The 115,840-nt window shown below is 32.2% G+C and overlaps 10 protein-coding genes, 1 long non-coding RNA gene and 1 pseudogene across 15 annotated transcripts; 8 read left to right on the forward strand and 4 right to left on the reverse strand.

Annotated features, from left to right (window-relative positions):
• The first annotated feature begins 14,355 nt into the window (after positions 1-14,355).
• Positions 14,356-17,594, forward strand: LOC121218234 (5'-adenylylsulfate reductase-like 4). Of its 2 annotated transcripts, none has more exons than XM_041095111.1 (5): positions 14,356-14,442; positions 14,773-14,993; positions 15,567-15,754; positions 15,863-15,987; positions 16,820-17,594. In XM_041095111.1, exons 2-5 carry the CDS (start codon positions 14,793-14,795, stop codon positions 17,269-17,271), a joined length of 966 nt encoding a protein of 321 aa, XP_040951045.1. In that variant the 5' UTR covers positions 14,356-14,442; positions 14,773-14,792; the 3' UTR covers positions 17,272-17,594. The 2 variants fall into 2 exon arrangements, with proteins under 2 accessions (XP_040951045.1, XP_040951044.1); XM_041095110.1 differs by having other exon boundaries at positions 14,358-14,536.
• Positions 17,415-18,308, forward strand: LOC121218235 (uncharacterized). Its single transcript, XM_041095112.1, has 3 exons — positions 17,415-17,549; positions 17,643-17,786; positions 17,897-18,308. The coding sequence occupies exons 2-3, from the start codon at positions 17,730-17,732 to the stop codon at positions 18,182-18,184; spliced, it is 345 nt and encodes a 114-aa protein (XP_040951046.1). The 5' UTR covers positions 17,415-17,549; positions 17,643-17,729; the 3' UTR covers positions 18,185-18,308.
• A 4,591-nt stretch (positions 18,309-22,899) lies between these two features.
• LOC121202823 (14-3-3 protein 7) lies at positions 22,900-25,561 on the forward strand. Of its 3 annotated transcripts, none has more exons than XM_041095114.1 (8): positions 22,900-23,186; positions 23,668-23,974; positions 24,055-24,142; positions 24,250-24,359; positions 24,560-24,708; positions 24,857-24,891; positions 24,999-25,044; positions 25,220-25,561. In XM_041095114.1, the coding sequence occupies exons 1-7, from the start codon at positions 23,126-23,128 to the stop codon at positions 25,002-25,004; spliced, it is 756 nt and encodes a 251-aa protein (XP_040951048.1). In that variant the 5' UTR covers positions 22,900-23,125; the 3' UTR covers positions 25,005-25,044; positions 25,220-25,561. The 3 variants fall into 3 exon arrangements, with proteins under 3 accessions (XP_040951048.1, XP_040951047.1, XP_016682965.1); XM_041095113.1 differs by having other exon boundaries at positions 25,276-25,561; XM_016827476.2 differs by lacking the exon at positions 25,220-25,561 and having other exon boundaries at positions 24,999-25,218.
• Positions 25,562-26,951: 1,390 nt separating this feature from the next.
• On the reverse strand, positions 26,952-30,155 carry LOC121218236 (probable protein phosphatase 2C 9). 2 transcript variants are annotated; one of them, XM_041095115.1, is made up of 6 exons: positions 29,636-30,155; positions 29,374-29,498; positions 28,737-28,976; positions 28,376-28,652; positions 27,559-27,713; positions 26,952-27,471 (listed from the first exon to the last, which is right to left on the reverse strand). In XM_041095115.1, exons 2-6 carry the CDS (start codon positions 29,404-29,406, stop codon positions 27,331-27,333), a joined length of 846 nt encoding a protein of 281 aa, XP_040951049.1. In that variant the 5' UTR covers positions 29,407-29,498; positions 29,636-30,155; the 3' UTR covers positions 26,952-27,330. The 2 variants fall into 2 exon arrangements, with proteins under 2 accessions (XP_040951049.1, XP_040951050.1); XM_041095116.1 differs by lacking the exon at positions 29,374-29,498 and having other exon boundaries at positions 29,636-30,134.
• Positions 30,156-37,860: 7,705 nt separating this feature from the next.
• Positions 37,861-38,927, reverse strand: LOC121218237 (uncharacterized). The gene is made up of 2 exons (XR_005914410.1): positions 38,777-38,927; positions 37,861-38,048 (listed from the first exon to the last, which is right to left on the reverse strand). It is a non-coding gene; the product is annotated as an uncharacterized lncRNA (long non-coding RNA).
• An 8,302-nt stretch (positions 38,928-47,229) lies between these two features.
• On the forward strand, positions 47,230-48,063 carry LOC121218239 (multifunctional methyltransferase subunit TRM112 homolog A). The gene has a single exon (XM_041095118.1). The coding sequence runs from the start codon at positions 47,547-47,549 to the stop codon at positions 47,919-47,921; it is 375 nt and encodes a 124-aa protein (XP_040951052.1). The 5' UTR covers positions 47,230-47,546; the 3' UTR covers positions 47,922-48,063.
• Positions 48,064-48,994: 931 nt separating this feature from the next.
• On the reverse strand, positions 48,995-55,046 carry LOC121218238 (transmembrane protein 135 homolog). Its single transcript, XM_041095117.1, has 8 exons — positions 54,492-55,046; positions 54,261-54,401; positions 53,938-54,165; positions 52,918-53,125; positions 51,710-51,846; positions 51,159-51,239; positions 49,849-49,915; positions 48,995-49,765 (listed from the first exon to the last, which is right to left on the reverse strand). Exons 1-8 carry the CDS (start codon positions 54,779-54,781, stop codon positions 49,457-49,459), a joined length of 1,461 nt encoding a protein of 486 aa, XP_040951051.1. The 5' UTR covers positions 54,782-55,046; the 3' UTR covers positions 48,995-49,456.
• A 19,219-nt stretch (positions 55,047-74,265) lies between these two features.
• Positions 74,266-75,902, forward strand: LOC121218723 (MDIS1-interacting receptor like kinase 2-like). The gene is made up of 2 exons (XM_041096414.1): positions 74,266-74,383; positions 75,172-75,902. The coding sequence occupies exons 1-2, from the start codon at positions 74,266-74,268 to the stop codon at positions 75,900-75,902; spliced, it is 849 nt and encodes a 282-aa protein (XP_040952348.1).
• A 4,985-nt stretch (positions 75,903-80,887) lies between these two features.
• LOC121203336 (MDIS1-interacting receptor like kinase 2-like) lies at positions 80,888-82,372 on the forward strand. The gene is made up of 4 exons (XM_041096415.1): positions 80,888-81,302; positions 81,404-81,478; positions 81,597-81,599; positions 81,774-82,372. Exons 1-4 carry the CDS (start codon positions 80,888-80,890, stop codon positions 82,370-82,372), a joined length of 1,092 nt encoding a protein of 363 aa, XP_040952349.1.
• A 3,317-nt stretch (positions 82,373-85,689) lies between these two features.
• Positions 85,690-86,664, reverse strand: LOC121218724 (uncharacterized). Its single transcript, XM_041096416.1, has 2 exons — positions 86,434-86,664; positions 85,690-86,391 (listed from the first exon to the last, which is right to left on the reverse strand). The coding sequence occupies exons 1-2, from the start codon at positions 86,662-86,664 to the stop codon at positions 85,690-85,692; spliced, it is 933 nt and encodes a 310-aa protein (XP_040952350.1).
• A 991-nt stretch (positions 86,665-87,655) lies between these two features.
• On the forward strand, positions 87,656-89,161 carry LOC107939580 (MDIS1-interacting receptor like kinase 2-like; annotated as a pseudogene).
• A 12,502-nt stretch (positions 89,162-101,663) lies between these two features.
• On the forward strand, positions 101,664-106,402 carry LOC107939577 (MDIS1-interacting receptor like kinase 2). The gene is made up of 2 exons (XM_041095119.1): positions 101,664-105,809; positions 105,890-106,402. The coding sequence occupies exons 1-2, from the start codon at positions 103,025-103,027 to the stop codon at positions 106,183-106,185; spliced, it is 3,081 nt and encodes a 1,026-aa protein (XP_040951053.1). The 5' UTR covers positions 101,664-103,024; the 3' UTR covers positions 106,186-106,402.
• Positions 106,403-115,840: the final 9,438 nt, after the last annotated feature.

The following is a 115,840-nucleotide window of genomic DNA, read 5'->3' on the forward strand; positions in this document are numbered from 1 at the left end:
AACTCTTATTTATTATCTCTAAATGGTTTGTTTGGAAGATTTTATGTTTTGTTGCTGAATGGGTTCTACATGGGATAAGGCTTTGGTAGTAATTATTGAGGCTTCCAATAGCAATTTGCAACACTAGTTTGTGAAGAAGTAAGTTCATTTCTTCTATATTGTATTACAATTTAAGGTGATAATGATGCTCCACCATTAAAGAAATTATGACTTAAAAAGTAACTTAAAAGAATATTGCAAGTTTATTGAAAGCCTAAAATGAAATAAGTCTATTGTTTTAATTTGTGCAATTCGGTATTATTGAATTATAGTATTATATATGGTTTTTTTGGAAGCAATGATCAGTATTTAGGTACATTTTTTTTCAATTTTATACACGTACTCCATAGGAATATGTACATGATTATGTTTAGACTTTATATGGACTATGTATTTTGTTCGGTTGATCGAATTTAGTTTGAACTATATATTTAGTTTATGTTTCGGTTACATAATTTGGCATAATTGGATTTTATTTGGATACGTTTCGATTATATTTTGGTTATATTTTTTCTTTAACTACAATATATTTAATTAAGTTTTTAATAAAGTAAAACATTAGAGATTGGATTCTATACCAACAGTCTATTCTAACTATCAGTATATTTGTATACCTTTACCAACAACTCAAATGTCACTATAGGTTTAGAGATTTAATAAGAATTTCACTAGTATGAGGCCTTATTAATGGTTCAAATATTACTATAGCTTCAGAGTAATAATTGGAATTTCCCTTGTATGACCCTTTACTAAAGGTCATTAAACGTCGTTATGTTCAATATGTATTTTGAAAGTTTCAACCTATACTGATGCACATGACCGTCAATATAGGTATTAGCAAATCAACTTTTGTAAATAGTACTTATATTGACGACTATTACTTTAGTGAACTCAAACTGTCGGTCTATGTAACACCCTATACTCGACTCGATTGTTGGGTCCAAGCTACAGGATGTCACATTCATTGTCAGAGCAATTACAATCAATTATATTTAATTTCAACCATTAAACATTTAAAATATGAGTAATACATGCGTACGATATGTTATATAATAATTGCCAGGTCTTATATGAGCTTAAGAAAGCTCTTTTGCTAACCCGAGATCAAATTATGACCAATTTGTAAAGATTTCAAAATGTCGTGTTACCATCGCGACTTCGAGGGTTCCTTGTCGCAACGCAACTCACTAACTAGGTCTTGTCATGATGATAAGGGTTCAATGTCGCAACGTGACCATCTATTTGAAAATGGCCCAAAATGACACCAATTTGTACTTACCTAAACAACAATTCAACATTTCCAATATATTGTTCCAACCAAATACACATCTTCAGCAAGTTCAATTCTAAACAATAGTACCATATCTAAACAAGTACATTTGCAATTCAACCATTTCATCATTTCCAATCAACTTATAGTCTAAATTCATGGTACTATCTGTTTGAAACAATTTACATATATTCATACTCCATTTAGCCATAGCATAACAACATTTCATGCATTTCTAACCTTGTAGAAAATTCAAATACACAATCCAAACATTTGACCATTTCCAAGATTTCAATTCTAACTTTAAATGTTTACATGATCACATATTATACAAAAAGCCAACTCAACTTAGGTACAAGCCATATATTTAACCAAAATAAGACTATACAAACATTGTTGAGTCGAGGATTATTGGCTGGATGCTGGATCAAGCTTGAAACTTTGAGATTTACCTATACATGTGCACGAAATAAAATAAATTATACACTGAGTGATAAAGATTTGTGTCACTTTCATAATTCAAGTCATAAACTGAACATAATCATAATAAGGATTCAATCAATGTATGCTAAGTTTCATTTCTATTTAGTTATATGTTTACCGTTCAAAAATCAACTTTCATATACCATTTCATTTAATAAACCAATTAAAACATTCAATACCACACCTTATGATAATATGTGTACAAAGAGTCACATTTTAGTTTCATACACATAAACAAATAACAATGTGATACTCGATCCTCAATTTCAATCAATGCCATTTTGCTATACTGATATTATATTTTCGTATTAAATCTATTGATTCGCTTTGTTCCATGTCGGCCCTTAGGGCTCATATAAACCATTTCGCATGGTCTTTCACATGTTGTCTTTAATCGCATCTCACAAATATGCATTTATAATATTTATCATATCATCAATTCAATTCCAACATCATTTATCCAATTCATACTTTATATTCCTTATTAACCAGACTCAGATTGAAGACAGATATACAAATTAACCAACCAACACACCAACCTGGCACCACAGTGCATCATCAGATAAACTAAAGCAAATAAACTGGCACACAAAGTGCATAATCAAATAAACTGAAGTAAATATACTGGCACACGAAGTGCATCATCATACAAGCTGAAAGAAATATATTGACTCATGTTAGAGTTGTGTGACTCAAATTCTTATTAAAGAAATAAAATACAAGTGGCAAGAAATAAAATAGAAACTGCATAAGTGGAATCTGTATTGAAGTACACTTTTTCTATTTGATATTGATTAGAATAAGGTGTTTCAACCTTACTACATTGCTTCCATTTGACTTTGATTAGAATAAGGTGTTTCAACCTTACTACATTGTTTCTATTTGACTTTGATTAGAATAAGGTTTTTCAACATATAAATAGATGCAATTGAAACTCTTCTTATATTATTCGAATTCGACATTAGTGAATTTTCTTCTCCTCTGCCCGTGGTTTTTTTTTCCCAAAAGGGTTTCCACATAAAATTTGTGTGTTCTATTTTTCTTTCTTTTCTTTGTGATACATTGCCATTATCGACATTCAAATTATAACAACACATAAGTCCATCATTGAATAAATCGAAGTATAAATCCGTACACAATTTAACCCTATGGCATGCCAACTATGTCCGACTCTGTCTGAATAGTTAATAGGGTACCAGTGATCCAATTACAAAATATCATATATTCAATACTCGATTCCATACCATTTTGTTCATCATTTCATATCATAAATCATATATCACCATTTTATTATACTCAATTCATCACATGGATCATTATCAATTATATCATGCTTATTTTCTATTTTATTCGATTCAATCCAAATTCTCGATATTCAATATCAATCATAGTAATTCAATTCAAACGACCATTATTGGCTCACCCAATACCATGTTATGCAAAATATCATGAACATGCAATAAATAGATTAATCTTGAATCATAGAAATACAAATTGGTATCGTGGGTCATTCATTGACGAATCTCGCTTTTTCTTTCCCTCCAATTGCTCGGTGTTGTCTTTAGCTGCAAATGATAATTCAACAAATAAACGATAACAAATTTCATTCAATTCATGTTCTAATACAAATTCAAACATATTTTTCATTTTATTCAATTTAATTCCTAAACTTGAGATTTGTATAACTTTCAATATATACCTTCAAATTAAAATTTAGTTTCATATTCTTGCATTAGGGACCCTATACTTTCTATTCCTAGCATAATATCATGACAGTTTTTCATTTTATTCAATTTAGTCCCTAATGTAACAAAGTTATCAACTAAGCTTATTAAGATTTACAATTTAGTCAATTTCATAATCTAAGCTTTTTTTTATCAATTTCAAGCCTAATTCTTCAATTTCTCAACAATGACAACTTACCAAATTCCAATAATTGGACAAATTAATACATGAGGTAGCCAAATCAAGCTCTCATGGCCATAAATCTATAAAAATAAAAGAAAAATGGCTTAAGAACTTACTTGAAATGGTGGTCGAATGTTCAAAAGTTTCAAGCTTTCTTCTTTCTTTTCTTTAACGGTGTTTAAGGTTGGGAGAAGAAGAGAAAGATTTTTCTCTTTTATCCCACTTAACATATATAGTATAATTAGTAAGCTAATTAATTTAATCAAATATATTTAGTTAATTATTATTTCATTTTAGTTTAATTTAGTTATAAATTATGTATAATAGATATCATCATCACATGCCATTATCTATATAAAGCACATTGATTTATTTACCATTTTAATCCTTTAAATAATTTCTATCTAGATCCCTCAAGCCTTTTCCTAATTAAAACTCTCTAGTGATTTATTTTTACAAGTTAGTCCTTAAGCTTTAATTAACTACTTTTTCGCCTAATTACTTAATCAAATCTCAATATATTTTTATATTAACCTTGTAATTATTTCTATTTAATATTTATGGATTTGGTTTACAGAAATGAGGCTCCGAAATTACGTTTTTCAATACCACTAAAATTTAGGTCATTATAGTATAAGTTTTTGGACCTGTTCTAACAATCTTGTTTTTCGTTGGTAAAAGTCTATGCTAATATTACATGTACCAATGATATTTTTTTAATCGAAATAGCCTTTTTGACTGTTAATATAGATGTTTTCAAACTTATACCAACAAAATTTTTGTTTTTGGCGCAGTTTTAAAACCTTCAATATAAGGCAATTTGTTTGTAGTGACTGCAGCATATCTCACCCCTCTCTTAGCGTGAATAGCAGCTACAATCACAAGACCCATTGCCACACTACTCCAAATATCATCGCGACCATTCATGGCACTGACACTACTCTTCATCTATGCTACTCTAAACAAAATCATGATCAGAGTGTTGATTGAACCAAGGAAGAGCTACTGTTGGAGTCCTACGTCATTCAACAATTGAAGTAGAAATCAGAGTTATGGATTTTCAAAAATAAAGAGGAGATTTTAGAGGTATTCAGGATTGTTCTAAAAAAATTGAGTCGACATATAGAGAAAGGAGAGAAATAGGAGAAGTTTGATGCTGGTGTTGACCGAATAAATGACGATGATTTGGTAGTAGCTATTTTAGGGAGATCATCAAATTTGGTTAAATTTTATTTATATTTGATCCATTATATTTTTGTCAATTTAAAAAGTTGGTAGTTTCATGTACTTTTAATTTATTCTAATTTATTAACTTTTTTTTTTGTAAAAATCTATGAATTTTGATATATTTTTAGAATTAGGATCAAATTAACACAACATGTAAACTGTAAAGCTTCTTTTTTTAAGTGAAGACCAAATTGACACGATGCATGAACATCGAGGGTTATTATTATGCCAATTTCAAAAATGCCACATCATTTTCTTGTTACCCAATTAACAATAATTAACAAAAATGGACAAAAATAATAATCAAATTTTTAAATGACTGTTTTATAACTTTTTACAGTTAAAGGAAAAAAAAACCTACTAATAATTAGATCATTATCAATGTAGTTACCTTATAATTTTAGGGTGTATTAATATTAACCATTTGTAGTAATTTGAGCAATTTAATGGAAGCCAACGTTGTTTGATTCAGTTAACACATTAATTTTGTTGCCAAATTGTAACAAATGAATCATATATTATATATCTATACCTAAATATAAAAACTCTCCCCAATAGAGGAGGCAATGACAACTATCTTTTTTTTTTTAAGTTTTTATTAATGGTTTATTTTTAGTTTTTGGTGACTCTATTTTATTAAAATTAATTCTCTTATTTTGATAATGCCATTAGTTAGTTCAAATAGTTTTAGTCATTATAAGGTAATGGTCGATTTTCATTGTAGTTGTCTCTACTATGTTCAAATCCATTATTTTCAATTTTGATGCCTTTACTATGTTCAAAATCGGGATGTAGTCCATACACTTTAATTTGACATAAAGTTTATTCTTTTGCTTTTATAATGTTATTAGTTAATCGAAATAGTTTATATTAGTAACTATTCTGGTTAGAATGCTAACATGAAATTTTCTTAAAACACCATTTTCACACACACAAAAAAAATATTTCAACATCATGAGTTAGAAATTATGTTTTTGGGGAAAAAAAGCCCACATAAGTATTTTAACCACGATGATTTCGGAACCCTGTTCTCTGATGATCGAGTTATTAATTAATATTTACGAGTTAATTATGATATTATATTGAGTTTTGGTCTGACGAATTTGTTAATTGAATAATTAATTAAGGAACAAGTGTTTTGACCCTAAAGTCAATGGTGCTGGAAAATAAGGTATCAAGACCTCGTTTTCATAAATTGAGCCTACAAATATTTTTATTAAATATTTACGAAGTTATTGTATAGGTGAATTGAATTTTGGATAGGTAATTTTATTGAATTAGCGACTAATTAAGCTACAAGGATTAAATTGTAAAAATCGTAAAAGATTGGATTTTATTAGTTTAAAAACTTAATTAGTTATTGTTTAAAGATTTATGTGGCAATTAGACCGAATTTATATATGGTGGCTGGTTAATGTGTAACTCAATAAAATATATGTTAATAATTAAGTTCAAATTTAATAATACTACATTAAAACATAAAATGGTATCATCTTCAACCATTTTCTCCTTCCACCATTCAGAATAAGAAAAAAGAGATATGGAAGCCATTGTTGAACACTTCCAAGCTTTCGGCCCTTGCATGTAAGTACATTCGAGGCCCATTTTTCGTAAATTTTATATTTTTTAGGTCTTAGGAGCTTGATTTAGCTAGCCCGGCTACTAAATCATGAAAATGTTAAAGTTCTGAAATGTTACCATTAATGGTTCTTGAATTTTTTTTGATGCTATTTGGTTAGGTTTTAAGCTTAGCAATGAAAACTGACTAAATTGTAAAATGAACATAGTTAGTTTTGAACATAGGGACTAAAGTAAAATCATTTCAATTTTAGCATGAGTTTTTTTAATTATAGGTTTTGGTGGTCTATAGAATGATGAAATTGCGATCGATTTCAAAATCAAAACTCAAATTTCAAAGTTATGACATTTTTGGTTTTAAGTACTAACTTGAATAAAGTGAAAAAATTTAGGGAACAATCAAAAATTGAAATTAAAATTTCATATGCATATGTTTAAGTGTTATAAGATATTTGGAAGTGATAGATTGAAATTAAATTATCGTATAGATCAATATTTTAATTGAGTCGAAGATAACCGAGGAAAAAGAAAAATCTCTAACTAGTCCCTACGATTCAACTTGTTTGTTGAATTTTTTCAGGTAAGTTCATATGGTATAGATATATTTAATTGTTTTATGTACTCAAATTATAATCTTCGTGTATGTGTATATGGAATTTGAGTTATTTACAAATCGGTACAATAAGGTGAGATTTGGATTGAATTGTAAATTAATGGTTAAACGAGTTAATGGTGCCTGAGTGAATGTATTAAAGGATAGGATACGATTGACATGCCAATAGGGTTAGTTTCGCGCTTGTACGAGTTTGCAGTTTGGTGTCTCTGTTTGCACTTTGATGCCTTTGTTAGCACTTCGGTGCACTCTGGTGTGGTGTGGTTACCCGTGTATCCGAATCTATTTATTATAGTTCTTCGGGCTACTAGAATAATTTTTAAAAGAGAATTTTCAGATAAATGTTATGAAATTATGCTCAAATGACTGTGTGAAGTTGGAATGATATAAATGATGTATATGTTTGATGATTCTAACAAAATGGATTTCAATTGAATTACATTGTCAAATTAAAATGTTATACGAATCATATTTGATTATCTCATCTTATTAATGTAAAATGTGAAGATAGGAAAGTTGTGTAGTTAGCTAATACATTATGTTAATTGTGATCTGAGGTAAATTTATCGTTATTTACCTATGAACTTACTAAGCATTCAAAATGCTTACCTAGTTTTACATTTTTGAAATTCGTCAGTTGGATAAGCTCGAAGATCACACTATCCTTCTATCGACTTGGTAGAGTTTTACTCGTTTAAGTTTGATATTGTGGCATGTATCTTGTAACACCCCTTAACCCCGAACCATCGCCGGAACAGAATTACGAGGCATTACCGGATGTATCGAACGATTTACAACAATTCTTAAATAAATAACCAATATATTAAAATAATTCATAAAATTTATTAGTTTGTTTACCAAATGACTTCATTTTTTTTATAAAAATTTCGGCAGCATTTCTGCTTATTTTTACATAAAACCCCCTGCAAATTAAAACCATACAGTTCCCAAATATCACCAATTCAACCAATTCATTTCACATTCACATTTTCTATTCTAAATACTTCTAATCAAACTCAATCTACACAATATCAATTTAAAATTTAACAATGTACTAATTAGATAAAATAGATAGACTTCTTTCATTAAAATCCATAAACTTTTAATACTAACATTTTTAACCATTATATATTAAAACATAATAACCTTTATACACAATCTATGTACATGCCACCTTTACCAAAGGAAAAATACATCACCAAGTTTTGCCGAAGCCGGGATTAATCTGGATGCTGAACCGGGACCTTTGACTTCTATCGACCTGCGCACGGAAACAACCGTACGCTGAGTAATTCATACTCAGTGGTATTACCATAATTCAAATTATAACAATAATGTACATGTAATGCATAAATCGTATATACAATTTAAATTCAAATTCCACATTTCAATAATAACAAATCATCAACTAATATCACACATCCACAATTTAAATTTAAACATTTCATGAACCTTAGGTTCATTTCTCAATCTCATTTCACATTTCAATTCACAATTCAACTTTTTCATTTCATTTCAGTAGCTCGTTCGATCAACTCGTTCGGTTTATCATTTCATTAATTACCCTATTAACGAAACTCGGACTTTGGCAAATACACGAATCCAACCAAACACACTAGTATGGCACCCAGTGCCTCATCGGATAGTTCGAAGCAATAATTGACACCCAGTGTCTCATCGGCAGAGCCGAAGAAAGTTGGTACCCAGTACCTCATCGACTCTATCCGAAGAAATATAGTGACACCCAGTGTCTCATCGACTCGAGGTCGAAGTATCCCTGAACTCTTCCAATCCTATGGCATGCCAACTATATCCGACTCAGCCCGACTAGTTAATAGGGTATTTAAATCACATATATTTTCAATTCAATCACAATTTCTCACACTTTCAATTCAATCATTTTTTCCACCTTCAATCAATAATTATTTCACAAATTCACACATTTTCACAACTCAATACATTTCCATACAATTTAATACCATTCACAATTCGATTCAAATTCATTTCCCGCTTTCAATCAACAAACAATTCAAATATTAATTCATATAAACTATTCAATTTAATTCCCACTCATAATAATAATAATAATAATACTAATAATAAATTAATACTAATATTAATACTTACCTCACATTTCATTTACTAGACACATAAATTAAAATTTAGCATTTAATAATAAATAACTTGAATTATAGTAATACAAACCGTTATTCTCCCGTTTTAGTCCTCGATAACTTTCTCCTTTCCTTTTGACGCCGATGCCTCGGGTTCTTTGTTAGCAATTTAAATTTCAAGCTTCAAAAACCCTATTTTCCCTTTTTTCTTCTTTTTCTTCTTTCTCCCCTGTTTCTCCCCTGTTTCGTCTCTTCTATTCTGTTTCTTTCCTTTCTTTTGCTTTGTTTTTATTTGTTTTTATTTCATTTACTTTATATTATATTAATTAATTATAAGTATTACAAATGTATGTATTTTATTAGTACTCTTGCATTAATTCATCACCATACACTTGTCTCAATCTAACTAATTTATCAAATAAAAATCTCATAATATTCCTATTTAATTAACAATTATCTTTTACTTAATTTTCAAGTAAATAAATAAATGTAATACACTTGTATTTTATTTTTACCACACACTTGGCAAAATCATAATTCATTATTACCCAAAAATCTTATACTAATTATTTAATTATTAAATATCTTTTAATTTAATAATAACTAATAACTAATAACTAATAATAAATAATAAATATCTTATACTAATTAATAAGCAAATTAAATCTATAAACTACAAATATATACATACTTTAATTACACATGTATTACTTTATCATGTCTTTATTTTAATTTATTTAATAATAATAGTAATAATATATTTCATATTTTATAATTAATTGTCACATTTGCCGCCTCATGTAATAAAATAGGCTTAATTACCTATTTGGTCCCTTATGATTTCTTTTAATCTATAATTATGCTTTCACTCTTTATTCAATTTAATCCTTTTTACTAATTACTCATAATTAAACTAAATTCACCTATCCAAAACCTATTTAAACACACAACTAGCCTCGTAAATATTTCTAATAATTATTTTCGAACTCAATTTACTAAGACGGATGCCCGATATTATACTTTTCCGATGCCCGTGAATTTTGGGTCATTACATATCTAGTAGGTTGTATATGTAACACCCCTATACCCGGTTCGACCCAAGGAACCTGATATAGGAATATTACATTTGGTGCCAAAGTGATTTTGGCTAATCACTAATATATTTGAACATTAAAAAGAAAATTTTATAACTTATATTTTAGTCCCTACTACTTGGAACAAACTTGATCTTCCTAAGTACATGCCATTTTATTCAAAATTTTGAAACATACCCTCTTGACACTTGGAGATGTGATGAGATGGATGGTCACAACCTCAATTACAACTCTTCAAAATCACTGTACCTAATCTGCGCAACAAAACCGTACGCTGAGTAAAACTCAGTGGTATTTCTATAATTTGAATATTTAAAGATAAGAAATTACAAATATACAATTGAAATATAAATATATATTAATATTTAACTATTATAACAACCATATCATATTTCATTTGTTTCACAAATATCTCAATTCTCATACTAACTATATAAATAGCTTTTCACAATTTATTTCACATTTCATTATACAATTGCATTATCCATTCCATATTCATTTCACGAGTATATAAATCATATATTCCATATATTTGCAACATATTTCACATTCTATTTTCAATTCACTATTTCACTTCCATTTTTCATACCATGCCATTTCAATATCAATCATAAAACTTTATTATTCATTTACCCCTATTAACACAACTCGGACTCGGACGGATACACGGATCTAACCAAAACACACCAGTTTGGCACCTAATGCCTCATCGGATAATTCGAAGTAATAAATTGACACCCAATGTCTCATCGGCTAAACCGAAGTAAATTGGCATCCAGTGCCTCATCGAATTAATCCAAAGTAGTAAATTGACACTCAGTGTCTCATCGACTCGAAGCCGAAGAAATCCCTGAACTCTTCCAATCATATGGCATGCCATCTATATTCGACTCAGCCCGATACAGTTAATAGGGTTTAATTTCACAATTCAAAAACAATCAATATCCAATATCAATTTTTCATATAATCACATATATATAAATTCAATTCAATGTCAAATACTCACCTCAATCACTTACCATAACATTTAATCAAAATACAATAATTAATAACTAAGTTTAGATTATAGAAATACAAACCGAAAATTCCGAGCTATTCCTCGTCGACTTTATCTTTTCTCTTTTTAGTCGAGGGTTCCGATACGACTTTAGCAATTGAGCTTGAAATTTTGAAACCCCTAGCTTCGGTCTTTCTCCTTTTGCTTTCTTTTTCCCTTTTGTTTCGTTTGTTCTTTCTTTCTTTTTCTTTTCTTTTATTATTGTAATATAATATATACTTAAACATTAAGATTTAATATTATAATATTATAATATATTTTTAACTTTAATTTTTAGAATAATATTCACTTATGTCACCTCATTTTAAGGTAATGGCATAATTGCTTCTTTAGTCCCTTTAAATTTTTTTAATCTATAATTCAACTTTCACCTTATATGCAATATAGTCCTTATACCTAGTTACTCTTAATTCATGCAAATTCACCTAACCAAAACCTAATTAACTACACAACTAGCTTCGTAAATATTTTTAATAAATATTTACGAATTCGATTTACGAAAACAGAGTCTTGAAAATACATTTTCTGACACCCATGACTATTGAGTCATTACAGTATAAGTGTTAGTTGTGAATGAATGGTTAGGTAAGCCTTGATTGGTGTTGGATTTTGAAACTAATGTATATGCATATGTCTATATATGTTTTTGGCCATATGGTAAACTTATGTTTATGTTGTGGTATGAATTGGTTATGCATGAGACCATATAAGTTGTGTTGAATGATAAGTATTGAATGGTATATTGAATGTGATAAGGCATAGTAAAATGGATTGGTTGGTGATAAGCTAAAGATAGGTTGATTGAATTGGTATAGCTTGGATTGAATTGTGGTTGTCGAACTTGTGGAAATGTTGGAATGGAAGTTTAAAAGTAGTTAAATGGATGGTTAGGCATGCTATTATATTGATTTTGTGCAGATTAAAAGTGTGCATAATGCACCATTTGAGCTAAAGGTTGGCTTGGCATGGAATAGGTACCAAATGGCTTAAAATGTACCAAAATAGAGTCTATGTTGAGACGAGAAAGTCTCCTCATCACAACAGTTTGTGATGTCCCGACGTCGAGTGGCCAGAGTCTCAACATGAAAAATTGTTTGGCGATGTCACGATGTCGGCCCTAGATCTTCAAAACTTTGTAATTTTATCTTAATTCATGCTTGGTCAACAAAAAAGATCTCGTAAGCTTAATTAAGGCTCGAATTTAGTTGTGAACCATAGTTATAAATGATTATTTGATTGACATAATTTCTATATTTTCGTCGGTAATTGCTCGAGTAACGCTCGTAGCATTCCATAACTCAGACTCAACGACTGGGTCGGGCAAGAAGTGTTACAATGTAAATTGTTTTTAATAACCAATAATATTATAGCAATAAAAAACCCATATTATACCAAATTAAATATAAATATTAAATCTCAAATTTACGAATAATAGACTTACCATAAAAAAAAGGTTTGACTTAAAACAATTAAAACTTATGATAATAAAGTCAAGACAATATATGCTTTTATTTATATAAATAAATATTAAAATATAATAAATATTAAAATATTATGGGTAAATTTCAATTTTAAACTTTCTACTTTTTAGATTATAAAAATGATTAAATTTCAATTAAATTTCAATTTTTTTAAATTTGAGATTTAATCTATATACTTTAATTTTAACATAATTTGATACATCAGCTTTTATAATGTCATTAGTTAGTCTAAATACTTCATCCTAATTAAAATGATGATATAAACTTTTAAGAATTGTTAGCACTGTTAAAATTCTTTATTAAGTTTAGATTCATTACAATATTATTTTTTGTTACCTGGATATCAAATTTATTTTATTTTTTCAAAATGACACATCAACTTATTGTATTAATAAATTGACTTAAAATTTAAATTCGAAAAGTAGAAAAACTAAATTCTTCTTAAAAATAAGAGTGCGGAAATTAAATTTCAAATATACGAAGATAACAAAAGCTTTAAACAAACTGTAATTTTTAAATTTTTACGTTTAATAAATAAATAATTAACCAAAGTGAAAGGTGGGTGGAAATTATATTAGTTTAAAGAATCTCATTAAAATATTACATATTTTTTTAAAAATAATACCAATTAATGATTTGCCTAACTTACCAACAACGAAAAACAAGAAAAAAAAAACCTTAAATTCAAAGGATAAGAACACTTGGTTAAGACAAAAAGAGTAAAGATACCTGCACTACTAAAGAGTCAATTCAGTAAAAGAGAAAAGGTTAAAATCTGCTGTTAATCCTTGTACTTTGATAAAAATAGAGATTTGTCCTTATATTTAAAAAATTAAAAATTAAATCCTCATACTTTTATAGTTTAAAAATCCCAATTCAGCCATCAACATTATTAATAAGTTTTTGTAAAAATTTATCAACTTGGTATATTAATTAGACTATCTTCCTATGACATAGTATATGATTGACAGACAATAAACATGTTAAGTTGACAAAATCTAACGGAAGCTACCAACAACGATAATGATTGGATTTGAAAAAGTAGGAGGACTTGATTTTAGCTTTGAAAGTATATGGATTAAATCTCAAATTTTGTAAAAGTATAGGGACTGATAGCCCATTTTAACCAAAAAAAGATCAATTAGGTTAAAATATACCATTGGTCCCTATACTAATCACGAAATTAAAATTTAATCCCTGTACTTTTATTTTTAGGAATTTATTCCCTCTACTTTTCAAATTTCAAAATCCAAGTCTAAATGTTAACACTATTAAATTTATTGGTATGGCATTTTGAAATAAAAAAAATTCACTCGGTAGCAATATAACTAAAAAAATAACTTTGTAATGAACTTGAATTGAACAAAACGAGCTTATCAAACTATTGAACCTAAATTTTGAAATTAAAAAAATATATGGACTAAATTTTAAATTTATAAAAAGAACAGATACTTTTAATATATATTAACCGCCCAATTGAAAATATCAAATCCGGAAAAAAAAATAGAAAAAGAAAACACCATCGTGGCGCAACAAATCATTGAATCATCATCTTTTCATCCTTTCCATCTTTTCTCTGTGTCTGAGCTTTGCTGTTTCCCTTCTCTTTTTTTTTTTCCTCATATTTTCCAAACATAAGATTTTACTAATTAAAGAAAATAAAATACTACTGGTATTTTTTTATTTGCTCCATTTTTTTAAAAAAAATAATATACCATCTTAATTTTATTTTATTATTATTGTTGTTGTTGTTGTTTCCATGATAATTCATCTCATCTGTTAAAATGCAACCGTTTTTAATCCCTATTTTCTCCTTTGCAGTTTCAATTTTGGAAATCCCTTTATAGGGTATTTATTTTATAAAAATAATTGGCGATCCTTTCTTTTTTTTTTTATTGTGTGAATCAGTAATCCGTTGCCGGTCGTTGATGGGTAAGGAGGCATGGCAAACGGGGACCCTAATTTTGCTTTTGTGGTGGATGATGGTACCATGCGCCGTCTCCGGTCCCGTTAGGGTTCCATTTTGTCTCAAGGAATCAATTTCCGACGCGATCTTTGACTTCCGAGACTCCTACTGTCCCATTAACTCTGATTTCACTGAATCTATCGATTTCGTTGGTGTTACCGAGGTACCTTGGCATAATTTGTTCAATTTTATATATCTTTTCTTTTCAGGGGAAAATTTATTATTTTTATTGGCTGATTTGATGCTGTATTGTGTCTATTTTGTTCTAGGCTTAGAAAATATTGTTTTTTTTTTAAATTTGAAGCTATAAGCTGATAACTATGCCTTCAAGATATTGTTATTCGGAACGGATTTAGGATTTTTCATTTTGGCTGCTTTTTGGAGTAAACTTCGCTTTAGAAACCTACAATCTTAACGTTTCTGGTAGGTTTTCAGGAAATTCCCAATTATTATGAGCTGTAAATAAGTTGATTGATTTTTTTTTCTTTTTTAAAATTTTATTCGTCCATATTCTGCATTTGGATATATATTGTTTAGATAAGTAATGATCTACTGGAAATGGAGCTATGCCTACCATTAAATTTCATCAAGGTTTTATTTATTTATTTATTTATCTTGCATTTGGTCTAATGGTACTAACATTTCTGAAATGTCAATATTAGGATTGCATTGAATTCCGAGTATTATGCTTTTTGTTTGTACAATTACTAATCACTTGCTCCTTGTCACTGCGAAGGGAGATGAGGTTTCGTTGCTAAAGGTGCTTAACATGGTCCACAAGAACAGTCATGATTACGTAGCAGTGCTTTTCTATGCATCTTGGTGCCCATTTTCCAGGTCTTTTAGACCTACCTTCTCTATCCTTTCTTCCTCCTATCCTTCCATCCCCCATTTTGCGATCGAAGAATCAGCTGTCAGGCCAAGGTTTGTGAACAAAGATTTGTCATTTGCTATTTACTTGTTATGATTGCGTGTGTATATATATATCATTATATCTTGTTAAACTAAATACTGGTGCTTGTGATTCTTCAGCATACTCTCCAAGTATGGAGTTCATGGGTTTCCTACCCTTTTCCTTTTAAATTCTACAATGCACATGCGCTATCTTGGAAACCGGACTTTTGAATCTCTAGGTGCATTCTATGGTGATGTCACTGGTAAGGCCTTTGTTCTGCAATTTTTGAATAATTGAATTTCCATATGTTATGTTGAATTGATTCATTTAGAAGTCTGAATAGAGATAATTTTATCCTTATGTTTTGTCTAATGGCAATATGGCATACTTTTATTTTGTTTATCACTCTTCATTTTCTTTCTTTTTATGTTATTTCTTGAAGTCTGGTGTTTGACTTGTCTGATGCTCAATTCATCATGCATTTGGTTCTTTTCAGTGCATAAGACCATGAATTTTCTAGGATAGAAGTGAGAAGACATTTTTGAACTGTAAACTGTATTCAGCTTTTCTTATTTTTGGTGCATGTAAAATTTAGAATGTACCCATCTCATCCCCCATAGTGTTATCGCATGGGACTATTGTAGTCCTACTTCTATTCATAAGATTGCGTGATCCTACTTGGATAGGATGACAGGAAATTAGGTAAAATAAGTTCAATGAAGACAACTAACTCATCAATTTTGTATTATCCTATTACCTATACTATTATCTGTGAATCCCACAAGCCAAAGTTCAGACATTGCCTGAAGTTGTTTTTGGTTCTCTGCATGGGCGCTAATGAATTTTCAACTTCTCCCCTTCTCTCCCCCACATTGGTTGCCAATAAAACAATGCAACAATTTCCCCACCAAGTAATAATTGTTTGTGATGCTTTCATATGATGTTTTTTTTTATTAATATTCTATATCTGCAGGCTATGAGAAACTTGCATTACCTGTTTGCTTTACCATTTAATTTATAGTGTTTCTTTTTTCATCTTCTTGATTATTATTGCCCGATTTTAATTTTCTGATGAGTATGTTACATGGTTCTAGGCATTAGGAAGAAGTCTCTGGATAAAGCATCAATGAACAAAATCGGACATTTGTCAAATCATGAGAAGCATAATAGCACTGAGCCAGAAAGTTGCCCATTCCCATGGGCAAGATCTCCTGAAAATTTACTAAGACAAGAGACCTATTTAGCGCTGGCTACCACTTTTGTGCTGCTTAGGTTGCTTTACCTATTGTATCCAACATTGCTTGTATTTGCTCATTTCACCTGGAGATTGCTTATTCGAAATTTGAAGTTAGGGAGTTTGTTGGAACATCCTTTGGCCTATCTAAAACGAGCAATTCAGTTGTTTAATTCCCTGAAGGAACCTTGCAAGAGAAGCAATTTGCAAGGTGCAATGAATGCTAGAGCATGGGCCTCTAAATCCCTTGCAACTGTTTCAATCGGTGACGCCAATACAAGCCGTGCTGTGCCGGTAACTGGATGCCGCTGACTCATTAGCTGGTATGGATAGGTATTTGTTTTCCCTGAAAAAGTTTGCCTGGGGCCTCTTGAAAGCAGGAGCTTTTTTTTGTTTCATATTTTCTCAAACACCAACTTTGGTGTTTTGTTTAAATCTTTGAATCATGTTATTGTATCTTGGCTCAGTAGCTGTTAAATTTCATTTGTTAATATGATTTTAGATTACATCTTTTGCAATAAGCGGCACCGCAGCTTGTGAATAGGTCACAGAGTAGAACCAGACTGAGAACTGCAATGTATCAACTATTGGTGTAGCCTTTGTCTCTATTAAAAGCGTATGTGCATTCCAAAGTAGACTTTTTCGTATGGCATATTATTATTTGAAGTACAAAATGTTTTCAGGCAATACATAGAAACCCTTATCTACCTAAAGCATAAGAATTCAAACAAAGGAACTGAGCTTCACTGAGTGATGGGCTAGCATGGAATATGTCCCCATGGGGAATATTGTTCTTCATGATCTGTGAACAGAAGAATTTTCCAGAGGTAAGTACCATCAATGATAATAATGTAACCTTTAGTTTGCATTGCAAGTGACACAGAAAAGTCGAGCAATTATGAAAATGCTTTATAGAAAGTTCATGGTTCCATTACAGGTCACCTGTCAACAAATATCCATGGTGGACAAGGGCAGCAGAATGCAGAGTCTATGGAACTGGCTGGTATCTTGGTCGTGTACAGATAGCTATATTTCCCTAAAACTAGAAAAAGAATCGCGGATTTTCTGGAACTGGAAGTACGCACAGGGACATATAGCTACATACAGGTTTGCTATTGTCAATGAAGTGGAAAAGCTTTTTAACAAACTGCATTCATGCACAGTGACTGAAACCCCATTTGCTTCAAACGATGCCAAATACTTTCTGCACAAGAAATTGTATTAGAAAAACAACTAATTAACCCCATAGTTTATCAAGAGCCGCTATTTTAGAAACCTGAATAGATAATGACACTTGAGCTATACATAATTTCACTTAAAACATGTCAGCCTGATAGGTATATGGTTGACAAAATTTACAACAAAACAAAGATAAGGCAGATTCCAATATATCCCAAAATTTCAAAGTTAATATAGATAGAATAATAACATGTACAGTTCGCCGGCAACATGTACAATACTAATCACTACAAAGTTAAATCTATCCGGATTGAAATTTAATTATAATTTTTTTTATATTTTAATTTATAATTTCATTATTTTTGAATGGATTAAACAATTTTTTATTTTAATTTTAAGGGTTAAAGTGTAATTGAAAACTTTTCATTTTGGGGGTAAGGTATAATTTCACTATATATCAATTATAGTTTTTTTTTTATTTGTAAGAGGACTATGTGATTTTTTTTAGGGGCCAAGGTCCTTGTGAGATGATAAGATTTATTCATCATTCATATATTATTTCTTTTACACCTCGAGACGAAATTGTTCACCAAGTCTAATAGTAGATTCATTGCTAAGGCTTAAATCACTTAGTTAAAATTTACAAAGTTACAAAAAAGTACCCCAAAGTGCATATTGCTCGATAATTATATTTGTATACTTTCAACAGTATTAAATATATGTAATTTGACAATTGGCACTCGCTTCCCCAAAAAAAAAATTTAACGTACAAAATAGAGGCTTCGCTCATATTTTTATCTTAAATATGATCACTTATAACCTCTCCTTCGACTAAAGAAGTAATTGTTATACATATAAAATTTTATCAAGTCTCATCAAGGAATCCGTTAGTCATATCCCCATATGACAACCTAAATATATAAGGTATCATTAACAAGCCCTATATATAAAATAAGACAAGGAAACAGCAGAGGGACTGCTTCTCCTCTCTTCCTCCATTATCTGGCCACCAAAACAATCGGCTCCTTGTTCTGTCCTAAATAAGGTGAACTGACCAACACCATCGCGAGCGCTGCCTTGTTTGATCTATGCACAATAGATGAAGATTTGGGCAAAATCCAAAAAGAAATTGGACAAAATTCAAATATATTATTTTAGGTTATCTTAACATCAATCAGTGTTAAATTTAGTTAATTATTTTAGGTTATCTTAACATCAATCAGTGTTAAATTTAGTTAAGTATTGTACTATCTAATTTTCTGATCCCACTGGAATCAATGTAATAATTATGAAATGATTAATAAAACCTCGAACTCTTTGTAAAATATTTAAATTTAAATTATATCCGCTTATATATTTTAAAACAACTTTGGATAATATTTAAATAGACCTCTATATCTTTGGGTATCAAGATTAGGAGTGGCAGCATGTCGAATATCCATATATTTTTTTATAATAATATGAATCCATTTATTATTCGTAGTTTATTCGAGTATTACTATCCAAATTTAAAAAAAAAACTAATTTAAAAAAATTCAATCATTTTTTGATTTCTATATCTACAAAAATCTGAATTCAAATAAACTAAAACTCTTTCATATATACAATATGTTGTTATAGAAATGTAATTGTTGTAAACTTAAAATAAAAATAATATCGTGAATTTTGATCAAATAAAGAAAGTAAGATTATATTAAAAAAAAAGTAAAGTGGAAATCAGATCAACAAAACTTAAAAACATATAGCAGGTGATTGTATTACTTTTATGTATATTTTATTTTACATTCTTTCACATTATTAATTATGAAGTTTATAAATATAACAAGTTCAATTAATCGGTATTAGTTATCAAATTCAAGTAATCAATTTATAGTTTATGATGTTCCAAATTCATAGTAGAATATTTGATTAGGGAATTTAATGATTTATTGAATTGATGTCCTTTAATTCTACTCAATGAATATTTTTTTATTTAATAAAATTTGATTAATAATATTTTTGTTTGAAATTTAAACATTTTATTAAAATAATATTTTAATTTAATAAATTATAATTAATAGGCTTACTTATATGAAATAACTATAATTTTACTTAAAATTTAAGGCAAAGTGTTGTTGCAAAGAACTAATTTAATAAAGAATGTACTTCATAATTATAATTTTTGTTATTATAAGTTAAAAGCTGTTATAGATGGTTTAAATAAAACATAAAAAGTCAGTTCTACTAGAAACTTGATTATTATAGTGAAACAATGTTAGAGCGGGTGGTTGTTATAGAAAGATTGGCTATATATATAAAATATATGCACATTTTTTATCTAATGAGTTTGGATATTTGAATCCGAATTTACATCCATTATTTGTATAAGTAATGTGGATTTGAGTAATGGATATTTTCATTTTTTTGAATCTGTGCAACTGATAATAATTTTAAATTTTGAAATAAAATATAATCTAAACATGTAATATTCAAATCCACAAAAAAATAGATCGAATATCTACAAATATTCTAATCTGCAATTCAAATTGTCATCTCTAGTTGAGGTCTTTGTAAAAATTTCAAGAGAATCTAATTGTAACCTGCAACCGGTTTTTTTTTGAAGAGGAGAATAATAATTAAATTGACCTTGCCACTCATGAGTGTGGAGGTCTTATTAAAAGCTTTCATAGAACTTCAACCCTAAAACTTATAAATAACTCATCCCATTTGTTATTTTTTTCTTATAGAAAACTCGAACCCTTCCTCCTCTACATTCTTTCATATCATACATGCTCAAGAGTTTTTAAATCCAAACTTTGAAGCATACTATAATGGTTGTCCCTTAAGATCGAAAGGACATGTTGCTTAAAATACAACAATGAAGTATTCTCTAATGGCTCAATGTCATAGTAATATGGAGAATGATGCACTTGACGATAGAACCATTCATCTATCAAGAGATGTCGGTTTCTATCACGCTAGCCAAATTGACAATTTTACTTCCACGCCCTCATTCATCTACGCCTTGATTGAATAATGAAGACTCATATGTTTCATCTCCCATGCGATGAAATGACAATAATGCTAGAAGATGTAGCATTATTAAAGGACTTTCTAACGGACGAGCGTTTAGTAATGAGAATTTTTTTATTTCAATTCGGTTGGGGTCTTTGTTGCAGCATTCAAAACATATACCGACCATAAGTTTGATTTCAATGGGCTTCAAATTAAGTTAACATGATTAAAAAGTCGTTTCGAGCATCTTCTAGAGAATCCAACACTGAAAGATATTCAACATCATGTTAGAACTTACATTATTTGGATAATTGGAGGTATGCCGAGGCCAAAAAAGTCTGACAACTCAATTCAAAGCCATGTATCTCCTATTGTTATCTAATTTAAAATTGATTAGAACATATAGTTGGAGCTTGCAGTTTTGGCTATGCAAGACACTATGTAAGGCGTATAAAATGAGAAACAAGGAAGTAAATGGTTTCCTTGTGATTTTATAATTATGAGAGTTCGATGGACTTCGCTTATACCTTTAAAGAATCTCAATTTCCCTCTTGCTAGAAAGTAAAATTACAAGTATATGTCATAACATATTATACATTCTTATATTGGTGCTAACAACTGACATTTTAATATGTGGTTCAATCATGACCATACATGTTACTGGAAAGATGGTATCGTAAGATATGAGCATTTATTGATGTTGGACCAAATAATTTGGTAATTTGCGTGTCATAATAACTTTTATTTATGAACATAAAGTTTGTTCATGATTTTGAATTTTGTATAATTATGGTGTCTTGACAAATTTGGTACAATGTAGACTTTAAGAAGTTTAACTATGTTGTAGCTAAAGGATTTGTGTGTTTAACTAGATTTGCAAGCTGTTGTATTTATTGTCAAGGAAATGGTTGTAGAACTATTATTTTAATCATACCTCTTTGCTTAATTTGGTTGTTAATTATGGAGGATGAGTTAAGTTGATAATTTTGGCAAGTTTTGGGTAATGAATATATGGATGCTAAGTGGGGTAGTTCGTACTTATTTTGGATAAATGTGTATCAAGTTGATAATTTGGGGATTATTTCGAGATAAATATTTGTTTTTGTACTTAATCATTACGGGGATTATTTAATTTAAATAAACTGCACAGTTTGGTTTGTTTATTAGAGTCAAGTCTTTTAATTCATAAAATTATTGATGAATTAAATTCTAAGAGTTTTTTTTGGGATTGTTTGACTAGTAATGGTTAATTGTCAAACTGCTCTCACACTCGACTTACAACCACAAGAGATATGGGTGATTGGAAGTTAGTCATTGATTACTATAATTCATTTATCATTAAATAAGAAGATATCATGATTAATCTCAATACCGAGATTGATATTACACCAAATTACACTCGAAATTATTTCTTTTTATCCAATTTTTTTGGGGTTAGATGCTATTAGGCATAGGAAAATTAGATACCTAAGTGAAAGATGGTATAATTTAGGAGCTAATTTTGTAGTTAATCTAAAAATAATTAAATTATTATTTTGCATTTTTCAGAGTAAAAGAAAAAAAAAAGGGTAAAAATGTTTACAGTTTTGTATTCAAACGAACTTGACAACGACAAAGTCCAACATTTATTAATTATGCCTAGAAATTATAAAAAGTCATTGGTCGTCGTCCCAGTCAACATCCTCATCAATCGCCAATCCAACGGTCAAAACTTCATCACATGCACCCGCTCTTATTTTAGTATTACACCACCCTCACCCCCTCACCAAACATTTCTACTTTTCCAAGTCGTGTTTTTTGGTTTTTTCGAAGTCCTCACCAGAGAACTCAATCTGAACCGTCGATTTAATTCCCCCCCATCAAACCACATCCAACGGTCAGATTCATCCCCAAAAGGCAGTTTTATTTACCTTCCTTACCCTCATCTTCTCTCCCAAACTCCGCAAAACCTAAAAGAACGAAGAGAGACAATAGAGAAAAAGTAGCGACGAACATGGAAAGAGAGCAACAAGTTTACTTGGCAAGGCTTGCTGAGCAAGCTGAACGATATGACGGTAAATCTTTTTTTTAATACTTAAATATTCATAATAAATCTTTTGTTCTTGTATTACCTTTTGATTTTACTTTATTTTAGGTGATCTACCTGTTTGTTAATGAAATTTGATATTTTGTTTCCAATGCATGAAGGCGCACTTTTTTTTTCATTTATTTTGTTTTTTAGCTTAAAGATCTGTATTCTTGGGGACAAGAAGAGCTTTAATTTTGATTTGATGATATACTGAAAAATGGTTATGTTTTTAGGCTGTAGATGGATAGTAAAGATAACAAGATTAGCTTATTTAGGAGCAAAAAAGTTGGATTTGGACTAACAAAAATGTATGATTTTACTTTCGTGTGAAAGTTTATGTTTGGGCTGTGCTTAGACGCTGCTGTTGAATCATACTCGTTTACATCTGTGGTACTCGTCTTATGTTTTGTTGAAATTTTAGCTCATTTGAAATCTGGTTTGTGTTGTTAAAACCCTTTTTAATGCAGAAATGGTCGAGGCCATGAAGAATGTTGCCAAGTTGGATGTTGAACTGACTGTGGAAGAGAGGAATCTGTTATCTGTGGGGTATAAGAATGTGATTGGAGCAAGAAGGGCATCATGGCGGATACTGTCTTCAATTGAACAGAAGGAGGAAGCTAAGGGTAATGAACAAAATGTGAAGAGGATAAAGGAGTATCGGCAGAGGGTTGAAGATGAGCTTTCAAAGATCTGTGATGATATACTATCCGTCATTGATAAGCATCTCATTCCATCTTCCTCGACAGGGGAATCAACTGTTTTCTATTACAAGATGTGAGGATTATCCTGCCAGTATGTTTTTATAGGCAATAGTTGTGATTATGTCCTTATTCCTTCCCTTTTATTGTTAACAGGAAAGGAGATTATTTTCGTTATTTGGCAGAATTTAAAGCAGGAGATGATCGTAAAGAAGCTGCTGACCAGTCACTTAAGGCTTACGAGGTGTGTGCAACTTACCACCCCGTTTTCCTTCTTGTTTTTTTCTCTCTTCTTACCCTTCATCAAACCGTCTATTTTGATATCGGTGTTTGTTATTGTTTTTACTGTAGGCTGCCACCACCACTGCAAATTCAGATTTGCCTCCAACTCACCCAATTAGACTTGGCCTGGCTTTAAACTTCTCTGTTTTCTACTATGAGATATTAAATTCTGCTGAGAGGTTAGAGTGCTATATATACACACGCTCATACATGTGATATCTTTGAAAATTTTCTCTTCATTGTGGACAATGATGGCAATGGTTCATTTACTGCTAATTTGAGGAACAGTTACGTGATAGCCATTGTTTCTCGAAGTTACTGATGTAAGTTCCACTTTAGCAGCTTGTTTATATCTAATGTGATACAATGGTTTGAGCAGGGCTTGCCATCTGGCTAAACAAGCTTTTGATGAGGCTATTGCTGAGCTTGATAGCCTTAATGAAGAATCTTACAAGGATAGCACCCTAATTATGCAGCTTCTCAGGGATAATCTCACCTTGTGGACCTCAGATCTGCCGGAGGAAGGAGGTAAATGCTTTGCATGTGTATTTATCTGTGATTTAGTAAGCGAATATAGGTTTATCTCGTTGAATTTTATATATTTATGCCTTCTGGAATTAGCAACTTCTATTGTCAACTACCACTGATACTTTCCTTTTTGCAAACGATATTCTAGGTGAGCAATCGAAAGTAGATGAGCCTCAGGCAGAGGTGAGAAAAAGTTAAAATTTGAGCTGTACTTATTCTTTCCTTTTGCTTTCAACAAATAAAACTTCTTTCTTTGGCTTACTAAATTTTGTTTGTTCCTATCTTTGCAGAGTTAATTCGATGGAAGAGCATTGTTCTAAAGACTGGTTTGTCGAGGTAGGAAAGAGTTTGCTGTTAGAGTGCCTTACTTTCAACTCGTAGTAATACCCAGATTTGTGACCTATGGCTTGTATCCAATTTGATGGCCAAAATGTTTGCAGACTGTGACCCTGCTTTCTCTTATGTTTAAACACGATTGAATATGTTTTTTTTTCTCTTATTGTGTTTTCAGTTTTTGTGTTGTCTTTTAGCGATGTGTGATTCTTTGCTTTCACTTCAATCACCCAGTTGTGCTTGAGCCTTTGCTTGGAATTTGGGCCATAGCATGAAGGTCCAGTTTTTCTTTTTAATGCTGCTTCCTAGAGTGTGGGAGTTGGTTTATTTATGCATCCAGAACGAAGTCTTCAGGAAATCCTTACTTAGATCTCAAACCCATGGTATCTAAGGGAGAGGCAAGTTCCAAATCCAATATTGTAGTTACTCTTTAGCCAATTGTTGCTAAAACAAAACTTCTCTCATCAAATTGATGCGGGCTGGGTGAAATTTTATATAAATATTCCGACCCTTTTATCAACAATCTGGCTTTGCCTCTGTATGCATGACTTGATGGATTTTCTCTTGCTCCATCACATACTTCTACGGATGGAGATCAACAAATTGAGAATCTTGATTATGTTGTCTGTTTTTGTCGAGACCAATTAATACAGCATGCAATCATGCCTTTTGTGATCCGACGTTTGTCGTCGTAGCTCCCACCACCAAACTTGCATGGGACTCCCCGCACCATCTATGCAAATACAGTAGCCGCCCCACTTAATCTCGTCTGCTATCAAGTATGCAAACAAATTAGGTCAGACAACTAATGTTTGCCGACCGCAATCTCACAATCATTTTGAGGTCAAGCCCAATTTTATCTCTGCTACACCTGCTATACCCAACCAAGGTGCTTCTCATCATGTAAAATTACTTTAAAAGTACATTTTCTTATATTGTCTTCGTAAAAAAAAAAATTACTACATAAGGGTTAAGGGTTTATAACATTTTCTTTTACCGATAAATGAATGTGTTTTTCTTTTAAATTAATTTCATCTATTTTCTCAAACAATAAACTAAGACTAGGGAAGAGAAGCAAGACCCCTTTTTCCATCAAAGTGACAAAAAGGAAAAAAAATTAATTGCTATAGCTTAAAGGCAAACTTGACCAAAATAATGAAAAAAATGATAAAATTATTATTAAAGTAATATTCTCTCTATGTATAATGTAATAGACAAAATGTTAGTCCGATAACTCAAATTTTGTGTCAACAATTCTCTTTACCTAAATATTAAAAAATTGAAGAATTTAACTCATTATTTTATTATTATTATTATTTTATTTTGGTTTACGTAAAATATATCAATCATTAAAAACAAAGAATTTGGCAAACTATATATAAGATTAGCTAAGGAATAAGTGGTATAACATTTCCCCTACATTACCAAATCTTGGCCCTATTGGTGTCAGCTCAAGGTTAACCAACCAATTACCAACCCCCAAACCCCTACATCTCAGCCTTCTAATCTTGTTTAGAACATACGTTACACTCTAAGAACATGTTTATGAAATCTGAAAAATTGACCGAGAGAGTACTAAACAACTTTCTTTTTTTTTGACACAAAATTTGAGATGTTCAATAACTTTGCCACTCCAATTATGACTATTATTATTTTTATTACCGTTGCTTCATGAGTTTTACCCCTCCTATCATGGAAATGAAGGCAATTTTTTTGCAAATTCAATGGGTCTACCAATAAATGTAGTTATGTCCAATTCCTTCCTATAATTATCCTTACCCCTAGTGAAGATAATAACCATTGAATTCAATAATGAATGCCTTGAATAACCGGCTGAAGGTAGAATTGAAGCAAAGGAACCAACATTGCAGATAAAAAGACCTTAATTCAGGTAATACTAAGAGCCAAACTTGACAAAATATCTCGAGATCGATTTCCCAATCGGGGTGTTTCATGGTAACTACATTGAACCACAGTATGGAAATTCCTCTGGTCATGGAAATTCCTCTGGTCACGATCAAAGCCAACTTCATCTATACACCACATAACAATATACATTCAATTCCTAATCACCTTCATAAAGAAATCAAACAATATCAAACATCTGAACCTAATCGATAAAAACGAATTTACATGGGGTGATAATCCTATATTTTGTTCTTTTTGTGAAGTGCAACCCTTAATCCCCGTAGTGCTTGGTATGTATTTTCATGTTGGTTTGATTCACAAATTGACCGTGTAAACAAACTCTTATTTCAGGTGTATACTGCAAATCTCATCTAAACAGTTCTATCCTCTAAATCTAACGACAACACAAGATATGTCATCTTTACTGTCTCTTTTAACCGCTTCTGCAATTAGTTGTTTCGAAGCCTTCTGTGGGTCTTTAAACTTTTTTGCAATATCAACGGCCTCTTGATTACTCATCACCTGGATTAAGCATATGCAAAAGGAAAAATAAATCCTATAAAACTATTTCCAGCTCAATAAGGAGACATCAAGGTAAAATGTTTTTACCTTCCAAAGACCATCACTTGCAAGAATTAAAATATCTGTATCGTTATCTATGTCGGTCCATTGAATGTCGGGATCTGATCGTAGATGCGATTTAAGACTCTTGTCACCGAAAGCACGTGAAACTGCCAGTTGTCCATTAACTCTAGGAACATCTCCTGATAGCATGCACAAATAGCAAATTTAACAAATCATATTAGCAAATTAGAAATGCAGGGTTGTACTTTACGCAAGGAATATGATGGATATAAATCAACCAAATTAGAACCAAGACCTTAGTACCACTCAATAGTAGAAACCTAAAGTTTTCAGGCATCGATTTCTTTCTTAGTATCTTCACCATACAGGGCCAACAAACAAGAATCAAAATGATAAAACATATACAACATAATGGCGATTGGCAGTTTCCTTTTTGGTTGGCAATACCTAGATTCTGAATGCAATGGAACAGGGCATTTCAAACTTTTAGTGGCTTTAACATGACTGATGCATTTGTACTTCATAACCAACATAAAGACACAACAAGAAACAGAAACATAAAACAGAGTGCAGAACTTCACCAGTGATTTATATGTGAAAAAGGAAAGACAAAACACTTTATGGTTTACTACAAGGTTAGAAAAGCTGACAGAGATGATCTCTTCCTATGATTGCAAAGAGGCTAAGAGCTAAATACAAGTATTAAGTATTAGAAGCTGCAAGACCACTTAAAAACACTCAGCAGATATGACCAAAAACATTCGTTGAGTTAGTAACATATATGAGTAGATGTGAACGAGCTCAAAGAATTAACTTCTAAAAACTGGAAGCAGTAGAAGACCTGGCATATTTGAGACGAATCCACCTCTGTTCTCAATGCTGCCTCGTTCAGTATTGGGTTCATGATCTGTTGTCATCTGTATTGCTTGACCCCCTCTAGAAAGAACAGCACGTGAATCTCCTACATTTGCCACCCATAGTTTTATTCCATTTATCAATATTGCAGTTACAGCAGTGGATCCACCACGACCCAAGTCTGAGCTTTGTGAAAGAATTGCCTGATCTGTTTTCTCATAAGCTTTGGAGATGGCTCTAGAGGGGTCAACCCAAAACTCTTCCTATAATAAGTGAGAAAATGTAAGCATGTGATGTCTTAAAAATAATAAAAGCAAACTATTTGAAAACGATATGGCACATCCGACCTCCTTTAGGATATTGGCAAATAAATGCTTCTGTAGATAGGATGGTATAGTATCTCCCAAATGACCATCGTAGATAGCAAAAAGCCCTAATTCGTGCTGTTGAATCTGCATGAACTTTGCCACATGATAATCCTCCATAGGATGATTAGCTTTCCCTTTTACTAGGCTGAAACCAAACTTTATCACACCCTCATAGCTTTTCCCCTTACCAGAACTCGAATACGGACGCCCTTCTCCAAGCTAAAATGACAAAATGAGAACAATAAATCTCATTGTGAACCACACATAGCCACATTGCATAAAAGCAACCTCATACTAATCCAGTTTTCAAAACCTTCAGTAATATTATCTTACGGAGAAAAAACATATTGATGACTCAAATCTAACATGAATAACCAAATCTTCATAATAAGCAGAATTATAGTAGAAACTTGGTATGAACACAAATTCATAAACTCCTAATTAGCACACACAAGAAACCTATTGAAATCAAGCAAGGAAACCTAAAAACTAACCACACAACCAAGATCCATAAACAACTAAAAGCTTGGTCACAATTAATTTAAGTTTTATTTACCAAAAAAAAAAAAAACATGGGATCATCATGAAAACTCTTAAAAACAGAAATATGGTTTACCTGAGATGAACTAAAGCAGCACAGTCGATCCATAGAAAACAAAATTCTACAAAACCTCTAATTTGACTTCACTAATTTCTCTTCAGCATCAAATTCTCGGTCACCTCTTTTTCCAAACTCAAACTCTGAAGCATCAAAAACCCCAAAAAATATATCTATCATTAAAGGAAAACCCCCTTCAAACCACAACCCTAAACTCTAAAACCCTGAAAGCCACAAAAAACAGAAGCAAAAAAACAAACTCTGGGTATTAAAGAATCACCGTGAAAAAGATCAATTCAAAGGCCAAAATATGGCCTTGCTTCTTCTGCTTCTAGGTGAAGCTGCTTGTATCATCTAAAAAAGCTCTGTTTTTTTTTTTCCTTCTTTTCTTCTTCCACTTGTTTGTAGCTCTTCTTCTTCCTCTTCTTCTTGTTATAAGGAGCTTTTATTAGTTTGCACAAGCAATTGAATAAACAAAAAAAAGGAAGGGGAAAAAAAAAGCGAGAGAGAGAGGGTGGGTGGACTCAAGAGGGGAACATTTTTGAAGCTTTTTTTGTGAAAGGGTAAAAATAATACTACCTTTATAATATTATAAATGAAAAAAGCTTGGCAAGATGGAATCAAGCTTTTGGATATATGATTACATGTTTAAGGAGTCTTCTCCTTCTTCTTCTTCTTCTATGACACCAAATAGTTTTCTGAGATATTAAAGTAAAGAAATTTTTTAATTAGTATTAAAAAAAGTTTTTATTTTATCTAAGAATTTGATTTAATTTGGTTGAATATGTTTTAGGATTATGGATGTAATAATTTCTTTTTGGTGCTGCCAATAAAACCAGACTTCTTTGTGTTTGACTTTGCTGTTTTAGTCTGGTTTTCCACTTTTCCTTGTTTGGCACTTCATTTGTCTCTGCCCCATCTTTTCTCATTCTTCCGCGTTTCTTTTTTACCACTGCCAAACAGGGGATAAGTATATACCCTTTGTAGATTATTAGCCTGTCAAATGGTCTACCTATGAACTTACTCCCTGTACTTTTCAGAATTTTAAAATTTAGTCCTTCTATGTATCCAATTAGAATTAAATTTTTGAATCAATATTAAAGTGAAACACATGAAACTTAATAGAATCCCATTTAAAGTAGGGTAAACTACAAAATAGTCACTTTTGTTTGCCTCAGATTACATTTTAGTCACTTATGATTGACATGTTACGTTTTAGTCACTCACGTTATTGTTTTGTTATGAAGTAGTCATTTTTCCGTTAAGCTCCGTTACTTTCATAACAGAAATCCTACGTGGCAGTCCAAATGGGTTTTAAATGCCAACTTGGATGTCCAACTGGGATGAGAATAGTTTTTCAGACAAAATGGAAAACAAAACCAAAAGAAAAAGGAGACAAACGATTTTTCTTTTCCAGTTCAAGGTGTAATTAATTTAAAAGTTTTAATTAATTAAAAACCTATCTTGTCCCAATTGGACATCAAAGTTGGCATTTAAAACTAATTTGGACTGCCACGTAGGATTGTCGTTAGGGAGGTAACGGAGCTTGACGACAGAGTGACCACTTCGTAACAAAACAATAGCATAAGTGACTAAAATGTAATGTAAGGAAAATAAAAGTAACTACTTTTATAGTTTACCCTTTAAAGTATTATCAAATGAATTTAGGATTAAATTTGAAAAATTGAAAGAGTATTAAGGATAATGCGGAATTAAACCTTTCTTAATTAATTACAGGTGTAACAAAATTTTTCAAATATAATTAAAATAAGTAACAAGTGAGGTTATTATCCATTTGTTGACTGACTATTAACACAATAAGATTATATAAAAATAAATTATTTATTGTAGTATTAAAAACTCAAAAGAAAAAGAGAAAGTCAAATTGCAATGTCCCACTTGAAGTAATGTATAAAGGAGAACTAACATCTTACGCGTAAATGCTTTATAAAAAGCTATTCCATATATTTACATACACGTCCTCATCTTAAATTAATATTATCAACATTTTCACTATTAAACTCTTCCCTAATTTTGTTATATACTCCTAATACAATCTCTTGATTATAATCAAAATTAATTGTTCAGGTTCAGATCATCGGGATCAACTTCTTATTTCAGATCAATACCTTAACTGATTTTTGGTCCAATCAATTCGATTAACTGATTAGGCCCGTTCTAAAAACAGTAAGGATATCTCACAATTAATTCCAAAGTTAGTAAAGGTGCCGTAGAGGCCCCTATACTAGGAGTTAGATTGTATTTTACCTCTCTTATTAAAAAAAAGGGTAAATTTATTCTTGTATGTTAGATAAAAAATTTCATCAATTTTTACTATTAAAAATTGTCATAGTTGACAGAATAATATGGTGAACCATATTTATAGTAAAAATTGGATGATGTACATAAATTGATGGCGAATTCAATGATGCAAATCAACCTGTTTTAAAAGTACTAATTCTTTGTTTGAAATGTTTGTTTTTTCAAGGAATTTGGGTAAATGGGAATAAAGATTTGAGACATGTTGTTAGTGTATTAATGTCGTGTTATAGTTGGTTAGACATTAAAAGTGGAAGGAGGAAGGATATTTGGTAATGCCAAATGCCAATGGAAGCATTGGTTGGGTTAAAAGTTAGAAACTGTCCCTTCCTCCGCCGTCCACACGCCCTGCCCAAGTGGCCATTGTTTCACATGTGGTAAAGTCGACCAAAGGGGTTACCTGTTTTTTTCTTTTCCTACTGAAATCAAACCAACCCATACTTTAAAGCTAGCATGCTTTTTTTAACTCAAAAGTTGTGAAAAGAAATGCCACCCGGAAAGGAATCTTATTGCATTCTACTCCCATTTATTGGGTGCAATAGATGAAATTTTTTTTTTAGTATTTTTCGTATCGTTTTATGATTTATATTCAAGGATTACGAGTATTTCTTTTAATAATGTTATTTACAAAGTTTAAGTTTATGCTGTTATTTGAGAATGTAATATACATTGCTATTACATTCAACATTGACTGATGATACATTGTTTTCAAACAATAATAACAAATATAATGAATTTCAAACTTAATCAAATTTTTTACTACAATTAAATTTTTAATGTGGAATAGAAAAAGAATTCTTTAAAAAAAGGATAAATATCAAATTTATACATTAACTTTGTTGTAATGTGCAATTTGATACAATTTTGATTTGGTACAATTATATATATGAAACTTGAATTGCAGTTTATATATACTTGAAATTTTAATTTTGATTCAATTGTACATAATTAAAGAAATGAAAACAAATAGTTATATTTGTTTGTGTATGCAATATATCAACATAAAAATAATGCTAATTCGATGATGTTTTTAATGATTTGTGAAAATTGAATCGAATCAAAATTTTATGTATAAAATTACACAAAATCAAAGTTCATGTATAATATTGTACATTTGGTCAAAGTTAACGTATAATTTTAATATTTATCCCATATATATATATAATCTAGGTTTGTATCAGGGGGTAAAATGTCTTAAAAGTCTAGTAAAAACTATAAAAAATTGAACTATTAGGAAAAAAAAAGTCTTTTGTTCTTCCTTCAATAGTAGGCGTAGATGTTTAGTTTTGGTTATTAATATTTTATCTCTCCTTGAGATAAATAAAATTATGTTTTAGGAAATTGTGATTCTGAGGACAATAAAAAAGTTAACCTAGAACAAGTGGTAGCGTAGCTTCACTTGATTTTTCTCTTTCGAAAAAACAATTCTTGTTTAGCATAATTGTTGTTCAAAACAATCATTATTAAAAATAACTATATCTAAAACAACTATTCTCAAAACAAGGCTTTAGTTTAGAATAGTTGCCATCTAGTGTAGCTTTTAGTTAGGAGCAACTCTTATTGGAAACAACTAAGGTTCAGAACAAATTGTTTAAAATAATTGTGTTTTAAGAATAGCAATATTTGGAACAATTGTTTTGAACAACTTCTATTTAGAATAATTATATTTTTTGAAGAAGAATCATGATTCAAAACAAGTTCCTCCAAGAAAAGCATCACCACGGAACAATTATGTTGAGAATTACTCATGTTTGGAGTAATTTAGAATAACCCTTGTTTAGGAACAACCATTGTCTTGTGACCACCTCGCCAACCCTCGACAGGCGCAAGCACCGTGATTGAGCGAGAATCAACACTAAAACAATATTTAAATCCAAACAATTACGTACAATATCTGCAAGTGTGACAAGTAAGTTGTAATATAAATTGTATAACAGGGTATAAGAGTGCTTCGAGGATCGAACCCAAAGAAGTTAGCGATTAAGTGAATTCTAGCTACAAACATGCAAATAAAAAGTCTAACAAACTACTCACTCGAGGCTATAATACTACAACCATTCAGGAGTGCTATAGTACGACAACCATTTAAGAGTGTTATGATACTTGTAATGGCCTAAATTCAAGGTTATCGGAACAGTGGTTTCGTAACCAAAAATCCGATTTAAAGATAAATTTATTTTAATATTTTTGTATAAATATTGATATGATAGGAAATCGTATGAAAATATAGATAGAAGAATTTTACCGATTTAGTGGTTAGTTAGAAAAAGAAATTATTGAAGAAATTGAGTAAAAACAAGGTATCGAGACCTCGATCTCGTAAAACCGAGTCAAAAATATTTTTATAAATATTTATGAAATGTTAGTAATATGGTATTAAAATTTCGTTAGAAAATTTTAATGTTTGGGTAGTCAATTAAGTAAAAAGAACTAAATTGAAAAAGGTGTAAAAGTTACTAGAAGGATTAAATATCTCAATTGTTAAATGAGGAGGGACATAAATTGTAAATAAGCCAAAAGAAGATATTTTGGGCCGCATAAGCTGAGAAAAATCAGGAGAATTAGTGAAATGAGGGTAAAATGGGAAAATAACAATTTTTATTAACACAAAAATGGGACCAAATTGGAATATCTACAATTCTCTTCATATTTTCTTCATTATCATCAGAAAAAAGCTTCCTAGGGGTTTATTCAAGCTGGTAATTCATAATTTTTGCACCAAGTGAGTTAATCCTTGCCTTGTTCTTGTAATTTTTGTGTTTCTAAGACTTTTACAACTAGGTCCTATTACTAAATTCATTAGTTTTTGATTTCATGGATGAAATTGAAAGTCACTATGGTTGAGTGCTGTAATTTTATGATGAAATAGCATGAAATTGAAGCTTTAATTTGTTTATGATATGATTTTATTAGGTAATTTCAATAGAAATTGATTTGTAGGACCTAATTGTGAAAAAATTTGGAATTAAAGTCTAGTGCTAAAATTCTGATTTCCAAAGGTTATAAAGTAGTTTAAAGTGCTAGAATAAAGTGTTAATTGAGAAAAAATCATATCAATTGAGAGGTTAATTGAGAAGGGATGAAATTAGGATTTATTGAAAGCTTAGGGGAAAAATGGTAATTAACATCATGCACTAAAACAGTTTTGGACAGCAGCAGCAGTCTAACTTTGAAAAATCACCAAAAATTTTAGAGATCTAATTAGAGCATGAATAAAATATGAAATTAAAGCTTATTGAGTCTAGTTTCTTAAAAAGAAAAGGTGTAAGCAATGAAATTGTAAATCATGAGATATAATAAATTTTGTGAGACAAGGTCAGAATGAATTCGGGTTCCCCTGTTCTTAATTTGAAAAATCATCAAAAATTGGAGAAAAATAATTAGGGGATTAAATTTATATGTTTAAAATCATTAATGAGTCTATTTTCAAAAATAAACAAACAAGAGCATCATTTGAATTCTGTACAATGAGATAATTAATTTTTAGTGAAGAGGGGTCGGAAATGTCTAACAGTGAAACATGGGAAACTTTAAAGAATAAACTGTACTTATTGGCTGAACAAAAAATTTTTAAAATTTTATGGTAAGAATATATATGAGTCTAGTTTCAGGGAAAATTAGCGGATCTTAATTTAGAGTTCCCTAGCTCAAGATATAAATAATTTAGTGACTATGACTCAGTGAGACAGCTTTGAATGCACTATAAATAATAATGGAATTATAGAGAATGTTACATATGAACATGAAATGTATTAGATTAATGATTAAATTTATTTATTTAGATCCAGAAAATTCAAATACAAAGCTAGATCGAGGAAAAGAAAAAGTTCGGGATTAGTAGATTTTTGTTTACGAACAAGTATCGAGGTAAGTTCGTGTAACTTGAATTATATTCTTAAATGCTTGAAATGTTTGTTATTGATGTGAACATGATTTGAATGTTCATTGTATGAAAATTGATGAAACATTGATATATTTGATAAAAAGGGAAAGAAATCCCGGTTGAATGGAAGGAAAATTCGATGGATCTCTAAAAAGGAATTGACGGTAAAAAAGATCTAGCCCGGACGGGTGATCCTATTCTGATATAGCCCTCCCGAAGAATATGTGAAAAATGGATTTAGCCCGGACGGGTAATCTAATCCGAATTAGGGTCTGAATTTAGCCTGGACTGGTAATTCAGATTCAAGCTCATTAGAGTAATTGTCATTGCAGGGGATTTAGCCTGGACTAGTAATCCCGACAATACTCTATGAGTTTATATTATAGGGGATTTAGCCTGGACTGGTAATCCCGCTGTAAGGATGAGGTTCGCGGGAGTGTGCTCTCTGAAATGGAAATGTACGCACATAAATATTAATTGACGGACCCGAATTTGTACACTAAAGTGTACCCCTGAAAATCCATCGAAATTCCAAGTAGTTCAACGGGATAAATTATATGGAAAAATAACAAGAGAATGGAAATCATGGTATTGATGAGTTCATCAATCATGGTATATATTATTGATACATGGAAATTATTGGACTAATTTGAATGTTGAGTTTGTGCATGATAGGGGAATAATGTATTGAATGAGTGTATGAATGTTTATTGCATTGTATTGAAAATATTAGGTAAGTATAATTCTTGTTACATGAGCTTACTAAGCACAAAGTGCTTACCCTGTTTCTTTTTCCCCTGTTTTGTAGTGTTAAGAGCTCAGAGGTCGGATTCGGTCAGAGACGCATCACACTATCAACCTCAAGATCTCGGTATATAAAGAAACTTTATTTTGGAAATCAATGGCATGTATAAGCTAATAAAGTAAATATTAATGTGAAATGAATGTAAGGTTAGCCATTCGTATGGCTAAAAAATTTTGGTTTTGGTATGTGATGAGGTTATCTTATGAATATGTTAAATCTATCTTGAAAATATGTTGAAATGGATTGGTTGTGTTGGATTGGTCTCGGTTTAAAATTGCAGGGAAGATTAGATATTTATAAAGGGGTTATATTGAGTTCCAAAAAAAAAAATGGGATTTTGCGAAAAATTTCTTATGGTTTCGATTTAATCTTGGTTTGGTCCCAATGTATGTTTTGGGCTTCGGAGGCCCATCCAAGGGACGTCATGACATGTTTTGATAAATGAATATTATTTAACTTGTAATAACAAAAAAATTATTTGGTAAAATTGTAACACCCCTTACCCGAGATCGTTGCTGGAATCGAGCACGAAGCGTTACCTAACTTACCTTACTAAATCGGAGCATAAAAATTTTCCTTTAAAAATTAATTCACTCACGTTCAATCAATATGTCCCTAAAAAGGATCATCAAGACACTAAAACATGCAATGAAAACAGTTCGGGTCCAAACCGGGAACATTAAAAATTTTCCAAATACTTAAACAAATTAAAAATAATTTATTTCACTGTTCACAATAAAACTATCTGACTGCGCAACAGTCACTAAATTAATTATAAATCGAGTTACGAAACTCGAAATTTAAATCCATAAATTTTTCCTAAAACTAGACTCATATATCTTATTATCATAAAATTTTTAGAATTTTTGGGTTGGCCAATTGGTACAGTTTATTAGTTAAAGTCTCCCCTGTTTCACTATTCAACAATTATGAACTCTCGTCACTAAAAATTAATTATCTCATTGTGCAGATTTCATATGGTGCTTTCGCTTGTTTCTACTGAAAATAGATTCACCAAGGAATAAAGAAATATAAATTATAACTCATAATTATTTCTATATAATTTTTAATAATTTTCTAAAGTCAGGACAGAGGATTCCAAAATCATTCTGACCCTATCTCACTAAAATTCAAATATCTCATAATATAAAATTCATTTGCCTATACCGTTTATTTTATATGAAAATAGACTTGATAATATTAATTATATACCTCATTCACTCTCTAATTCCATTTCTAATATCCTCGGTGAATTTTTCAAAATCACATCACTGCTGCTGTCCAAGAAAAAAAAACTATTCCATTGCAAATTTTTTTTAGTCTCATAATTTCTTTGTATTAACTAACACTCAGGCATACATAACACTAAACATATTATTAATTAGCCATCTCAATAGCTAATCATTATCAAATAACTTTACTTCCCTATTTCAACCTTTTTCGAAACACAATCCAAACAATTAACCATGTTATTTAATCAAGCATGAAACCATACGTATCAAAATAAACAAGCCATTTTCGCATGGCTCATTATATATATATATGCATCATTCAAAATTTATTCCAAAAAGTAGTATAGACTATACATGCCATAAGTTTAAGTTTAACTTTTATAGATACCGATAACGGGCGATAGTGTGATTGATTTCGTTGAAGATCTCCGATCCCGCAACTAACTTCCAAAATCTATAAAACCGAGGCAAACACATATGCACGGTAAGCTATCAAAGCTTAGTAAGTCATAAGCAAATAAATAATTCAATGTTATTAATAGTTCAGAATCACATAACCGAATTATTCAATTCATATTCATATATATATATATATAAGCATAAAAAAATCATAATTTTGATATCACATACCCTTACCATTTGGCCAAAGATAGTCTTTAATACACACACACATACTTTCATTTGCATCATCTAATTTGTATCACAAATGAAATAACCAACTTACCTTGATATCATATATTATTTAACTATTACATACTTGTAATATCATGTACTTATATGTCACATTCATCATTCATTGGATTCGCACAATTTATGCTAAATAATTTGTCGAAGCTAATAATGACGTTGCACAAGTAGTGCTCTCTTTTATTTAACCAAATTGATCTTGGTATCGCACACTTAGTGCTCGTTATTCGACATCGTCATTTTTGTTTCGCACACTTAGTGCTCGTTATTCAACATCGTCATTTGAATTTCGCACACTTAGTGCCATTCGTATAGCCATAGCTATTCCATACTCGCACACTCAGTGCTAAATATCAGTAAATCACATCCACGTCTATTTCTGTTACCCGAACTTAAACACATTCAGCTAGATATATATTTGCATGTTTTCATTTCAGCATATATATAACTAATATTTATTTAGAATTTATATCATCTATTTGCTTATAAACTTACCTCGGACAACGATAAACTGGAATGGAACGATTAATCGACGACTTTTGTTTTCCCCCGATCCAAGTCCGATTTCTTTAATTATTGATTTGTAAGGAGAAAAGCTTGCTGAAATTTTTGAGCTCTCAAACCCCTATTTTGCTGCTAATTTTCGGTGGTGAAGGTGGAGAAGAAAAGATGATATCACTGTTTTCTTTATTTTATGATAAAAATCAATTTAGTCACCAAATTTTTACCTAACCAATTGACCAAATCTTTTCTTGGTCCCTATGGCCGGCCACCACCCTAAACAAGGCCTAATTGCACACTAGGGACCTCCAATTAATATTCTATAGCTTTTAGACACCTTTAGCTTGTAAAATAGAACTTTTACACTTTATGCGATTTAGTCATTTTATCAAATTAAGCACACAAACAGTAAAATTAAATCACGAAATTTTCACACATATTAATTCACAAATTATAAACACAGAAAATAATATTTAAAAATTTTTCTAACTCGGATTTGTGGTTTCGAAACCACTATTCCAATTAGGATCGAATTCAGGCTGTTACAGCAAGTGTGACAAATCAGTTGTAATATAAATTGTATAGCAGGGTATAAGAGTGCTTTGAGGATCGATCCCAAAGAAGTCGGCGATTAAGTGAATTCTAGCTACAAACATGCAAATAAAAAGTCTAACCAACTACTCACTCGAGGCTATAATACTACAACCATTCAGGAGTGCTATAGTACGACAACCATTTAAGAGTGTTATGATACTAATTAATGACCAAAAAATTGCAAAGGACTAAATTGTAAAGAGAACAAACTACAACCCTATCAAATATAAATAAATATCAATATTTTATTTTTTAAAAAATAAATTAAAAATTTATTATTGATATAATAATATTCGACTTGATTTAAGTTAAATTTTGCTTACTCATAATGAGCTATTTTTTTAAAATTGTCTTGTATTTTTTAAGAAGAGAAGATAATTGTAAGAAAAGAAAGTTTATTTTCTATTAACCAGTAAGTCATATATTGCTAGCTAAGCTATTTTTTTGAGAGACAAGCATCGGAAAAAAGTGAAAAATACTTTTTGTAAGTAATTTTTTATGAAGAAATCACACATAGTATTAAAAATTTCCTTCTAAAAATATTTATCCAAATAATGCAATTACAATTGTTAGTATTTTAAAGAACTCTAAGTGTGTTTGGTTGAGAGATTTGGAGAAAGAATTTCATCCATGATATTTTCAAAATTTTAAATATAAATTTATTTATTTGGGTAAAAATAATGAAAATTTTCAAATTTTGTAAAGAACTTTCAGTATCTTGTTTTTTTTTTTTTCAAATCCACTTAAAGTGACTTTTTTAAAAAAAGTTTCTTTTATTTTATTTAATACATACGGCACTATAAAATAATAATAAACTTCAACACTCATTTTTATTAAAATATGATATATATTTTTAAATTTTATTTTATTAAAAATATTTATAAAATTTTCGCAAATCTAATTGAATTTTTTATATTATTTATTTTCAATATCATTACTCTTTTCAATGGGTTCCATTTGTTTGTTGTTATGATTGGATTGGTGAGGTGTAGTTGACTAATTTGTCCATTATCTATTTAAACTAACATTATTAATCCACAACATTTTGGAGAAATTAAGGAACAGAGCTCAACCCCTAACATTGACAAATACTTTTCAACTGCTGCATGACATTACATGTTATTTTTGAACTGAAAACAGGGCAGGGGAATTGGTCCTAAAATTCCAACCTATTTTATATAAATAGACAAAACAGGGAATTGGTCCAAAATTCATGACTGTTCCAGCTGCATTTATGGAGCTCAACGACATATTTATGTGGTGGTTGTAAGAAAATTCCAACCAGAAGTCACTTATTTCACCTCTCAATTGTCAACCTAATTATGTCTACTTATACGTTTTCCTTTTCATTTTTGTATTTGTTTGACTATTTTGTTCCAACATATGAAGAGCTTACGTTTAAAGCAATAATATATTTATTTATTTATTTATCCACGAATGAAGTGTTGTTAAAAATGTCGTAAATTTTATTAAAAGTTAGAACAAAAAATATAAATTAAATAATAATTCTTGGTATGATTTGCTTGAAAATTGGCAGGTTTCAAGCTTTTAAATTAAATAATAAAATGAGTGGTTAAAATACGTTGTTAGTCTTTGTGCTTTTATATAATTTAATATTGAGTCCCAATTTACCTTTTTAATTTAGAATCCTTGTCCAAGTATTACCATCTTGGTAGTTTCTGATAAAACTTGTCAATATAATATGTTTATTTTTTGTCAATTAAATGACACATCTCATGAGGTCAGCTTAATCAACATGCAAATTGATAAGATCTGACAGAAAATATGTACGATTTTAATGATTGGATTGCAGTTTTTTAAATCAAAATAATTGGAGGACTTAATTTCTAACCTTTTAAATATAAGGACTAAATCTCATATTTTGTCAAGGCAAAGGGACTAACAGCATAGTTTAAACTAAAATGAGGTGTCATAAAAGGAGAATTGTGGGGGAAACTAAGACTTTAATTTGTTTTCCTTTTTAAAAAGGAGTGGAAAAGAGAGAGAAAGAAAAGAAAATGGGAATAATTAAACAGGGAAAAAAAGAAATTGTATAATAGTGTTAAATAAAATCAGATGAACAAATTACCGATTCTCAATTTCAAACAATAGAAAATCTTGTACTATTCCTTTTATTTTTATTATTATTATTTAATGCTTCGTGAAGCCTTATACTTGAAAGTATTAGGAGTCGAATTACATTTTAATCTCTCTACTCAAAAAATAGATAAATTGATCCTTATACATTAGATCAAAGAGCGAACTGGTTATTCCATTTCTACCGTTAAAAATTATTCCATGTATGTCATCATGAGATACATGTGGCATGCCATATGCCACTATCTAGTTATTCTGTCAGCCACGCTAGTTTTTGACAGTACATAAAGAGATAAAATTTTTAACAGAAATGACCAATTTATTCTTTGACCTAATGTACAGGGACTAATTTATTTATTTTTTAGTAGAGAAATCAAAATATAGTTCGATTCTTAATATAATGACCTCAATGATACTTTTACAATTCATCGATGTTAAATTTGAAATTATGTTGTCAAAAAAAAAATCAAAATATGATGAGGGAATGAAATATTTGTTAGTGGAACATATCATATTGTGAATTTATTAGATTATCCCAAAATTATGATTCCCTTTCAAAAATAATAATTTAATAATGGGTTTGGATAAGTTTCAATGGTGCATAGCTGTTTCATCCCTATAGATATAACCAAAGGCATATTCATGAACAACTTATCAAACATCATTTGAATCTAATTTCAACTGATAGTTATCTCACTTTGGTTTTAAAAGTGGGGTTGACTTAAACTGTGCCATGGAACCGAATCCAATGCTTAGATTTTTTTTTTAATTCAGTTGATTAAAAGAATTGTAGTACCATTTGATGCTTTTATGCGAAAGAAAAGGAACCCCATAATAAAATTGTTCGATGGCTTATGAAATTATGAACCCTAGCTATCTAGGGTTTTATGGTTTACATATGCCTACGAGATAAAAAGAGGTACGATTTCCATGATTCTTGCGATAGTTGCTTCTTAGTATCATGACACATGAAACATCCATTAGTATTTCTTTTAAAAAAATCAAAGGGTCTGTAAACTAACTATTGGTATAATGATTGTTGATGTCGAGAGGTGGTGAAGATTGAAAACGGTTCACCTTGTTCGGATACTATTTTTGGTGGTTGAAGGATTCGAAGGGGAGAATTGCAGAGTGAAAGTCGAGTGAAAATGTTAAATCCTTCGGGTGAGAGGTATTTATATGGGTTGATCTCAAAAAACACGTATCTCTTTTTGATAGGTTAGTCGATTTCTTTTAAGATTCTTGTTAGGTGAGTAATGTGACATTATCTAAGTTATAAGATATGTGAGTGACAAGTGATGATTGTCTTGTTTGAGTGACTTATGTTTTCTAGAATATAGTGAAATAGTGCTCATGGTGGAAGAATTATGATTAATGAAGCAAGGTGAGTAGAAACCATATGGATTTTATGGTACTATGGCGAAAGTCGTTGGATGACAGATATATATATGAAATAATTATATTGTTAAGTTGATACTTCGATTTAGGGTTCAAATTGCAAATTATACAAAACTTATATTTATTACTCATGATTTTAATATTAAGACACATCTTTAAACAAGTTTTTGACAGAAATGCTATAGATTCCAAAATCTCAAACAATTAAACATTTTTTTCCTTTTAGGTAGCTAAAAGAAAAAAGGGTTTTCATCTATAACGTTAAAATAGATCTTAACCATTTACTATATGTCATAGACAATATGTATGGCTTAATTGGCTAGTTAAACATATTTGGGTCAATTGTAGAAATATGTAACAACATACCACCTGCCCTATTGTTAGGCAGGTCTTTAATTTCTTCTGTGGTAGCTTTTCACTAACATTATTAGATGAATCCTAGAGAGATATGCTTGTGTCCCATGCCATATCATGATGTTTGGCGTGAAGATGAACTTAGTGTTGGAAAACAAGTCATAAGGTTTGCGGCCCCTCTTCCTGCACAATTTGTCTAACCCAAAATCTTTATGTTATATAAGTGTGGAGATTCATTGATTTATCCATTAAATGTACAATATCTACTAGATCTTTTATCCAAATAAGGAAAATGCAATAAAGTTGATTAAATCTTGAAAATTTGGTCTCTGAGATTAAAAAAAAAGTTAGTATCATATTGATAGATGTATTTTTATTATTCAGATATTTATATGATTTGTGTTTGGTTGAGTGAAAAAGTCGAAGGATGGAAGGAGGGGTGGAAAAGTGAGAGGAAAGAAAATAAGAGAGATGATCATTTTCCATCCTACTAGATAAAAACTAATTATTCCAAATTGAAATAACGAGAGGAGAGAAAATGTAGTTCAAAATAATATATTTCTCAAATGTTTTATTTTCTTTCATTTTATTTTTCAACTCTAACATGGTGGCAGCAGCTTAATTTTAATAGAGCTAGATGAAAGCATCCGCGATCCAAATAACTGCTTTCCATCCCAGCAGATTGATTCCCTTCCCTATAAACATGCTTCATGATCCTTTGTTGAAATCCATTGACGAGTCTATTACACTCCAAAATCAAAGTAAACAACACTAGATTATTAGAAAATTTATCATAGGCAGAATTAATAATAGTAGTAGAATCAAGCTTAATTTCCAAGAAATCAATATTAAGAGTTCTAGCAAGTTGTAAGACATCCCGAAGATCTCATAGTTCCACCTCAACATTAGAAGCCTCAGAATATGCCTAATTGAACCATTGCCACTCATGATCTCAAATTATTCTCCCTGCACTTACATTTCCCAAATTGCCCACCAAAGGTTCGTTTGTGTTCAATTTGAACCACCCAATCAGTGGAAGCTACCACAATGGAAACACGAGTTTTTCTATTATTGAAGCTGAGAGAGCAAAGCACTCTCTCACTTTTGCAACACATGTATATATTACCAGCAGTATCTCCAAAAATAATGTCATTTCTATTCAACCAAACCTGCCACAAGAAAAAAACAAAATAGAATAACCCGAGGTATTTTATGATTAATCAACCACATTTAAGAGCAAATATTTTGTTCCAACCAACCTTTTTAGTCAAGAGTAGTATTTTCCGTACTAAGCTTGGTGGATACGGCTCGTCCCAACATTTACCCACAACAACAAGACACTTACACAACATATTTCTCAAGGTTTCTTAGTAACTTTGGCAAAAGGAGTGGAATTTTAAGTTTCCAAATAAGGTCCCAAGGGATACCATTATGACTAATCTTATCCAATCTATGAAGCATAAGGTCATACATAAGCACTCATGAGGGTGAATTGGCCATTTGGGGAAAGACCTCAAATGGTAGTATCTCTACCATCAAGGGCCAAAGACTCGAAAGTACCGTATTAAATTTAGTGAGATACCTATTGAAAATTATTTTATTTTATTTTTTAAATAAAAATTTAAAAATATAATACTATACACTAGAAGAATGCCAAAAGGTCTTGTAACCACTTGGATAATGATGATATACTCTAGAAAGCACCAAATCCTTACACACCTACGTCCACCATTCATCCAAATAAAACACTCATTTTAGTCGATGCTCAAACTCTACTGGGTCAATCCATTTACTTTTCAGGTGGTGATCCAAATTTAAAATGAAGCAAAACTTATCAGCGTATCCCCAAACAAAGAGAGGATCTAGTAAAAACTCGAGACCCACGTGTTTTTTATCCATTTGGATATAGGCAAATAAATCAACAAAAAATTATGAAATTAATTTATACATAATCATATTTACAATATTTTAGAATCGAGATGGTTAAGAAAAGATATCAGTTCAGTTGGCATACTGAAATTCTTATAATCTTGGATAGCAGATTTGAACGGCAAATTGATGATATAGTCCATCAAAACTTTTAGCGCGTCAATATCATCTCTCGTTTTGCTGTTACGTGCATTTAAATTGGATAAAATTTTTATCCGACCATCGATATTCGTAATGAATATACACTTTTTTGGATATTGCGTTAAATGCTTTTGCATTTCCTTTGGTTACTTTTTTTGGCCCTGTTGAAAGCCAATGCAATTTCTAAATAAAATCTAAATTTATCTTTAAGAGATATTTCCTTGAGAAGACTCTAGAATATAAGAAATAAGATATTATCTAGAAGACTAGATATTCTAGATGAACATTCTAGCTATTAGCTATTTGTAAAATCAATGGCAAGGATGTTGACATGTATCAACAATCCATCGGTCACTAAACTCTATAAATAGAGATGGGAGCTTTCTTGCTATGGTATAAGAGAGAGCCATGAGCAAGAGAGTGTGAAAGGTAGAGGTAGAGGTAGAGAAGAGAAGAGTAGTGAGGTAAGTGTGAGTCATGTTATAATTGTATTGTGTTTTAATAAAAGTGTTCTCTTCTCTAATAATTGTAAGTCTCGGCTAAGCCTTAAAGTTTCTAAATATGATATGTGGTTGGCAGAGTCGACTTGGATGATATAGTGCACTAAGAAATTAAAAAATAACAGGTTAATTGACTTCAAAAAGTTATTAGTTGTAGATCCTAGGTCCTTTATAATGAGTGTGTTAGACTTTCGAGTTTCCAATAGGCCTAAATACAAGTAGTATCGTGGAAAATCTTACAAAAATTCTCTCTAATGTAACTAAACCATATATCCTCACTCCGGTTTGAATAACTATCTTTCCACTTCTTCATCTTTTCGCTAAAATACATTACTGCGTTTTTAAAAACATTCTAAAGCAAGCAACCATTCATCTTGATAGTATACAAGATGATGACAACATAATATCTGATCATCATGATGCTCAGCTAGATATTGCACATCTCCAAAGCTGTCCTTTTGTCTTTATAAGTCAGGAAAGTCGAGCTAATTTTTATCTCATCCCTAAATATCTCAATTCGGTTTCACCATAGCTGTTGCAAACTAAAAATAAAAATTAGACTAGATCATATAACCAAGAATATGCTAAACATTGGAATTAAAAAGATGTAACATAGTCTGGCCACATTTTAAAACTATCGTTAGAAAATATAAACAAACAGAGCCTAAAAGCAAAAATATTGAAAAAATATAAAAAAATATTATTACTTTTTATTGTTAAGTCAGTATAACCAAAAACAAATAAACTATTTAGCACCAAAGAGAAAAGAAATGTATTTTGTTAAGTACGAAAATCAAAAATTTCAAAAGAAGAGAAATATAATAGAGAATGTGATAGTTTGTTCATTTTGCATACTTTTCGTGCTTAACTCGACTTGTTCTTGAATTAGTTCCTTCTAATTGATGAATTTTGTGTTTAAATATTGACGGAGACGAAAATCAGTTACTTTAAATCAAAGACAAGCAAAGAAGGGGTTAAATTGAAGCATGAGAAATAGAACAGAAACCGAATCATAAATTTTGGACATTTGAGGGGCTGGTCAGATTTTGACATTGTAAAAGCCAAAACTAGAAAAGAAATCTGAAATTGATTTATTACACATTGATTTGCTTGGCAATTAAATAGAAATCAATTTATTTTTCTTTAAATAAAAAATGGGTCACCATTTATTTATTATTTATTTTTTTAACTCGTTGAGTACCATAATATTTCATTGCATGGTGTATAGCAAATTAACTTGGGAGAACATAATGGAAATAACTTTGAATTATTAGGTTTTGGTCAATAATGTCCGTTTCTGGGCAGGGGATATGGCCTACCCCAGCCAATGAGAGTAAGGGGACTAAAAACGAAATTTGCCCATTTAGCTAAAGAAGTTTAGTCCTTCCTTCCGTGGCTTCATCCCTGAACCCTTTCCATCACTTGAGTTAGGCCCAATTGTAGATTAAATAATGTTCCTATTTAATTTAATACTAAAAAATGGTATATCATGAGCTATGCCTAATTTCTAAGGTTGGGCTAACATTAGCCCAAATCAAAATTGGGCCAATTTACTATATTACCCCCCAAAACTTGACCACACAAGGAGGACAGATTCGTCCTTTAAACGATGCAAAACCCACCACAAGAGACAAGGAACTTTACAAAACCCCAAGGAACAAGCTAAGCATAAACCAGCCTAGTGCTTTCTGTGCTTAAATATAACGGCAAAGCCCGAAACGAAGAAAGCAAAGGAAAAACAGAGCAAAGAGATGAGGTTGCTAACTCACAACATGTTGTCGTCAAACATCAAGGGGGTAACCAATGGCTTCCCTCTCAAGATTGAAGTGGAGAAAGTGGTGGAGAAGCAAGTCGAAATCAACCACGATTTCCTCAGGAATATATTTCCCAAGATCGATTGGAAAGCGTTTTCCGATGCTGCCAGAACTATGGGCTACGTCGAGCTTCCTGAGCAGGCACCTGATCCGTCGGTGCTTGAGTCGGACCTGGACTTCTTGACGAAGTTCCACCATGCCCTCTTGGAGCTTCATCTTGAGGAAGGTGCTCTTGTTTGTCCCGAGACTGGCAGGAAGTTTCCGGTTAATAAGGGAATCCCCAATATGCTTCTGCATGAAGATGAGGTTTAAGGGAATGGTGGTTGATACGGCTGCGCCACTGGGCCTCACCGGTTTTTAATTAGGGTTTATACTCTTTTCATTTTCTTTTTGTGTGTGTTGTTTTAATTATAATGTCACTGATTTTAATTTATTAAATAATGCATTTTAATGAATCCAAGTTGTGCGTAACATCATATCATTTAAATTATTAAATATAATTAAAAATATTAATTATTTTTATATTAAAATGTTATCGATATTGATGAAATTTAGAAAATATAAAAGGGTTAAAGCTCAATTATGCTAGTGAATATTGAATTGAATTATAATTTATTTTGACGTATAATTGTTATTATAATTTTTTTTTGTTTTTTGAAAATGCTTTCATTAGGTAAGAGAAGTAGTTGAATATTTTATTTAAAAAATACAATGATAAATATGAATTGAATTAAGATAAAATGGTAAATTCTAATTTTAAAATGGAAATTTATAAATGTTGATGAGATAATCTATCAATTTTGAAGTGATAGATCTTAAGTTTATATTATCAAAATTGAATAAATAAAATGAAATAGTTTTTAAATAAAATATTATTCAAATGTTATCAAATAATATAATGAATGATAAAATACAATTGTCTGGAACGTGATAATATTTTATGAAATTATCCTTAGTAAATAAAAGATAACATCAATATACTTAACATTTTCAGTAATTTTTATCAATAGCAAATATTAAAATTAAATATTTAATAATAATGTTTTCAATAATATTTATTAGTAACAAGTATTTGAATTAATCCGTTACGTGAATACATTTAGAAAATAATTTACATATTACTAAGATTATTAAGATGTAAATATGTAAAATATTCACCATTACATTGTAGGTATAAATTCAAGTGTTTTCATATATTTCGTTTATGGCATGAAAATTAAAATTATCCTGGTACTAAAATTTAATATCCAAAAAATATATTTTAAAACATATTTATAAAAAAAATATTCATTTGTTTCTTAACCCTAAACACACACAAAAAACTAATTTAATTTTAATAATTTCTTTTTACTTTTCCATGCTCAATAATTATATAAAAAAGTAACTTTCAAAAGAATGTTTAGACTTTTATATACCAAACATTGGATTTACACCCTCAGCCCATAAGCATGACTGACAATGTGACCCATTTGTTTATATACTATGGGACACATTACATCCTCAACCCACCTACATGCTTTGGATGAGTTGATTTTTCGAAAAATCTTAACTGGCTATGTACATGATAATAAACACTGAGGGCCAGAGGTTCAAAAAACTTGGATAATATCTATCTCGTGAAAACTAGAAACTCCATGAAAAGAATATAAACTCCACGGAATCTATTAATCAAAATCCTGTTTATACTCTTTTGTTTCTATAAAAAATCAACAGAAATTTAAAAACCTCAGCAGGGGAATAATTTACTAACCTGCGTGCTGCCTGTCCTATGGTGTAAAAAAATGCTGTTGACCTTTCAGAAGACAATACTCAGCTATAAACCTATCTTAAACACCAAAGCCTGCAAATCAAACTGTGGAAATGTCTTTGCAACGAGGGGTTTCACACGGAGGAGGAGGCACACCAAATACCCAATCAAGAACGTTTAAATACTTGGAGCGAAACACTTCCCTCTCCTGTGCGTAGCAGTGCATTATGATTGCTGTTGACAAACTAAAAATTACCACATCAGCTCTCTTTAGATTCGTCGATTGTGGCAAGTACCCAATATCGGCCATGCATGTAAAGAAGCTCTCTATGGCTCGTGCAAGGCAGTAGAGTGATATCTCAATCCGTCTACTTTTCTTCTCAATGGCCAAGGCCAGACCTGTCGGAAACTGCCCAATAACACATGCAACATTAGGAACAAAAACAGAACTTTGGCTTATAACTTGCATATAAATTAGTAAGAGTCTTTTACCGTTCCCATTGCTACCATCGGTATGTTACATCTTCTGAAAAGCCTAAACAGCAGGCAAGTCCACAACCTGTTTAAAAGTTAAAGGTTAGCTCAATGTCAAAGGTCAATAATTTAAATGGAACATAAATCAAATAGCACAAGGTACAAAAGAATTTGATTTAGCAATATGTACAAGTTTGAATGGTAATCAGCTTTTTGTTGACGCCAAGCAAAATGGAAAGCATCATCATCGTAACAATAATAACAACAAAAACACCAAATAATGCCAAAACTCATCTTACCTGCTATAAGTAACCCATCTAGTTATTCAATGTGTATATAGTAAATGTTGACTGTCATCCTGAATATTGTTCATGTTTGGTAAACAGAGTAGGAGAATAATTGCTCCTCATATACACAGCTCACCATTCTTATTTTGTTTAATGATAACCTCTTCTCAGCTAGGGGATTCATCCAACATATATCGGTCTCTCATTAAACATAAAACAGCTTCCTAAACCAACTGTTGTATTGCCATTATAATAAAACCTATTATCCTATTCAATACCTACCGTGCAGGATTCACCTCCAGCACTGCAAACTTACACAACTTGACACATGACTTCACCAAATAATGCACATAACTAGCAAAGGCACTACAAACTTTCATCTATTGCTTATTTCCTTCCAACAGCCAAAATTCACTTCTAGCTAGGAAAATATCTCTTATAGCTTGGAATTATGACAACTGCATTTTATTTATATTATGTAACTATTATCTTAAAACATATATCAAATTGCTAAAATTACTACCAGCTGCATTGATGGAGTAAGTTGCAATTTAGAACTTCATCAGAATCCAACTTAAGTTCTTTATCACCATTTCATGTAAACCTTCTCCCTCTTTTAGTCTTTTACAGGAAATTATGCTACGGTGTTGACTATCCTTGTCAAAGCCAACAATTCTGATGTCCTGACAATCACAGTAGGCTTTGGAACAAAAAGAAAAAGACATTCAAACTAGACTTGCCACAATAGAAGTGTAGAACCACCAAGGGAGCTAAGAAATCTTTAAAAGCCATAAATGGCATGTGAATATATGAAATAATGATTGCTCAACACTGATAAAGATTGTTGGCCACATCTGCATAATAATAGCCAATGTAACCAAAAAATAACAAAACGAGGAAAAGATCAGATGAAATTTTGACCAAAAATTTCACGGCAACATAAATTCTCAGTGACAGTTAAGTACCAAGAAAAGAAAACTTCAAAAAGGGAGGCACCTCAAAATTGAAGTTGAAATACACTAGAAATAGTAGAACACTAACCAAGCAGATGTGCAATAAGCAGACAAAAATAAGCTTGATCTGGCAGTACCAACAATACCCTTTCTTAATATTGTGGAAGGCCTGTATTAAGGTCAAAAAGAACTTTGTCAGACAGATATGTTATAGAGCATCTGTGTGTCTGGGAAAATTTTCTTTTTTTCTTTTTTGGGGGTGGGGGAGAGAGAGAGAGAGAATGAATAAAAAGGAAGCAAAAGACCAGCACAAGTAGGTTTTACTGGAAACTTATGATGTGCTTAAAACCAAATTGCATATATAATTCTTTGTCCACCTCAATATGCATTAAGCAAAGCATGCTGGCAACAACAGTATCCATATTTTATAACAACTTCAATTACACATCAAATTTTAAAGGGCATTTACCTACTGTGGTTACATGAAGGACTCAGTAAAGGTATAATCAAAAATCTAAAACATATGAAGTAAAAAAGTTTCCTTTTCATTTGATAACAAGTAGCTAATTCTAAGTGAAAAATTCACCAATTTTCAGCTAAACAGTCTTCAAGAAAGAGAAAGAAGTCTAACTGCATTACCTTTTTAAGAGGTCTTGACGATGAACTATTAACGCAGGAATTAAATAAACTGGAAGATATACTGGTAATGCCCTTTTATATCCTTCAGTGAAAAAAGAAATAACATGTGCACTGCATGATTGATTCCCATGTATCATCTGCAAATAACTTGAGGGTTTAAGCTTCTCAAAAGTAACAATATACTTTTTTCCAGCAAACTTAAAGCAATAGTAGCTTGAGTGCTTAAATTCAAAGTCTATTCTGAACTTCCTAAAGGTATCCGAGTAAATTAAACAGAAAACACAAACAAAATAATTCCAGAAAGACACTCATTTTATTTCAGCAATCAAGCATCTTGCTTAAAGCAATCATTATAAGGATCTTATCACAAAGGGATCAATTAATAACAATACAGTGGTTAAACTAGACCAATATCCACTATCCATATCCAAATAACTTATATTTTGGAAGAAGTTTTGAACTGATGATTGCAAGATTTATAGGGACTGCAAAAGAACAATAAAGCATTTTACATGGAAATGGACAACTGCGGATAATAACTGCATGATCTTAATATTTCAAAAATGCCTTCATTAGTAACTTTAACATGAAAAGTCAGCATTAAATACCAAGAAGAAGACAAAAAAGCATTAAATTAGTTCTCAAAATCATAGAGCAACAAAATAAAAACTGTGCATTCAAGTTCGGACATGCACTTTTTCTATTCAAATCTCTTCATACCCTCTCATTTAGTTTTCAGGCTTTCCTGTTGAATTTTCTGATAAAGCAGCATGAAGGGGAGCTTTTGTCTCTCCTAAGAATGAGCTTTATTAGATAGAACAGAATGAAGGGAAGCCAAAAAGCTTAGAGTCATTTTGCATTTCTTAACCAAGACCTTACTTATTTTCTTCAAATTCTTTCAAACACTTCTATTCAATAAGCAGCTAACTTAATATACATGATGACATTATATGCCTCCATCTCAGTCCTGTATGGAAAAAGCACTCGTCTCTAGCGATCTTACTCAAGACATGGTTCAAGATAATTAAAGCACAAAGGTAAAGTCTTATTCATTTTGTGGAAACTGCGCAGGGGGAAAGGACTTTGCTGTTGTTGGTTTAGTCCCAAAGGAAGAAAGAGAGGCAACTAAAGAAGGAACACATACAAAAAGATATACACATTAATGCTACTAGGCAGAACAACATAATTGGGAGAAACAAAGATCATACCGAGCAAGGGATTTTCATGTTTGGATCTAATTTAACATCTACTCCTGATGCCTTGTAAAGTTTCTCTATTGCTTCCAAATTAGTGAATGGAAGACCACAGGCAATCTCTTTTACACCTTGCAAGATGACAAGATCCTTTCCACCATGTTTATTGAGAAAGGACCTATATGATGGGGGCAAACTGTCTTGCTTCAAAATGTAAGATGACCTGAAAAAAACGAATGATTTCACTTCCAAATTATTCTCCCCCCCAAAAAAATAATACATACATAAATACATACGTGTCTTTCCTAGAAAATATATTAAGCTTTCCCCATACTGTGCTTATCGGAAGCCATTACATATACAACTTGTAAAGCTACACAATATCTAAGCTACGTAATGTCCTTTCCAAATGTGCAAAAAGAAAAAAAGTGTGATCACTTGTAATTCAAACAAATCTTTTTACACTTTCTTTTCACATATGCTATGACATACTTAGGCTTTGCACAATTTTTAGATTTAAGCATCAAAGTTCCTGCTATGAAACCAAGATCGAATGAACTTTTAACTACAGAGCTGATAAGGCAGCAGGCAAACATTAGAATTACAGCTTTAACAGGTTGAATGGTAGTTAAAAAAGACAAAGAAAAGGAATAATGGAGTCCCCTGGCCTGCTGATTAAACTCATTTGTATATAGACTGAAATATTTCAGAATGCATGCAAAATGTTACAGTACAACGTTTTCTTTTTCTCTTAAATCTTCCTAAAAGGAAATTAAAAAGAGTTTACCGACTAGTATGGAAAGACTGGGCTCATAATCCAGAAGACTAGAATTCCAGGAGGCTTAGGCTTTGCTTGGTATGAAGGATCAAAAAGGGTGAGGATGGAAAATTTATTAGTCACCCAGTATAAGTGGTAACTTCTTTGACCCATAATAATCATGATTCAACAAAAACAATTGCAAGAAAGTTTAATAGTAGAGGAACAAAAGAGAAAAAAAAACAGAAAACAAAAATAATTTAACAATAGAAACATACAAAATTTGCGAAGAGGAGAGACACATAAGGAATATGTCACCATGTTTCCAAGTAAGGGGTTTACACAGCTTCCCAAACCGTTTACTCTTGATTCCACAGCGTGATGCCAACACAGCAGCTCGCATGAGTATGTATATGGCTAAACTTTTATGCTGCGTGTTATGCCCAGTAAGAAGCATGGAAGGCCCTGCAACCAGTCCTGCTACTAATGCCCTCCATTTCGCAGTCCTTTTGAAAAATTTAACAATCCACTAAAATCAAATTTAAGTTCATAAAAACTTTCATTTCAACTAAAGAGAGGAAAATTAAGATAAGAGCATTGCCTGTTATGTCCTCCAAGTTCACCAATAATTTCATCTACCGAAACAAATGTACCAGCAAAAGTTCCAAGGAAGAGACCGTATCTAAGTGTCTCCTTAATAGCCAAAGAAATAGCTTCTTTATTGGTAAACGCCTCAACTTTCCTAAATCAAGAAATTACTGTTCTGTCATTCTCAAATCAAATTAAAGAACAAGAGACAAAAAGATTTATTGCATAACAATTAACAAAATACCGTGATTTTTTGCGCAGCAAGCGTGCAAGAATTGAGAAGAGAGCTAAGCCACCTTTAAGACCGGCTCCAATTGAGAAGCCTTTAGCGGAAGCAACGAAAATTCTCCGCAACTTATTCGAGTCCACTAAGAGAACAGAATCAGAGCCAAGAGCAGAGGGAGAAGATGACAAAGATTTGGATCTTGTGCAGTGCTTACAAGTGTCGTCGTGGGATCCGGGGATACCATTCTCGCCGGAGGAAAAGGAGCAAGGGCAGCAGCCATTGATGGCTCCATCACCGTCCGGCGACATGGTGGTGTGAGCTAGGGATTTGAGGGGGCGGATGTAACCAAGTTTATTGGGGAAGAAAGGAGGAGGAAGACAGTAAGTGAAGAATTGATTAATTGGGGGACCGGTGGGAAATTAGGAATTGAAATTTCAAAGTAGGAGAGAAATTGGACAATTTTTTCTGCTCGTTTATCAAGAGAACACCCGCACGTGTCACGTAACAGTTTTTGCGGTTGCTTTCAGTTTCCTTCCAACCAAAATCCATCTTTACTTCTCTTTCATCAAACGATGGCCAAAGGATAAAAGAAATTAACCCCTTTTTTTCATATCTATCTATCAAACACGTCAATTTATCTTTTTAAAAAATCAAAGTAATTTAATTTCTATTAATTTCGAAAACGACAATTAATTACGACTTAAATATTTTTAGCTCTCAAAATTTACACATCTTATCAAATTAGTTTTAATTTAATAAATTCATATCACAATATTTGTGTAAATATTGAGGCTAAATTTATTGTTTGTTTTAGAATTAAGGCCAAAATGAAAAAAATATAAACATTGAGGGATTAATTTGTTATTATACTAATCAAAATTATGTACAATTGATGGAAGACATTCACGTCGTGATTATTTGTCCTTAGTTGCTCACTTTTGAAATTAGCAATGATCAAATTGCTCCATTTTTTTTAGAGAGACTAATTTACTCAATTTTGAAATTAAGAAGAACAAGAGAAATCTTTTACCTAAATTAATTAATGATTTTATTTTGTCTATGCCATTTTTGAGTGTTAACTAAAATCAAAATTGAGTCGAATTGAATTTTTAAATAAGTAAATTTTTCAATACTCATTTTTTTCGTTCACATGACTCAAAAGAATACATTGACATAGTTGGTAAAAACAAAACTTGAGTCTTAAATATCTAAATTCGAGACTCACTATACATAATTATGTATGGGTCTTCGAGTCATATCATATACTATTGTTATGTACAGATTTTAATTTGATTAATCAATCTTCTTCTTTTTTTAAAGATAATGCAATTTAAGCGCACTCGAACTCATGTCCTCTTGCATCGACAATAATAGCCATACCAATCTAGTTAAAATTTTATCAGATTAATCAATCTTGAAATGGAATAATCTATAAACTTTCAAGAAAAAAAATAAAACATTGCACTTCACATTTCACCTAACAAACGTCCATTATTTAATGGGTTATATAGGTTTTTATAAGAAAACTCCATTTTTAAGTATGGCGTTTTGTGAAAACGTCACCTTGAGAGAGGTGTTTTTAGGCAAAAAGAAATAAGGATTAGGTGGTCTCTATTAGGTCCCAAAATTATAAATGGAATAATATCATAATAGCCCTTAAACCTTTATAAAAAATATAATCTATATACTTTAAAATTATACTTAAAATAGTATTTTTAAAAAAAATTAAAAATTATTATAAAAATTAAAACATATTATTTATTGAATAATCAATTATTTTAAAATTTTAAAGATAACTAAAATAATAAAATATTTTAAATTGTCTTTTTCATTTTTGTTAAAAATAACATACTATTTTTAAATTATAAATTCAAAATAGAGAGATCATAACCAATAAATTTAATATAAGTTCAATAGCTAGCAATAAGTGTGCGGTATAATGATAATGCACATTATATTTTTAAATGAGAACGAGATTCGAACTTTAAAAATAACATTATTAAAAAAGATAGATAATCACAAATCCCAAATATAAACCGTGAAATCCAGATGAAAAATTATATTTTATATATATATAAAGTTAGAATAGCGACTTTCAAAAGATAAATAAGCGTTTTCAACGATTTTTGCCTAAAACGACATTTGTACAAAACTCGTATATAAACAGAGTTGATAGTTCCTTTCAATCTAGCTTACTAGATAATGCTGGCGTTTGATCTAAGTTTTCAAATAGAATTCTAGTTTTTTTTATTGGTTAAACGCTGTTATTAGTCCCTATACTTTACAAAAGTTACGAATTTAGCCTTTATATTTTAATTTAGTCGTTTTAGTCATGTACTTTTCAAATTTTAAAATTTTCATCCTCACCAAATAATAATTGTCAAATTCATTAAGTTATATTATTTTCAAAATTTGATGCTACAAACATACTATCATACATGAAATATCATGTTAGCTTGTTATTTCTACATATTACTTACTAAAAATTCAACTAATGAATTAACGATTACAATTTACGGAAATGCATCATCCTATTCCATCAGTTTGTTGGAAGGATATTGATAATTTTGGGTACTAACAAAAATATCATTTCACTTAAAATAAAATTGATTTAAAATAAATTATGATTTCAGGAATTATTTATTAAATATTAATAGTAAAATTCATTCTTTCAAATTTTCAATAACAAATGATTACTTGTTATCATTTTAAGAACAATTGCGGTGTGAATAATTAGATCCAATACAACTATAAGTTATGATTTATTAGTCGGATGTTAATTTTTTTCAAGAATAATTTGAGTTCTAATGATTATTGTACCGAAAATTTGTTGATATGTATGATATCCTAATTTTGATTTTGGTTCAATGTTGATGGTAAATATTTAAAAAAATAAAAAAATTATATTTAATAAATATAATTATTTTCATAAATGATGTCATGTTGATAATAAATTTATAAAAATTAAATTTCAATTAAAATATTTTATATATAATTACACCATGCTCATTCATTAAATTTCCTATTGGATTAAAAGTTAATTTGTGGTTTTATGATTATTATTTTTATTCTTTTTCCCATTTTATAAAGTTTATGTTGATGGAAAAGGGAAAAATATTTCAGTAATTTGAAATCTTTTCCTTCTTTTTTATAAATTATAATAACATGACAAAATTCAAACAACTAACATGATTAACACGACTCGATCATTTGAAACCATTTGAAAACTATTTAAATATTTAAAACAATTTGAAGCATCATAAGTGTAACATTCATACAAAAAAAAAAAACCACCAACTAACAAATCTTTAATGCATCATCATCAAAATTATTAATAAATTTATATTTCGACCGTTCAATTTTAAAAAATTATAATATGATTATTGAATCATTCGAAAAAATTTATTTAAGTCAATGAATTGTTAAAGCTTTTTTTTTACGTTCAACTAGTGAGTTCCAAGCGACGATTTGACGGTCAGTATTATTGATCAGTACCCATCGATGAGTTTAATAACATACTTTAGATTCAAGTCGATATGACAATAAGTATTAGATATCATAGAAGAAAGTTGTTTAGATTATGGTTCATAGTTTCATGACATTTAAAGTTGTTTCATGAAAAAAATTTAACTATGGAAGAAAAAAGGAAAAAAAACTTTCCATTGGTATAAAGAGTGCGAACAAAGAATGTCGTACATTAACAAATTTAATAAATCAATAACTTAAATAAAAATTTTCGAATAATTAAATAATTATTTTATAACTTTTTCAAATTAAATGACGAAACTGTAAATTTACTCCTTGTATATCTACCTTAGATATAGTTTACCCTAAATTATATCCTGATTAAAGCCAAGCTTCTAAGCTATGAAAGTCAAAATTCTGATAGCAGTTGGACGGTGGATCTATAATCAAGGAAATCATCACATACAAAAATACGTGGACAACATCAAAAACACCTAACTGTTATGTTTAATTTTATAATATATATTTCATTTATTTTATAATATGTAACTTTTAAATATAATATACTATAATATAAATATTAAAAAAGATATTAAGTTATTCCTGTTTAAAAATTTTAAAAAGGTAATACTAATAATATTAAATAAATATTAAATAAAAATTATTATTTTTAAATAAAAATAGTATGGGTAGACTTAAACAAGTTTAGGTTAGGAATATACAAATATGAATGGACATCGACAAAACTTAAGACCCATGTTCTTAATTAGACCGAATTTGGATAATTATGTATGATATTGATATTATTTAGAAGTCCGATCTAATCTATAAATATCTCTAATCATGAGCTTAAATTAATAAATATAATATTTATATCATAATAAAATTTAAATGCATTATATCTATAAAGAGGTATATAATTAATAAATATTAAATAAAAACAACTATATTTTTAAAAATAAAAATATGAACGAGCTTAAACTAATTTGTGTTAATTAAATACTGATATGAACAAATTTAGTATAATTTAAGGTTTATAGAGTTAAATTATTCTTTAATAACTATTTATAATAATAATACCACGTCTAAACTTAACCTAAACTCGAACTAATCTTACCCCACCCATCACCATCATATGTAATATTTAGCCCAATGAGTCTGATAGCTGGAGGCAACTACCATTCCTTGCCCATAATCACACTCATTAAAATTTTAGAACAGAATAGAAACATAAATGTGAGATGAACTCCCATGTTCTGGTGTTGCTTCCCATGTCACAGTTAGAAAACCATTCAATTTTTGAGAAACAATTTTGAGGAATTTATTAAAACCTTTATATCCGCTTAGTTGTAGTAATTTGGGAATTAGCCCAGCCTAGTGTGCTGGAACTCAATTGTAAGGTCTTCTCACAACTTCAAATGGGTAAGTAGCTGTTAGTAGGGCTTGAGGTTAAATTAAATTAAGTTGAATCGAGTGAAAAATTTTGAGTTAATTGAGTTTACGAGTCATATTTTATCATTCTAATTCGATTTGAAATTTTTTCGAATTGAGCCGAGTCGAATCGATGAAATTGTTCTAGTTAAATTAAAAAATTAAACATGTCAAATAAAAATATTGTTATAGTATAACTAATTCCATGTTAAAGCACATGAATTTGAAACCTATATATTTGAAAAAAAAATTCAAAGAAAAATATTTAAAAAATAAGATAATTGAGTATGATAAATTTGAATAATTAATTAGGTTCCGAAATTATTATTTTAGAAATTTTTTATAATTTTAATTTTTATATGTTTTTAGAATTTTTTTGGTAATTTTTTTAAAATATAAATTTTAAATTTTTTATAAATATTTTAAATTTTTGAAAATTATTTTAATTTTTGTTGTGAGAGACCAATTTCCTACTACTTTTCAAACTTGTCAGGGACCAAAATGGTATACACACCAATCTGTTATTCGAATTATTGGAGTTATTTGAATTGTGAAATTTAACTCGACTCGAACTCGAAACTCGAATCGAGTTATTCGAGTTAACTCGAATAATTCGAATAACTCGATTTGATAACTCAAAATTTGATATATTTTTTTATTTTTCGACTCAAATCGAGTTTTATTCAGCTCCGACTATTAGTTATTTTCTAATTTAGTGACTTCCCACATTAATTTAATTGCACATAGATTAATTATTTGATTTAATAAAGTGTTATATTAAATGTGCTTATAAAAGATCATTTGGTTGGTATAAGTTTATATGTTTACATCTGTTTTTACCAATGCAAGTCAATAAATCTCGATAATCAAATCAACCAGATTAAGTGTTTTTGGAGTATTTCATGATCTGTATTTTTTGTTTTAATTTAGATAAATTGAAATTATATGTCTATTATGTAAAATTTGTTTATTTTGTACAACATGTTTTATTTATGTGGAATAATTATCCCAAGGGAAATTGTTTCTGCCAAATGAAGGATAGTGGAGAATATGTGAAATGTTTGGTATAAGATCATGCTAACAATGTGTAAGACCAAAGAAAGACGTATTGTTAGGTCGGTTTAGTTATCAATAATCTTAAGCTATGTATGAGAGTACATTAACAAATTGTTAGTTATGTCTCAAGACTGAATAATGTTGTGTTAAGTATTAAAAAATAGGGCTCATTTGTATGAAAAAAGCTCGATGTTGCGGAGAGATCTCAAAGTACATCTAGAGAGGTTTCTGCGGGCTCGTTCTTGACATTTTTGAGACCCTAGGCAAAATGATAAACCGGGCCCTTTTTAAAAAATTATAAAATGTAATACAATAAAATAAAATTATATACTAGTAGTTTCATTAAAATAATATATTTTATGAAATTAAGCGAATAATATAATTTTCTAACAAAATTAAAAAATATATATTTTTCATCCAATCTACTTTTATGTCATCAACTACAAAAACATAAAAAATCATTAAAAAAAAGGGTTCTACGAGCATTTTGAGATGCAAAATCATTAATGATAAGATTAACATCAATATTTTCCAAAAAGTCCTTCTCAATTTTTAATTTTAAAATTAGTTACTACTAATAAAAGGGACAAAACTCAAAATTATACACGAATTTTGGTCTAATGTATAATGTTATACATGACTATTAAGTTAGTATTTTTTTTATTTTAAAATATCATATTAATGAACTTATTAGAAAAATTGGACAGAGTTAACAATTGAACCCGAAATTTAAAACATGAAATATAAAAGGATTATATTTCAAATGTACAAAAAAAAATATAAGGATTTAAAAGTATATTTTAAGCTATTATATATATAGTATCTATTTTAATTACATTTAGGTCACCATGGTACAAATCTCGTAGGTTATTATTATTTTTAGATTTTTATATAAAAAACCAATTATAAGTGGATATGGCTTGATGATTATCACAATAAATCATAAATTTCAATTTTAATGCGTCGAAAAAAATATAAATTATTTATTCAAGTAAGAAAAAAATATCTATTCATACTATAATTATTTAAGAATTTTACTTAACTATATGATGAATTAATCCAACCTCAATTTAATTGTGAATTTGTTCAAAAAATAATTATTTTATATATTGCTACTAGAGTAAAAAATTTCTGTCTAGATTGATGTCATTTGTTTTTAGAGCATAATACAATAATAATTAAAAAAATTGACATTAATTTAGATTTGCTTGTTGAGTTTTTTACTCCATTAATATTGGACGGAATAATTACTCTACTAAAAATATATTATTTATACCAAACAATAAATAATATTTAAGAATCTTTTTATCTAAAATAAATATTATTTTAAAGATATTTTTATCTTTTAGGCCCCTTTTATTTTTGGGCCCTGGGCGGCTACACCTCAAAACATCCCCCAGGGTCGGCCTTGGGTCTCTAGACTTTCCAGTCAAACATCTTCTATCTTTTAACCAAATGAACTCTTTCAATATTTTCAAACTCATGAATATTTGGAGAGTGGGCTCCAATCTTAAAAACTTGAACATAAGATAAACTAGAAAATCTTAGTTAGGATTTGCACAATCCTATTTTTTGAAAAACCATCACCACCTTGTAAACAACTAGATCTCAAATAATGATTGCTAAATAATTGCAATTATAACATCTCACCAGTCTAGAACATGATCCAAAAAAGATATTATGCTTATCAAACTATTCCATGTGTGAATTGTTAGCTAGAGAGGCCTATAGTGGTGATCTCATGGGTTATTTTTATATCACTAAGACTTACGATATTTTGCATGAGCATTTTCTACTTGTATAGCAAGCAAAAAAACAAAGTTAAAAGTGATACCTCATGGTTTGTACACTCCTCTTCCAGTACATAATTCAACTTGGATTGAGATTTTGATGGATTTGTGTTAAGTTTTCCAAGGACCAAGCAAGAAACGAGATTGTATTTTCGTGATTGTTGATAGATTTTCCAAAATGACACATTTCATCTGTAACACCCCGACCTGAGTCCGTCGCCGGATTAGAGTTATGAGGCATTACCAATCAAAATCCGACCCAAAATTATTATTACCAAAATTAGTCAACAATTTATTTACAAAATTGGACCAGATATTAAAACATTAATAGACACAACAATGCCACTTTTGGACAGAAATAATCCTCCTCCTAACGGCAACATTTAACAACTAAAATACAATAAGTGTCTTAAATCGGACAACCAATGATTCACATCACAACCTTAGCATATTAATTATCTAAATACCATAATTATGCCCTAATTTGGACAGTCAATGCTTCATAATATAACAGCAGCATATTAATTAGCTAATAACTTGTCTTAAGTTCAACTTTAACTCCCTCATGCAGTACAAATCGAACAGCATGTAAGTTAATTTCAATTTTTTTTTATATATACATCGAAAGCAATAATGAATGAACATCAAACTAAATAAAATTTTAAAGTATGGAGTTCAGCAGATTAAATAACACTTACTTATCTATCATAGCTTATACTATAATCAAATATGTATAATTAAAATCTCCATTTTAATGACCTTTAAAACTATATGCATAGACACCAAAATAGGTCAAAACAAAGTAAGCCATTTTCGCATGGCTCATATTCACATATCCCAAAATTAAACATATTAACTAGACTATACATGCCATAGGTTCGAATTCAAAATATATAAAATACCAAAGACGGTTGATAGTGTGATAGACTATGCTGATGATCCCCGAGCTTGTAACGTGACTTCAAAATCTATAAAACAGAGGTAAACAAATACAACACACGTTAAGCTATTTAAGCTTAGTAAATCATGAGCAAAAATTCATATATATATACTTATACTTATTCCATCATTAAGTTAAAATAAATCAAAATCATTTATATATTTATATATATATCAAATGCATATAATCACTTAATTTAACATATTCAGATCACCGGCACTTAGCCTGCTAGGTTTATAACCTGATTCATATCACCAGCATTTAGCCTACTAGGCTTATAGCCTGATTCAGATCACCGGCACTTAGCCTGCTAGGCTTATAGCCTGATTCAGATCACCGGCACTTAGCCTGATTCAGATCACCAATTCCAAACTTGATAATTCAATGATTCAACCGAATACATTTATATATATATATATCTTTATATTATAGATTCAACTACTACCATCATAATATTTAACTTCCATTATACTTAAATAATATATATTTCACATTCAAACATATTAAAATAATCTAAGCTAATAACTTCGTTCCTTTGATTCAGATCACCGGCACTTAGCCTGTTAGGCTTATAGCCTGATTCAGATCACCGGCACTTAGCCTGCTAGGCTTATAGCCTGATTCAGATCACAAATTTCAATTTCACATATACAAAATATTTCCTCAAATAATTCTTTATAACAAACACATGTTCATTGTAGTTCATGTCCAATCAATTAAAAGTTTATAAATCATGTCTTCAATTCAATTCAAACACTTATAAATTTATAAACACACATATATTTATATATTATTACTTAACTAAATTCAATACAAGAACTTAACATATATATATATATATATATATCCACCTATTCGAAAATAACTTTTACATGTATATCCGTACATATGCAGTACTACCCATATATATATTTAACATTCACACCTTGAAATATGTTCAAAACCTATTCAAACATATATACATATATGTTTCAACTCACATATATATATATATATATATATATACTTATTCGAAATTATCTATGCAAATGCAATATACATACTTTCAATCAAACTCAAAGATTATACATGAATGTACATATATATTCGAATTTTGTGTTTACATTTATAATCCTCATATCATCAAATATTTTCAATAACATAAACATATTGATACATGTTTAATATTCAAACAATGTATATATATTTTTCTATATACCATTCGTACTTACAATTAATTCAAAGACTTATATAGGCATATATTCATATATTCGAATATGGTATATACATATATACCATTTATATTTCAAACTTATTCAATCAAAATATTTTTAATTATAGATCAACAAAAATAAAATAGATATACATACATATATACTGATTTAAATACGTTAAATAACTAGTAGACTTACCTCGGACGATGGAAAATCGAAGTCGGACGATTATTCAACTAATTTGGCTTTTCCCCGATCTAACTCCAATTTCTTTGGTTCTCGATCTAAATATATTCAAAATAAGATAATTTATTTATTAACACATTCAATTTAGTCCAAAAACACATAATTTGGAAAATTACTATTTTGCCCTTAATATTTACACTTTTTGCAATTTACTCCCTATTGCATAAAACACAATTTACACAAAATTTTCCCATACCACACAAGGGCCGAATATTCATGGTTCTCATACAAGTCCACACATTGCATTTATTTCACATTTTAGTCCCCAAAAATTTAATTTCACAATTTAGCCCTATTTACTCAATTTCACTAAAAATTCCAATACAAAACATATTAATCTATCACATATCTTTCATTTTTCATCATCAACTATCACAAAGTCCAAGCATTTATCAATGGCACATTTCAAAATCATCAACAATTCACAAAATTAAAACATGGGTTTTGAAGAACACAAAGCAACGATCTCAAAAACGTGAAAATTATTAAAAACCGAACAAAGAACTAACCTCAATCAAGCTTTTATATGACCGAATGTAGCTAGGTTTTCTTTCTTTTTCTTTTGTTTACTTTCGGCTAGTGAAGAAGATGATAACCTTGAATTTTTCTTTGTTTTTAATTAACATATATTAGTATGTTTTATTTATTTACCTTATTAACCTTTAATAAATAATTTATATTTCATATAACATAAGGATATAATTGTCCATAGCCACCCACTATCATTTCAAATGGTCTAATTGACATTTAAGACCCCCATTTTTAAAAGACAACATCAATTAGGTATTTTTAGATTTAACCCCTAAATTTTCATTTTACGCAATTAAACCCTTTTTATCAAATTGAACATTCAAACGATTAAATTTCCACACGAATTTTTCACACCTATAACTTAACATATAATAGACACTAAAAATAATATTAAAATATTTTTCTGATTCGGATTTGTGGTCCCAAAACCACTATTCCGATTAGGGTCAAAACCGGGTTGTTACATCATCCCAAGTTTTATTAACCTGCATTCTAGGTGTCTCAAAATTTGTTTTTAGCACCTTCAACTTTGACTGCTTCACAATGTTTGTACCTTCATGGGCAATCTCCAGAATATCTCATGCCTTTTTTGATGTAATGCACTTGGATGTTTTCTTGAACTCTTGAACATTAACTCTAAAAAAAAAAAAGACATACAAAGCCTTATTAGAGTTTGCATTGACCAACTTCTTTTCCTTAATTGTTCAAGTGAGCTCAGATTTAGGAGTGATGACGGAGCCTCCTATCTAATGAGGACTGCACGCTAAGCCTTTTCCTCCATAGATTTTATAAAGACTTTCATCGTAACTTTTCAGTATGCATAGTTGGAACCACCAACATAAGTGGACTGAGACAAATAATCCTTCCATTGCAAGCAAGAATCGACACTAGGAACACCACTTAATATAAGTGTTAATTAGCTTCCATACCAAATTGAAGAAAACAATCAATTTTTGCAAGAAAAAGTTGAGCAGTTATAACTGCTAGGTGTAACAATTGAAGAATATAACACATAAAAAATTGATTACGCAATCCGGTAATCACCTACATCTGCGAGGCTTTATCCATAGAGACAATGCATTATATTTATTCTCATTTAAGCAATTATTTAAGTCCTATCACTTAGCAATGTAGCTACCCCACTTTTGTATCCAAAATCTAGATCTCTCTCTATTAAATTCTCTTCTACTTAGTTTGTAAAATCAAGTGACTCACTTGTTTTACTTACAAAATTACATTCACTAAAGCAATTCCAATTGAATAGATTAAATGTTAAACTCTTATATTAGCTCTACTTTCTTGGCTTATAAAGACAAAGAGAAAGCTTTGGAACTATACAAACATCTAGTTGAGTATCATGACGATCACATATTATGCTGCCATCATCTTGTATGCTATCAAGATGAATGGTTGCTTGCGATAAAATGTTTTAAAAATGTTCTAACTTATTTGAGAGAAAAGGGAAAATAGTTATTCAAACCAAAGTGAGTATACGTGGTTCAGTTACATTAGTGTAAATTTCGGTAAGGTCTTCCAAGATGTTGCTTGTATATGGACCAAAAAAAATAATCAAAGCATTTACATGCAATATTCGAAAAAGTCTATATTCATTACTAATTTTGATAGGCGAGTAAAATTTTTACTCGATTTGAATTCATGTAATAGACAAATTGGAGTTGCTATTGATAAGCTAAAATATTTGATGACCTACATCATCAATTTGCCATTCGAATCTGTTATTCGAAATTATAAGAATTTCAATATGACGTCTAAAATGTTATCTTTTCTTACCTAACTTGATTATTAAATCTTGTAAGTTGATTGCATCTTTCATATATTTATTTTGAAGTTCGATTCTCAATTTGTTAGTTGACTTATTTGCCTATGTCCAAATGGATAGGAAACATGTGAGTCATGAGTTTTTACTGGATGCTTCCCTTAGTTCAGAGATAAGTTCCGTTTTATTATAAATCTAGATCATCTCCTGAAGCATAAAGTGATTAAACAGAAATGACTTCAGGGTTACCTACTTAAGATTTTTTTACGAATGAATTAGTTAAGTATTACTCTAATGTTTACCATCATTACAACGAAATAATTGCTTGCAAAAAATCACAAGTAAGATTTCAATATTTTTATTATGATATTCTATTTACTTAAATTATTTATTTTATAGATGTGCATCATTAACCTCGAGAGCGAGTTGAATAGGGTACCACTTTTGTATGTTCAATTATTTGAAACTTTAATCAGATATGCAAAATCGGCTAAAACCTAATAAGAAATATATAAAAATTATAAATTTGTTGTTATAATTCATATTGTCATTTTAATTTTTTGATATAGGGTCCCACTTCTTTTGGAATAAATTATTTCTAAAAATATAGGAATAGTTTATTCATTTTTTGTTACAACGATTCAACAGTAAAAAGTAATGTCAATTTTGTTATATATTCTCAATGTTTCTGCTTTTAGGCACTATTTATCTTTTCCAACAATGGTCTTCAAATGTGGTCAGATTATGTTGTATCTCTTCAATTCCAATGTTTAGCATGTTCTCGGTTATATATGATCTAGTCTAATTTTTGGTTTGCAATAGCTATGATGGAAGCAGATTGTGATATCAAGGTACGAGATACATAGACATATTATGAAGTGTCAAAAATTTTAAGCAAATAAATTAGCTCCATTTTCCTGCTTTATAAAGACAAAGAAGAAGCTTTGAAAACGTAAAAAAAGCTATTTCAGCATCATGATGATCACATACTGTGCTACCATCATCTTGAATACTATTAAGATGAATGGTTGCTTGCAGTAGAATGTTTTAAAAATGTTGTAACTTATTTTAGAGAAAAGATGAAGAAGTAAGAAATAAGCATATGTGGTTCAGTTACATTAAAGAATATTTCTTTAAGATCTGCTAGGATGTTGCTTGTATATGGGCTAAGAAAGTATTTACACACAATATCCAAAAAAGTCTATATTCATTACTAATTTCGATGGGCGGATAAAATTTTTATCTTACTCAACTCATATCGATGTTAATGATGCCAATCTATAAAATAAACAATTTAAGTAAAAGTTAATAACAAAAGTGAATTGAATATTGTTACATGCATCTTGACATGTAACAAATAATTGAACAAATATAGTGTAAAGACTTCTTACTTAATTTTTTTTTTATAAATTGGCATCATTAATAGCAGCTCTCATTTGTTTGTTACATGTATTTAAATCGAGTAAAAAATTTACCTACCCATTGAAATTAGTAATGAATATTGACTTTCCCGGATATAACATGTAAATACTTTCTTGGCCCATATACAAATAATATCCTAAAAGATCTTACAAAAATCTTCTCTAATGTAACTGAACAACATATACTCACTTCAGTTTAAATAAATATTTTCCAACTTCATCTTTTCTCTAAAATAAGTTGGAACATTTTTAAAACATTCTACCACAAACAACTATTCATTTTAGTGGTATACAAGATGATAGCAGCACAATATGTGATCGTCATAATGCTCAACTAGCTGTTTGTACGTTTCCAAAGCTTCCTCTTTGTCTTTATAAAGCAGGAAAGTGGAGCTAATTTTTTTAATTTAAATCTTTAACACTCCATAATACGTATATGTATCCCATACCTTGACATCTCAATCTGATTCCACTATAGTTGTTGCAAACCAAAAATAAAAATTAAACTATATCATATAATTAAGAACACGCTAAATATTAGAGTTGAAAAGATGCAACATAGTTTGAACACATTTAAAAACCACAGTTGGAAAAGATAAATAGTCTAAAAGAAAAAATATTGAGAATATATAACAAAATTGACATTACTTTTTACTGTTGAGTCCTAACAAAAATGAATAAACTATTCATATATTTTCAGAAATAATTGATTTCAACACAACTGTCAAAGCTACTTCTTTTGAAATCATGAGAAGTTATAAAGGAATCAAACCTCTTGTACCACTGTCTTGGTGACTGTTTCAAACCGTAAAGGGACTTTTTCAGTAAGCAAACATAGTCCTCTTTTTTTGAGAATGTAAAACCCTTTCGTTGTTGCATGTAAATATCCTCCTCAAGTTCTCCATGCAAAAATGAAGTTTTTACATCTAACTGTTCAAGCTCCAAATCATGCATCGCCACAATACCAAGCAAAGCTCGAAGTGAACTATGCTTTACAATTGGGGAGAACACATCTATGAAGTCTACTCTTAAAATTTGACTGTAACCCTTTGCAACAAGCCTTACTTTATATTTGGGTTCTTCAACTCCTAGAGTCTCTTCTTTCTTTTTAAACACTCATTTACAACGAATAACCTTTTTACCTTTAAGAAGTTTCACAAGATCCCATATTCTGTTTTTGTGGAGTGATTTCATCTCCTTTTGTATAGAAAACATCCACTTTTCTAAGTCTTCACAGCTAACCGCTTTAGAATAATTAGAAGGCTCTTATTTTGTATATATATCTTCAGCCACATTTAAAGCATAAAGAACTAGATCAGCCTCGGCATACTTCTTTGGAAGTTTAATTTCTCTTCTAATTCTATTTTTAGCGGTAGAGTATTATGGTGAAGAAGTAACTCTATTCTAATTTTTTGTACTGGCTTGAGGAGTCGACTCTGTTGTAGATTTTGGATTAATCTGATACTCTACTTGCTTTTAATTTTCTTTATTGGAAGAGCCTTTAAGAAATAAGTTAAGTAGCATAGCAGTTTCATCAAAAACAATATCTCTTCTAATCACAACTTTTCTATTTTCAGGACACCATAACTTATACCCTTTTACACTAGCTTTATAACAAAGAAAAACACATTTAATGTATCTCGGTTCCAATTTTCCGTTATCAACATGAGTATACGTAGGACACTTAAAGATCTTTAAATCAGAATAGTCAGTAGGATTACCAGACCATACCTCTTGTGGAGTCTTTTTCTCAATGGCAACGGATAGAGATCGATTAATCAAAAAACATACAGTAGAGGCTGCTTTGGCCCAAAACAACTTCTGTAAGTTAGCATTCGACAACATACATCGAATTTTCTCCATGATCATTCTGTTCATTCATTTTGCAATGCAGTTTTGTTATGGAGTATGACGAACTGTCAAATGTCTCACGATCCCTTCTAACTTGTATAGTTCATAAAACTCATCAGAATAAAACTTTAAGCCATTGTCTATGTGGAGGTGTTTTATTTTTTTTCCAGTCTATTTTCAGTCATAGTTTTCCAAGACTTAAATGCGGAAAACACATCGCTTTTCTGCTTCAGGAAGAACGCCCAAAATTTTCTGAAAAAATTATCAATAAAAGTTAGCATATAATTAGCTCTACCTCTCAAAGGCACTCTAGATGTCCTCCACAAATCAGAATGAATATACCCCAATGTTCCCTTTGAGCTATGGATTCTTATAGTGAATCAAACTCTCTTTTGCTTCCAAAAAACGCAGTGCTCACAGAACTTTAGTTTACAAATTCCTTGTCCATCAAGAAGTCCTCTTTTGTTCAATTCTGCCATGTCATTTTCACTCATATGCCTTAGGCGCATATGCCAAATTTTAGTAATATCATCATCTGATAAGGAAGAGGAAACGACAGCTGCATCACCAGTAACAGTAGAACCCTGCAAAACATATAACTTGGTAGTATTTCTCTGCCCTTTCATTACAAAGAGGAAACCTTTGGAAATATTCAAAACCCCACTTTCAACTGTGTATCTGTACCATTTTGAATCAAGAGTACTCAACGAAATTAAATTTCTCTTCAATTCTGGAACATGTTACATGCCACTAAGTGTTTTGACAACTCTGCCAAACATCTTAACTTTAATCGTTCCAACACGTGTAATTTTACACAAAGCATTATTTCTCATCAAAACAACACCTTCAGACACTGTTTTTTAAGTTGTAAACTAATCTCGATTGAGACTCATGTGAAAGGTGTAGCCCGAACCAAGGATCCACTCATCGCTCACTTTAGAATTGTTGATAGAAGCGACTAGAAGTTCACCATCGCTGTAGTCTTCTAAAACATCAGTTTCACCAAATTTTTCTGGTTATTTTCCTTTTTGATTTGCAACCTCTTTTTTGATTTTGTTCTGCAGCTTATAGCACTCAAATTTAATGTGCCCTTTTTTCTTGTAGAAGTTACAAGTTTTACCTTTGTTTGAAGACTTTAATCTACCTTTAGATTTACCGCGAGGATTTCGTTGTTGTGTCCTTCCATGATCATCATCAACATTTCAATCTTGTCTCATAGGAACAATGAGACTCTCTCCTTGAGAGTTGGGTTTAACCACAAAATGCTTTGTCTTGTCATATGAGGCCAAAGAATCATAAACCTCATTAATTGTGAGAGACTCGCAGCAATATAAAATCGTGTCTCTAAAGGTTGAATAAGACAGGGGCAACGAACAAAGTAGAATCAACCCTAGATCTTCCTTATCATACTGAATCTCCATGGCCTCCAAGTTTAAAAGAATTTCTTTAAACACTGTTAAGTGTTTGTGCACAGACGTACCTTCCTCCAAACGATGAGCATAAAGACGTTGCTTCATATGCGACTTGCTGGTTAGAGTTTTCAACATACATATTTGTTTCAGCCTCTTCCATAATGCAACAACGGTCTTCTCCTTCATCACATCTTGTAAAATTTTGTTAGACAAATGCAGATGTAATTGTGTTAACGCCTTTCAATCCTTACGTTTATTCTCTTCATTCGTTAATGTTGAAGACATCTCATCTATCCCTAGTAGGGCATCCTCCAGATCCATCTGCGCAAGAACAGCTTGCATCTTAATCTGCCACAACACAAATCTAGTGTTGCGATCCAACAACGAAATTTCATACCTCAAAGATGTCATTACTGTGATCGAGATGAATAACCTAGAAGCTCAGACACCAATTTGTAAAAAAAAATAGAATGTCGGTAATGACAATATATCGCAAAGAAAAGAGAAAGGAAAAATAAAAAATGCACAGATTTTTATGTGGAAACCCTTTTGAGAAAAAAAACCACGGGCAGAAGAGAAGAAAATTTACTATGTCGAATTCAAATGATTACAAGAGGAGTAGACTATGTCTATTTATAGGCTTGTAAAACCATATTCTAATAGGAGTGTAGTAAGATTGAAACACATTATTCTAATCAATATCAAATAGATGGAGTTTAATAAGGTTTAAAAAACCTTATTCTAAAATAAAATAGAAGAAGTGTAGTTCTATATGGATTTTACTTTTATTTTATTTTACCACTGTATTTTATTTAAATAAGAATTCGAGTCACTTAATTCTAACACTAACCTGTGAAGTCTCAAGTATATAAGCATTTTTTTACTTGCTAGCATACTAATTAATTACAATCGTAACCCCTTCCAAAGTAGCCCTTAAACAAGACTTAAGAATTTCCTAATAAAGCCTAGGATAAAGCAAAAATCTCTAAGATATGTCTTCAAGTCATTCAAATCAATCTCCACGAAACTGAAGATTTGATTTGCTTGATTTGAATTAATCCAATCCTTAAAGATTTGTTGCTTCATAAGATCAATATTCAAATATGGACCAATATATGTCCATAATATCAACTAATTCATGGCCCAACTGTATTATTTCAAAAAGTTACTAACTTCAAATATGATCAATTATGAAACCTTGAGCAGTTATCGACATAGTTGTAATTGCTTGATGTCGTTGCTCTTATAAGTGCCTCAACAAACTTAAAACCTTTCTATTAAAAGTAATTTCAATTGGAGTCGCTACTGAGATCTATATTGTACCAAACTAACAAATTTAATTCCATTAGGTATAAACTTCTATTGTATTTTATTAGAGTTCATTCAACCATTTCACTCCAATCTTGAAGAGTTAGATTTATTTGTGGATTGATCTTAAACAAAATATATCATTTTATTTGCCTAATCTCGGCTTTACCCAAAGTGTAATGTTACACTTCTACCCAAATCTAACTCAAAAAAGTTTGAAATAATTTGAATTTGACTTGATCCTCAATAGAGGTGATTATGGGTGGGGGCTGTAATAAAATTCTAGTCCTGTTTTATAGGCCCGGACTCGGCCCTACTTGAAAAATAAGCCTAAATTTTTTTTCCAAGTATGGCTCAAATAAAAAAACTAAAACTCGAGTCTGACTTGGCCAACGTGTATTAATTTTTTTATATATAAATAAATTTTAAAAAATATAATACATCAAATACATTAAAAAATTAAAATAAATGTTTCTAAATAAATTAAAAAAACTTTTATATTTAAATAACATTAATATAGATGCAACTTAATAAGCAAATGTATCTAATATAATAGTAAAATTAACTATAAAACAATACTTATACAATGTTCAAACGATCACAACAAAATGGTAGCAATATAATAGTGAAATAATAACAAAACAACAACAAAATAACAATAATTTTTTTTTACAAATTCGGGTCAGACCAAGTTCAAGCCAAAAAAAATTTACTTGAGGCTCGACTTGCTTTCTAGATGGGTCTTATGTTTTTGCCAAAATCTATTTTTGAGTTTAAATTTTTATCTAACATCCTCTATTTTTTAAATAGCTCGGTCTATGATAAGGTCTAATCCGCACTTATTCAATTTATTAAATAATTATTTGTAGAAAAATTGACCCCTTCTCGGTAACAGAAAACTTCTGTTAGCCCAGCACATTAACACACGCTCCGAGTCAAGAGTCGTTTGTCTTACCTTTTTCTTTTTATTCTTTTTGAATTTCATTGGGGTTCTTTTCACTTTTTTGTTTAACCTTTAGACAAGTTCAGATTAATTTTTTTCCTTCAATGGGTTGCTTTTAATTTTGTTAAAATTCGAAACTTTGTGTTTTATTTTTCTCCAGATTAAGATTTGGACTTGGATTTGAGTTGTAGCAGTTATTATTTTGCCCAAATTACAGGGTTTGTCAAAACCCTTCCGTGATTTTTGAACTTCTTTGGTACAATCCTATCCCAAATAAATCAACTCATTATTCACTCAATGGGTTGTCATAACAAAATCACACATGAAATTATATATTTCAAGATACGTAATGATTGGTTTCATGAAGAAATGATTAAACACTTAAAAGTAAAGAATGATTTCATTCACCAAAATTAGGGGAAAAGCCTATGACTGCTTTAGGTATAATCTTCATCTGCAACAAGTTGATGGATACATCTCAAATCTCAATTTCAGTGTTGAAAGTACAAGGGCTTTTACACGGTGGGATTGTTAGAGATGATGAAGGTATTCATCACTGTTGTATTGTTAGCTGGTTGCTTGATTTTGGCTTGATTTTGGCGTCCACAATATGTTCGTCATTTGTCCTCTTAGAATAACTTTTAGTTCTGGTTATCTTAGTTCTCCTTATTTCAGTTACTTGTTTAGATGAACTCTTTAAGAACACTGAATTCTTTGAAACATAATTAATTTTGCCTTTCTTTTTTAACAAAAAATCAGCTGCTTCAAAGGAGGAAATGGGGCTAAAATCTTGAAAATAAAACATGGTTCTTGGAAGTAACATAGATTTTGTTTCAATTATAGTTAGAATAATATATTCAGTTTCACATATGCTCTATTTCAATCTGCGTACAGAAGGGTTTGGTCTGAAGTCTAAGATGCTATTGCTGTGGACCCAAAAGATTGGGAGATAAAAGCTTATTGCCTGCGTGAATGTCCAAGTCAAAAGGAGTCCACCATAAGTGCAGAACAAAAGTTGCCAAACGAAATTAACGGAATAACATAAACTAATAGAATGAAAAGACTTAAGAGGGATAAATTTATGTTACTACACTGAATCCATTTTTCCACATCTCCAGTTTGTAGTCTTATATGACATTTGTCTTCTTGACACCAAATGGGCCAACATATATTACTATAATACAAAGACTTAAAACTCTAGAGTGAAAAAGGGGTGAAAGACTTGTAGTTTTTTTTATTTGAGGGTTGAAAGACTTAATAGTTAGTTTGATCGTACAGGCTACTGCAATTAACCTATATATAACCGTCATATCATGGCTGTCACTTCCATGCAGAGCATTTGTTAATGATGAAGAGTTTAACCGTGCTTGCCCCCTTACTCTTGTGTGTTACTTTACTATTTTCTTCTCTTAATGTCGCTTCTGATTCTGCAGCAGAAGCATTGGCAATCCTCAAATGGAAAGCCAGCCTTCAAAGCCAAAACCATTCTGTTTTGCTTTCCTGGAATACTTCCAACAACCCAAATACCAAAACAAGTCCTTGTGCTTGGTTTGGAATCCATTGCAATCATGCTGACAGTGTTACTAAGATTAACCTCACTGGCTATGGTGTAAAAGTTACGCTCCATTCATTTCCATTCTCGTCTTTGCCTAATCTTGCAGAGTTGGACCTTAGCACCAATGAACTTTATGGCATAATCCCACCTAAAATCAGTCAGCTCTCCAAACTCACCTACCTTGATTTATCCTATAACCAGTTCTCTGGCCAAATCCCACCTGAAATTAGCCACCTTGTACATCTTCAGACCCTCCATCTTGCTGGAAATCAGTTGAACGGCTCAATTCCTCGAGAAATTGGTCAGCTCAAATTTCTCACTGACCTTGCCTTGTGTAGCAACAAGCTAAATGGTTGCATTCCTGCTTCTCTCGGTAAACTAAGTCGACTTGTTTCCTTGCTTCTCTATAATAATTCCATTTCTGGTCCCATTCCTCCAGAATTGGGAAACCTTAGGAATTTAGTTTGTTGGTGCAAGAGGCAGCAGCAAGCTGTTTCTAGCCTTGCTTGAGTAGTAAGCCTCGAGGCTTGGTGAAGAAGCAAACTCGGAAGCAACAACAGAAAGATGAAGCTAGCAAGTGAAAAACAGAAAAAAGAGAGAAAAAATTGAATGAAAATGAGCTGATAACTTTCATTAACACATCAACAAGGCATTAAGCCATTACATATATCAGTCAACTAGTAAATCAAACAAGTAATCACCTAATCAACTACCTAACTCCACTAATTTGCATTGAAACTTACAAGATTAGCTTGTACAACTTGCATTGCTGACTTTTCAGTCAATCAATATCAAAACATTTACCTACTTAGTTCAACATGAACTAGATTACAAAAAGAAAATGAAATGAAACTAAAACAGCAAATAGATTGGCAGCTTCAAACTTCAGTTGCTGCACACCATGGCTCCACTGCTTGCTGCGATTCCAGAAGCTTGACCACCTTTGCATGTCGTGCATGGCCACCTTTGCATGAGAACTAAACTTAACACTCCTCCTTAGTTTCCATGCTAGTAACACCTAATTCCCTTTTGAATTTAACAAATTTAGACACATTGAGTGCCTTTGTGAAGATATCAGCAATTTGCACTTCTGAGTTGCAATGAATCAGCTCGATTTCATGAGCTTGTTCCATCTCCCTTATAACATGCAACTTAATATTGAAGTGCTTGGTTCTGCCATGAAAAATGGGATTTTTTGCAATTGCAACAGCAGATTTGTTGTCACAATAAATCTCTGTTGCCTCCTTTTGGTTTTGGTTTAAATCAGTCAAGATTTTTCTAAGCCATATGGCTTGGTTCACAGCAGATGCAGCAGCAACATATTCAGCTTCTGCTGTTGATTGTGCCACCAGACTTTGTTTCTTAGAACTCCAGCAAAACATGCCTGAGCCAAGACTGAATGCATAACCGGATGTGCTTCTCATGTCATCACTTGATCCAGCCCAGTCACTATCAACATAGCCTATTAGCTTCATGCTTTCAGCCCTTTTGAACAATACACCATGACCAATGGTGCCTTTGATGTATCTCAGCACTCTTTTAGCTGCTCGAAAGTGCTGATCATTGCAGCAATTCATGTATCTTGATAGCATACTAACAGCAAACATGATATCGGGCCTTGTGGCAGTCAAATACAACAGACTGCCAATGAGACTCTTGTACATGGTCTCACAAATTGGTTCACCACTTCCTTGCCTTGAAAGCTTCACTCCAACAGCCATTGGTGTGCTTGTTGGCTTGCAGTTCTTCATAGAGAACTTATCCAGGATCTTCATAGTAAAAGAACTTTGACAAAGAAAGATTCCCTTTTCTGTTTGGTTCACTTCCATTCCAAGGAAGTAGTTCATTCTGCCTAAATCAGACATTTCAAACATTTCCTTCATTTTTCTTTTGAAATCTTCCAGCATTCTTCCATCTCCTCCAGTTATCAGTAGATCATCAACATAGAGTGACAGAATAAGCTGAGTTTGAGCTTGGTTCTTCTTCACATACAGTGTTGGTTCACTGGGACTTCTCTCAAATTCCAAACTGAGCAAGTAAGAGTCAATTCGAGCATACCAGGCTCGAGGAGCCTGTTTCAGGCCATATAAAGCCTTTTTCAGTCTGTACACCATGTGTTCTTTGCCAGTGATCACAAATCCTTGAGGCTGCTCGATGTAGATCTCTTCTTCCAGGAAGCCATTGAGAAATGCAGACTTAACATCAAGTTGATGAATGGTCCACTGATGTTGAGTAGCCAAGGCAACTATCATTCTAACTGTGTCAAGCCTGGCTACTGGTGCAAATGTCTCCAGATAGTCCAGACCATACCTTTGGCTAAATCCTTTGACAACAAGCCTGGCTTTTAGCTTGTTCAGACTGCCATCTGCATTCTGTTTTACTCGATAGACCCATTTTACTCCAATGGTCTTCTTTCCAGCAGGTTTATCAACAAGTTCCCATGTCTGGTTCTTTTCAATCATGTTGATTTCATTGACCATAGCTAGTTTCCAGCCTTCATCTGCCTCAGCCTCTTCAAAACTGCTAGGTTCTGCTATTGCAACCTGTGCCCTTTCATAAATATCATCAAGGGGCCTTGTGCCTCTCACAGGCACATCATCAACATCCATTTCAGGTTCTAGCTGCTCAAGTTCAGCTTGATTAGGCACTAGGTTTTCTGAAACTGCTTCTGGCTCATTTTTCTCCCAATTCCAGTAGGCTTTTTCATCAAAGATGACATCTCTGCTCACTTGGACTTTGTTTATCAAGGGATCCAGAACCCTGTAGCCCTTCTTGACTGAGCTGTAGCCTACTAGAACACCTGGTTGAGCCCTTTTAGAGAGCTTGTCTCTCTTTGCTGCTGGTATTTGTGCATAACACAGGCAACCAAACACTTTCAGATGTGCCAAGGAAGGTTTGAAACCAGACCAAGCCTCGAAAGGTGTCTCGGATGCAAGAGCTTTAGTAGGAAGCCTGTTCTGAAGGTAAGCAGCAGTGTTTACTGCCTCAGCCCACATGGTCTTGGGCAGTTTCTTCTCAAACAGCAGACATCTGGCCATATCCATCAGACTTCTATTCTTTCTTTCAGCTACCCCATTCTGCTGAGGTGTGTAGACATTTGTAAGCTGATGTTTGATACCAGCATCATTGCAAATAGCTTGAAACTGAGCTGAAGTGTACTCAGTGCCATTATCAGTCCTTATCGATTTCAACTTGCAACCTGTTTCTGTTTCTACAGCATTTTTAAACTTCACAAACACTTGAGCTACCTCAGACTTGTGTTTTAAAAAGAAAATCCAGCAAAACCTTGTAAGGTCATCAATAAAGAGGATGAAATACCTGTTTTTGCTGAGTGATTCAGTCCTCATCGGGCCACATACATCAGAGTGCACCAGCTGCAGTCTTTCAGTAGCTCTCCAGGTTGAATTTGTAGGAAATGGCAGTCTTGCCTGTTTCCCCATTTGGCAAACTTCACACACATCATCATGCTCCACTGAGCTGATGAAGTTCTCTGCCAAGCCCTCTTTGGCCAATCGAGCCATTGATCTGAAGTTGGCATGTCCAAGCCTTTGATGCCAAAGCTTGGAGTCTTCAACAGAGGCTGTGTATGCTGAGTTTGAGTCATTTGCCCAGTGAACCTCAAAGCATTTATCAGTCATTGTGACTGTCATAAGGCTTGATCCACTTGGATCAGTAATATGGCATTGTTTATCCTTGAACACAACAGAATAACCTTTCTCGAGCAGTTGAGCTATGCTGAGAAGGTTTCTGTCAATCTGTGGTACCAACAGCACATTTGGAATGATCTTGTTGCCTGTGGGAGTACATATCAGCACTTCTCCTCTTCCTTCAGCCCTTATAAACTGACCATTTCCAACCTTGACCTTGGTTTTATAACTTTTGTCCAAGGTTTTAAACAAGGAGGCATCTGGTGACATGTGGTTAGTACAACCACTGTCTAGCAACCAGCTTTTAGTCCATTTCTTCTCAGAAGCTACACAGGAAACAGCAAAGACCTGTTCTTCTTGGTCACTACTGTCCTCAGCTACTCGAGCTTCAACCTTTGACTGCTGAAATTGATTCTGCCTTGGCTTACTTCTGTTTTTGCAGACCCTTTCAACATGGCCCTTCTTCTTGCAGTGTTGGCATACTGCATCTGGCCTAAACCAGCATCTGTCTTCTGGATGGCCAGGCTTCTTGCAATATCTGCAGGGCTGGTCATTGCTCCTTGCAGCATCAGGCTTAGGCCTGTTTTTCCAGGGCCTTTTGCCTCTTTGAGCATTAGTGCTCGAGGTTTCTCTGGCCTTGGCTTGAAATGCACCTTCTTGGTGATCTTCAGCTCTGCTAGCTCTTCTTTGTTCCTGAGCATAAAAGGTGTTGATTAGCTCAGTCAAAGAGATGCTAGCAAGGTCTCTTGAGTCCTCTAGAGAGGATATCTTGGCCTCATATCTCTCAGGCAAAGTGGAGAGGACTTTCTCCACAATTCTTGCCTCATCAAAGTGCTCACCTAGGAGCCTTATGCTGTTAACCACTGCCATAATTCTATCTGAGTACTGCTTCACTGTTTCTTCTTCCTTTATCTTCAAATTCTCGAAGTCCCTTCTCAAGTTTAGCAGCTGTTGTTGCCTTGTTCTCTCAGTGCCTTGAAACTCCTCCTTGAGCTTATCCCAGGCCTGTTTTGGAGTCTCACAGGCCATGATTCTGGTGAAGATGACATCTGACACACAGTTCTGGATGCAGGACATGGCTTTGTGCCTTTTGGTCCTCTCATCAGCATGTTGCCTAATCTGAGCTACTGTGGGATTAGCCCTCAGTGGTGCTGGCTCAGTATCTGTGTTGACAACTTCCCACAGATCGAAGGCCTGTAGGTAAGTCTTCATCTTGACCAGCCATATGTGAAAGCCTTCTCCATTGAAGACTGGTGGGGCTGCTGGTGAAAATCCTGAAGAAGCCATCAAGTTCTTTGTTTTGAAGCAACAGGTCCACTAAGACAAGAGCTCTCGATACCAATTGTTGGTGCAAGAGGCAGCAGCAAGCTGTTTCTAGCCTTGCTTGAGTAGTAAGCCTCGAGGCTTGGTGAAGAAGCAAACTCGGAAGCAACAACAGAAAGATGAAGCTAGCAAGTGAAAAACAGAAAAAAGAGAGAAAAAATTGAATGAAAATGAGCTGATAACTTTCATTAACACATCAACAAGGCATTAAGCCATTACATATATCAGTCAACTAGTAAATCAAACAAGTAATCACCTAATCAACTACCTAACTCCACTAATTTGCATTGAAACTTACAAGATTAGCTTGTACAACTTGCATTGCTGACTTTTCAGTCAATCAATATCAAAACATTTACCTACTTAGTTCAACATGAACTAGATTACAAAAAGAAAATGAAATGAAACTAAAACAGCAAATAGATTGGCAGCTTCAAACTTCAGTTGCTGCACACCATGGCTCCACTGCTTGCTGCGATTCCAGAAGCTTGACCACCTTTGCATGTCGTGCATGGCCACCTTTGCATGGGAACTAAACTTAACATAGTTGAAGTTTACTTGGACACCAACCGTCTAACTGGTCCCATCCCTTCCACATTTGGAAACTTGAAAAAACTGACGGTGCTTCAGATGTTTAACAATAGTCTTTCAGGTCCCATCCCCTCTGAGTTAAGGAATATGGAATCTCTTTCTGAAATAAGCCTTTATCACAACAATCTATCTGGCTTGATCCCAACCTCATTTGGTGACTTGAGACATCTTACAGTTGCCCGCCTTTATGAAAATCAACTCTCTGGTCCCATTCCTGAGGAGATAGGAAACTTGAATTCTCTTGTTTACCTAGAGTTGGGTGAAAACCAACTCAATGGCTCTATTCCTGCTTCACTTGGCAGTTTGAGCAACTTGAAAATTCTGCATCTCCGAGACAACCGACTCTCAGGTTCCATTCCTAATGAAATCGGAAACTTGATGAAGTTGATCGTGTTAGAACTAGACCACAACAATCTGACAGGAAATTTGTGTTGAACTTGTGGCCTGCAGTGCAACAAAAGACCAACAGCAGCAAATTGTGCAAGTTAAGCTGCTATACAATTTTGGAGAAAAGAAATGGAGCTGGTTCGATTGGAAGATCACATTTTAGATGTTTTGTTCCTATGGAACTTTGTTCAATTCTTTTGTGTCTTGACAGCAAAGTTACTAGGATGTTTTTGATTGATTTACTTTGATGTAATAGCTGGTATGCCAGCTTTCTTTTGTAAGCAAGTTGCTATATTTTTAGTATGTATTAAGTAAGGGCAGTTAAATTAGTAGGTAACTGTCAAATTGTTTGTAACTCACATATATTCAAAATTTGAATGAAAAACATACGACTTTCAGTTACAATTTTTGCTGTGTTTTCTGTTCTTTCAAGTTTCCTTTCTTTTGCTTCATTCGTTTTCATATTTGCTTGCTGAAAAGTCCAACAATTTGCCGCAAGGCATTTGCCGTGGTGGATCAGTTGAATACTTCACAGCAGCTGACAACCAGCTTATCGGGCCAATCCCTCAAGGGTTGAAAAATTGCACTAGCTTGAAGAGAGTCTACCTTGAAAGAAACCGACTCAGAGGAAATATATCTGAAGATTTAGGCATTTACCCAAACCTAAGATTCATTGAATTAAGTGACAATGAACTTTATGGTGAAGTGTCTTCCAATTGGGGATTGTGCAGAAGCTTACAGAGCCTATTTATTGCAAGGAACAATCTCAGTGGTACAATACCAGCTGAGATTGGAAACTCACGTCAGATACACAGGCTTGATGTTTCTTCAAATCATTTAGTTGGGGAGATTCCAAAGAAAATTTCAAAGTTGACATCTTTGCTTTATCTTTATTTGAATGGGAATAAACTTTCTGGTAGTGTACCCCTAGAACTTGGACTTATGTCCAAGCTTTTGTATCTAGACTTGTTGTTGGATCTTCCAGCAAAAAACAAAAGCAAAATCGAATGGAAGCAAAAGGAAGAAAACTAAAAAAATGAGAACTCAGCAAATGTTGTAACTGAAAGTCATGTATTTTTTATTCAAATTTTGAATATATGTGAGTTACAAACAATTTGACAGCTACCTACTAATTTAACTGCCCTTACTTAATACATACTAAAAGTATAGTATCTTGCTTACAAATGAAAGTAACTTAGCTAACTCATTACAAAGATTTAGACTAAGTTCCATAGGAACAAAATATTCAAAAAGTAATTCTATAACTGAACCAACTCCATTTCTTGGCTACAAAACAGTATAGCAGCTAAACTTGTACAATTTGCTGCTGCTGGTCTTTTGACCAATTTGTTGCTGTTGGTCCTTTGTTGCAATGCAAGCCACGACTTCAACACTTCTCCTTGGACTGTATGCAACAAACACCAATCCTTTCCTTCAAAGCATTAAATCGGTTGGCTCCCAATGGTTTAGTTAAAATGTCAGCTAACTGAATTTCTGAGCTGCAATGAACTAAGCTAACCTCCCTCGATTGCTCAGCTTCTCTAACAAAATGGAATTTGATTTTGAAGTGTTTAGTCTTACCATGGAAGATTGGATTCTTGGCTATGGCCACAGCTGATTGATTATCCACATTAATCTCGGTAGGCTGAGTTTGATTTTCATTCAAATCATCCAAAATCTTCTTAAGCCAAATGGCTTGATTCACTGTTGCTGCAGCTGAGATATACTCAGCCTCTGCTGTAGATTGTGCAACAGTTTGTTGCTTTTTCGAACTCCAGCTGAAAACACTTGAGCCTAAAGTAAAGAAGTAACCTGAAGTGCTCCTCATGTCATCAACTGACCCTGCCCAATCGCTATCAGAATAGCCTACAAGTTTCAGCTCCTTTGCCCTCCAAAACTTCACACCAGCATCGATGGTTCCTTTGACATACCTTAACACTCTTTTTGCTGCCTTTAGATGTGTCACATTACTGCAGTGCATAAACCTTGAAAGTAGACTAACAGCATAGACAATGTCTGGTCTAGTTGCTGTTAAATAAAGCAAACAACCAATTAAGCTTCTATAAGCTTTCTCATCTACTCGACCATGTTCACTGGCACTTGACAATTTTTCCCCCAATGCAACTGGTGTAGTGACTGATTTGCATTTCGACATGCAAAATTTTTCAAGCACCTTGGAAGCAAATGCCTGCTGACTTATGAAAATACCATCACTTCCTTGTCTGATTTCCATACCAAGAAAATAGGTCATTAGACCAAGGTCAGTCATCTCAAAGACATGTTGCATCTGCTTCTTGAAGTCTTCAATAAGTTCATCTTTGCAGCCAATGACCAGCAGGTCATCAACATACAAGGAAACAATTAACAAGGTTTCCTTATGATCCTTCTTAACATAGAGTGTAGGCTCGTTAACACTCTTTGTGAACCCGAGCCTTGCCAAATAGCCATCAATCCTCTCATACCAGGCTCTTGGAGCCTGCTTTAGGCTATATAAGGCCTTTTTCAATTTGTAAACCTTCTATTCTTCACTAGTGACCTTAAAACCCTCAGGTTGCTCAATGAATATTTCTTCATTAAGAAAGCCATTTAGAAAGGCTGACTTAACATCTAAATGATGCACCTTCCAGTGCTTTTGAGCTGCCAAAGCAAGCAGCAATATGATAGTATCCAACCTTGCAACAGGTGCAAAGGTTTCAGAAAAATCAACCCATTGCTGCTAACTATACCCTTTCACAACCAATCTGGCCTTGTATCTGTTCAAAGTACCATCAGCATTATTTTTAGTCCTAAAGACCCATTTGACACCAATGATTCTTCTATTTTCAGGTCTATCGACAAGCTCCCAAGTGTCATTCTTCTGAATCATCCTCAATTCAGTTTCCATAGCCTCTTGCCAGCACCTTTCTTTTGCAGCTTCTTCAAAACATGAAGGCTCTACTAGAGTTACTGCACATCTTTCATAAATGTTTGCTAATGTCCTGGTGCCTCGAACAGGTTCATCATCATAACCCTCTTCAGTTATTGCTTCATTTTCAGCTTGCTGCAAATCAACATCAATCTGATCTGCCTCGGGCAAATTTTCTTCAATTCCATCCCATTTCCAGCTACTTGCTTCACTAAATTTCACATCTCTGCTCACTACAATCTTCTTGGTCAGTGGATCAAAGACTCTGTATCCTTTCTTCACATTGCTATAGCCAACAAACACCCCTGGCATGGACCTCCTGTCCAACTTGGTTCTTTTCTCCTCAGGTACCAATACATAACATAGACACCCAAATACTTTCACATGAGAGACAGATGGTTTCTGTCCAAACCAGGCTTCAAAGGGTGTTTTACCCTTTACTGCATTTGTTGGTAGCCTATTCAACAGGTAAACAGCTGTGTTCACAGCTTCAGCCCAAAAAATGTTAGGCATTTTAGCCTCAAACAAAAGACACCTAGCCATGTCAAGGACTGTTCTGTTTTTTCTTTCACAAACACCATTTTGCTGTGGTGTATACACAGTAGTTAATTGATGTTGAATTCCAGTGCCATCACACAACTCTTGAAACTTCTGAGATACATACTCAGATCCATTGTCAGACCTCAAACATTTCAGTTTGCAATTTGCTTGGTTTTCAACCAAAGCTTTAAATTTGCAAAAAGAGTCATAAACATCTGACTTATGCTTTAAAAAATTCACCCAACAGAACCTTGAATAATCATCAATGAAGAGTACAAAGTACCTGCTGCCATTTAAGGAGGTAGTCTTCATTGGTCCACAGATGTCTGTATGAATTAGCTGAAGCTTCCCTTGTGCTCTCCATGCCTTGTTGACTGGAAAGGGTAATCTAGTCTGTTTGCCTAGCTGACAGACCTCACATACAGCATCTTTTGGCTCGATTTTGGACATGTCACTGACCAAATCCATTTTGTGCAACATGTTCAGTGAATTGTAGTTCACATACCCCATCCTCCTGTGCCACAAGTTTGTCTCATCAGATTGAGATGCATATGCCTTTGCCTGCAGTTGATTCACATTCACAATAAAGGTTCTGTCTTGCATAGCCACTGTAGTCAACACTTACCAGTAGCATTTTTGATCAAACAGTTTTTCCCTTCAAAAATCAGAGAGTAGCCCTTCTCCAATAGCTGGCCAAAACTCAGAAGGTTTTGGTCAATGTCAGGTACATAAAGAACCTCTGAAATGGTTTTATTACCTGACTTAGTGCTTATCAAAGCCTTGCCTTTACCTTTTGCCTCCAGCAGCTCACAATTGCCAATTCTGACTTTGGACTTGAAGGTGGTGTCAAGCTCCTTGAATATGCTCTTCTCAGAAGCCATATGGTGGGTACTTCCACTGTCAATTAGCCATATTTTGCTGACCTCGCTCGAGCTTGCAAAGCATGATGCTGAAAAAACATGCTCTTCTTGTGTTTCAACCTCTTCTGCAGCTTGAGCTTAGTTTTGATACTGTGTTTGTACTTTTGATTTGTTTTTACAAACTTTTCAATGTGACCAAATTGCTTGCAGGCTCTACATTGAATATCTGGTCTGTACCAACAGTATTTCTCAAGATGAGTAGTCTTCTTGCAATGGACACAAGGTGGAAACTTCTTTCTAGCAGGTTCTTTATTCTTCTTCTCAGTCCAAGGCTTCTTGCCTTTGGCATTCGAGTTTGAACTTGAGCTTTCTCTGCTTCTAGCTTGAAAAGCTCCTTCATAGTTATCTTCCTGCCTATTTGCCCTCCTCTGCTCTTGAGCATAAAGAGCATTTATAAGCTCAGTCAAAGGGATTGTTGACAAGTCTCTTGAATCTTCCAGAGAGGAAATTTTTGCCTCATACTTCTCTGGAAAGGTTGTTATGACCTTCTCAACCACTCTTTGGTCACTGAATTCCTCCCCAAGCAGCCTTATATTGTTGACAGTAGCCATGATTCTGTCAGCATATTGCTTGATAGTTTCTGAGTCTTCCATTTTCAGGTTCTCAGAGTCTCTTCTTAGGTTGATCAGCTGCTGTTGCCTGGTCTTATCAGACCCTTGAAACTCCTTCTTGAGTTTATCCCAGGCCTGTTTTGGAGTGTCACAAGCCATTATTCTTGTGAAAATAACATCAAAAACTCCACTTTGAAGACATGACATAGCTTTGTATTTCTTGGCACAGTCTTCACTATGCTGCCTGATCTGAGCTATGGTCGGGTTAGCTCTTAGTGGTGGTGGCACAGTATCATTGAGAACAACATTCCACAGGTCATGTGCCTGCAGGTATGTTCTCATTTTCACTGCCCAGATGTTGTAATTTTCTCCAGCAAAGACCGGTGGAGGAGGTGGTGTAAAACTCATTTTCAGCAACTAAAAAACAACCTCTACTTCTTCTGTTTCAAGCACAGCTTGCTTAATGACAGTGTACAACCAAGGCTCTCAAAGACTGAAAGCTCTCGATACCATCTGTTGGATCTTCCAGCAAAAAACAAAAGCAAAATCGAATGGAAGCAAAAGGAAGAAAACTAAAAAAATGATAACTCAGCAAATGTTGTAACTGAAAGTCATGTATTTTTCATTCAAATTTTGAATATATGTGAGTTACAAACAATTTGACAGTTACCTACTAATTTAATTGCCCTTACTTAATACATACTAAAAGTTTAGTATCTTGCTTACAAAAGAAAGCTGGCATACCAGCTATTACATCAGTCAATCTTTCCTACTAACTTAGCTAACTCATTACAAAGATTTAGACTAAGTTCCATAGGAACAAAATATTCAAAAAGTAATTCTATAACTGAACCAACTCCATTTCTTGGCTACAAAACAGTATAGCAGCTAAACTTGTACAATTTGCTGCTGCTGGTCTTTTGACCAATTTGTTGTTGTTGGTCCTTTGTTGCAATGCAGGCCACGGCTTCAACACTTGTCTGCAAACCAATTGAGCAACTCCATCCCTGAAACTATAGGGAATTTGTCCATGTCATTCTACTTGAATTTCAGCGTCAATCGGTTTAGCCAAAGAATTCCAATTCAAGTAGGCAAGTTAACTAGGTTGGTTCAACTAGATTTGAGTCACAACATGCTTTTAGGGGAGATTCCAGGGAAATTTCAAAGTTTGCAGAGCTTGGAGACACTAAACCTTTCTCACAATAATCTCTCTGGTGAAATACCAGCCTCTTTGGAGAAGCTCCGAGGCTTGTACACTGTTGACATTTCATATAATGAACTCCAGGGTCCCATTCCCAACTGCCAAGCATTTCTAAATGCTTCAGTACGAGAATCGGGACAGAACAAAGGATTATGTGGCAATGCTAGAGGATTACCGCCTTGCACATCTTTTTCTAAGAAGGGTCACAACAACAACAAAACCTTTTTAGTAGTTATGTTCTCTCTTTTATCGGTTTCTTGTCTCTTGATTTCATCAATTGCTTTGTTGTTTGCCTTCAAGAAGAGGAAGAAAGATGCAGATGAAGGAAGACAAAGCAATGCAAGTGATGAGATATTTTTCTCATTATCTCCCTTTAATGGAAGAAAATTGTTTGAAGAGATCATTAGAGCTACCAAAGATTTTGATGCTCAATTTTGCATTGGGAAGGGAGGATATGGAAACGTATACAAAGCAGAGCTGTCATCAGGAGATGTTGTAGCTGTGAAGAAATTCCATCTGTTGCATTTTGTTTATTTTGTTTACTTTTAATGTTTGCAATCTTTTGTAAATTGAAGCAAGTTGATATACAACTTGGTTTCATAGTTGGTAGGATTTGATAATGATAGATGTTATAGCTGATATGTTTTCAGCTTTTAATTTGTAATTGTTAATTGGCAAGTTGCCAAATTTAGTGGGAGCAGTTACAAGCTTAGGTAACTGACATTCCAATTTTTTAACTTATATTTTGAAATGAAATGAAAGAAATGGTATTCATTCAGTTACAATTTTTACATGTTATTCTTTCTTTTCTTTTTCTGCTTGTTAACCGAGAGCTTATGCTCTTGATGCTTTGAACTTTTGCTTGATGTTCTGCTTGCTGTTCAAAGAGCTTATGCTCTTAGTGTTTCATTGTTTGGTTGTTGCTGCTATTTTATCCAACACAGATCAAAGACAGTTCCTAAATGAGGTTAGGGCATTAGTAGAAACAAGACACAGAAATATTGTGAAGTTCTATGGTTTTTGTTCCTCTGCAGGTCATTCCTTTTTAGTATACAAGTACCTTGAAAGGGGTAGCTTGGCTTCTGTTCTCAGTAAGAATGAAGAATCTAAGAAATTGGACTGAAACAATAGGGTGAATATTGTCAAAGGTGTTGTTAATGCCCTCTCCTATTTGCACCATGACTGTTCACCGCCCATTGTTCATCGAGATATAACAAGCAACAGCATTTTGCTTGATTTGGAGTATGAAGCTCACCTTTCAGACTTTGGCATTGCTAAGCTTCTCAATCCAGACTCATCCAATTGGAGTAATATTGCTGGAACATACGGATACATTGCACCAGGTGATTTTCATTGTACTTCCATAGATGAAATGGCATATAGGATAATATTTGTCATCAACTATTTATCTTTTTCTTTGCAGAGCTTTCCTACACCATGCAAGTTACTGAAAAGTGTGATGTGTTTAGTTTTGGTGTACTGGCATTGGAATTGATACCCGGGGCATATCCGGGTGAATTTCTCTCTAATCTATCAATTGTAACAGCAGAAAACATTCCACTAAACAATGTGTTGGATCAAAGGCTTTCGTCTCCTCCGCCAGAAGTAGTGAACAAACTCGTATTCATCCTGGAGCTGGCTGTTTCATGTTTAGATAACAATCCAAAATCTAGGCCAACCATGCACACATCTAGTCCCTTGTAGGTCCCTTTGATCTTCATCTAATATACCACCTTGGAAATGTTTGGTATTGCTCTAATGTTGTTTCTTTTAGCTTTCGTGTAGTAATCATGGGTGAATGGATTAGCATTTTTATACCCGTAATTACCTTTTCCATGAAAATTGCTACTAGCTTGTTGGTAATGCAACAAGAGTTGTTTCCGATATTTGTCTGTAACAGTTTATCATAAATTATATTCTAGTATTATCTTTTCAAAGGTTTCACCCTCTAATATTAATTTGGTCGTTCAAAGAGCTAAGCCTTTCAAAGCTTTCAACACCCTCCCTTTGCTATTAATCCTTGTCCTATTCTCTCTTATTAGACCTACATCAATTAAAGGATTCGCTAATCCATTTATTAATGAATTGGATATTTTAAGGCTCTCAAATTTTAATGTCTTCCCCATTCTTTTTCTCTAAAGGGTCATACCTATATCAACTATCACTTGTATTTCATGGAGTGATCGTGTTCTTTGAAGTGAATCTACTTGACCAGCCTCCATTAACTCCTATCTTGAATTACCTTAAATGTTTTCTTTGAAAATTGTGGTGGATTTGGTTTTTTCTTTTCTTGTTGTTTTTAGTCATGTTCTGGTGTATACATAGATTTGCTAAGGCAATAGTTCTTGAAGGACCTCATTGTGATAGAGCATTGTGATGGTGTTCACAAAATTGAACTCCAAAATGCCGAGAAGGAGGATAGTCCATATGCGACTTGACGTTTCATGCATACTATTATGTCAAGTCTCTTGGGGGATTTTGGTAGTGGTTGATTGGTGATTGGTGCTCATAATGAAGGTGGTTTCACCCCTAATTGTAATTTGATATTATCTTATAAAAGAATCTTCGGTTTCAACTTCATTCAAACTATGATATTTGAATTATTGGTGGAACAAAAAACTTGGCTTATAATCGTTTAAAAAACAATTCCATTTTAACTCTAGTCAAAACAAAATGTGGGTAGAACTAGAGATTTTGCACAACTAATCTAAAAATGTGAGTGAGCCAAAGAGATAAATAAAGAGAGAACCAACACACAATATTTATTAGCACAGTTCAGATTCCCCCATCCTACATTTGCAGAGTTTCACTTAAAGAACAATTTTATTCAATAATTATTTGGATTACTTATTTGCTTAAATCGAATCTATCCTTACATAAAGAAGTAATTGCGGTCCAAATACCAACTCCAATTGTTACAAACCACTCTCCCTAAATACGTCACATGATAACAATATTTCTCCATAAACAATATCTAAACAAAGAGTGTTTAAAACACCCCAAAATGACTAAAGAAGAAACTCCATCAATCGACATATTGATAGGCTCTTCTCCAACATTGATCAGTAGCCAAAAGATAAGTCTTTATCACCGCTTAAATGATAACTCCCATAACAAAAAGTGCAAATAAAGAGAATTAAATTGAAACTTCCCTTAAGAGTATGCACAAGGGGCTCGCTTAAACTCCCCTTATCATCACCATGCACCTTGCACCTTGCACCTTGCACCTTGCAGAGAAAGGTAGTTTGTGGGACACCCCACACCCGATCCAGTTGTTGGATCCGAATGTGTAACATTGCATTACGTTGTCAGAGCAACTTAGGCTAACTTGACATATATTCACAAAGTTAAATTCATAATTATCATTCATAACAATTAACCCATTCATTATGATCATACACATACATCATAATACATAAGAATCAATTACATCTAATTACTGGGTTATAATAAGTTAATTTCAAAATTAGGACTCAAATTCAAACTTAAATGTCAAATTTTAACTTGTTGTCTTGAGATATAGAACCTCGTGTCTCAAATTCAAACTTAAATTGTTTACGTAATTAGCTTGCAAGTCTGGCTTGGCCTACCTATATTAATTTTTTTATATATAAATAGATTTAAAAATATATAATAAATCAAGTACACTAAAAACATTAAAATAACTGTTTCTCAACAAATTAAAAATAAATTTTAAAAAAATTTTATACTTAAATAACACTAAGATAAATGCAATTTAACAAATAAATACCTCTAAAATAGTAATAAAATTAACAATAAAAAAAACTAATTCAATGTCCAAACAATAATATCAAGATGTTAGTAATATAATAGTAAAATGACAACAAAACAGTGACAAAACAACAATTTTTTTTTTTTGTAAATTCAAGTCGGGTCGGGTTCAAGCAAAAAAAAAAGCTTATTTGAGGTTCGATCCATTTTCTAAATGGGTTTTATTTTTTTTCTAACCCCATTTTTTGATTTTAAATTTTCACTCAAACCTTCTCACTTTTCAAGAAATCCCAACCCATGTCAGTTCTAATCCCCACTTATTCAATTTAATAAGGGCTTTTACAAGGTGGGATTATTAGAGGTGATGAAGGTATTCTTCACTGTTACATTGTTAGTTGGTTGCGAATTTTGGCCTGATTTTGGTGTCCACAATATGTTCGTCCTTTGTCCTCTTAGAAAAAATTTTAGTTCTGTTTATCTTAGTTCTCCTTATGTGAGCTTGTTTAGATGAACTCTTTAAGAACAATAAATTCTTTGAAACATGATTAATTTTGAAAATAAAACATGGTTCTAGGAAGTAACATAGATTTTTGTTTCAATTATAGTTAGAATAACGTATTGTTGAGGGTACCCGCAACAAAGAGAGAAAACTTGAAAGAAAAAGAAACTGAAGAAGATAATCTAAAATTGATCTACCTCACTAATTTTCATTAAGGCAAAAAATATAAATTACAAAGCAGTTACCTAGTACATAACTACTCCCACTAATTACATTAAAAATTGCATAACTTATCTTGCACACATAAATAAGTTGACTTATCAACTAAAACCATCCTATTTCTTAGGTGTACCTGGTACACCCCTTGGCAATACCTTGGTCCGGCCTGTCAAACTCTGTCACTTGAAACCATAGGTCGTCGCGCGAGTGACAAACTGTGTGCATGCAGTTGGCTCGTGCCTTACCATTATTAATTTCTTCCACTACCGTCGGACACCATACATGGCCTCCTTGCAATTGCCAGGCATAACTCGCCGCTCGCTTTGGGAACACTTTCGCCAAACAGAAGTATCTCTTTCACAACCGCGATTATCAGCAAATGACGCGTTCCTTTGAAAACGGAATTGATGCATTCCGCCAGGTTCGAGGTTATGTGGTCATATCGTAGCCTGCCGTCGTATGATTATGTCTACTGTTCGAATAGTATGTTTTCGAGATATGTTGCCCACGCCGACTTCCTTTTAAATTTGTTGCTCTAATATGATCTTTAAATTATTTTTTTATAAATGTATTTGTTACATTTTTTTTAACTCGCTGAGTGCCATAATCTTGTGCATATATAAAGCATTGCATGGTGTATAGGAAATTAATTTGGGAGAACACGATGGAAATGGAACTTTGGATTATTAGGTTTTGGTCAATAATGTCCGTTTCTGGGCAGGGTTTATGGCCAACCCCAGCCAATGAGAGTAAGGAGACTAAAAACAAAATTTGCTCATTTAGCTAAAAGAGTTTAATTCTTCCCTGGTACCCTGGTAGAGATGCCTATAGGTCGAGCTAAGCTCGAGTCAGTCCCAACCAAATATCAAGCCCAACTGGTAGGCTCAAACCCCGTCTAAAAAATAAACTTAAATTTTTGTGCAAATTCGGTCTAGATTATATATGTTAAGCTCGGGCTCGACACATTTTTTTTAATCTTACATATACTAAATCAAACTATGTATTTGACTTGGACCTGTTATTATGAAATGCAACTAATATGATTTCGTCTGGTTATAACTTAACAGCTTTGTATTATGTTATACAATAGCTGGTGGCTTTAGAACTATTTCAAGACCAGACAATTAATCCATCTTCTCTCCACATTCCTCTTTTCCCATCTTTCTTCCACCAAATTACTTACCTTGTTTTCAAGCTGAGCATTTTACAACACGATCCTCATCAATCAGGTTTTTAGCAAGTCTTAAATTTTTCAATGAGAATAAAGCATAAATGTGCCACTACCACTTAATCTTCTATATAGCACATAGTTCATGTAACAGCTAACATAAAGTAGAGAGAACAGTTTGGCACTTTGGCTTGTCAAAAGTAGGCAATTCCAATTGCGATCACAACATTACATAGACTGTCCATTCACCACAGTCTTCCCACATCTGTTCCAATGAAAACAAAGAATGCCAAATGGATGCAACTAAAACTGGAATCACAGGACAAAAAGGAAACAATATCAAATATTTACAAGCAAGAGTTTACAGTAATAATAGGCTCTATCATAAATTTCTTCTGCTAGAGATATGTAGTTAACAACAAAAACCAAATTCAGATGATCCAATACTAAAACAGTCTATAAGATCCAACAGACCTTTTCAATAAGGATTTAAGCTTCTCAAAAGTAACTAAATACTTTTTTTCCAGCAAACTTCAAGCAATAGTAGCTTGAGTGCTTAAATTCAAAGTCTATTCTGAACTTCCTAAAAGTATCTGAGTAAATTAAACAGAAAACACAAACAAAATAATTCCAGAAAGAGACTCATTTTATTTCAGCAATCAAGCATCTTGCTTAAAGCAATCACTATAAGGATCTTATCACAAAGGGATCAATTAAACACAATACAATGGTTAAACTACACCAATGTCCACTATACATATAACTTATTTTTTTGGAAAAAGTTTTGAACTAATGATTGCAAGATTTATAGGGACTGCAAAAGAACAATAAAGTTCCTTACATTGCAATGGATAACTGCGTATAATAACTCATGATCTGTCAAAAATGCCTTCATATAACCGAGAATATGCTAAACAGCTATGGTGGAACAGGATTGTGATATCAAGCTACAGGATATATATAAGTATTATGGAGTGTTAAAGATTTCAAGCAAAGATATTAGCTCTACTTTCTTGGCTTATAAAGACAAAGAGAAAGCTTTGGAACTATACAAACATCTAGCTGAGTATCATGACAATCACATATTATGCTGCCATCATCTTGTATGCTATCAAGATGAATGGTTGCTTGCGATAAAATATTTTAAAAACGTTCTAACTTATTTAAGAGAAAAGGGAAAATAGTTATTCAAATCGAAGTGAGTATACGTGGTTCAGTTACATTAGTGTACTAAATTTCGGTAAGATCTTCCAAGATGTTGCTTGTATATGGACCAAAAAAAAAATCAAAGTATTTACATGCAGTATTCGAAAAAGTCTATATTCATTACTAATTTTGATGGGCGAGTAAAATTTTTACTCTATTTAAATTCATGTAATAGACAAATTGGAGTTGCTATTGATAAGCTAAAATATTTGATGAACTACATCATCAATTTGCCATTCGAATCTGTTATCCGAAATTATAAGAATTTCAATATGACGTCTAAACTATTATCTTTTCTTACCTAACTTGATTCTTAAATCTTGTAAGTTGATTGCATCTTTCATATATTTATTTTGAAGTTCGATTCTCAATTTGTTTGTTGACTTATTTGCCTATGTCCAAATGGATAGAAAGCATGTGAGTCATGAGTTTTTACTGGATGCTTCCCTTAGTTCAGAGATAAGTTCTGTTTTATTATAAATCTAGATCATCTCTTGAAGCGTAAAATGATTAAACAGAAACGACTTCAGGGTTACCTACTTAAGATTTTTTTACGAATGAATTAGTTAAGCATTTCTGTAATGTTTACCATCATTACAACGAAATAATTGCTTGCAAAAAATCACAAGTAAGATTTCAATATTTTTATTATGATATTCTATTTACTTAAATTATTTATTTTATAGATGTGCATCATTAACCTCGAGAGCGAGTTGAATAGGGTACCACTTCTGTATGTTCAATTATTTGAAACTTTAATCAGATATGCAAAATCTGCTAAAACCTAATAAGAAATATATAAAAATTATAAATTTGTTTTTATAATTCATATTGTCATTTTAATTTTTTGATATAGGGTCCCACTTCTTTTGGAATAAATTATTTTTAAAAATATAGGAATAGTTTATTATTTTTTGTTACAACGATTCAACAGTAAAAAGTAATGTCAATTTTGTTATATATTCTCAATGTTTTTGCTTTTAGGCACTATTTATCTTTTCCAACGATGGTCTTTAAATATGGTCAGATTATGCTGTATCTCTTCAATTCCAATGTTTAGCATGTTCTCGGTTATATGATCTAGTCTAATTTTTGGTTTGCAATAGCTATGATGGAACCAGATTGTGATATCAAGGTATGAGATATATAGACATATTATGAAGTGTCAAAAATTTTAAGCAAAGAAATTAGCTCCATTTTCCTGCTTTATAAAGACAAAGAAGAAGGTTTGAAAACGTAAAAAAAAAAGCTATTTGAGCATCATGACGATCACATACTGTGCTACCATCATCTTGTATACTATTAAGATGAATGGTTGCTTGCAATAGAATGTTTTAAAAATGTTGCAACTTATTTTAGAGAAAGGATGAAGAAGTAAGAAATAAGCATATGTGATTCAGTTACATTAAAGAAGATTTCTTTAAGATCTGCTAGGATGTTGCTTGTATATGGGCTAAGAAAGTATTTACACACAATATCCAAAAAAGTCTATATTCATTACTAATTTCAATGGGCGGATAAAATTTTTATCTTACTCAACTCATATCGATGTTAATGATGCCAATCTATAAAATAAACAATTTAAGTAAAAGTTAATAACAAAAGTGAATTGAATATTGTTACGTGCATCTTGACATGTAACAAATAATTGAACAAATATAGTGTAAAGACTTCTTACTTAATTTTTTTTTATAAATTGGCATCATTAATAGCAACTCTCGTTTGTTTGTTACATGTATCTAAATCGAGTAAAAAATTTACTACCCATTGAAATTAGTAATGAATATTGACTTTCCCGGATATAACATGTAAATACTTTCTTGGCCCATATACAAATAATATCCTAAAAGATCTTACAAAAATCTTCTCTAATGTAACTGAACAACATATACTCACTTCAGTTTAAATAAATATTTTCCAACTTCATCTTTTCTCTAAAATAAGTTGGAACATTTTTAAAACATTCTACCGAAAACAACTATTCATCTTAGTGGTATACAAGATGATAGCAGCACAATAAGTGATCGTCATAATGCTCAACTAGCTATTTGTACGTTTCCAAAGCTTCCTCTTTGTCTTTATAAAGCAGGAAAGTGGAGCTAATTTTTTTAATTTAAATCTTTAACACTCCATAATATGTATATGTATCCCATACCTTGATATCTCAATCTGATTCCACTATAGTTGTTGCAAGCCAAAAATAAAAATTAAGCTATATCATATAATTAAGAACATGCTAAATATTAGAGTTGAAAAGATGCAACATAGTTTGAACACATTTAAAAACCACCGTTGGAAAAGATAAATAGTCTAAAAGAAAAAATATTGAGAATATATAACAAAATTGACATTACTTTTTACTGTTGAGTCGTAACAAAAATGAATAAACTATTCATATATTTTCAGAAATAACTGATTTCAACACAACTGTCAAAGCTACTTCTTTTGAAATCATGAGAAGTTATAAAGGAATCAAACCTCTTGTACCACTGTCTTGGTGACTGTTTCAAACCGTAAAGGGACTTTTTCAGTAAGCAAACATAGTCCACTTTTTTTGAGAATGTAAAACCCTCTGGTTGTTGCATGTAAATATCCTCCTCAAGTTCTCCATGCAAAAATGAAGTTTTTACATCTAACTGTTCAAGCTCCAAATCATGCATCGCCACAATACCAAGCAAAGCTCGAATTGAACTATGCTTTACAATTGGGGAGAACACATCTATGAAGTCCACTCTTGAAATTTGACTGTAACCCTTTGCAACAAACCTTACTTTATATCTGGGTTCTTCAACTCCTAGAGTCTCTTCTTTCTTTTTAAACACTCATTTACAACGAATAACCTTTTTACCTTTAGGAAGTTTCACAAGATCCCATATTCTGTTTTTGTGGAGTGATTTCATCTCCTATTGTATAGAAAACATCCACTTTTCTAAGTCTTCACAGCTCACCGCTTTAGAATAATTAGATGGCTCTTAGTTTGTATATATATCTTCAGCCACATTTAAAGCATAAGCAACTAGATCAACCTCGGCATACTTCTTTGGAAGTTTAATTTCTCTTCTAATTCTATTTTTAGCGGTAGAGTATTATGGTGAAAAAGTAACTCTATTCTAATTTTTTGTACTGGCTTGAGGAGTCGACTCTGTTGTAGATTTTGGATTAATCTGATACTCTACCTGCTTTTAATTTTCTTTATTGGAAGAGTCTTTAAGAAATAAGTTAAGTAGCATTGCAGCTTTATCAAAAACAACATCTCTTCTAATCACAACTTTTCTATTTTCAGGACACCATAACTTATACCCTTTTACACTAGCTTTATAACCAAGAAAAACACATTTAATGTATCTCGGTTCCAATTTTCCATTATCGACATGAGTATACGTAGGACACCCAAAGATCTTTAAATCAGAATAGTCTGCAGGATTACCAGACCATACCTCTTGTGGAGTCTTTTTCTCAATGGCAACGGATGGAGATCGATTAATCAAAAAACATACAATAGAGGCTGCTTTGGCCCAAAACACATTTAATGTATCTCGGTTCCAATTTTCCATTATCGACATGAGTATACGTAGGACACCCAAAGATCTTTAAATCAGAATAGTCAGCAAGATTACCAAACCATACCTCTTGTGGAGTCTTTTTCTCAATGGCAACGGATGGAGATCGATTAATCAAAAAACATACAATAGAGGCTGCTTTGGCCCAAAACAACTTCGGTAAGTTAGCATTCGACATCATACATCGAACTTTCTCCATGATCATTCTGTTCATTCATTTTGCAACGCCGTTTTGTTATGGAGTATGACGAACTGTCAAATGTCTCACGAACCCTCTAACTTGTATAGTTCATTAAACTCATCAGAATAAAACTTTAAGCTATTGTCTATGTGGAGGTGTTTTATTTGTTTTCCATCTATTTTTCAGTCAGAGTTTTCCAATACTTAAATGCGAAAAACACATCGCTTTTCTGCTTCAGGAAGAACGCCCAAACTTTTCTGAAAAAAATTATCAATAAAAGTTAGCATATAATTAGCTCTACCTCTCAAAGGCACTCTAGATGTCCTCCACAGATCAGAATGAATATACCCCAATGTTCCCTTTGTGCTATGGATTCTTCTAGTGAATCAAACTCTCTTTTGCTTCCAAAAAACTAGTTACTCACAGAACTTTAGTTTACAAATTCCTTGTCCATCAAGAAGTCCTCTTTTGTTCAATTCTGCCATGTCATTTTCACTCATATGCCTTAGGCGCATATGCCAAAGTTTAGTAATATCATCATCTGATAAGGAAGAGGAAACGACAGCTGTATCATCAGTAACAGTAGAACCCTGCAAAACATATAACTTGGCAGTATTTCTCTGCCCTTTCATCACAACGAGGAAACCTTTGGAAATATTCAAAACCCCACTTTCAACTGTTAATCTGTACCATTTTGAATCAAGGTACTCAACGAAATTAAATTTCTCTTCAATTCTGGAACATGTCGTATGCCACTAAGTGTTTTGACAACTCCGTCAAACATCTTAACTTTAATCGTTCCAACACGTGTAATTTTACACAAATCATTATTTTTCATCAAAACAACACCTTCAGACACTGTTTTTTAAGTTGTAAACCAATCCCGATTGGGACTCATGTGAAAGGTGTAGCCCGAACCAAGAATCCACTCATCGCTCACTTTAGAATTGTTGATAGAAGCAACTAAAAGTTCGTCGTCGCTGTAGTCTTCTAAAACATCAGTTTCACCGAATTTTTTTGGTTATTTTCCTTTTTGATTCGCAACCTCCTTTTTGATCTTGTTCTGCAGCTTATAACACTCAAATTTAATGTGCCCTTTTTTCTTGCAGAAGTTACAAGTTTTACCTTTGTTTGAAGACTTTAATCTACCTTTAGATTTACCGCGAGGATTTCATTGTTGTGTCCTTCCACGATCATCATCAGCATTTCGATCTTGTCTCATACGAACAATAAGACCCTCTCCTTGAGAGTTGGGTTTAACCACAAAATGCTTCGTCTTATCATATGAGGTCAAAGAATCATAAACCTCATTAACTGTGAGAGACTCGCAGCAATATAAAATCATGTCTCTAAAGGTTGAATAAGATAGGGACAATGAACAAAGTAGAATCAACCCTAGATCTTCCTTATCATACTAAACCTCCATGACCTCCAAGTTTAAAAGAATTTTTTTAAAGACTGTTAAGTGTTCGTGCACAGACACACCTTCCTCCAAACGATGAGCATAAAGGCGTTGCTTCATATGCGACTTGCTGGTTAGAGTTTTCAACATACATATTTGTTTCAGCCTCTTCCATAATGCAGCGGCAGTCTTCTCCTTCATCACATTTTGCAAAATTTCGTTAGACAAATGCAAATGTAATTGTGTTAACGCCTTTCGATCCTTACGTTTCTTCTCTTCATTCGTTAATGTCGAAGGCATCTTATCTATCCCTAGTAGGGCATCCTCCAGATCCATCTGCGCAAGAACTGCTTGCATCTTAATCTGCCACAACACAAATCTAGTGTTGCGATCCAACAACTGAATTTCATACTTCAAAGACGCCATTACCGTGATCGAGATGAACAACCTAGAAGCTCGGACACGAATTTGTAAAAAAATAGAATATCGGTAATGACAATATATCGCAAAGAAAAGAGAAAGGAAAAATAAAAAACACACACAGATTTTTACATGTAAATCCTTTTGGGAAAAAAACCACGGGCAGAGGAGAAGAAAATTTACTATGTCAAATTCAAATGATTACAAGAGGAGTAGACTATGTCTATTTATAGGCTTGTAAAACCATATTCTAATTGGAGTGTAGTAAGATTGAAACACATTATTCTAACCAATATCAAATAGATGGAGTTTAATAATGTTTTAAAAACCTTATTCTAAAACAAAATAAAAGAAGTGTAGTTCTATATGGATTTTACTTTTATTTTATTTTATCACTGTATTTTATTTAAATAAGAATTCGAGTCACTTAATTCTAACACTAACCTGTGAAGTCTCAAGTATATAAGCATTTTTTTACTTGCTAGCATACGAATTAATTACAATCATAATCCCTTCCAAAGTAGCCCTTAAACAAGACTTAAGAATTTTCTAATAAAGCCTAGGATAAAGCAAAAATCTCTAAGATATGTCTTCAAGTCATTCAAATCAATCTCCACGAAACAGAAGATTTGATTTGCTTGATTTGAATTAATCCAATCTTTAAAGATTTATTGCTTCATAAGATCAATATTCAAATATGGACCAATATATGTCCATAATATCAACTAATTCGTGGCCCAACTATATTATTTCAAAAAGTTACTAACTTCAAATATGATCAATTATGAAACCTTGAGCAGTTATCGACATAGTTGTAATTGCTTGATGTCGTTGCTCTTATAAGTGCCTCAACAAACTTAAAACCTTTCTATTAAAAGTAATTTCAATTGGAGTCTCTAGTGACATCTATATTATACCAAACTACCAAATTTAATTTCATTAGGCATAAACTTCTATTGCATTTTATTAGAGTTCATTCAACCATTTCACTCCAATCTTGAAGAGTTAGATTTATTCGTGGATTGAGCTTAAACAAAATATATCATTTTATTTGTCTAAACTTGGCTTTACCCAAAGCGTAATGTTACACTTCTACCCAAATCTAACTAAAAAAAGTTTGAAGGAATTTGAATTTGACTTGATCCGCAATAGAGGTGATTAGGGGTGGGGCAGTAATAAAATTCTAGTCCTGTTTTATAGAAATGGACTAGGCCTGACTTGAAAAATAAGCCTAAATATTTTTTCAAGTATGGCTCGGATAAAAAACTAAAACTCGAGTTTGACTTGACCTACCTGTATTAAATTTTTTATATATATAAATAAAATTTAAAAAATATAATACATCAAATACATTAAAAAATTAAAATAAATGTTTCTAAATATATTAAAAAACTTTTATATTTAAATAACATTAAGATAGATACAACTTAATAAGCAAATGTATCTAATATAATAGTAAAATTAACTATAAAACAGTACTTATACAATGTCCAAACGATCACAACAAAATAGTAGTAATATAATAGTAAAATAACAACAAAACAACAACAAAATAACAATAATTTTTTTTACTAATTCGGGTCAGACCAAATTCAAGCCAAAAAAATTTACTTGTGGCTCGACTTACTTTCTAGATGGGTCTTATGTTTTTGCCAAAATCTATTTTTGAGTTTAAATTTTTATTTAACATCTTCTACTTTTCAAGTAGCTCGGTGTCTATGAGAAGGTCTAATCCGCACTTATTCAATTTATTAAATATTATTTGTAGAAAATTGACCCCTTCTCGGGAACAGAAGACTTCAGTTAGCCCAGCACATTACACACGCTCCGCGTCAAGAGTCGTTTGTCTTCTTTTTCTTTTTATTCTTTTTGAATTTCATTGGGGTTCTCTTCACTTTTTTGTTTAACCTTCAGACAATTTCAGATTAATTTTTTTTCCTTCAATGGGTTGCTTTTAATTTTGTTAACATTCGAAACTTTCTATTTTATTTTTCTCCAGATTAAGATTTGGACTTGGATTTGAGTTGTAGCAGTTATTATTTTGCCCAAATTACAGGGTTTGTCAAAACCCTTCCGTGATTTTTGAACTTCTTTGGTACAATCCTATCCCAAATAAATCAACTCATTATTCACTCAATGGGTTGTCATAACAAAATCACACATGAAATTATATATTTCAAGATACGTAATGATTGGTTTCATGAAGAAATGATTAAACACTTAAAACTAAAGAATGATTTCATTCACCAAAATTAGGGGAAAAAGCCTATGACTGCTTTAGGTATAATCTTCATCTGCAACAAGTTGATGGATACATCTCAAATCTCAATTTCAGTGTTGAAAGTACAAGGGCTTTTACACTGTGGGATTGTTAGAGATGATGAAGGTATTCATCACTGTTGCATTGTCAGCTGGTTGCGGATTTTGGCTTGATTTTGGCGTCCACAATATGTTCGTCATTTGTCCTCTTAGAATAACTTTAAGTTCTGGTTATCATAGTTCTTATTTCAGTTACTTATTTAGATGAACTCTTTAAGAACACTGAATTCTTTGAAACATAATTAATTTTGCCTTTCTTTTTTAACCAAAAATCAGCTGCTTCAAAGGAGGAAATGGGGCTAAAATCTTGAAAATAAAACATGGTTCTTGGAAGTAACATAGATTTTGTTTCAATTATAGTTAGAATAATATATTCAGTTTCACATATGCTCTATTTCAATCTGCGTACAGAAGGGTTTGGTCTGAACTCTGAGATGCTATTGCTGTGGACCCAAAAGATAGGGAGATAAAAGCTTATTGCCTGTGTGAATGTCCAAGTCAAAAGGAGTCTACCATAAGTGCAGAACAAAAGTTGCCAAACGAAATTAACGGAATAACATAAACTAATAGAATGAAAAGACTTAAGAGGGATAAATTTATGTTACTACACTGAATCCATTTTTCCACATCTCCAGTTTGTAGTCTTATATGACATTTGTCTTCTTGACACTAAATGGGCCAACATATATTACTATAATACAAAGACTTAAAACTCTAGAGTGAAAAAGGGGTGAAAGACTTCTTGTTTTTTTATTTGAGGGTTGAAAGACTTAATAGTTAGTTTGATCGTACAGGCTACTGCAATTAACCTATATATAACCGTCATATCATGGCTGTTACTTCCATGCAGAGCATTTGTTAATGATGAAGAGTTTAACCGTGCTTGCCCCCTTAATCTTGTGTGTTACTTTACTATTTTCTTCTCTTAATGTCGCTTCTGATTCTGCAGCAGAAGCATTGGCAATCCTCAAATGGAAAGCCAGCCTTCAAAGCCAAAACCATTCTGTTTTGCTTTCCTGGAATACATCCAACGACCCAAATACCAAAACAAGTCCTTGTGCTTGGTTTGGAATCCATTGCAACCATGCTGACAGTGTTACTAAGATTAACCTCACTGGCTATGGTGTAAAAGGTACGCTCCATTCATTTCCATTCTCGTCTTTGCCTAATCTTGCAGAGTTGGACCTTAGCACCAATGAACTTTATGGCATAATCCCACCTAAAATCAGTCAGCTCTCCAAACTCACCTACCTCGATTTATCCGATAACCAGTTCTCTGGCCAAATCCCACCTGAAATTAGCCACCTTGTACATCTTCAGACCCTCCATCTTGCTGGAAATCAGTTGAACAGCTCAATTCCTCGAGAAATTGGTCAGCTCAAATTTCTCACTGACCTTGCCTTGTGTAGCAACAAGCTAAATGGTTGCATTCCTGCTTCTCTCGGTAAACTAAGTCGACTTGTTTCCTTGCTTCTCTATAATAATTCCCTTTCTGGTCCCATTCCTCCAGAATTGGGAAACCTTAGGAATTTAGTTGAAGTTTACCTGGACACCAACCGTCTAACTGGTCCCATCCCTTCCACATTTGGAAACTTGAAAAAACTGACGGTGCTTCATATGTTTAACAATAGTCTTTCAGGTCCCATCCCCTCTGAGTTAGGGAATATGGAATCTCTTTCTGAAATAAGCCTTTATCACAACAATCTATCTGGCTTGATCCCAACCTCATTTGGTGACTTGAGACATCTTACAGTTGCCCACCTTTATGAAAATCAACTCTCTGGGCCAATTCCTGAGGAGATAGGAAACTTGAATTCTCTTGTTGACCTGGAGTTGAGTGAAAACCAACTCAATGGCTCTATTCCTGCTTCACTTGGCAGTTTGAGCAACTTGGAAATTCTGCATCTCCGAGACAACCGACTCTCAGGTTCCATTCCTAATGAAATCGGAAACTTGATGAAGTTGATCGTGTTAGAACTAGACCACAACAATCTGACAGGAAATTTGCCGCAAGGCATTTGCCGTGGTGGATCACTTGAATACTTCACAGCAGCAGACAACCAGCTTACCGGGCCAATCCCTCAAGGGTTGAAAAATTGCACTAGCTTGAAGAGAGTCTACCTTGAAAGAAACCGACTCAGAGGAAATATATCTGAAGATTTAGGCGTTTACCCAAACCTAAGATTCATTGAATTAAGTGACAACGAACTTTATGGTGAAGTGTCTTCCAATTGGGGATTGTGCAGAAGCTTACAGAGCCTATCTATTGCAAGGAACAATCTCAGTGGCACAATACCAGCTGAGATTGGAAACTCACGTCAGATACACAGGCTTGATCTTTCTTCAAATCATTTAGTTGGGGAGATTCCAAAGAAAATTTCAAAGTTGACATCTTTGCTTTATCTTTTTTTGAATGGGAATCAACTTTCTGGTAGTGTACCCTTGGAACTAGGACTTATGTCCAAGCTTTTGTATCTAGATTTGTCTGCAAACCAATTGAGCAAGTCCATCCCTGAAACTATTGGGAATCTGTCCATGTCATTCTACTTGAATTTGAGCATCAATCGGTTTAGCCAAAGAATTCCAATTCAAGTAGGCAAGTTAACTACCTTGGTTCGACTAGATTTGAGTCACAACATGCTTTCAGGGGAGATTCCAGGGGAATTTCGAAGTTTGCAGAGCTTGGAGACACTAAACCTTTCTCACAATAATCTCTCTGGTGAAATACCATCCTCTTTGGAGAAGCTCCGAGGCTTGTACACTGTTGACATTTCATATAATGAACTCCAGGGTCCCATTCCCAACTGCCAAGCATTTCTAAATGCTTCAGGACAAGAATTGGGAGGGAACAAAGGATTATGTGGCAATGCTAGAGGATTACCGCCTTGCACACCTTTTTCTAAGAAGGGTCACAACAACAACAAAACCATTTTAGTAGTTATGTTCTCTCTTTTATCGGTTTCTTGTCTCTTGATTTCATCAATTGCTTTGTTGTTTGCCTTCAAGAAGAGGAAGAAAGATGCAGATGAAGGAAGGCAAAGCAATGCAAGTGATGAGATATTTTTCTCATTATCTCCCTTTAATGGAAGAAAATTGTTTGAAGAGATCATTAGAGCTACCAAAGATTTTGATGCTCAATATTGCATTGGGAAGGGAGGATATGGAAACGTATACAAAGCAGAGCTGTCATCAGGAGATGTTGTAGCTGTGAAGAAATTCCATCTGTTGCATACCAGTGAAATGGCAGATCAAAGACAGTTCCTAAATGAGGTTAGGGCATTAGTAGAAACAAGACACAGAAATATTGTGAAGTTCTATGGTTTTTCTTCCTCTGCAGGTCATTCCTTTTTAGTATACAAGTATCTTGAAAGGGGTAGCTTGGCTTCTGTTCTCAGTAAGAATGAAGAATCTAAGAAATTGGACTGGAACAATAGGGTGAATATTGTCAAAGGTGTTGTTAATGCCCTCTCCTATTTGCACCATGACTGTTCACCGCCCATTGTTCATCGAGATATAACAAGCAACAACATTTTGCTTGATTTGGAGTATGAAGCTCACCTTTCAGACTTTGGCATTGCTAAGCTTCTCAATCCAGACTCATCCAATTGGAGTAATATTGCTGGAACATACGGATACATTGCACCAGGTGATTTTCATTGTACTTCCATAGATGAAATGGCATATAGGATAATATTTGTCATCAACTATTTATCTTTTTCTTTGCAGAGCTTTCCTACACCATGCAAGTTACTGAAAAATGTGATGTGTTTAGTTTTGGTGTGCTGGCATTGGAATTGATATCCGGGGCATATCCGGGTGAATTTCTCTCTAATCTATCAATTGTAACAGCAGAAAGCATTCCACTAAACAATGTGTTGGATCAAAGGCTTTCGCCTCCTCCGCCAGAAGTTGTGAACAAACTCGTATTCATCCTGAACCTGGCTGTTTCATGTTTAGATAACAATCCAAAATCTAGGCCAACCATGCACACTGTTTCTCAGCTGGTGTTCGACCACATCTAGTCCCTTGTAGGTCCCTTTGATCTTCATCTAATATACCACCTTGGAAATGTTTGGTATTGCTCTAATGTTGTTTCTTTTAGCTTTCGTGTAGTAATCATGGGTGAATAGATTAGCATTTTTATACCCGTATTTACCTTTTCCATGAAAATTGCTACTAGCTTGTTGGTAATGCAACAAGAGTTGTTTCCGATATTTGTCTGTAACAGTTTATCATAAATTATATTCTAGTATTATCTTTTCAAAGGTTCACCCTCTAATATTAATTTGGTCGTTCAAAGAGCTAAGCCTTTCAAAGCTTTCAACACCCTCCCTTTGCTATTAATCCATGTCCTATTCTCTCTTATTAGACCTACATCAATTAAAGGATTCGCTAATCCATTTATTAATGAATTGGATCTTTTAAGGCTCTCAAAATTTAATGTCTTCCCCTTTCTTTTTCTCTAAAGGGTCATACCTATATCAACTATCACTTGTATTTCATGGAGTGATCGTGTTCTTTGAAGTGAATCTACTTGACCAGACTTCATTAACTCCTATCTTGAATTACCTTAAATGTTTTCTTTGAAAATTGTGGTGGTTATTGTCCACTCTATTTTGTATGAAAGTTGTGGTGGATTTGGTTTTTTCTTTTCTTGTTGTTTTTAGTCGTGTTCTGGTGTATACATAGATTTGTTAAGGCAATAGTTCTTGAAGGTCCTCATTGTGATAGAGCATTGTGATGGTGTTCACAAAATTGAAATCCAAAATGCCAAGAAAGAGGATAGTCCATATGAGACTTGACGTTTCGTGCATGCTATTATGTCAAGTCTCTTGGGGGATTTTGGTAGTGGTTAATTGGTTGATTGGTGCTCATAATGAAGGTGGTTTCACCCCTAATTGTAATTTGATATTATCTTATAAAAGAATCTTCGATTTCAACTTCATTCAAACTATGATATTTGAATTATTGGTGGAACAGAAAACTTGGCTTATAATCGTTTAAAAAACAATTCCGTTTGAACTCTAGTCAAAACAAAAGGTGTGTAGAACTAGAGATTTTGCACAACTAATCTAAAAATGTGAGTGAGCCAAAGAGATAAATAAAGAGAGAACCAACACACAATATTTATTAACACAGTTCAGATTCTCCCATCCTACATTTGCAGAGTTTTGCTTAAAGAACAATTTTATTCAATAATTATTTGGATTACTTATTGGTTTAAACCGAATCTATCATTACATAAAGAAGTAATTGCGGTCCAAATACCGACTCCAATTGTTACAAACCACTCTCCCTAAATACGTCATATAATAACAATATTTCTCCATAAACAATATCTAAACAAAGAGTGTTTAAAACACCCCAAAATGACTAAAGAAGAAACTCCATCAATCGACATATTGATAGGCTCTTCTCCAACATTGATCAGTAGCCAAAAGATAAGTCTTTATCACCACTTAAATGATTAGCTCCCATAACAAAAAGTGCAAATAAAGAGAATTAAATTGAAACTTCCCTTAAGAGTATGCACAAGGGGCTCGCTTAAACTCCCCTTATCATCACCATGCACCTTGCACCGTAAGGTAGTTTGTGGGACACCCCACACCCGATCCAGTTGTTGGATTCGAATGTGCAACATTGCATTACGTTGTCAGAGCAACTTAGGCTAACTTGACATAAATTCACAAAGTTAAATTCATAATTATCATTCATAACAATTAACCCATTCCATATGATCATACACATACATCATAATACATAAGAATCAATTACATCTAATTACAGGGATATAATAAGTTAATTTCAAAGTTAGGACTCAAATTCAAACTCAAATGTCAAATTTTAACTTGTTGTCTTGAGATACGGAACCTCGTGTCTCAAGATAGGCTTCATTTTCAATTTGGTATTTTTGCTTCGATGTCAATATGTCTCACGACACAAATCCTTTAGTCTCAAGATTTGAAACAGGGAAAATTTTATTTAGCTTCGATATGCCCTTATCTCAAGACAAAGGAGATTTGTCTCGAAACTTAAATGCGATTGTCTCAAGACCAATATTATATGTCTCGAGACATTAAGCACTTGAATACACGATAAGGTAAAATTTGTTCTAACATTCTCTAAACATGTTCTTTCTATCTCGAGGTTTAATAGTCAAATGATCAAAACTGCACAATTTTAAGTGTCCAAAACATTTCAATAATGGGCTTAAATTTACCTAAAACTTAGCTCAATACAAAATCATCATTTCAACATATCAAAACACATTCAATCAAAACCAAATCATGGGTGATACTATTGTAACTTATATCAATACTAAATTTTTTATTAAAAATATTAGAAAATTTGATAAAAGTCAAGAATTTTAATATACACTAGGAGGAATTTTCATAAAATAATTGGTCAGCTTACACCGTAATTGTTGGTTCCCAAAGAAACAATTAAACACTTAAAACTAATGCTTAATTTCATTTACCAAAAAAAAATGAAGGATTTAGGTATAATCTTCATCTACAAAATGCTAGTAAAGTCCGACTCCGTCTAATTGTTACATGCATCTTGGCAAGTAACAAATAATTGAACAAATACAGTTTAAAGACTTCCTACTTAAAATATTTTTTTTTATAGATTGGCATCATTAATAACAGCTCTCATTTGTCTGTTACATGCACTTGAATCGAGTAAAAAATTTACCCGCCCATTAAAATTAGTAATGAAGATTGACTTTCTTAGATATAACGAGTAAATACTTTCTTGGTCCATAGATAAACAACATCCTAACAGATTTTACAAAAATCTTCTCTAATTTAATTGAACCAAATATGCTCGCTTCAGATTGAATAACTAGTTTTCCACCTCTTCATCTTTTCTCTAAAATAAGTTGGAACGTTTTTAAAACATTCTACCACAAGCAACCATTTATCTTGATGGTATACAAGATGATAGCAACACAACATGTGATCATTATGATGTTCAACTAGTTGTTTGTACGTTTCCAAAGCTTCCTCTTTGTCTTTATAAGGCAGGAAAGTGGAGCAAATTTCTTTAATTAAATCTTTAATACTCCATAATACATATACGTATCTTGTACCTTGATATCTCAATCTGATTCCACTATAGTTGCAAACCAAAAATAAAAATTAAACTAGATCATATAATTAAGAACATCCTAAACATTAGAATTGAAAAGGTGCAACATAGTCTAAACACATTTAAAGACCATCTTTAGAAAAGATAAACAGAGTCTAAAAGTAAAAATATTGAGAATATATAACAAAATTGAGTCGTTGTAACAAAAAATGAATAAACTATTCATATATTTTAAAAATAATTGATTTCAAAAAAGTGGGACTTTACATCAAAACATTAAATAACAATATTCATTTAATACGAATTACAAAAATAAATTTATAATGATTATATAATTTTTACATATTCTTTACCTGATTTTAGTCAATTTTGCATATCCGATTAAAGCTTCAAATAATTAATCATACAAAAGTGGCAGTACCCTACTCAATTCACTCTCAGTGTTAATGATGTCCATCTATAAAATAAATACTTTAACTAAAAGTTAATAACAAAAATAAATAGAATATTATAATAAAAAAATTGAAATCTTACTTCTGATTTTTCACAAGTAATTGCCTTTTAGTTGTAATGACAGTAAACATTAGAGCAATACTCAACTAATTCACCCATAGAAAACATCTTATGTAAGTAACCCTCAAACTGTTTCTGTTTCATTGCTTTACGCTTTAGGAGGTGATCCAGATTTACAATAAAACAAAACTTATATCCAAACTAGGGAAGCATCCAGTAAAAACTCGTGACTCATGTGTTTCTATCCATTTGGATATAGGTAAATAAGTCAACAAAAAATTTATGAAATTAATGAAATAAAACATTTGAATTATCAAACTTTAAAATAAATATATGAAAGATGCAATCAACTTACAAGATTTGAAAATCGAGCTAAGTAAAAAAAGATAACAATTCAGACGCCATATTGAAATTCTTATAATTTAGAATAAAAGATCCAAATGACAAATTGATGATGTGGTTCATCAAATATTTTAGCTCATCAATAACAAATCTCATTTGTCTGTTACATGCATCTAAATCGGGTAAAAATTTTACCCAAACATCACAATCAGTAATGAACATAAACTTTCCCGAATATTGCGTATAAATGCTTTGATTAATTTTTTTTGGCTCATATACAAGCAACATTCTGAATGATTTTACCAAAATCTTTAATAATATAACTGAACCGTGTATGCTCACTTCGGTTTGAATAATTATTTTCCCATTTCTCCATCTTTTCTCTTAAATAAGTAAAACATTATTAGAACATTTTACGGCAAGCAACAATTTATCTTGATAGTATGTAATCGTAATTAGAAAGAAAAAGCAGAAGCATTAAACTTCTAAGAGCCGAGACCTTTTTATATCATAATCAAATTATGATAAACAATATCTCCAATTAATTGTTCCTCTTTTGGCCTCTATACAAAAATCAGATGATATATATACATATATATAATTATTGTTATTACAATAATTAAAATGATTTAAAATTGAATACATATTTATTTTTTCGATTTAAAATTTAAGAGATTATAAATAAAAATAAACATTAAATCAAAATATACATACATCGTAAGTTACATATCACCTTGACTTTATTATTATTATTAGAACTATATAAAATTACCATCTACCACCTAAATCCCATCCTCTTAAGTTACATATTTATTTTTATTAGAACTATACAGTAACTGTATTTGAATCAATGACTTAACAATAACTAACCAACTCAACCGTTTAATAGACTCGACTAATCTATTTAGCGAAGCATTAAGCACTGAACGAACTCGAAGCCGAAGAACATTAAACATGTACATTGGAAGTATGGTGCATACATAACGAGCAAACCAGTGGGACGGCGACGGAGCCGACTGAAGGCTGAAGGCTGGAGCTGAGAAACTGACAGAGGAAGAGGGAGACCGACGGGCAGCGGCACTGGAGGTCACTGAGCGGGGTGGGGGATGTCTCTGTAAATGTGTGAATGGGTGGGTGGGGGAATTGAGGTTGCAGAACTTGCAGAACGAAGAGAAGCAAAAAGCACGATGTTGTACCTCAGATCTCACCGGAGTTGGTGAGCGGCACTTAAGGGGAAGGGGAAGGGGAAGGAGAAAGGGAATTAGGGGATTGGGGATTGGGGATTGGGGAGGGGAATAAGGCCTAAGGGGTATGTTAAAACTTTTAGGTTAAAATAATCGGCTAAAATTTTCTATTAATCCCTGTATTTTATGAAATTTTTGGATTCAGTCCCAATACTTTAAAGGGTAAACTATCAAAATAGTCACTTTTGTTTGTCTTAGGTTACATTTTAGTCACTTATGTTTGAAATGTTATGTTTTAGTCATTTTCGTTATCATGTTGTAACATTTTAATCACTAAACTATTAACAGTGTAACGGTAAACTAAGGTGGCACGTTAAATTATCATTTTAAATGAAAATTTTAGGAGAAATACTACAATTGATCCTTATATTTTTTTCTCAATTTCAGCAATTTAATTTTTTTCTTTTATGTTTTTTAACTTTTCTTTTTTTTTTTCCGTTCTCTTTTGACTCTCCCACTATTTTCCTCTTCTTCTTTTTTCATTTCTTTTAACGTAGTTTTTCCATATTTTTCACTTGTTAAAACTAGTCCACAAGCTTGCCTTACTCAAAAAAAAATTTAAATTGTTAAAAAAATAAAAGTATAGGGACTAGTTTTAACAAATGGAAAACATAGAAAAACTACGTTAAAAGAAATGGAAAAGGGAGGAAAATAGAAGAAGCAGAAGAGAATGAAAAATAAAGAAAAAAAAAGAAAGTTAAAAAAATAAAACAAAAAAATTAAATTGCTCAAAACAAAAAAATATGGGGATCGATTGCATAAATTAACCTAAAATTTTTGTTTGAAATGATGATTTAACATGTCAAGTTAGCCTACAGTTACATCGTTAATGACAATTAACGGCTCAATGACTAAAATGTTACAACGCGATAATATAAGTGACTAAAATGTAACCTAAGGTAAACAAAAATGACTATTTTGGTAGTTTACCCATACTTTAAATTAGATAGGACTTAGGGTGAGTTTGGATGGACGGTGCGTTTACCTGTGGTTAGTGTAAAAACAGCTGTGGCGATAAGATTAGACGCTGTAGCGATACTGTAGCGTGAGACAAAAAGTAAACTAAACGCACCGCACCGCACTCAATCGTCCATCCAAACCCACCCTTAGAGTGCTGGGTTGTCCCAAACAAATATGAGATGGAACAAAAAAAAATCAAGGATATGGTGGAGTTATAGGGCAAATGACCAAAAAAAGCCCTTTTTTTTTAATTTACCGAAATGGGCCGATTTTTTGATTATTTACCGGAATAGGCCATTTTCCGCGAAATCGCGTCCACGTCAGCGCGATGTCAGGGTACGCGCGAGGACATCGCGTCCACGTCAGCGCGATTTGCTTACGTGGACACAAATCGCGCCTACGAGGATGCGATTTGCTGACGTGGATGAACAGTTTATGTTTTTAAGCTTGGAAAACTTTGAAAGTCCATAACTTTTCGCTCAGTTGTCCGATTGAGACGATTTTTTTTTGAATTCGAATAACTTTTCGAGATCTACGTGCTGGCAAACAACCGAAGGCGGTTTGCTGCAATTTTCATCAAAAAAGATCATTTTTTGCCCCTAAAATTTGATTTTTTCGGTTAAAATTAAATTTTGAAACATTCAAATCATTATTTTCCTTACTTATTTGAAGTAAACACCGGATCTTTTTTACAGAATTGTCTTATATCATCCTGTTGTAGGTATAAGTCAGCTCATTCCACTTTTGAGAAGTTCCCTAAAATTTTCCATTTTATTCAATTTAGTCCCTAAAACCTAAATAGTCATATTTTCAAATCTAAGCTTCGTTTTTCAATTCAATTTCATCCTTCCATAACATTGAAATATTCTTAAATACAAAAATTTCATGCTAATTTTGAAATAATTACACTTTAGTCCCTATACTCGTAACTAACAAATTATACTTTACAAATTAGTCCCTATTCATCTCTAAGCAGTTTGTCAGCGCGTATATCTCGAAAAGTTATTCGAAATCAAAAAACAAAATTGTCTCAATCGTACAACCGAGCGAAAAGTTATGGCCTTTCAAAGTTTTCCAAGCTAAAAAACATAAACTGTTCATGCCACGTAAGCAAATCGCGCTGATGTGGACGCGATTTCCTGGCACATACCCTGACATCGCGCTGACATGGCAGCGATTTCGCGAAAATGGCCCATTCCGATAAATAATTAAAAATGTGGCCCATTTCGGTAAATTTTGAAAAAAAAAAGCTTTTTTTGGTAAAATGGCCGGAGTTATAACCGTTGCCATTTGCCAATAAGGGTGTAAAGAATTAACTAGTGACATCACGAGCTTCACTTACCTTGTGCTTATTTTGCTTACACGTGAAATGAAAATTTAGATCAAGCAAAATTATACTTAATATCATATTTGGTATTTGCATTTAATTTTTTCTAATTTGTTATTAAATTTTTTTTAATTTGGTGTTTGATTTTTTTAATTTAGTACTTAAGTTTTTTTAGGTTCATTTCAGTACATATTCTTAATTTGGTACCTAAGCATTTTTTTGTCCAATTTAATACTTATACAAATTATTCTAGAACACTAACTGTGTTAGTTTTTTTATAAGGTGACAAAAATATCTAGTGTATGAACATGCAGTAGAAGACATGAAATTTAATGACAATAATGGTTACATTTATTTGAAGTTTCCTTGTGTTCAAAATTTGCTTAATGAAAAGAAAATTGAAGAAAACAATAGTTTTAATAAATTCATTATGTTAAATTAAAATAAATTAAACTAAAAGTATTGAAACATTTAAAATACAAAAATAAATTTCATGATATTGGAGTATTTGTATATATTTGATAATTTTGAGTACCAAATCTTAAAAAGAAAAAAAACTTAAATACCAAATTAAAAAATATCAAATTTTAATAACAAATTAGATAAAAGAAATTTAAATAACAAATTAAAAAAAATTTAATATCAGTACATATTGCATGATTGATTACACCTCTTTATACACTGAATCCATTTTCCGCATCTCCATTTTGTAGTCTTATATGACAGTTGTCTTCTTGACACTAAATCGCCCAACATAAATTATTATAATACAAAGACATAAAAGTATGGAGTGAAAAATGGGTGAAAGACTTAATAGTTTTTTTGTTTGAGGGTTGAAAGACTTAAAAGTTAGTTTGATCGTACAGGCTACTGCAATTAACCTATATATAACCTTCATATCATGGCTGTTACTTGCACGCAGAGCATTTGTTAATCATGAAGAGTTTAACCTTGCTTGCTCCCTTACTCTTGTGTGGTACTTTACCATATTCTTCTCTTAATGTTGCGTCTGATTCTGCAGCAGCAGCAGCATTGGCAATCCTCAAATGGAAAGCCAGCCTTCAAAGCCAAAACCATTCTGTTTTGCTTTGCTTTGTTTACTTATTGTTCAAGGTTATCATAGTCCTTATCAATATTGGCATTTTTACGTGTGGTATCCATCACCGACAAAAGGACATCATTTTACTAAATCTTCACTTGCCTATAGGTAATGACCTCGCTCTGATATTTTAGGCAGAAACATTGTCATAGTCTACCAACTTCCTAAGTAGGAATTTAAGCCTTTGTTTAGATCAGGATATTTTATTTTCTTGTTGGAACAAAAAACTAGAAGCAACTATTGGGGGTAAGGCAAGACAAAACTTGAGTTCTAGTTCTCTAAAGGTGCTAGGAGCCTCGTACCCATTTAAAACAACAAATAGAGTAGACATTTTCACACAATGCAAATCCGATGCCTGATTCATCTACTCCATACCTTAGCATTACTCAAGTTTTATACAGGAAGTTCCAGGCTCACTATCAACTTCTTAGCGACAACAAGAGCAAACAAAATGCTACGACAAGCAGTATTGGCAGATGAAAAATCCGTCAATTTACAAGGATGGGAATAATTAAGATGTGGTAGTGATGTGAAGGGGGCACTAACCTTCATTTAGAGCAAACCAAATGTCATGGCAAGCAGCATTGGCAAATGAATAATTATAATGTAGTAGTGATATAAAGGGGGCTCTAACCTTCATTCAGAAAAACCATATACTAGAAATATCTTCGGGATATGGAACAGTGATGGCAGATTGATGCTCTGCAGCTGCATGAATCCCTCCCTGCTCGTTGCACCAAATATTAAATCTTATGCACTCAAAACCCCTATGGAGATGGTTGACCCAACCCAAAATAAGCTTGCCATTGCCCAGACGATACAGAGCGCTACCCAGTGGTGGAGCCACTGGAAATTCTGATGACCATTTGACGGGCAAATGTTTCTTATCAAGCAAATTATACGCCTCCAAAGAACATTTATAAATGAAAGTATACAGCACATCGTCCACGATTGCCGCTGAGTCAAACCAGTAACAAAATTTTTGTTCGAGGCAAACCCATGATTTACGATCATAGTAATAAGCGTAAAGAGTATCACTGGCATCGCAGTGCACCAAAATCCGAGATCGGGAAGAATCTAGAACAGGAACACATACAACA

Source organism: Gossypium hirsutum, chromosome D06, assembly GCF_007990345.1.
Source record: "Gossypium hirsutum isolate 1008001.06 chromosome D06, Gossypium_hirsutum_v2.1, whole genome shotgun sequence".
In the NCBI taxonomy this organism is placed as follows: domain Eukaryota; kingdom Viridiplantae; phylum Streptophyta; class Magnoliopsida; order Malvales; family Malvaceae; genus Gossypium; species Gossypium hirsutum.

What these genes read in the sequence shown, in the direction of transcription:
- LOC121218723 (XM_041096414.1), top strand. Translation starts at nt 74,266, where the DNA reads ATGACTGCTTTAGGTATAATCTTCATCTGCAACAAGTTGATGGATACA. An exon ending in GATTGTTAGAGATGATGAAG is followed by an intron (nt 74,384 to 75,171) that starts GTATTCATCACT and finishes ACTTCCATGCAG; the next exon opens with AGCATTTGTTAATGATGAAG.
- LOC121218239 (XM_041095118.1), top strand. Translation starts at nt 47,547, where the DNA reads ATGAGGTTGCTAACTCACAACATGTTGTCGTCAAACATCAAGGGGGTA.
- LOC121218234 (XM_041095111.1), top strand. Translation starts at nt 14,793, where the DNA reads ATGGGTAAGGAGGCATGGCAAACGGGGACCCTAATTTTGCTTTTGTGG. An exon ending in ATTTCGTTGGTGTTACCGAG is followed by an intron (nt 14,994 to 15,566) that starts GTACCTTGGCAT and finishes GTCACTGCGAAG; the next exon opens with GGAGATGAGGTTTCGTTGCT. An exon ending in GAATCAGCTGTCAGGCCAAG is followed by an intron (nt 15,755 to 15,862) that starts GTTTGTGAACAA and finishes GTGATTCTTCAG; the next exon opens with CATACTCTCCAAGTATGGAG.
- LOC121202823 (XM_041095114.1), top strand. Translation starts at nt 23,126, where the DNA reads ATGGAAAGAGAGCAACAAGTTTACTTGGCAAGGCTTGCTGAGCAAGCT. An exon ending in ATATTAAATTCTGCTGAGAG is followed by an intron (nt 24,360 to 24,559) that starts GTTAGAGTGCTA and finishes TGGTTTGAGCAG; the next exon opens with GGCTTGCCATCTGGCTAAAC. An exon ending in AGATCTGCCGGAGGAAGGAG is followed by an intron (nt 24,709 to 24,856) that starts GTAAATGCTTTG and finishes ACGATATTCTAG; the next exon opens with GTGAGCAATCGAAAGTAGAT.
- LOC121218724 (XM_041096416.1), bottom strand. Translation starts at nt 86,664, where the DNA reads ATGAGTTTTACACCACCTCCTCCACCGGTCTTTGCTGGAGAAAATTAC. An exon ending in TTCAAAGTGGAGTTTTTGAT is followed by an intron (nt 86,392 to 86,433) that starts GTTATTTTCACA and finishes ACTCCAAAACAG; the next exon opens with GCCTGGGATAAACTCAAGAA.
- LOC121218235 (XM_041095112.1), top strand. Translation starts at nt 17,730, where the DNA reads ATGTCCCCATGGGGAATATTGTTCTTCATGATCTGTGAACAGAAGAAT. An exon ending in AACAGAAGAATTTTCCAGAG is followed by an intron (nt 17,787 to 17,896) that starts GTAAGTACCATC and finishes GTTCCATTACAG; the next exon opens with GTCACCTGTCAACAAATATC.
- LOC107939577 (XM_041095119.1), top strand. Translation starts at nt 103,025, where the DNA reads ATGATGAAGAGTTTAACCGTGCTTGCCCCCTTAATCTTGTGTGTTACT. An exon ending in ATACGGATACATTGCACCAG is followed by an intron (nt 105,810 to 105,889) that starts GTGATTTTCATT and finishes TTTTCTTTGCAG; the next exon opens with AGCTTTCCTACACCATGCAA.
- LOC121218238 (XM_041095117.1), bottom strand. Translation starts at nt 54,781, where the DNA reads ATGTCGCCGGACGGTGATGGAGCCATCAATGGCTGCTGCCCTTGCTCC. An exon ending in GAACTTGGAGGACATAACAG is followed by an intron (nt 54,166 to 54,260) that starts GCAATGCTCTTA and finishes ATTTTTCAAAAG; the next exon opens with GACTGCGAAATGGAGGGCAT. An exon ending in CTCTCCTCTTCGCAAATTTT is followed by an intron (nt 53,126 to 53,937) that starts GTATGTTTCTAT and finishes CGTTTTTTTCAG; the next exon opens with GTCATCTTACATTTTGAAGC.
- LOC121203336 (XM_041096415.1), top strand. Translation starts at nt 80,888, where the DNA reads ATGGGAACTAAACTTAACATAGTTGAAGTTTACTTGGACACCAACCGT. An exon ending in CCGAGACAACCGACTCTCAG is followed by an intron (nt 81,303 to 81,403) that starts GTTCCATTCCTA and finishes TGTGGCCTGCAG; the next exon opens with TGCAACAAAAGACCAACAGC.
- LOC121218236 (XM_041095115.1), bottom strand. Translation starts at nt 29,406, where the DNA reads ATGGATCGACTGTGCTGCTTTAGTTCATCTCAG. An exon ending in TTGCCAATATCCTAAAGGAG is followed by an intron (nt 28,653 to 28,736) that starts GTCGGATGTGCC and finishes CACTTATTATAG; the next exon opens with GAAGAGTTTTGGGTTGACCC. An exon ending in CAAGTGATGGTCTTTGGAAG is followed by an intron (nt 27,472 to 27,558) that starts GTAAAAACATTT and finishes TGCTTAATCCAG; the next exon opens with GTGATGAGTAATCAAGAGGC.